At 43.4% G+C, this 144,179-nt stretch overlaps 5 protein-coding genes and 1 long non-coding RNA gene across 18 annotated transcripts; 4 read left to right on the top strand and 2 right to left on the bottom strand.

Moving 5' to 3' along the window:
* Nucleotides 1–10,466: 10,466 nt before the first annotated feature.
* LOC101173914 (probable N-acetyltransferase CML1) lies at nt 10,467–11,101 on the top strand (the record flags this gene model as incomplete). Its single annotated transcript, XM_011493829.2, is given in 2 exon segments — nt 10,467–10,629; nt 10,632–11,101. Coding segments are annotated over 2 exon segments (567 nt in total), but the record flags the coding sequence as incomplete, so codon positions are not given.
* Nucleotides 11,102–18,405: 7,304 nt separating this feature from the next.
* Nucleotides 18,406–34,125, bottom strand: LOC105357000. Its single transcript, XR_002872591.1, has 2 exons — nt 34,084–34,125; nt 18,406–18,479 (listed from the first exon to the last, which is right to left on the bottom strand). It is a non-coding gene; the product is annotated as an uncharacterized LOC105357000 (long non-coding RNA).
* Nucleotides 20,604–79,940, top strand: LOC101166919 (dynactin subunit 1). 10 transcript variants are annotated; one of them, XM_023951323.1, is made up of 30 exons: nt 20,604–20,855; nt 27,559–27,810; nt 46,080–46,158; nt 48,841–48,872; nt 49,883–49,903; nt 56,154–56,171; nt 60,681–60,701; nt 61,325–61,498; nt 62,611–62,808; nt 62,896–63,100; nt 63,209–63,287; nt 63,369–63,528; nt 63,596–63,700; nt 70,862–71,053; nt 71,134–71,250; nt 71,373–71,525; nt 74,776–74,936; nt 75,154–75,322; nt 75,400–75,468; nt 75,539–75,751; nt 75,829–75,990; nt 76,110–76,241; nt 76,326–76,454; nt 76,700–76,842; nt 76,927–77,090; nt 77,226–77,338; nt 77,422–77,605; nt 77,929–78,002; nt 78,096–78,185; nt 78,255–79,940. In XM_023951323.1, the coding sequence occupies exons 1-30, from the start codon at nt 20,823–20,825 to the stop codon at nt 78,390–78,392; spliced, it is 3,780 nt and encodes a 1,259-aa protein (XP_023807091.1). In that variant the 5' UTR covers nt 20,604–20,822; the 3' UTR covers nt 78,393–79,940. The 10 variants fall into 10 exon arrangements, with proteins under 10 accessions (XP_023807091.1, XP_023807092.1, XP_023807093.1 ...); XM_023951324.1 differs by having other exon boundaries at nt 61,328–61,498; XM_023951325.1 differs by lacking the exon at nt 56,154–56,171.
* Nucleotides 79,941–79,979: 39 nt separating this feature from the next.
* LOC105357013 lies at nt 79,980–97,417 on the bottom strand. 4 transcript variants are annotated; one of them, XM_023951319.1, is made up of 18 exons: nt 97,312–97,417; nt 94,581–94,716; nt 91,333–91,453; nt 89,442–90,354; nt 89,215–89,356; nt 86,832–87,731; nt 86,646–86,749; nt 85,836–86,523; nt 85,378–85,485; nt 84,565–84,714; nt 83,774–84,450; nt 83,625–83,691; nt 81,450–81,659; nt 81,156–81,379; nt 80,923–81,076; nt 80,796–80,850; nt 80,538–80,637; nt 79,980–80,158 (listed from the first exon to the last, which is right to left on the bottom strand). In XM_023951319.1, the coding sequence occupies exons 1-18, from the start codon at nt 97,324–97,326 to the stop codon at nt 80,114–80,116; spliced, it is 4,809 nt and encodes a 1,602-aa protein (XP_023807087.1). In that variant the 5' UTR covers nt 97,327–97,417; the 3' UTR covers nt 79,980–80,113. The 4 variants fall into 4 exon arrangements, with proteins under 4 accessions (XP_023807087.1, XP_023807086.1, XP_023807089.1 ...); XM_023951318.1 differs by having other exon boundaries at nt 85,378–85,488; XM_023951321.1 differs by lacking the exons at nt 94,581–94,716; nt 97,312–97,417 and adding an exon at nt 92,107–92,199 and having other exon boundaries at nt 85,378–85,488.
* Nucleotides 97,418–98,237: 820 nt separating this feature from the next.
* Nucleotides 98,238–101,193, top strand: LOC101160277 (dynein light chain roadblock-type 1). Its single transcript, XM_004082788.4, has 4 exons — nt 98,238–98,375; nt 98,591–98,666; nt 100,460–100,627; nt 100,853–101,193. The coding sequence occupies exons 1-4, from the start codon at nt 98,373–98,375 to the stop codon at nt 100,894–100,896; spliced, it is 291 nt and encodes a 96-aa protein (XP_004082836.3). The 5' UTR covers nt 98,238–98,372; the 3' UTR covers nt 100,897–101,193.
* An 8,958-nt stretch (nt 101,194–110,151) lies between these two features.
* LOC101167163 lies at nt 110,152–128,444 on the top strand. Its single transcript, XM_023951797.1, has 19 exons — nt 110,152–110,320; nt 110,468–110,520; nt 112,426–112,501; nt 112,582–112,706; nt 115,678–115,761; nt 115,839–115,895; nt 115,978–116,133; nt 118,694–118,819; nt 119,839–119,991; nt 120,303–120,357; nt 120,434–120,524; nt 120,616–120,757; nt 122,201–122,305; nt 123,695–123,803; nt 123,872–124,043; nt 124,121–124,195; nt 127,138–127,240; nt 127,336–127,409; nt 127,475–128,444. The coding sequence occupies exons 1-19, from the start codon at nt 110,287–110,289 to the stop codon at nt 127,623–127,625; spliced, it is 1,941 nt and encodes a 646-aa protein (XP_023807565.1). The 5' UTR covers nt 110,152–110,286; the 3' UTR covers nt 127,626–128,444.
* Nucleotides 128,445–144,179: the final 15,735 nt, after the last annotated feature.

Here is a 144,179-nt window from a genome sequence, read left to right on the forward strand (position 1 = left end):
TCAACTAATAACTGCCACCAACTGTCAATAACTGCCACAAACTGACAATAACTGCCACAAACTGACAAAAGACTAATACCAACTGACAATAACTGCCACCAACTGACATTAACTGTTCCCAACTGACAATGACTGTCACCAACTGACAATAACAGTTACCAACTGACAATAACTGCCACCAACTGACAATAATTATTACCAACTGACAATAACTGCCACCAACTGAAAATAACTGCTACCAACTGACAATAACTGCTATCAACTGACAATAACTGTTACCAAATGATAATAACTGTTACCAACTGTCACTAACTGCTACCAACTGAAAATAACTGCGACCAACTGACAATAACTGTTAACAACTGACAATAACTGCTACAAACTGACAATCACTGCCACCAACTGTCAATTATTGTCACCAACTGACAATAACTGCCACCAACTGACAAAAGACTATTGCCAACTGACAATAACTGCCACCAACTGACATTAATTGTTACCAACTGACAATAACTGCCACAAGCTGACAAAATCTGCCACAAACTGACAAAATCTATTACCAACTGACAATAACTGCTACCAACTGACAATCACTGCTACCAACTGACAATAACGGCTCCCAAATTGCAATAACTGTTTCCAACTGTCACTAACTGCTACCAACTGACAATAACTGCCACCAACTGAATATAATTATTAACAACTGACAATAACTGCCACCAACTGACAAAAACAATTATTACCAACTGACAATAACTGCCACCAACTGACATTAACTGTTACCAACTGATACTAACTGCCACCAACTGCCAAAAATTATTACCAACTGACAATAACTGCCACCAACTGACAATAACTGCCACCAACTTTCATTAACTGCTACAAACTGAAAATAATTTCTACCAACTGACAATAACTGCCACCAACTGAAAATAATTATTACCAACTGACACTAACTGCCACCAACTGACAAAAAAACTATTACCAACTGACAAAAACTGCCACCATATAAAAGCTGTCACCAACTGACAATAACTGTTACCAACTGATACTAAATGCCAAAAAATGACAAAAAACGATTACCAACTGACACTAACTGCTACCAACTGTCATTTACTGATACCAACGGACAATAACTGCTACCAACTGACAATAACTGCTACCAATTGACATTAACTGTTACCAACTGACAATAACTGCCACCAATTGAAAACAACTGCTACCAACTGACAATAACTGCTACCAACTGACAATAACTGCCACCAACTGAAATAATTAATAACAACTGACAATAACTGCCACCAACTGACAAAAAAAACTATTACCAACTGACAAAAACTGCCACAAACTAAAAGCTGTCACCAACTGACAATAACTGTTACCAACTGACACTAAATGCCACCAAATGACAAAAAACGATTACCAACTGACACTAACTGCTACCAACTGTCATTTACTGCTACCAACTGACAATAACTGCTACCAACTGACAATAACTGCTACCAACTGACAATAACTGTTACCAACTGACAATAACTGCCACCAATTGAAAAGAACTGTTACCAACTGACAATAACTGCTACCAACTGAAAAAAAACTATAACCAACTGACAATAACTGCCACCAACTGAAAATAACTGCTACCAACTGACAATAACTGCTATCATTTGACAATAACTGTTACCAAATGATAATAACTGTTACCAACTGTCACTAACTGCTACCAACTGAAAATAACCGCCACCAACTGACAATAACTGTTAACAACTGACAATAACTGCTACAAACTGACAATAACTGCCACCAACTGTCAATTACTGTCACCAACTGACAATAACTGCCACCAACTGACAAAAGACTATTGCCAACTGACAATAACTGCCACTAACTGACATTAACTGTTCCCAACTGACAATGACTGTCACCAACCGACAATTACTGTTACCAACTGACAATAACTGTCACAAACTGACAATAACTGCCACCAACTGACAAAAACTGCCACCAACTGTCAATAACTGCTTCCAACTGAAAATAACTGCTACCAACTGACAATAACTGCCACAAACTGTCAATAACTACTACCAACTGACAAAAACTGCTACCAATTGAAAATCACTTCTCCCAACTGACAATAACTGACACCAACTGACAATAACTGACACCAACTGAAAATAATTATTACCAAGTGACAATAACTGTCACCAACAGACAAAAAACTATTACCAACTGTCAATAATTGGTACCAACTGACAATAACTGCCACCAACTGAAAATAATTATTACCAAGTGACAATAACTGTCACCAACAGACAAAAAACTATTACCAACTGTCAATAATTAGTACCAACTGAAAATAACTGTTACAAACTGACAATAACTGCCACCAACTTTCATTAACTGCTACAAACTGAAAATAATTTCTACCAACTGACAATAACTGCCACCAACTGAAAATAATTATTACCAACTGACACTAACTGCCACCAACTGACAAAAAACTATTACCAACTGACAAAAACTGCCACCATATAAAAGCTGTCACCAACTGACAATAACTGTTACCAACTGATACTAAATGCCAAAAAATGACAAAAAACGATTACCAACTGACACTAACTGCTACCAACTGTCATTTACTGATACCAACTGACAATAACTGCTACCAACTGACAATAACTGCTACCAATTGACATTAACTGTTACCAACTGACAATAACTGCCACCAATTGAAAACAACTGCTACCAACTGACAATAACTGCTACCAACTGACAATAACTGCCACCAACTGAAATAATTAATAACAACTGACAATAACTGCCACCAACTGACAAAAAAAACTATTACCAACTGACAAAAACTGCCACAAACTAAAAGCTGTCACCAACTGACAATAACTGTTACCAACTGACACTAAATGCCACCAAATGACAAAAAACGATTACCAACTGACACTAACTGCTACCAACTGTCATTTACTGCTACCAACTGACAATAACTGCTACCAACTGACAATAACTGCTACCAACTGACAATAACTGTTACCAACTGACAATAACTGCCACCAATTGAAAAGAACTGTTACCAACTGACAATAACTGCTACCAACTGAAAAAAAAACTATAACCAACTGACAATAACTGCCACCAACTGAAAATAACTGCTACCAACTGACAATAACTGCCACAAACTGACAAAAGACTAATACCAACTGACATTAAGTGTTCCCAACTGACAATAACTGCCACCAATTAAAAACTGTCGTCAACTAATAACTGCCACCAACTGTCAATAACTTCCACAAACTGACAATAACTGCCACAAACTGACAAAAGACTGATACCAACTGACAATAACTGCCACCAACTGACATTAACTGTTCCCAACTGACAATAACTGCCACCAATTAAAAACTGTTGTCAACTAATAACTGCCACCAACTGTCAATAACTGCCACAAACTGACAATAACTGCCACAAACTGACAAAAGACTAATACCAACTGACAATAACTGCCACCAACTGACATTAACTGTTCCCAACTGACAATGACTGTCACCAACTGACAATAACTGTTACCAACTGACAATAACTGCCACCAACTGACAATAATTATTACCAACTGACAATAACTGCCACCAACTGAAAATAACTGCTACCAACTGACAATAACTGCTATCAACTGACAATAACTGTTACCAAATGATAATAACTGTTACCAACTGTCACTAACTGCTACTAACTGAAAATAACTGCGACCAACTGACAATAACTGTTAACAACTGACAATAACTGCCACCAACTGTCAATTATTGTCACCAACTGACAATAACTGCCACCAACTGACAAAAGACTATTGCCAACTGACAATAACTGCCACCAACTGACATTAATTGTTACCAACTGACAATAACTGCTAAAGCTGACAAAATCTGCCACAAACTGACAAAATCTATTACCAACTGACAATAACTGCTACCAACTGACAATCACTGCTACCAACTGACAATAACGGCTCCCAAATTGCAATAACTGTTTCCAACTGTCACTAACTGCTACCAACTGACAATAACTGCCACCAACTGAATATAATTATTAACAACTGACAATAACTGCCACCAACTGACAAAAACAATTATTACCAACTGACAATAACTGCCACCAACTGACATTAACTGTTACCAACTGATACTAACTGCCACCAACTGCAAAAAATTATTACCAACTGACAATAACTGCCACCAACTGACAATAACTGCCACCAACTTTCATTAACTGCTACAAACTGAAAATAATTTCTACCAACTGACAATAACTGCCACCAACTGAAAATAATTATTACCAACTGACACTAACTGCCACCAACTGACAAAAAACTATTACCAACTGACAAAAACTGCCACCATATAAAAGCTGTCACCAACTGACAATAACTGTTACCAACTGATACTAAATGCCAAAAAATGACAAAAAACGATTACCAACTGACACTAACTGCTACCAACTGTCATTTACTGATACCAACTGACAATAACTGCTACCAACTGACAATAACTGCTACCTATTGACATTAACTGTTACCAACTGACAATAACTGCCACCAATTGAAAACAACTGCTACCAACTGACAATAACTGCTACCAACTGACAATAACTGCCACCAACTGAAATAATTAATAACAACTGACAATAACTGCCACCAACTGACAAAAAAATTATTACCAACTGACAAAAACTGCCACAAACTAAAAGCTGTCACCAACTGACAATAACTGTTACCAACTGACACTAAATGCCACCAAATGACAAAAAACGATTACCAACTGACACTAACTGCTACCAACTGTCATTTACTGCTATTAACTGACAATAACTGCTACCAACTGACAATAACTGCTACCAACTGACAATAACTGTTACCAACTGACAATAACTGCCACCAATTGAAAAGAACTGTTACCAACTGACAATAACTGCTACCAACTGAAAAAAAACTATAACCAACTGACAATAACTGCCACCAACTGAAAATAACTGCTACCAACTGACAATAACTGCTATCAACTGACAATAACTGTTACCAACTGTCACTAACTGCTACCAACTGAAAATAACTGCCACCAACTGACAATAACTGTTAACAACTGACAATAACTGCTACAAACTGACAATAACTGCCACCAACTGTCAATTACTGTCACCAACTGACAATAACTGCCACCAACTGACAAAAGACTATTGCCAACTGACAATAACTGCCACTAACTGACATTAACTGTTCCCAACTGACAATGACTGTCACCAACCGACAATAACTGTTACCAACTGACAATAACTGTCACAAACTGACAATAACTGCCACCAACTGACAAAAACTGCCACCAACTGTCAATAACTGCTTCCAACTGAAAATAACTGCTACCAACTGACAATAACTGCCACAAACTGTCAATAACTGCTACCAACTGACAAAAACTGCTACCAATTGAAAATCACTGCTCCCAACTGACAATAACTGACACCAACTGACAATAACTGACACCAACTGAAAATAATTATTACCAAGTGACAATAACTGTCACCAACAGACAAAAAACTATTACCAACTGTCAATAATTGGTACCAACTGACAATAACTGCCACCAACTGAAAATAATTATTACCAAGTGACAATAACTGTCACCAACAGACAAAAAACTATTACCAACTGTCAATAATTGGTACCAACTGACAATAACTGCCACCAACTGAAAATAATTATTACCAAGTGACAATAACTGTCACCAACAGACAAAAAACTATTACCAACTGTCAATAATTAGTACCAACTGAAAATAACTGTTACCAACTGACAATAACTGCCACCAACTGAAAATAATTATTACCAAGTGACAATAACTGTCACCAACAGACAAAAAACTATTACCAACTGTCAATAATTAGTACCAACTGACAATAACTGCTACCAACTGACAATAACTGCCACCAACTGAGAATAACTGCCACCAACTGACAATAATTATTACCAACTGACAATAACTGCCACTAACTGAAATTTAATTATTAACAACTGACAATAACTGCCACCAATTAAAAACTGTCGTCAACTAATAACTGCCACCAACTGTCAATAACTGCCACAAACTGACAATAACTGCCACAAACTGACAAAAGACTAATACCAACTGACAATAACTGCCACCAACTGACATTAACTGTTCCCAACAGACAATAACTGCCACCAACTGATAATAACTGTTACCACCTGACACTCACTGCCACCACCTGATAAAAAACTATTACCAACTGACAAAAACTGCCACCAACTGTCAATAACTGTCACCAACTGACAATAACTGCCACCAACTGACAAAAGACTTTTACCAACTGACAATAACTGCCACAAATCGACATTATCTGTTACCAACTGACAATAACTGCCACCAACTGAAAATAACTGCCACCAACTGATAGTAACTGCTACCAAAGGACTATAACTGTTACCAACTGACATTAACTGTTCCAAACTGACAATAACTGCCACCAATTGACAAAAACTTCTACCAACTGACAAAAACTGCTACCAACTGACAATAACTGCTACCAACTGACAATAACTCCCACCAACTGAAATAATTAATAACAACTGACAATAACTGCCACCAACTGACGAAAAAAACTATTACCAACTGTCAATAATTGGTACCAACTGACAATAACTGCCACCAACTGACCAAGGACTTTTACCGACTGACAATAACTGCCACAAATGGACATTATCTGTTACCAACAGACAATAACTGCCTCCAACGGAAAATAACTGCTACCAACTGACAGTAACTGCCACCAACTAAAAACTGTCGACAACTAACAATAACTTCCACCAACTGACAATAACTGCCAACTGCTGTCAATAACTGCTACCAACTGACAAAAAACTATTACCAACTGACAATAACTGCTACCAACTGTCAATAACTGCCACCAACTGACTAAAAACTATTACCAACTGACAATAACTGCTACCAACTGTCAATAACTGCCACCAACTGACAATAACTGCCACCAACTAACAATAACTGCCACCAACTGACAATGCCTGTCACCAACTGAAAAAAACTATTACCGACTGTCAAAACCTGCCACCAACTGACAATAACTGCCACCAACTGTCAATAACTGCCACCAACTGACATTAACTGCCACCAACTAACAATAACTGACACCAACTGAAAATAATCCATTTCAGAATGTCTGTAGTTAATATTATGCAGCTCTGAGTTTACAAGTTTAAATGATGAATTTTGGATTGACTATAGTTTCGAAGATGCAGTTCGGAATATTCAACTTTTAATGATGCAGTTTTGAACTTCTGATTTTCAAATAATGCATTTCGGAATGTCTGTAGTTTCAATGATGCAGCTCGGAATTTCTGTTACCGACTGAAAATAATTTCCTACAACTGACAAAAAACTATTAAAAACTGACAATAACTGCCACTAACTGACAATAACTGCCACCAACTGACAATAACTGCCACCAACGGACAAAAAACTATTACCAACCTACGATAACTGCCACCAACTAACAATTACTGCCACCAACTGAAAATAATGCATTTCGGAATGTCTGTAGTTAAAATGATGCAGCTCTGAATTTAAAAGTTTAAATTATGCATTTTGGATTGACTGTAGTTTCAAAGATGCAGTTCAAAATATTCAACTTTTAATGATGCAGTTTGGAAATTCTGAGCTTCAAATAATGCATTTCGAAATGTGTGTAGTTTAAATGGTGCAGTTCGGAATTTCAGAACTTTAATTAATGCATTTCGGATTGACTGTAGTTTCAATGCTGCAGCTCGGAATTTTTTTTACCAACTGATAATAACTTCCTACAACTGACAAAAAGCTATTAACAACTGACAATAACTGCCACCAACGGTCAGTAACTGCCACCAAATGACAATAACTGTTACCAACTGACAAATACTGCCACCAACTGACAATAACTGCCACCAACTGTCAATAACTGCCACCAACTGACAATAACTGCCACCAACTGTCAATCACTGCCACCAACTGACAATAACTGCTACCAACTGGAAATAACTTTTACCAATTGTAACCAACCACCACCTGTTGACAATAACTGTTACCAACTGACAAACAATATTTAAAGTTTCTGGACTTTAAACAATGCATTTTAAAATGTTTGTAGTTTAGATGATGCAGCTTGGATTTTCTGATTTTCAAATAATCCTTTTCTGTCACAGTTTTAGGTTCTTTGCTTTTATGTTCTAGTTGTTCTATGTTCTGGCATGCTTTGGTCCAGAGTTTGTTATTATGCAGTTAGCTGTTTTGAGTGTTTCTAGTGTTTCGATTTTCCAGTTTTGGTTTGCCTGCTTAAGCAGTATTCTTGGTTTCTAGTTTTTGTTATTAAAGTCCTTGTCCACCTGGAACCTACTGCCACCTACTCTCCGCGCCTGGGTACCCCCAAACCTCCCCCTCGTAACATTATAGATCAGCCAATACAGTACCCAGCACTAGGGATGGGAATAGAAGCCCCATGAAGCCTCATTGTGGTTCATGTTATTGTGCCGGAAAAATGAACCACCCATTCAGGGCTTCGAAACCACACAGAACAGCGGCATCTGGTGGCGGACTGGATGTACATCGACATATGTTTCAACAAAGCTCCTTGTAACACTTCAATGTGGAAATAATAATGAAAAAACATAAAACAGAAAAATTTTGTTAATGATGATAAAAAAACTGTAAAACAACACAACATGTGACGCTATCTGTGAGAAGTGCTTGACACAGCAAAATACATATCACATTAAGAAAAAAATACACGCAAAAAGAACATGTATAGCGCCAGACTCAAACCTAGAACCTCTTGATGATTATGCCATTGACTATTCCACTGAGCTATCTCTAATCACAAGAAAATGGCGTGCCATCATAGATTCATTGGAGTGTTTTCTTTTTTTTAAACACAACGTTCATGATGTAGTGTTTTATTAGGAAAAACCGAGTTGAAATGATCCTGAGCCACAGAACGTTTTTAATAGGAGCCATGGTAAAGTGCAATGAATTGACGCTGATTCCAATACAGGGGACACAATGTAACTGGTCGGTAAAAACGTCCAGGATTCATTTCGCATTTCTAGAGAATAGCGCGCCCAACTGTTCAAAACACAAGTGACATCTGAACCGTGGTTCGACCAAACGAAGCATTTGGTGCGTCATACGTCATCCGCCACATGATCTGCACTAGTTGACACACATTGTGCCGAAATTCTCTGTTTCATGAAGGTGAACCGAGCGCTGAAGCGCCGTGTCAAACGGGCCATCCCTACCCAGCAGAGAGGACCTGTTTTCGGTGGACCCCTGACTGGTTCCAGATCCCCTATTCGGACTTCAAAGGGAGTCGCCTGGCCGTAAGAGGGGGCCGTCGTCAGCACCGCCGCCCTCCACCGTAAGCCTTCCCAGTAAGCCCTCCCCATAAGCCCTCCCCTGCCACAATTTTGGTTACCCTCTGTCCTGATTGTTTCCACCTGTGTCTCGTTGTCTTGCTTGTATTAAGTCTTGTCTTTCCCTTCCTCCTGTGCTGGTCCATAGTTTGTTATTATGCAGTTTGCTGATTTGAGTGTTTCTAGTGTTTAGAGTTTCGAGTTTTGGTTTCTAGTTTTTGTTATTAAAGTCCTTGTCCACCTGGAACCTACTTACTCCTCCTGTCCGCGCCTGGGTACTCCCACAACCCCAGTTGTAACAATTTCGGAATGACTGTAGCTTAAAAGATGCAGTTCGTAATGTTCAACTTTTAATAATGCTCTGATCCAAAGTTTAAATAAATAATCTGTAGTTTAAATTATGCAACTCTGAATTTCTGATGTTTAAATAATGCATTTCGGAATGTCTGTAGTTTAAATGATGCAGCTCGGAATTTCTGAAGTTAAAATCATTCTGGAGAGCGTGAAGGAGGTGTTTACATTGGGCATGAGCGGGCACATCCCCTCCTCCTTTGTGTTAGGATTTTGGTCTTCCCCCACACCTGCCAGGGAATCCCTATCACACCTGCCCCCCATCACTTCATCAGCCTGCAGCCTTCATATGGATTCCTCACCCTTCAGTCGACGTTAGTCCGTCTGCTTGATGCGATAGAGTTCAGTTCCATCTTACACCCTATGTCTACGTTTAGTTCTATGCCAAGTACCTCATGCTGCAAGCTCATCCTCTCTATGTCCCCCTCTCCAGGAATCACCACCAGCTACGCCTCCAGTCTTTTCACTTTTCTCTTTGTCACTCTTTTGGACTCCAAGCAAGGTTCAATTCTGACATCCTGTCAAAGCCACAAAACATCCAAGCCTGAACCCTCCACCACCCCTGGGCCTCAATAAATATCACTAAGTCAGCCACCTTCTGTTTCTGTCCTGTTTCTGTGTACAGCCACACACATCATAACACTTCGTGCACGTTCTCAAACAGCCTCTAACCCAGATGGTGCTGATGTCCACCTTATGCACCAGCTCTAAGTCCTTCCTGGTGCCCGTCCTGGCCGCCACCCTCCTGCTGGTGGGGGCCCGGCTGGGTATCGTCTACATGTTCAACAGGTACATCAAGGCCAGTCCAGGGACCTTCGGGACGTGACTACCAGCTACCTGAGGAGCCTGGACTCCTGCTTCTGGGTGGCTGAAAGCGAGGGCCAGGTGGTGGCCTGTCTGCCTGCAGAGAACGCGCCCGGCTACTTGGAGCTGAAAAGCATCTTGGTGCGGCGCAGTCATCAAGGATGGGGCATCGCTAAGGCTCTGTGTAGGACGGTGGAAGACTTCACCCGGGACAGGGGTTACGCCGCCGTGGTCCTCCACACCTCCATGGTGCAGACAGAAGCCCAGAAACTGTACGAGCACATGGGCTTCAAAAGGATCAGGGAGTTTGTTCTGCCTGAAGCTGCTGCCAAAATCCTGAACTTCATGCTGTACGAGTACAGACTGGATGTGTGTGAGGAGGGGGGGCAGAGATGGCCAAACTGATGAATGAAGAGAACAATTTTACGTCAGGACTGTCGAGGACCATACATGCTGCTTCGCTTTTCTCCTATAAATGTGGAAGACGGCATTCAACACACCTCTGGGACACTATGAATATCTGGTTATGCCCTTCGAGCTGACCAATGCCCCTGCTGTCTTCCAGAGACTGGTCAATGACGTTCTCAGAGACTTTTTGAACCGATTCGTCTTCATATGACATCCTCATCTACTCCAACAATCAAACCCAGCTTGAGCAACATGTACGTCAGGCAATCACTAGACTTCTTGAAAATGTCAATTCTGAGAAATGCGAATTTCATGTGAATACGGTGCAGTTTTTGGGATACATCATTGAGGCTGGGCGTATACGACCCGACCCCTCTAAAATCGAGGCTGGGACTAATTGGGAACCCCCGGATAACCGGAAAAAACTCCAACAATCCCTGGGTTTTGCCAATTTTGTACAGGCGGTTTATACCAAATTACAGCAGTATAGCTGCGCCTCTTACTCGCCTCACATCCACCAACCAAAGTTTTCTATGGACTCATGAAGCTCAACAGGCCTTCTACCGTCTCAAATAACTTTTCGTCACTGCACCCATATTGATTCAACCCGACCCTTCTCGTCAGTTCAATGTAGAGGTGGATGCCTCGGATTCTGGGGTCGGAGCCGTCTTATCCCAAAAAGAACAAGAATCAGGTCAAACTCAAACCATGTGCCTTCTTCTCCAAAAAGTTAACTCCAGCAGAGCAGAACTACGACGTTGGGAAACGGGAACTGCTGGCGATAAAACTGGCTCTAGAAGAGTGGTGGCACTGGCTGGAGGGGGCTGAACATCCTTTCATCGTTTGGACGGACCACAAGAATCTGGCTTACCTAAGGACAGCTAAGAGACTCAATTCTCGACAGGCTCGTTGGTGTTTATTCTTTGACAGATTTCAATTCACCATCACCTACAGACCCGGAAGTCCAAACGTCAAGCCCGACGCTCTCTCCCGCAAATACTGCTCCATGGATGACATCACTTCCACCATCCTCCCTTCAACCTGCATCGTGGGCGCCCTCTCCTGGGACATCAAAAATCGCATCCTCAAAGCCCAAGGTGAGGAACCCAATCATGCCCCCTGCCCTAACAGCACCCTGTTTGTCCCCACTTCTCTCAGGTCGGAAGTCATATCCTGGGGACACACCTTCCGGGTGTCCTGTCACGGCAGCAACCAGAGAACCCTCAATCTCATCCGTAGACGATCTTTCTAGCATTCTATGGAGAAGGATGTCCGAGAGTTTGTGGCTGCCTGTACCACCTGCGCCCACTCGAAGTCATCCAATCCGGCCCCCGCTGGATTACTCCAACCATTACCTACCCCCAGGCGTCCATGGTCACACATCGCCTTGGACTTTGTCGCTGGTTTGCCTCCTTCCCAGGGTAACTCCGTCATCCTCACCGTTATTGACCAATTTTCGAAAATGGCTCACTTCATCCCTCTAGCACAGTTGCCCTCAGCCACCGAAACCGCTGGTGGATCAGGTGTTACGGCATCACGGCATTCCCTTGGACATTGTTTCTGACCATGGCCCTCAGTTCATCTCCCAGGTGTGGAAGGCCTTCTGCTCCACCTTGGGGGCCACGGTCAGCCTCACTTCCGGATATCAACCCCAGTCCAACGGCCAAGCAGAGAGGGCCAACCAGGAACTGGAGGCAGCTCTGCGTTGCCTGGCGGCACAGAACAACGACTGGACCCAGTATTTAGTTTGGATCAAGTATGCCCACAATACTCATGCTTCATCCGCCACTGGAGTGTCACCGTTCGAAGCCGCCCTCGGGTACTCACCACCTCTGTTTCTGTCTCAGGAATTCGATTTGGCGGTGCCTTCTGTCCAGCAACATCTCCAGCGTTGCTAAAGCTTCTGGCGCCAACGCGTTTGATGCGCTCCTCTGCACCAATGAGAGCAATTGCTGCATCGCCAATCGACACAGGGTGGTGGGAACCACTTACCAGCCTGGTCAGAGGGTATGGCTCTCTGCTCGCAACATACCCCTTCAAGCCACCTCCTGGAAGCTGGCTCTGCGGTTCATCGGACCCTATACTATTGAGAGGATCATCAATCCCACTTGTGTCCGCCTCCGCCTTCCAAGAGCCCTCAAGGTACACCTCTCTTTTCATATCTCCCAAATTAAAACCGTTCAGGACAGACCTCTGTGCCCGCCGTCCGCTTCCCCGCCGCCCACCTGAATCATCGACGGCGCCCCTGCCTTCATGGTTAGCAGTGTTCTGGACATCCGGCGTCTGGGTCGTGGGCACCAGTTCCTGGTTGATTGGGTGGCTTATGGTCCCGAGGAGCGATCGTGGATCTCCCGCTCTCTCATCCTGGACTCATTGAGGATTTTTTCCGGGCCCATCCTGATCTCCGTCCTGGACCGCCGGGAGGCAGTCGTTGAGGGGGGGGGGTAATATCATGGTGCCTCTGTCAGCTCTCCTCCCCCTCCCCTCTCTGCTTGGCCACTGATTCTACCCAGCTGCGTCCACTCAACTCATCACACCACCAGACCTACTTAAGGCACTTCGTTGCCCCTGATGGTGCTTAGTCTGGTCGTCTCAAGCCTCTTGTCATGTACCTCATGCTCTCGCCTTAAGAACCTTTGCCTTATCTCCAGGACCTTCATACCCACAAGTGGACACCAGAATCTGTGACTACCCAAGCTGAACCACATCTGAAGCTACCTACCTCTCAACAGAGCTTCGCCGAACCCCCAGCCACGTCACAAGCCATCGCCGAACCTCCAGCCACGTCACGAGCCATCGCCGCACCTCCAGCCATGTCACGAGCCGTCGCCGAACCTCAAGTCTCGCTCCGGACCCCACACCGACTCTCCAGCCTCGCTGCCTCCTTGCTACATCATTACATCAACTACACCGGAGAAAATAAACTCACATGTACTCACCTCCTGTCTTCCTTCCGGGTTCCAGTATCTGGGTCTGCCTAGCTTAGCTAGCCATGACAAATTAAATATTCAGACTTAAAAAGTGATAACCTAAAAACAAGAACATCCCTGTCAGATAAAATTCGTTCCCCAACTTTATTAAGAAAGGGCCTGTACACCATGATTCAATTCAGTTTTTATTTATATAGCCCAATATTACAATAGTTGTCTCAATAGACTTCAAACCATTAGTTTGTGTAATAAACATACAATCATAAAGTCATAGAATTCAATAAGTAATGGCTAAACTAAACTAAAAAGATCATCCCTTGAAGTGTCTGTGGTACAAGGGTCCAGTCGGGTCAGGTCGTAGATGGGTTGAGATGTAGGCAGGATCTGGAGCAGCCCACTAACAACTAATTGTTAGTTGTTAGTGGGCTGCTACACAGGAGTGATGTGTTCTCGTCTGCTAGTTCCTGCTAACATTTTAGCTGCTGGATTCTGAACAAGCTGGAGACTTCTTAACCCTTGTGCAATCCTATGGGGTCTAGATGACCCGATCCTTGCATTGACGTGTTTTCCCTACCATGACAAAGGTGGGTAAAGGTGAAGAGGCTTTCATATAATCTATGGACACCAGTGAAGATCACAAATCGTTGAAGAAAAAAGGTTCAGCGCACTGTCTTGTGGGGTCTAGATGACCTTACTCCCAATGTTAAAGTGCCTAGAATAGCACAAGGGTTAAGGAACTCTTAGGAAACGCTAACAAAGGGTTACAGTAATCCAGTCTGGACGTAACAAATGCTTGGTTGAGTTCAGCATCACTTTAAGATAATATATTTCTGATCTTAGCTATATTGCGCAGGTGAAAAAATGTAGTTTTACATGCCTAAGATGTATGAGCCTTAAATGATAAATCCTGGTCAAATAAAACCCAAAGGTTTCTAACTGAGGAATTGGAGGCTATACTTACGCCATCCAGGGAGATTATTTGAGCAGACAGAGCATCTCTGAGGTTTTAAGATCAAGTTTTTCTATATCACTTACTTCATAAAATAAGAGGTCTATTTTAACATTATTAATGCAAATATTTTTTATGAATCTGATTAAACTTTCAAGATAATATAAAAAACAAATCCTTTTTATGATTGTATTTTGGTAAATATTTTGTGGCAGGATTAATATGATTGCCTTTTAACAATATTTATTCAGATTAATGTGTTTGAATTGTGGGAGGAAACTGAAGTTCCCGGAGAAAACCATTGACTGTATAAGAAATTTGGACTGAGTGACCCCTCCCTCCTCACGTTCCAAACAGGAATTACCCGTTGGTTCCAAGTAGTCAAAATCCCAGACTTCTATAGAGAAATAAACTATTGTTTCTTAGTCATTCTATTGGTCACAATAACCGTTCTTACTTTGAATTTTTTGAATATATTCTTGATTATCCTAAGTAAGGCTTTTTCTATAGGTGCTGTCACATTTGCTCAGTCCAGTTCTACTATACAGTCTATGGAGAAAACCCATGCATGCATAAAGAGAACATGCAAACTCCACAGAAAAAGAACCCAGCTAGGATTTGAAGCAGAGACTTCTCTTGGTGAGATAAGAGCACTAACCACTATTCCACCATACAGATGCAATAGTGTAATTGTCTATAATGGGTTCACATTAATGTTTCTGTTTTAGTGATTCCTTGTTGTAAACAGAAAGTCACCTGTTTACTAACATGTACATGTTAGTTATTGTAACAATGATAGAACCCCAGCAGCTTTTTGCCTCTTTTTGTTACTCTACCACCTCCCGTTTTGTTATCCGTCTACCAACTCCTCAACCCCTTTTCCCCCATCTCCAACATCCCACTCTCTTCTTTCTTCTCTTTTCCGTCTGGTCCAACAAGAAATGTATGCAAACATAGTTATAAAGTCTAGCTTCAAACACAAAAGGGGTTTATGTAAATGTACACCTCATGTGTCTGAATATTCATAACCCCCCATTGTAACAGTAAAACCGGTCCAACACAAGCGCCCGCCTTCAGTTCTCGTTTGTTTTCCTGTGAGAAACCATATTCCTGTCCATCTGTGTTTATTAGATTCTGATTTGCTGAACCTGAAGAGCCACAGGCTTTCCTTTCTGTATGATGCCAGGTTGCTTCTCCCTGTTATCTACTGTAGGTTTTGGGATCCTCTGCATTTCTGAAGCCTCCCTCCCCTCAATGTTTGCTGAACACAAAGTTTGCTGCTCTTTTTTTGTATCATGGAGCAAAAAGTATCCGTGTCGCCCAAGACTGAGTGACACCCCCCCCCCCCCCCCCCCCCCCGGCATGAAACAGGAACCTGTTTGTTCCAAGAAGCCAAAATCCCACAGACGTCCATAGAGAAATAAACAGCTATGGGGGCCTGCTTCACCACTTTGCTGTGGTGGGGGCGGTCCCCACCTGTGATGCTGCATTTGGCTGGTTATGCAGCTGTTCACAGAGAGGGTGTTCCAATTATTATTAGTGTTTCCAATAACAAACATTCTGTTTTCATGCTCAGCCTCTTTTCTCATTGTCTTTCCCCATCATTTAGAGGGTGGGAGGTGTGAAATGGGGGGCGGGATTGTGTGTAGGTATGGGGAAGGGGCTCTTTTAATTTTCGTGCTTGTTTTTATATCATTTTGTTTTGTTTTAATATAAAGCATTTTGTGTTATGTTTTCATAGGAAAAGGCCTTTATACATAAAGTTTGATTTAATTTGATTGTTTTAGTCAGAATAACCATTCTTTCTCTTATACCTTTTTAACATATTTTTGCTAACCCCAATTTTTTTCATGATGTGTTTTCTGTGTTAAGTTAAAATCTGGCCAATAAAGATGCCTCAATAAAACTATGTGGTCTCACGGTAAACATTTGTAATGTTTGACTGACAGATTTTGTGTAGCCCACTTTCAAGTGTTAGGGGTGTGGACTTCCAGCAAGCTCACTCTTGATTGGTGGGAGTGGTTGCCATAGAAACAATAGAAACCATGGCTCAGATCACTTGGAGCAATCACTGGCTGTGTCCGAATTACCGCCCTAACCCCTAACTACTAAAACCCTATATAGTGCGGCACTATATAGTTCTCTATATAGTTCTCTGAATTTTCAAAGCAATTCGGACACCCGTGCTCACTAGTTTTCTCTTTCGGGTGTTTTCAAATGGCGCTTGGCACGAAAACAAAGTGGCGCATTACCGCCACCACCTGGTCTGGAGGGGTACTACTTCTATTTGACGCAGAGAATGACACCCATTTGTCAAAGTAAAAATATAATAAATATGAACATTTTATGCAGACTATTTATGAATCTTCTGTGTTCTGATCATGGAAAACGTGGCAGATTTATAAATAATAAGATTACAAACACATTGGTGTAGATTTTATGTATTTGTTGATAAATAAACCCTCAAGTCATTAGTCCATGGCAATATTTATTTTTGTGCCGCTGAACGATTTACGGGCTCTTGCGAGGAGGCATTTTTTTTTCCGTAGTTTTATCTTATACCTTACTGAAAATAGCTTAATATATGAATCTGTCCGTGTTCCTGGCAATAATTCAACCGTTTTTCGTGAGATCAAACCAAAAACGAGCAGATATGCAGCATCACAGGACAGCAAGGAGGAGGAACAGACGTCTAAGAAGATTTCCTCTGCCAGACATGAACAACCTGTGAGTTAAACTTAAAGTTTTTTTATTAGTTCAACTTAAGCATTTGTTACTAATTGTGCTCAAGGTTACACAGTCTGCTGGGTAAGAGTTTAACATTCTTTTTCAACACTGGATTATGAACTGTATAGTCTAACTACATGAAACACTTGTGAGATCAAAGTTTAGTATTTTTTATTCAGAGTCACACCATATCACTTGTTTTAAACAAAAATACTTTAATTTTTAAATATTTATATAAAAATCCAAAAACCCAGCCAAAAAAAACCCTCGAGATTTTCCAGCATTTATAAATACGTCACAAACTAAAATTTAAGACATCAGAATAAAATGAAACATTAAAAAAAAATCAGATTTTATTTTCTCAATGAAATAATTATTTTTCTATTTTACAGGGTATTCCATGTCTCTACTGCTTTGCCAACATAAAGGTGTCTGTCGTGGCCCTTCACGCTGACGGTCAGTCCCACGCAAGACCAGACCGGCAGACCCGCAGATCGGTTGACCCGCAGGACCATTGAGCATCTCGTGGAGCAGCTTCGGGTTCCTCACACTCTGGGGGCACAGGAGACTGAGGTCCTGGTGTTTTTTTTCTGGCTGGCGTGTGGCACATCTTACAGTGTGGTAACCAGAGCCTTTGACATGCCACGGTCCACTGTGAGCGACGTTGTCCACAGGACGGCAGACCGCATCCTCCAGCTGATGAGCAGGGTCACCCAGCTTCCCAGTGGGAATGAACTGCCATTAGTCACCTCTGGTTTTTCAGCAGCTCGCTTGTTCTTGCACCTTCCAAAAGGCTGTGGGGAACACTGATGGCTGCCACATAAGAATAAAGGCCCTAAAAGAAAATGCAGCTTGTTATTTTAACAGGAAGCTTTTTTATTCCATTCAACTGCAGGCCGTATGTGACTCTAATGCCAAATTTATAGATATTTTTGTTGGGAATCAAGGATCAGTCCACAGTTCACAGGTTCTACGTAAAAGCCCAATTTATGCAAATAAAACATTACCCACCTGAAGGATCCTTTTGGGCGATGGTGGGTATCCCTGCATTCTTCATCCCATCACGCTGCAGACACCCTACAGGGAACCCATGAGGAATGCGGTTCAGGCCCGTTACAACCAGCACCACGCCAAGACATGCTCTGTGGTGGAGAGAGCATTTGGCATTATGAAGATGAGGAGGAGAGCAATATTTCTGGGGGCACTGGAAGTAAAACCAACCTTTGCAATGAAAATCATTGCCTGCAGTTCAGTTCTGCACAATCTGTGCATCAGCGAAGGGCCCTGCTTGGAGCCACAGATGTTGAGCCACACCAGGAACCAGTAGGACGGGTAAAGTGGCGTCCGTCTGCAAGGACAAATCTCTGCTTTCCTTTCAGCTCCAACTGTGACACACATGACTCTAGAAGACCAGGATCATTGTTAAGATGTATAAAAATAAACATTAACATATAAAACGAAAATGTAAATATGTACATTTGATATATGAAAATTCTTTTGAGATTGTTAAAAATGGCTCAGATTTAAATAATACATGTAAATAATTCATTTTTGTTACTGCATTTATTAAACAAATTGCAAAAACAACAACGACGTTACATTTTGTGAACAATATTTTAAACTCAGGTAAGCTTAACAGACTCTCCTGTCACTCTTTGTCCCTTCGTGCTCTTTCCTCCCTCCTCTTTCAACAACAACCTTTACCCCAACATGACAACGATTACAGTTTAATGATAAATAAATACAAATCTGATCAAGTGTCTCTTACTCCCATCCGGCACAAGCTTGCCTGATAACAAACAGGCTCTTTTTCCATCCATAGATGGATCAGATTTTCCTTATCCTCGTCAGTCCCTACATATATAAACACATTTAAAAAATGTGTTAATAACTTATTACTACGGTTAGAACTCACTCATTTTTTGATGTACTATCAACACCGTTTGTTTTTAGCATTCGGCGCTAATTCGCGCTAGCGTTAGCTTTAGCATTACCGAAATTGATGAGCTTCCAAACAATGTAGATAGTCGATTGAGGAATATAACATATTAAACACATCATCTAACGTATTTACAAATATATTTTACAACAGATACTTGATACTTTTAAATATACTTACATTTTTAAGTCCTCTTTCTCGCGCAACCGTCCGCCATCTTCGAATAATTCAAGCGCAGTGTATTGTGGGTCACACGCAATGCATTCTGGTATGAATGCAGTGCATTCTGGGCAATATTCGCCGATCGAGTGAGCATCGATCCACACTGGTTTTTCGTAGAGAATTCTGGGAAATTTCTAGTGCACATGATTTTTGAACTGTAGATTCGGAGAGCACTACAAAATGGCGACCGCACTATATAGTGCACTATATAGAGGTTAGAGCGGTAATTCGGACACAGCCACTGCTTACAGATGATTTCTGGTTCCAATATGGCGATGTTTCATGTGGTTTGAGCCGTAAGTAAAGCACTTTTTATGGGTAACGTCACACTCACTCCAGTTCTCATATACAGACAATAATTCATAGTGGATGGGAATGTTCTGCATTCCTTTCTTACATGTTTGGTTGAATGCCTGTTTTACAAATGACCCCTTACTCCCCAGCGCTGAAAAAAGATGACTGTGCAGAAAAGGGGATGGGGGGTTTAAAAGCTCTATCTATTCATTTTGTCAATAAAGGACTAAATCCCAGCTCTGTGCCCCCCAGCCCGGCCACTCAGAGGGGCAGAACCAGACTAAACGATTTTAAATGAGCCTCTTCTCCTGGTGGTGCTAGATGACTGTCTGTGTTAGCATTAGCACGTCAGCCAGGAAGGAAGCAAATTCAATATGTTCCTCACCCGGTTCTGAAGGGAAGAAGGATTGTGGTAAAACCTGTGTTTTGTGTTGCAGGTTTTAGGACCCAGCACCCCCCCCCCCTCCCCCAGCAAAAAGCAGGTGCAGACAGAAGTAGGAGGCAGTGCTGCTGCTAGGCTCATGCACTCACAGCACACCCAGACTGGCTTTTTTTCTCAGCTGCTGAGAGGAGGGACAGGGGCTCAGAAAAGGGATGGTGCGAGCCTGTAAGGAGACAGCACATAGGAACAGTCCTTCTCTTCTCGCCCCTCTGCTGTCTCAGTGACGTTCTCGTTAACATACTTGGGATCGGCAGCGTGGGGGGGCTCGGCCACCAGCAATCATGTCCCTGTCCCGGAGGAGCCCCCACAGTCGGGTAAGTTCGCAGACATCAGGCTGAAGGAGCAGAGTGTGGGGATGAGCTGATACTGTAGGGGATCTTTTATTTCAGCCGGTTTCACTGAGTCATCTGAGACTGTCCCTGCTTTGTTGTAAGGGAGGGGGGCTTTGTTTGCTCCAGATGCTTCTCTGAGCTACACCTTAGTGCTGAGATGTTTGTATTTTGGACCTGCAGATGAAGTGGTGTCAGGTGGTCAACTAGGTCTCCGTACTTAGTGTTATGGTCCAGCACACTGGATTGTGGGCCAGAGGAGTTTTAGTCTGTCTGATCTCTGAGACCTTCTACTTTCCTGATGAGCCTTTATTTAGAAACATTTAGGCTTCCAAGTTATTGCCTTTTTTCTCCACATCCTACATTCACTTTAAGGCCAATACAGATGTTTGGAGCTTTTTAAAGGACAAACTGGTGAAGGTTTGGTTACGAGCGACACAGCGTCTGCCACCTTTGGATTTTGTTTCAGTTATGAAGTCTGACGGTGCTTTGTAAGAGCAGGGCGGCTCTGAATAATTCAGCGACTCATCAGGTCTGGCAGCACGTGGCACACAGGGAATAACCAGGACATAGACCGTTCCCTGACCATCTCATGACTCCAATGATGACTCTGCTGGAGGGACGTTTATGTTTGCTCCCAGGCTGTGAAGAGTGTTTCCTCTTTTCCATGTTTCTTCTTTGTTTGAATTTTCAAATCAAACTAATTCAAATGTTTCACACAGAGTACACAAGTGAATAGTAAGTGCAGTTTTTACATAAAGGGTATTGTTAAAGAAAAAAAAATCATGAACCAGTGACAGGTTTCCAGAAACTTTGTCCTTTGAGGATTTTCCTAAACTCTTGAGGTTCATTCAGACATTTCCTCTTAGCTCAGCAAAGGTTTGGGTCTTGAAAATGCTGGACATTTCTGTCCAGTCTGTTTCTGATGGTGGACCATTGACTATACAGTAATCCCTCACTATAACACGGTTTACTTTTCACGGTTTCGCTACTTCACGGATTTGCATCGTGCATTGTGTTCTGCATTCTGATTGGCTAAAAAGTCACTCATCTTCTTCTCCACCTGTGCGTCAATAACGTTGCAGTTTAATATGTACACGTACGTAAAACAGCTCGCCAAATTTACATTACGTCCGTGCAAATTCTCTTGATGGTGGCAGGTCGGTGTATAAGGATCTTTTTTGCAAAGCAGAAAAAAGAGCGACAACAACTGCCTATCTCTATGTTCTTCTACCGAACAAACACAGCTGCACCGCGGGCTTCAACAGAAGAAAACACTGCAGAGCGGAGTCAGGATGCAGCGACTCAGTCTGAAGAGCAGTGAAATACACCTGAGTTACTATTTGTCCCACTGTACTTTGTACTTAATTCATAATCATTTTAAATTTTCTCCCGTTTAATCCAATTACGCGGGTCGCGGTGGGTGGGGCTAATCTCCGCAATTTGAAGCCTTCTGTTCACATTCATTAAAATTATTATTTAACAGTACAGTACAGAAGTTATTTGTTGAAAAAACGTTTCTAAAGTACTTTAATTTGTGAAACTAATGCTTGAGCCTGTAAAATGGTTTGTTCTGTCTTTTCAATGTATAATAGAGTATTTAATAGTATAATAATGGTTAAAAAATAAAGGTTTCTACTTCACGGATTTTGTCTATCACAGGCTCTTTTTGGAACGTAACCCCTGCGAAAAACAAGGGTTTACTGTATCTGAGAACTGGACTGAGTGGCCCCTCCTTTCTAGCGTTCCAAACAGGAAGTAGCCGCTGGTTCCATGATGCTAAAATCCCATGGGCTTTTATAGAAAAATAAACAGCTGTTACTTAGTCATTCTATTGGTCAGAATAACCATTCTTATCATATCAGCTTGGAAAAAATGTCAGCCCAAAGTTCAAGTAACTTTGAAAGAACTCAGTCTCTCTGGTCTCCCATAGCCAATTCCGTGATTTAGGGGGCGATGGCGGCTCTGTTGGTCGGGGGGTCGGGTCCGGTGCCTAGGTGGGGCGGGCTGGGTCTTCTGTGCTTGGGTGTGGGGGTGTGTGGTGGGGGGGGGGGTGGAGTGGTGGTCTGGCTTGGCTTGGGGGGGTGGACCCTTTGCCTGTGCTGGGGGGGGGTTGGCGGGGGGTCCTGCTCGGCGGGGGAGGCCCAGCGGCGCTGGATGGGCTGCCCATCTACTCCTGCCCATCTACTCCTAAATATCTAAGGAGCGGTTAAAATTGGCAGGTAGGGTGCCAGGAGGACATCTGCTGCTTGCTGGCAGTGAGGTCCAAGCACCCCCCCTACCAAGGCCCTACTTGTCTAAGGTGCAAATAAAACCAATAGGGGGGGCCTATTCCATACGGCAACCATGGGAGGGGGACCACTGCCAGGTAGCCCCCCCCCCAAAAAAAAAGTGCATCGCAGGCTGACACCACCATGCACCATGATCGGATCAACACCTCTGCGTAATGCACCTATCTCAATCAGGAAGAAATTTTGACCCGAATGGTTCTGATCGGTGCAGAGTATCCCGGACGTTGTGTTTACGTAACACATTTTATTCTGATCAGGCAGTTATTCCAATTACTTTTGACCATGTTACCGCAGCTACTGAGGATTATTACTTTTTAATCCACACCCTGCAGCCAATCAGAATCAGATATTCACCCGGACCATGGTATAATTGAAGGTAATGGACAGTTAATAGCCTTTTAGGCCGCATTTACACTGCAGGTCTTGATGCCCATATCCAATTTTCTGACTATGTCCAATTTTTTTGACGACCCGCTTACATCATCTTTTAAAAGTGACCCGTATCCGATTTTTGGATTTACACTATACAATGCTGAAACTATCAAACGTAGACATTCTGAGGACTACGTAGCAGCATTTCCGCCTTCCGCGGACCTCCTTCGGACTTGTGTCTGACTGCGGTTGTCATGGAGGCAATGCAGCGACGGAAGGAGGCCTTGCCTTGGGAGCTCCAGAATGAGGCAGGTGCAGTAGTGGATGCGCGGAAGAGTAAAAAGGAGGGCTGCTCGGCTCTCTCTGAATTTTGAATGAGGAAGTGTTTGCAGATGTGCTGTACTAACAGTTTGATCCAAGTGTTGAACCTTTCCTGCGCGATGACTTCTCTTTTTCCGACCGTGGTCAGAAACGCACGGGAGATTTTCTCCAGGGCCGAAGGCGGATTCTCCTTCGGGGTTCACTTTCCCGTTCTGAACCCTCAGCCTCCAGAGTGGGTTAAGAAAGACTCCAAAACTTTTGGGGGATACACCTTATTTTTACACCTTATTATCCGCGCTCACACCCCCTCTCACTCCTTGCACACACACACTTACACACACACACACACCCGCACACACACACACACACACACACACAGCACGCGCGGTCCCCATCATACACGCCCCCACTCTGCAACACAAGCAAATAAATAAACGGCTTCTAGCCTGTTCCAGAGCTACGGTGTCCCACTTGATTAGTTACCATTTGCGTCCCGACCGGGACCGGACCGGAAATAACAGCAGTTTCTGACTACGGTCTGAAGCCTGAGGCTGAAAGGTAACACTCTGACAGCAACATCAGCGCACAAAAGCACTTTAATAAGTCATGTGATCTCAGTTGGTGGTGTCCTGAGTTGACGTCACTGACGTACGACTCGCTTTTACTGGGGAATGTCCGATTTGTCTGCTTACATGGCACACGCAAATGCACGTATCCGATTTATTTCCACATATGAATGAGGCCTGAATCCGATCTGAGAAAATCGGAATCCATGCGCTTTTTTCCTGCTTACACGTTCACCGGTCATATCCGATCTGAGCCATATGAGAGCAAAAAATCGGATTTGGGTCACTTGAACCATGCAGTGGAAATGCGGCCTAATTGTAGTAGGGACTGGTTAGGGTCAGGTCTTCGTATTTTTTTTTTTTTTAGATTTTCTTTTTAGTTAAAACAAACACTGTACCTTTCATTAACTTTTCATCTATTGTTTTCCTTTTTCTATGGTGTGTCCAAACATTTAAACCCTGTTTTGTAACTTAATTCTGGTTAACTGTGGTTTATTGGTTCATGCATGCAGGGGTTTTAGTGAATGATATTCCATTAAAACCAAAATGGTCTGAGACTCCATGGCTTTTTGTGAAGCATTGTTGCCATGGAAACATTTTCAATGTCTCATGTTGCCTGCAGATCAGTGGATTCTGACAAAGCGTTGCTTATTTAGGTTTACTCATTTTTTTATTTTAAAAGAGTGCAAGCTATTCAAGTTATAAACTGGCCAATCAGATGCTTCAATAAAAGTATGTGGTCTAACATTGAATGGTTGAATGATTTCATGTACCCAGCTTTGAAGTGGTAGGGGTGTGTTCTTTCAAAAAGGTCACCCCTCATTTGTGAGAGTGATTACCATAGAAACGATGACTAAGACCGATTCTGACCAAACACTGCTTACTGACGACGTCTGACTTCAACATGGCAACGTCAACATAGAGAAAAAATAGTGACTCAATAGACTTCATTTGCACCATGGGGGGGCATTTACCATCTATTTGGTTGGAGCCGGAAGTAAGACAATTTTTATTAGTTATGTCTCACTCGATCCAGTTCTCATTTACAGTCAAGGATAAAAACCTAAAACCACGAAACTCAAGTCTTCTCAATGGCTTATTTGAACCCCGTTTAGTGTAGTTTAGCTCAACTTTAACCAAAAAGGGCAAGCAAGCAGAGCAGTGGTTGGAACGTGCAAACGGAGGCTGCTGTAGAGGTGAGGGTTCAATTACCGTGGTGCAATCTGCTCACAATTTCAGGGTTAAACCAGCTGTAAAGTAGTAATGAAGATGAAATCTACCCACACAGGCATTTATCCATCCATCCATTTTCTTAACCTGCTTTATCCCTTTTGGGGTCACAGTGCTGCTATAGCCTATCCCGGGATCTGTTGGGCAAAGGTGGGGTACACCCTGGACAGGTCACCTGTCTGTTGCAGGCCCAGAGATGTTTAACAGTTTTAAAATCACATTTTGCGTTGGTTTTGGTTTTAAAGTCTGCTTCTTTTACATTAGAGTAAATAGAAATTGATTTGATTCTTTTATGCGCCACCTGGTGAACTAGCATGATTCTGCTTCCTTTTATTTTTTGTGCACTTTAGCCCAGAAGATTGCTTGTAGAATCCAGTGACGATAAAGGCGAGTCTGCTGTTCTTAGGTGTCTCTTTTGCAGTAATGCCACAAGCTAAAGCTACATCTCTGCCTCAGCATTGTGATAAAATTATTTTATGTAACTCCTTCACTCCAAGGCTGCTGCAATTTCATTGTATCCACATGTACAATGACAATAAACGATTCTGATTCTGATTCTGAAATAAGAAGCTGATGATCACTGGCTGGACAGAGTCTGCTCACTGGCCTAATGGGTTTGATGTGGAAACATTTGCAGTCAGCTGAGAATCTTTATGGGACCATGAGGTGACTTTACAAAAGTTTGTACTTAAAAAGCAGGAATTATTGAACAATAATGGGGACTTTGACTAGAGACTTGACTCTCATGCGGAGACTAGACTTCAAACTTGAGGGTTGGGACTTGTCAATATTCTCTATTTTCAAGTATTTTATTTATTATCCAGAGAATTGGTGTTAGGTGTAAAATATATGTGCTTCAGCTCTGGAACTGAGAAAACAGAAACAGCTGTTTTTGTGTCCCCACAGTTACTTAAATTTGTTTTTTTTTATGGTGAGAAATGTTTATTTTTTCACTATATGTTTCAGACATGAGACTTGGATTTGTCACCATAGACTTCAGATTTTACTTGAACATAAATGTAAAGGCTTCTGATTTGATGGACTTGCAAAGATGGACTTATGTGCATCTCCGCTCTTGCATCACATTAGCTGTTCTTAGCAAAGATCTACCATGTTTGAGAAGTTTGTTCCTCAGACATGTTTACATTTGTAATGTTTTTATCTTTTCCTAAAAAGAATCATATTTTAATTGTCAATGTTGATGTTTTCTGCCTCTGTGCTGCTGCGGTCTTCAGAGGTTTATCTTTGAAAGCATCAAAGATAGCCCTTAGTGATGCCACTTTTCTCAGAGTATTTCTGCTGAGTCACTTCTAGGACACCATGCTCTAAATTAGGTTAAGCAGAATATTAGGCTACTAAATGCTGCATCAAGTTCAGAATGAATGAATATTTTAAACTGCAGTTTTACCTCAAGCATCACTCTGGCACCAGGAAGCCTCGCCAGGTTTCTGATGGCACACAGAAAGAAGGAGCAGCAATGTCTGAGCTCCCACAGTCTGAACCAGCTTCTGTGTGCATCACTTGGATCTAGTGTTCTTCTGAACAAACACTTCAGAAGGAATCATGTGTCATAAAAATAGCATTTCATGGCTCTCAGGTTGTGTTGTTCACAGAGGCAGAAGCCATAGAGAGTGGAAGACCCAGAGAAGCAGGACAGATACTGACATCAGAAATACGTCATTGTCTTATACTCCAACATAGCATAAGCATGACAGCACTTAAACAAGATCAAAACATAACATGCAGGGGTGGGTTTAAAATGACTTTCTACAAAAACAGCTTAGGTGACAACAAACTGAGAGCTAAGAAACCTCACAGTGTCTGCAGGGAAGATCAACGATTTCCACATATACAATGTATTGAGGTTGGTTGTTGTCATGGTTCAACAAAGTTTTCATATATTTTCAGACCACCAGCAGTGGCAGCAGCAGGATGAGCTCGGACGGGGGCGGGCGGCCCCTCAAGGTGGGCTCTCTGGTGGAGGTGATTGGAAAAAGCCAGCACGGGACGGTGGCCTACATCGGCACCACCCTATTCGCCTCTGGAAAATGGGTGGGGATCATCCTGGACGAGCCCAAAGGAAAGAACGACGGCACGGTGCAGGGCAAGCGCTATTTCACCTGCGAGGAGAATCATGGCATCTTTGTTCGACAGTCCCAGGTGACTACAGCTCGCCACGCCCTAAGAATCTATTTACTGTATGAGGGACAGACACTTACAACATGGATGCAGAGCAGCAAAGTATTTTTTTATTGCAGAACTTTTGATGTTTTGTCTGTTAGTATTTAAACCAAATCTGGTGTGAAAACTGAAAAGGCAATCAATCAATTTTAATTTTAAAGCGCATTAAAACAAATAAAATTGAACAAAGTGCTGTACATTAATAGCTAAACATAATAAAACTTGAGTTTAAGATTACAGAGCAAAATATCACATATGTCTAAAAGCTTGGCTAAAAAAATGAGTCATAAGTCAAGTTTTAAAAATGGACAGTGAAGATGCTTGTCTACTATTTAGCAGCAAAGTGTTCCAAAGCTTCGGAGCACTGATAGAAAAGGCTTGTTCCCCTCTACACTTCATTTTAGACCTTTGTATCTCAAAGAGAAGCTGATCCGCTGAACTGAGACACTGGGCTGGAGTGTATGGTGAGAGAAGCTCAGTGAGGTAAGGTAGGGCGAGACCAATCAATGATTTAAAAACCATTATACCATGGTCCGGTTGAATACTCGATTCTGATTGGCTGCTGGGTATGCGTTAAAACCTGATAACCGCACGGTGAAAAAAGAAGTTCCGGTCGGCTAGCTTAAATGATTTGTATCACTGCGCCGGCTTCTGTAAAACAACCTTTTGCTTCATCATCTGGGCAAAAACAAGCGGTAAGCGATTAACTTTCCCTCTGAATTGATGCTTTATTCAACCCATCGGGACGATCAGCATATATATATATCGCCGAATCTTGACTGCAGCGGTGGTGCTGCGCAACGCGGACTATATGTTATATATATGTACTATATGTTACGTGATGCGGCGCAATGCGCCGCATCACGTAACATATAGTACCTTGTTTATGAGAAAAGTGATCCAAATCGAAAAAAAAACAAGAATTAAGGACTAAAACCTGGTTAATATGTATTGCTTTTGTAAGTGACCATGGTATAAGCGGGTTAATGGCCTTCGAAGTGTGCGGTTACTACTTTTTAACGCACTTCGCGGAAGCAACCGTCCTCCGCTTCGCGTCGGACGGTTCAGGCTTCCACGGCGTGCGTTAAAAAGTAGTAACCGTACACTTCGTCGGCCATTAACCCTTACATAAGAGAACCTTAAAGTGAACTCTAAAAACAAAAGGTAGCTAGTGTAGGGAATCCAGAACTGGTGTGATGTGGTCTCTCTTTCGCGCTCCGACACGAGCAGCAGCGTTTTGAACAAGCTGCAGATGTGAGGGACAACTGGGTGACCCCCAATAAGGTGAATTAAATGTGGAGCCAAGGGACATAAATTCACCTTGGAGAGGTCACAGGAGCTGCTTCTGTTTTTTGGACATTAAAACTCAGAAAGCTTCGGGCCATCGTTCTTTATTGTCATGTGGACAGGAGTGGTGTTAAAGAGGAAACTTTCTTGTTAATGGGAACATATCTGACTATCATCAGCATAACAATGAAATACTCCATGTTTTCTCATGATGGAGCCCAGTGGAAGGAGGTGTAAGGAAAAGAGAAGAGGTCCTAAAATTGAGACCTGAGGAACCCCACAAGACAGAGGTGCTGGGACAGATGTATATCCAGATAAGATCACACTCACGGTTCTGTCTTCCAGATATGATCTGAACTAGTTAAGAGCAGTACCACAGAGCCCTACCACGTCACTAAGCCTGAACAGTAAAATTTTAGAGATCACATCTCCCCTATCCTCAAAGCTCTTCATTTGCTCCCGGTTGCTTACCGTTATCAATACAAAATCTTAGTTTTGACTTTTAGGGCCCTTCATTCTCAAGCTCCTCCATATGTTTCGGATTTGATCGCCCCCCCCTCAGACCATCTCGTGCACTGAGGTCTGCGGATCAGAACCTGTTGATGGTCCCTCGCACACGGTTCCGGACTAGAGGAGACAGATCCTTCCAGGCTGTTGCTCCCAAACTCTGGACTGAACTTCCATTGTCCCTACGTTCCCTGGACTCAGTGAATTCTTTTAAAAGTAAACTAAAAACCTTTTATTTTTGCAAAGCATTTTAACTGAAACTGCTTTTATTGGGCTGGGCTTGAGATGATTGTTTTACGTGGTTTATGCTTTATATCTTTTATGTTTTTATGTTTTTTACAAGTCTATATATACATATTTTAACCTGTGAAGCACCTTGTGACTTTTGTCTGTGAAAGGTGCTGTACAAATAAAATTTCCTTACTTACTTACTTACAGTAGGACAAGGACCACATGTTCTCCTACATCAGTTGTCCCGCATGCTGTCAGAGCAGTTTCTTTACTGTGAAGGCTTTTAAAGCCTGATTGGTAAACCTCCAGGACATTGTTTCTGACCAGAAAAGATTGGAACTGTGTGTAGACGACCCTCTCCAAAACATTTGATAAAAAATGAAGCTTAGAGATAGGCCTAAAATTAGCCAACACTGCATCGTCCTGGTTTCTTAACCCTTGTGCTATCCTAGGCACTTTAACGTTGGGAGTTGGGTCATCTAGACCCACTAGACAGTGCTCTGAACCTTTTTTCTTCAATGATTTGTGATCTTCACTGGTGTCCATGGATTACATGAAATCTTTCCACCTTTATCCACCTTTGTCATGGTAGGGAGAACACGTCAATGCAAGGGTGGGTCATCTAAGATCGCACAAGGGTTACGCAGGGCTTGAACAACGGAATGTTTAAAACTCAAAGGTACCACACCAGATGACAGACTTTGGTTATTGAAAGCCAGGACTGACCAATACTGGGAAAAATGTGTTTAAAGAAATGAAAGGGCACAATGTTTAGAGGAGAGCCTTAGGGCTTGGATTGGCTGACAATTTCTGCCAAAGAGGACAGACTCACAGACTCAAACCGCTCAAGTACAGCTGAGGGTGAAACAGACTCATTGGATTTGCAAGTGGGAGTTGAGATGTTTGCTTTTATGTTATTACCTTTATCAGTAAAAAATGTAAGAAATTGTTTAAAAATTCAGATGATGGTTCCTGACCAATAGACTGTGGGGTGCTGAGAACAGAGTCAATGGTTTTAAATAACAGACTTGGATGATGGCTATTTCTATCAATGACATTAGACAAATATTCAATTTTTGAGTCTTTAACAGGAATCTGGTAATGGTGCCAGCAGTCTTTGAGAATAAAAAAAAAAGTTGATTAATTGAAATAAAAAATTGAATAAACGTAGACAGTTTAGCTTTAAATACACTTTTGTGAAGCTTAATTGTATCTCACACATTAAATTTTTATGTCTTCTTTTTAAAATGTGCTAGTAATTAAACAGGCCAAAGAGGAAAGAAATCTCAAAAATCGTAACGTCTGTCAAGACAAAATAATTACAGTGGGGCAAAACAGTATTTAGCCAGCCAGATCTCCCTCTTAAAAAGATGAGAGACGCCTGCAATTTTCATCATAGGTATACCTACACTATAAGACAAAATGTGAAGAAATCCCAAAAATCACATTGTCTGATTTGTAAAGAATTTATTTGTAAATCATGGTGGAAAATAAGTATTTCAGTCAGAAAACTCATGCAGTAAAATTTATTTTCACATTCTTTTAGTTTTGGCATTCACATTCCCTTTGATGCGCAACATGGGTCAAAAGTGACCCGGCTGAGATTTTATTTTTGATTGTTACGCCCCCTTTGTGTCTAGGGGCACCGAGCACGCATAATATAAAAAAAGTAAAGTTTTGGCTAATAATTTAACTGTAAAAAAAGACACCAAACGAATGTCTCCATAACAATATGACAAATTTATTTACAAATAAACAACCAACAAGAACTAAAAGTGAAGCTAAAAGGCTTCAGGGTGAACCAAGGCCAAAATAACAAACAAAACCCCAACTAACTGAAACATGTAATCTTACCTGCAAAAGAAAGAAAGGGAAATCAAAGACAAAACACTAACCTCCCTAACCTAACAAAAACAGGAGAAAACATGTACTAAAGAAAATGGCGGTTCACCCCTACAGCTTCACTTAACATAACTATAAACCAAAAGACTAATCAGAGATGGCACAGACAATACAAATAAGAACTAATAATACAAAATACAAAATTGCAACACACAACTAAACAAGAGGTAAAATAAAAAACAAAATGGAGAAGAGGGCCAAGCTGCAGTGGAGGCTGTTGCAGCAAGGCTCCCTTCTCACCGGCTAGATGTCCAAATATGAGGTGCCGTGTAGGACATTATTCAGAATTAGCATTCACATACACATGTGAAATCTCTCACATACACATGTGAAATCTCTCACATACACATGTGAAATGCTCTCACACACACTACTGAAAATGCTCTCACTTACACATGTGAAATGCTCTCACACACACTACTGAAAATGCTCTCACATACACTAATGAAAATGCTCTCACACACACTACTGAAAATGCTCTCACATACACATGTGAAAATGCTCTCACACACACTATCCAAAATCCTCTCACATACACATGTGAAAATTTCAATAGAAACGGAAGGCATTTCAGTAGAAACGTTTTTTTTTTTACTTTATTGTTAGAAACGAAGTTGGTCGACTGAAGGCATTTCAGTGGAAATGAACCTGTGTCCGAATTCCTGCCCTGATCCCTAACTACTAAAACCCTATATAGTGCAGAACTATATAGTTCTATATAGTTCTCTGAATTAAAAAGCAATTCAGACACCCGTGCTCAGTACTTTTTTCTTTTGGGTGTTGTTCATAACGCGCTTGACACGGAAACAAAGTGGCGCATTACCGCCACCACCTGGTCTGGAGGCGAACTACTCCTATTTAACGCGGAGAATGACACTTATTTGTTAGAGTAAAAACATAATAAATATGAACATTTTACAAAGACTATTTATGAATTTGCTGTGTTCTGATCATGGAAAACGTGACTGATTTATAAATAATTAAATTACAAACACTTTGGTGTTGATTTAATGTATTTGTTCATAAATAAACCCCCAAGTTATTTTTTCATGCCAATATTTATTTTGTTTTTGTGCCGCTGAACGATTAACGGGCTCTTGCAAGGAGGCATTTTTTTCTGTATTTTTCTTACACCTTACTGAAAATGGCTTTGAAAATGAATCTGTCCGTGTTCCTGGCAATAATTCAACCGTTTTTCGTGAGATCAAACTGAAAACGAGCAGATATGCAGCATCACAGGACGGCAAGGACAAGCAGACATCTCAGAAGATTTCCTCTGGATGCCCTGACCAGACAGAATAACTTGTGAGTTAAACTTAAAGCTTTTTTTTTAGATAAACCTAAACTTTAACTTAAACTTTGTTACTAATCATGCTCAAGGTTACACAGTCTGCTGGGTAAGAGTTTAACATTCTTTTTCAAGTGAGTTGTGTAGTCCAATTACATGAAACACTTGTGAGTTCAAAGTTTAGAATTTTTTATTCAGAGTCAAACCATATCACTTGTTTTAAACAAAAACAAAACAAAAACTTTCATTTTTAAAAGTTTAAATGAAAATCCAAAAACCCAGCCAAATAAAAACCACGAGATTTTCCAGAATTAATAAATACTTCATAATCTAAAATGTAAGACATCAAAATAAATAGAAACATTAAAAAATGTGATTTAATTTCCTCAATGAAATAATTAATGTTGCATTTTCCAGGGTCTTCCACGTCTCTACTGCTTTACCAACACAAAGGTGTCTGTCCTGGCCCTTTACGCTGACGGTCAGTCCGACACAAGACTGGATTTTCGGTTGACCCGCAGGACCATCGAGCATCTGGGTCGATGGTCCTGAAGCATCAGCTTCGGGTTCCTCACACTCTGGGGGGTCACAGGAGACTGACGTCCTGGTGTTTCTTTTCTGGCTGGCGTGTGGAACATCTTACAGTGTGGTAGCCAGAGTCTTTGACATGCCACGGTCCACCGTGAGCGATGTTGTCCACAGGACGGCAGACCGCATCCTCCAGCTGATGAGCAGGGTCACCCAGCTTCCCAGTGGGAATGAACTACCATAAGTCGCCTCTGGATTTTAGCAGCTCGCTTGGTCTTTCTCCTTCCAAAGGGTCACAAGGAGCATTGATGGCTGCCACATAAGAATAAAGGCCCTAAAAGAAAATGCAGCTTGTTATTTTAACAGGAAGCTTTTTTATTCCATTAAAATGCATGCTGTATGTGACTCTAATGCCAAATTTATAGATATTTTTGTTGAGAATCCAGGATCAATCCATGATTCACGGGTTCTACGTAAAAGCCCAATTTATGTAAATCAAACAAACCCACCTGAAGGATCCTTTTGGGTGATGGTGGGTATCCCTGCATTGCACATCCCATCATGCTGCTGACACCCTACAGGGAACCCATGAGGAATGCCATTGAGGCAGTTACAACCAGAACCACTCCAGAACACGCTCTGTTGTGAAGAGAGCATTTGGCATGATAAAGATGAGGAGGAAAGCAATATTTCTGGGGGCACTGGAAGTAAAACCAACCTTTGCAATGAAAATCATTGCCTGCAGTTCAATTCTGCACATTCTGTGCATCAGCAAAGGCGACTGCTTAGCCACAGATGTTGAGCCACAGCAGGAAAACACCAGGAACATGCAGGACGAGCAGAGTCACGTCTGTCTGCAAGGACAAATCTTTGCTTTCCTTTCAGCTCCAACTGTGACACACATGACTCTAGAAGACCAGGATTATTGTTAACATGTATAAAAATAAATATTAACATATAAAACGAAATTCTAAATATGTACATCTGATATTTATATGAAAATCCTTTTAAGATTGTTAAAAATAGCTCAGATTTAAATAATACATGTAAATTATTCATTTTTGTTCATACATTTATTAAACAAATTGGAAAAACAATGGCTGCATTACATTTTAGAACAATAATTTCAACTCAAGTAAACTTAACAGACTGTCCTGTCGCTGTTCCTCCCTTCTAGCCCTTTCCTCCTCTCTCTTCTGGGTCTTTAACATAAACCTTTAACCCAGTACGACAACGATTAACCGTTTATTAAAATGAAGTCAAATCTGATCATGTGTCTCTACCCATCTGGCACGAGCTAGCTTGAAAACAAACAGGCTATCTTTCTCCATCCGCAAATGGATCGGATTTTCCTCATCCTCGTCTGTCCCTACATATATGAACACATTTAAAACATGTGTTAATAACTTGTGACTACGGTTAGAAGTCACTGCTTTTTGATGTAATATCTAGCGTTTGTTTTTAGCCTTCGGCGCTAATTCGCGTTAGCGTTAGCTTTAGCATTACTAAAATTGATGAGCTTCAAAACAATCTAGGTTGTTGATTGAGGAATATAACATATTAAACACATCATCTTAAGTATTTACAAATATATTTTACAACAGATACTGGATATTTTTTAATATACTTACACGTTTCGTTGGTTTTCCTTGCGCAACCGGCTGCCATTTTCGAATGATTCAGATGAATGATTATCTCGCGATAATCAGCCAACTTCCGTTTCTACTGAAATGCCTTCCGTTTCTGTCGAAAATTTCAGTAGTGTGTGTGAGAGGATTTCAGTAGTGTGTGTGAGAGGATTTCAGTAGTGTGTGTGAGAGGATTTCAGTAGTGTGTGTGAGAGGATTTCAGTAGTGTGTGTGAGAGGATTTCAGTAGTGTGTGTGAGAGGATTTCAGTAGTGTGTGTGAGAGGATTTCAGTAGTGTGTGTGAGAGGATTTCAGTAGTGTGTGTGAGAGCATTTCACATGTGTATGTGAGAGCATTTTCAGTAGTGTGTGTGAGAGCATTTCACATGTGTATGTGAGAGCATTTTCAGTAGTGTGTGTGAGAGCATTTCACATGTGTATGTGAGAGATTTCACATGTGTATGTGAGAGATTTCACATGTGTATGTGAATGAATACATTTTCAGTTGTATGTATACAAGCATTTCACTAGTGTGTGTAAGAGATTTCACATGTGTATGTGAATGCTAATTCTGAATAATGTCCTACACGGCACCTCATATCCAAATGGTGCTTTTAAGGCTGCCTCCACCAGCTCTGGACCAATTGGAGGCCACACCCTTCTCAGCACCACACCTGCAAATAATCATAGACATACAAACAAAGATCCACAAAACACAGAAGTCCCACTCTGATACAAAAATACACAAAACACAGAACAAACAAACAAAACAAAATCAAATACGGCCACAGCCGTAACACCCCCCTACCCAAGATAAAACTTCTTTCAAAAAGAAGTTGTTACCCTAAGTAAAGCGCACACACACACACACAGTGGTAGCTCTCACAGCACACCACACAAACTAATTGACCACATAAGACACATCACACAAACTCAGGTCGCGTACACCTCTGGGCACGCGACCGTCCACTCGGGACGCGTACCCCTCTAGGCATGCGACCGTCAAACTCGGGGTGGGTGCCCCTCTGAACACGCACCCGTCAACTCGGGGTGCGCGCCCCGCAGAACACGCACCCGTCAACTCGGGGTGCGCGCCCCGCAGAACACGCACCCGTCAACTCGGGGTGCGCGCCCCGCAGAACACGCACCCGTCAACTCGGGGTGCGCGCCCCGCAGAACACGCACCTGGCAAACTCGGGGTGCACGCCCCACAAGACACGCACCCGTCAACTCGGGGTGCGCGCCCCGCAGAACACGCACCCGGCAAACTCGGGGTGCACGCCCCACAAGACACGCACCCGTCAACTCGAGGTGCGCATCCCGCAAAACACGCACCCGTCAACTAGGGGTGCGCGCCCCGCAAGACACGCACCCGTCAAAACTAGTCTTTAACTAGTCACACAAAACAAACTAGTCAAAATTAACTACACAACTAATGTGGTGCACCAAACAAAATTCAACACAAGTTTGGTTAACAGTTTGTGTCCTACGAAATGTTGGCAATGTGCTTAAGCACTGACTTCAAAGGTTTTGGTCAGGACACACAGGCCTTAATGCACTCAAAAAGTGCCAATACAAATTCAAAGTGACTTAATCAAGAGCGCGGTGTTTACTCACACTGGATGGGCAGTAGAGCTCCTCCGTGGCAACCCCAGTCTGGAACACAAGAGTTGGGTCTGCTCCCCCCTTAACCAGCTATGGCAGCAGGAACCACAGTACCTGCCTCCGCCCGAGAGGGGTTAGTAGCATTGGCAACAGCTGCAGCAGCCTGCACTCCCACACCATCGCCTACACCACCTCCAACTGATGCCTCCAGCCAAAGTCTGCCTGAGGGTTGGAGCACTCCTGCTCAGACAACAACTGCCCTTTAAAAATGCTCTTGTTCCCAAAGCCAACAGAACACCAACTACAAAGGCCAATGTTATGGTCCACAAAGATAAACGGCCAACCAAGTCTAAAAAGTGAAGCAAAAACTGTTAACCAATGCCTCCAAATGGAATCAAAACTGAACAAAAACCCACATCCCGGAACCCGGGAAAATCTTTGCAATAAATTAATATTGTCATTCAGCAGTCAACGTATTCCTCAATTAACTTGTTTTAGACCATCACACATGATTATCTTATATTTTTCATTTATTAATTTTTTAATTAACCATTGTGCTATCCAAGGCACTTTACCATTGGGAGTTGGGTAATCTAGACCCACAGTGCTCTGACCCTTTATTCTTCAATGATCTGTGATCTTCACTGGTGTCCATGGATTACATGAAATCTTTCCACCTTTGTCATGGTAGGGAGAACACGTCAATGTGAGGGTGGGGTCACCTAAGATAGCACAAGGGTTAAAACTGTTTTTGTATCACTACCCCTCTAATGCGCAACATGGGTACAAAATGACCCACATTCATTTTCTATGTTATTTCTCATATGGGTCAGTATTTACACAACATAACTTTGAAATAAATTACATTTAATCATTTATTCCTCCATATATGTTCAAAATGTCTTGTTTTTTTGTGCCTCTTGAGCACCATGCATTATAACAAAGCGGTGGATGACAACAGTCAGAAGAAGAAACCAGAAGTGATCCAGTACTATAACAAATCAAAATGAGGTGTGGACACAATTGATCAAATGATCAGAAACTATTCATGCCAGTGGAGAACACAGAGGTGGCCCATGGTAGAGGGCTGTATTGGGATTGGGCCAACCCAAATCTCGCGGGATTGGGCGGTTTGAATTGTGCTGCGGGCAGGAGGCAAAAAAAAACCCTGCGGGATCAGTGCTGCCATGAATACCTCATGAATATATATTAGCGTACTACATTAGGCTGTGCGGCTGTTGGATTCTTATGTACTAAAGCTCCGTGAAGGCACCAGGTAGAGACGCCCAATGGCCTCTGTCATCTAACCTGTTGTTGGGGGTGTGCAACGCCCCGCCCCGCCTCTTACTAAGAGTGTGCTTCAGGCCGTCTGTCTGCGCGCGCACACACGCACAATTTTAACCGAAAAGGATTTGTGAAATATATTTAATAATTAAGTTGCAAATTACACAAAAGAGGAATGCATGAAAAGATGAGGCTTTAGTAAAATCAATACAAATACGTGTTGTTCCTGCGGGACGGGAGACGATACAAAATCAATGCATCTCTATTACTGTGCGGGACTAAATTCTATGAGTTTTGCGGGTGCGGGCGGGAGTGGACATACATATTGCGGGTGCGGGCGGGAGTGTAACGCATACGTTGCGGGAGCGGGCGGGATTGGTCAGAAATTCAGCGGATGCGGGTGGGAGCGGGATGAAGAAAATAGTCCCTCTTCAAATGCCACATTTGAAGAGGCACATTGAGGGCACACCCCAACTCCAAAAGCATGTTTGGGCAGCAGTGGCTCAGGTGGTTGAGCAAGTCAGCCAATGATCGGAGGATCGGTGGTTTAATCCCTGCTCTCCCCCAGTCAACTGTCGTGTCCTTGGGCAAGACACTTCACCCTCCTTGCCTCCATTGTAGCTCCACTGGTGTGTGAATGAGCATGAATGATCCCGGTGATGGTCAGAGGGACCATAGGTGCCAAATGGCCGCTACACCTATGTCAGTCTGCCCCAGGGCAGCTGTGGCTACAACAGTAGCTACATGAATGAAGAGTGAATCAATAATGGACATATTGTAAGAACTTTGAGCGCGTGTAAAAGTGCAGATTAATTCAATCCATTATTATTAGTATTTTCAAGCAATGGGAAAATGTGGGTTTAAAAAACAAACAGAGCCACCATCCAGCCTGAAGAGAGCATCAGACAGGAGGGTCAAAGGAAGAGGAAGATGTGTGCGATCTGCCAAGTTTCCTAAGACAGAAAAGTCAAAAAGCTGGTGTTCTCACTGCACCAGATCTTTGTGCAGAGAACAAATATCACATTATAATTTGTGAGCATGTAAAAACGAAGGTCGCAAATAGTTAAACAGATATTTGACAGCAGTTTAAAGTTGTTAAAATACTGATACCATTCAGATTATTAGACATGTTATGTTGTCAGAAGTATGCGTTACAAAATAAAAATAACCATGTTTCAATTAAAGAAATAAATGTTTGGCCCAACTCAGTGCAAAAATATTACCGTACTTCAAATCAAATGTTATTATAATAGTATTAAGTAATTTGATTAAAATCACACTTGAATGACTGGGTCGTTTTTGATCAGTGGATGTAAATTTGTTGTAAAAACCATTATTATCCATTAAGTATGAAAGGAACAATGTAAATAGTATTCTGGGTTAATAAAAAGCAAGATATGTAATGAATACTTGGAATATTCACCAGAAATAAATATGTATATTTTAAAAGATACTACAAAATAAAAACTCAGCCATCATAAACTTACATAGAAAATGAATGCGGGTCACTTTAGACCCATGTTGCGTATTAGAGGGGGTGTGGATGTGTTGCGCATCAAAGGGTTAAGTTGGCATTCACATTCTTTTCGTTTGGCATTCACATTCTTTTCGTCTGGCATAAGGCTCCGTACAATTCCATGAGACGAGATTTCCATAAAACTTTTGGGTAATAACTACCCCCAACACCAAAGATCATCAAGGATGAAGAAAATGTAAATGTATAATCAGTGTGTAATAAGATGAAGTATGCTTCGGCGGCATTCCATATTCAGACTTACAAGTATGACTGCTATGTGTGACCCGGCACCTTTGACCGTACGGCCGCTCCTGTTCGAGTATAGGGCCACGAAGGGAACACACTATCTAGTGGAACTGCTATGTGTGACCCGGCACCTTTGACGGTTGGGCCGCTCCCATTCGAGTACAGCGCTATGAAGGGAACATACTACCTAGATAAAAGAGAAAAGAGCCAAGAAAATTTAACATAGAGCCCATGTCCGCAAAACGCTGTAGGGAAGTAATATTTGAACCACCATGGACCAACCTGTAAGATAACACTAACTTAACATCCAATCCGATGCTTCCACTTGCATACAATGACATGCTTAAGTAACATCGATTAATTCAATGCTTCCATTGAACAAATGAGCTTACCGGCAATAAACCTTTTTCCATCGGGCATAATTATACGAGCTTAGTAACATCTATTAATTCGAAGTTTCTTTCTAAGAATTAAGAACGAGCTTAACAGCCATAATTTCGATGCTTCCATCTGGCATAGAATACAAGCTTAAGAAACCTCCAAATTTGAGCTCCCTTGCATACTATAATACAAACTTAAGAACATCCTAAATTTAAGGCTTCCACCTGGCAAATATAGTTTTCAAACATCTAAATCCAAGAATTTACATTCATTCTGCCGTGAACATATTGGTTGATTCAGATCAAAAGTCTCATTGGAACGCAGAGGGGGTCCACCTCCCCATCACTTTCAGTGCAAAAATAGGTACGTGGAGTGCAGTCGTCGTTGTGGCACCAGAACAAGGAGAGCAGGGGCAATGATATCATCCGCCGGAAACAGAAGTGCTGACCGGGGAGTTGGGGGTCGCAGGCTCAGGAAGCGATGCATAGATAAAGAAAAAGCAGTATTAGTCTTGGCAATGTATATATATATATATATATATATATATATATATATATATATATACATAACTTAGAAACTGATCAGTTTTTAGAATGCATGAGACAAAGGGAATAAGAGTGCTTTTAAAAAACAAATCGGAGAAAGTGAAATCAAGTAGTGAGTTTAAGGAGAAGGTCCTATTTTTGTATTCATCGCACTATAGAAAACCACCAGAACCATGGATTCTAACAGAGAATCGACAGTGAAATATGGCACCTGCAAGTAATCTTAACACCAAAAAAAACATTATATATGCACCAATGGTAAGAGAAGTAATCTTTGTCATTTCCGGAGGGACGCACCTTCAGAAAGCCATCAAGGAGCAGGGGAATGGAAGGGTATCCAAGGAGCAAGGAGATTCGTAGATGAGGAAGGTCGACATCTCACGTAGCAATGGACAGCAGCTCGGCTGGATTTGATGCTTTGTTCTTGATATCTGTGGTTCTCAAATAGATGGACAACAAGAGCACAGATAACTTAAATATTACTTAGCAAAGGGGTGTCTGGATACTGCGAAAGAAGAACAAATGAGATCGTTGAGGGATCGTAGGTTTTGATAATATTTTAGCTGGGCTGAACTTCATGCATTTCAGAGGCAGATGACAACAAGTCTCTAAATGGATAGGGTCATCTGCTTGAAAACAGGGCAGACTGAGGACTGGTTTGCGACACAAATTTTTACTCTTGGAACTGAAGCTAGAGAGTGTCAGTGATATAGTTTCTACAGCCAGGATAAAATTAGCTCGTAATGTAAAGTTATTTAACACTAGACCATGTCAAACGATGACGCATATAACTATTTATCATCGCACTTCTTAAAACACAATCTTTGAAATAATCCACGGCTAAATTCTCTCAGAACCACATGATCCATGAATGACCATCAGAGCTGTAGATTTGGGTTAACGACCTAAATTTCCGGCGGCCGGACATTCATAAACCAGTCTTCATAAAAAATGTCCCCAAAACCAATGGAGGCGCAGTCTCAGAAAACAAGTGGAGGGAGACCGAAGACCTGAAACAGTCATCGTCATAACAAAACCACTCCCAGCATCGAGAAGTAGAGAACAGAAAGCAAGACTGAAACATCCAGAACAGGAGGAACACGGAGGTCCAGGACTGAACTACCCAGAACAAAAAAACAAGATAACGGATGACCATGGGGAATAATGCACATAGCAAAATTCAGGTGGTCCAACGGCGACAAATTCTTATTTATACAACCAAAGATCAAATAAACGATGTGCTGCAAAAACGCGAGGGATGACATAGTGGCAGAGAGGCATGCATGCATCAATAAACCAGAGATCCACGGCAGAAATTAATCCAGATGGTCGGACGACCATACGTCTTACTTAAATAAAGCGGAAACCTAGATTCGAAAACAAGTCGCGACCACGGAGTCGCAAAAGACCGGTAACAAGGAGGAAAATAGAACACCGAGAAAACATCGAGAAGATGCAAAACAAAGGGGTGCCCATAGGATTACACCAAGTCCAGCGCAGGGCTTCCGAGAAATGAAGTAAAAAACATGACTGATACGACAGCCGAAAGGTAAACTGCTACATAACACTTTGAGCGCCACCTAAGCCAGAAGACGCCACTGGGAGGGATGGAGAGGCAGAACAGTAGGAACATCAACAAATCCGCCTCCCCAGCCATGCACTGCGTCCGGTGAAATAATCATGGAGATGGCAAGGTCAGCCGAAGTGCAAAAACAAAAACCGGAAGGATCACGAGGAATTAAGGCCCGTTCTCACTGGGACGAATTTCGCCGGCAATTTTCGCCGACGTTTAACGCCTCGCGACTAAACAAAGGGCACCAATGAGAGTGTGCACACCGACGCGAAAAAACGTTAGTTTTTTTTTTTTGACGCCTCGCGTCGAAATCTATTCGACCAATGAGAATGGCGCTTTTGCACACGTGTCTGGAGCTTCTGAAGTTACAGTTAAACACGACTTGGGGGCGCTCAAACACAAAACTGCCTTGCTGAGCACACATACCAGCGAAGAAGATAGACGCCAAGTAGCGTCTACACTGCCGCGAAGAAATAATGACGGACATTCTAAAATATCCCCGAACCAAGCACCAGTTGGAGCTACTGGTGCTTGAAATATTCATGTTTTCTTTGTATGATTCTGACAAGCGCGTAAATACTTGCTCTTTTCTTCTGATTGAAAAGCAACTTTAAGAAGCGTAAAGTTGCGCAGCGCCACCTTGTGTACAGGAGTATTTCTGTTTACATTAGGCGCCATCTAATGTCAGGGAATGAAATTGCATGTTCGCTCGGCTCATCGTCAGCGAAAATCGCCTGGGTGTGAACACAAAAAACGTGGCGAAAAACGCTGGCGAATAACGCCTGGCGAATATTCGTCCTGGTGTTTACGGGCCTTTAGGCTGCTGATGCCCAAAATGGATGAACCGAGGCGCCGACAGTTGTCACATAATCGCGTCAAACATTAAAACGTCCGAGTGGCCACCTTAGGGCTGACTCAAAAAACGGGAAAAAATGGGGCCCTGGAAAGAGTCCATCATAAAGCCCCCAACAAACCAGCCATAAATAAACCAACCAGAGAGAAAATAACAAAATATCTGTGAGGTTGAGAAGACAGGGCCACGTACAAAACTGACACATTCATAAGGGGGCTGAAGTTAGTTCCCTGAAGGCAAGGGCAGGACCCATGGGGAACACAGAACAGGGTGGCTGTCCACAACCAGCCGGCCCCAAGGGAGAAACGGTGGAGCAGAACCAGACATGTGAGCATGCAGTCGTGACGACACAAGGTTTCTGTCTCCGGACCGAATTAAAATGAGAAAAGCAGCCACAGATGCTGCATAAAGAGACCAACGATAAGTAAAATGTCCACAGATGGGACAGGTCCATAGATGACCAATCCAAAATGCAGGTTAACTATTAAATGTACACGGCTTTAACAGAAAAGAAACAAAAACATAGACCCACCACAACAAGGCCAGCACAGAATGAACCAGGTTTTTAAGAAAATGCACTAGGTACTTTTAACAAAAAGAACTGCAAATCCCAGGGTCCTTAGGGGCGTGACGTCACCGATGAGCGGGTCGAGCAGGAACCAGAAAGAGCCACAACTCGGAAAAACCTCAACACAGAAGCACGAAAGATGGCAGCACGCCGCTCACCAAGAGATTCCGGTGATCACGGCACTCAAGAAGGCCAATACATCTACCGATGGAACGCCACTGACAACCCGAATACTGCAGGATGCTCCCTCTGCAGATACTCGCTGGAGAACCGCGGCAGCGAAAGATGAGCCGGGGGCCGAGACACCACCTGTTGAACAGCTGAAAAAAGGAGGGACAGACGCGGGGAGACGGACGCTCCCACACCAGAAGAAGGGGGATCATCAATCCGAAAAGAACGGGGGGAAGACATCATGACGCTGAAAATGAGAAGGGAACAGCGAGCGTGGAGAACCGGCGACAAATGCAGCGCTTGCAGTAAAGGAAGAGAGTGAAAAACTGCCCACCTGGACTTAAATAGGATGCTAAACAGGTGAGTTGATTAACTGAACTGCCCTAGGGGAGTAAACGAGTAAAACACTTCTAGAGTAATCTGCCTGAAAGGTGACCAAGGTCGCTCATTTGGTCACCTACAAACAAGCAAGATTTCTGACTAACAGAACTGTGACTTCTTCTGTAAGAGAATCCTCTGTCCTCCACTCCTTACCTGCATTAATGGCACCTGTTTGAACTGTCCACTACCTCAAACAGTCACACTCCAAACTCCACTAAAATATAACTTTTTGGTAAGAACTCTATTCGTCGTGTTTGGAGGAGAAAGAATACTGAGTTGTATCCAAAGAACACCATACCTACTGTAAAGCATGGGGGTGGATTCATCATGCTTTGCGTCTGTTTTTCATCAAAGGGATCAGGACGACTGATCCATTTAAAGGAAAGAATGAATGGGGCCATGAATCCTCAGATTTTATGTGAAAACCTCCTTCCATCAGCCAGGGCACTGAAGGTGAAACGTGGCTAAGAAGCATTTCAATGTTCTGGAGTGGCCTAGTCAGTCTCTAGAACCCAACCCCACAGAAAATCTTTGTAGGGAGGCAAAAGTTTGTGTTGCCCAGCAACAGCCCCAAAACATCACTGCTCTAAAGGAGATCAGCATGGAGGAATGGGCCAAAATTCCAACAACAGTTTGTGAAAACCTTATGAAGACTAATACTGCATTCATACTGGACGTGACCCGCGTCGAGTGGTGTATATTTTTAATGTTGAGTCAATCTACAGAAGTGATCTGAGGTCCTGTGATGCGATTTGGGCATGGGTGGAGCACGGCGAAGTATAGGCGCGTCAACCAAACAAGGACTCAGCTTTAAGCATGTGACATTTTCAGTGACTTGATCAAAGGGTAGAAAAATAAATCCAATATGGCTGCTCAATGCGAGGATTTTTGTCCTGAACTTCCATCCATTTTCTGAACCCGCTGGGGCCACGGGGTTGCCCGAGATTGCCCCAGTTGGTTTGCTACAGTTTTTCATTTTGACTTTTCCCCTCTCGGATTAATGCTCAAACTGGGGCACAGACGGAAGTAACGTTTGAAACAGCCGTGACCCAGGAGCAGCTCCCACTGCAGGAGTGAAGTGCACTGGAAGAGACTGAAGGATCTGGTGAACCCAGACACGGCAACGTGCCTACTTGCACCTCAGTAGAGCTCTGGAAAACGTATAAACCCAAGCTCCTTCCTCAACATCATCCATGTTTTCCGTGATGTGGCAATGAATGAAGCCCAGAAAAAACACTATACCCAACTATTGTAAGCCACCAACTGGTGGCTGACTAAATACATTGTTGGACCGATGTATTTCCTGCAGCAGTCATGGACAGCAAGACCACATTGTTTTTACAGTTCGTCGTTCTTACTGAGCATTACGGCTAGCACTTTTAGCAATATTAGCATTGTTAGCTTAATTAACATCTTGAGCAATGTGTTTTTCTGAGATAGTTGATGGTGCACTTAGCACTTTAAGCAACATTAACATTCTTGGCATTAAAAAAAAGGATTAGCAAGAAAATGTTTTTAAAAAAAAGGTAACAGAGCAAGAATGGTAATCCTGCCAAGTACAATGACTAAGTGTTGGCTGTTTATTTCTCCATAGAAGTCTACAGGATTTTGGCTTCTTAGAACCAATGGGTACTTCCTGTTTGGAACTCAACGAGGGAGGAGTTTCTCAGTCCAGTTCCCTCATATAGTGAATAAGCTGAACCATCACTGAGTCTGTCTGCAAGTTTCAAGTGACTTTTTATCTGTACATATCAGATCCAGCTGGTGGATGACACTGCCGACACCACATCTCCAGATACTCCTGAACCAAGTTCCAGCAGGGTCCTCAAAAAAGGTGAGAGCCCTAATGTGATAATGTGACCCGTGATTCAAATGAGCAATCTGCCAAATTTTAAAGTTTACCAAACATATTTTACAGTCTTTAAGCCAATGTGCTGAAAACATTAGTCCAGACACGAGAGCTTAGAAAAAAGTAGCATATTCTTGAATCATTACACTAGAGCAGGGGTCGGCAACCCATGGCTCCGGAGCCTCATGTGGCTCTTTCATTCTTTTGTTGTGGCTCCCTGTGACTTTGGATAAAATAATGAGTATTTTATAATCATTAAATTTTATTTTAGTTTTTTCATCTGCTGGCTCCGTACGAAGCGCGTACCACGTCAAAACCAGCTTCCTAAATGAGCTCGTATTTATCGGGCGAGAACTGCAGAGCTGATAGCAGGAGGACACACGCGGTCCGGAGTGATCTTCTGCCGGGAACTTGACGAGCTGCGGGGCAGAGAGCAACAGATGACAGAGAGTTTGCGCCAGCGTTGCCAGATAGAGTCACAGTTTTCCAGCCCAAAAGTCATCTGAAAACCGCGAGACCCAGCCAAAAACCGCCCAACATAACTTTTGTTGATGGTTTTTTTCGCACTGGACTGATTTATCAAAATAAAAGATTTTTTCTAAATAAAAGATAGTTCAGACTAATAATAAAATGTGTACACTATTGAATATTTCTTCAGCAGGCCGCCTTCTTCCATTCATTGCTTAACCCGCTCTATCCCCGCTATAACCTGCATCCGGCTCTTTCATCCTTGTGCTGCTCTGGAGCGACTATCCCGACTACCGTATTTTGCGCTCTCTGTGTAGGACACACTGAGGAGCGCGGGGGGAAACAACTCTCAGCTGCAGAGGATGTGAACAGGTGAACAGGTAGAGAGGAAAAGCAGGTAAAGAGGCGGAGGAGGGGCTTTGGCTTCAAACTCTGTCAGAGAGATGCAAACACGGGCGTCAGATTGAAACGCAGCTTTCCCTGCAGGAGTTGAAGCAGAGACTTTCTCTGGGATGATTTTATGAACTCAAAAATGGAAACATGATTACCAAGTAGAACTCTTCAAAATAATAATCCTGATCTCTCCACATTCTCAGTGTCTACCATGCATTCACAAACACATCGCTCCATGTAGCGATCAGACCAGAACTTCAGCTGGTGGCTCCTCCCAACGCGGCCGCGGTATCATCCTTTTAAGAACAAAATGTGCATTTGCAGTGATGTATGTTTAAGAGGATGTCCGATTGGCCAATCTACATGTCAATCAAGTCCCGTACTTCTCAGTGAGGATTTTGATTGGCTGGTGGATTTTTAAGAAGTACTTTTTTTTATCTTTTCTGGCCCGCGATCTACACTCATGTCCTTGAAGATCAACATAATGAGCACCCTTGATATAATATTATAATATATACATGCATAATATATATAATGATGTCAAAACGGGTTGTGGCTCCGGGTGCTTTCTTTTCATTAGGGGCGGTCCCAAATGGCTCTTTGAGTAAAAAAGGTTGCCGACCCCTGCACTAGAGGATCAATGATCATTTAAACCACAGATCCTCTCACAGATGTATGGTCATTACAGTTGACCTTATAACAATGACCCAGATCAATTGTTTCAGTGTCATAGGTGTGGATTGTGTGCTCCCTGTCCCACATGGTAGGGAAAATTCAGGAAAAACACTTCAGACACACACACAAAAAAAAACAAAGAAAAAGATCTTAGCTGTAAACTGGTTTTAAATACAAAGATTTGAAAAACCCTTATCTTAAAAACCTTTTCTATCATAATAGGAGAACACTCGAACAGCTAAAACCTGAAATAAACTAAAACTTACTGCCACCAACAGAAAATAACTGTTACCAACTGACATGACTGCCACCAAATGACAATAACTGCTACCAACTGAGACAAACTGCCACCAACTGAAAATAACTTTTACCAACTGAAACTAACGGTACCCAACTAAAACAAACTGCCACAATCTAAAACTAATTGTTACCCACTGAAACCGATTGCCTCTAACTGAAAATAACTGTTACCAACTGAAGCCACCTGCCAAAACTTAAACTAACTGTTACAAACTTAAACTCAGCTACCACAAACTGAAAATAACTGTACCCAACTTAAACTAACTGTACCCAATTGAAAATAATTTATCAACTGAAACCAACCGCCACCAACTGAATCAACTGTTCACAATTGAAAATAACTGCCACTGAAAAAACTAAAACTGCCAGCAACTGAAACCAATTGCCACAAACTAAAAATAACTGCCACCAACTAAAACTAACAGTACCCAACTGCCACCAAATGGAACTTACGGTTATTAACTGAAATAACTGTTACTAACTGAAACCAACTACCACCAACTGAAAATAACTATTACTTACACAAAAAAAAAAAACTGCCACAAACGGAACTTAACCATAACCAACACAAACTAACTGTTACCAACTTAAAATTAACTGCCACCAACTGAAACAATTTGTAACGAACTGAAACAAACTTTTACCACCTGAAAATAACTGTTACCAATTGAAACTAACTGTGAATCCCTGAAACTAACTGTAACTACCAGAAAATAAGTGTTACCAACTGAAACTAACTCTTAAATAACTTCAAGAGCTAAACAACTTTTATTAACAGTAAACATAACTACAGACACTTGTTTTCTTTTTTTCTTCTTTTTGTATTTTCAGAGATCTTGGAGACAACCAAGTCTGCCAAACTGGTGAGTATATATCAGATGCATGACTGTCTCAGAACATTCACAGCGCCAACACACTAGTGTGCAGACAATGACATGTTTAGTGCTGTCAGATTAAAATATATAGGAGGAAATGCAAATGATTTCTTATTTAAATCAGATTTTGATTTTTAATTTAAATGTCCAAATTAAATGTTGTGCAGACATCCTTTGGACATTTTTACAGATTACATCAATTAGATCAATACTTGCATTCGTATAATTTAAAGGTCAAGCTCTTAAAGCTTCTTTATTTTATTTAGATCATGGTTTATTATTAATAGCAGTTTGTGCATTGTCCAGCAGAGGACAGTGTTTACCAACAATACCTGCTGCTGTGTGACCCTTAACCCTTGTGCTATCCTAGGCACTTTAACGTTGGGAGTTGGGTCGTGTAGACCCACTAGACAGTGCTCTGAACCTTTTTTCTTCAGTGATTTGTGATCTTCACCGGTGTCCATGGATTACATGAAATCTTTCCACCTTTATCCACCTTTGTCATGGTAGGGATAACACGTCGATGGAAGGGTGGGGTATTAGGATAGCACAAGGGTTAAAATTTTATAAGGAAAATTAAGGGAAAACATGAATGCAAATTTCAGAAAAATATTTGAAAGTAATTGCTTCTGCTTTTGTTTTTCAAAGCTGCTTATTTCTGGTCCTTGAGATCTAGCACACCATCCAGTTTTCTAGTGCTTCCTTTCACCTTTCTGATGAATCGCTGATTCAGTAATTCCATGTTCTGATTGACTAAGCACACCTGATCCTGGTAATCAGCAGCAAAAAGGGTAGACACCGTAAAAACAGGCAGGGTGGTACATCTCAAGAACTACAACTGAGCAGCCCAGATTTAGCTAAAACATTCAAACCCGTGGTACTCTGTAGTACATTCTCCATCGGATAACCCGCACCACACTCTATCACCTCCGGCATGTTATTCTCTGACACACTTTCCCCCTTCCTCTTACCCTCCTATCACCCTCTTGACCACGCAGCGAGGAGTGAAGCTCAGAAAGGTGCTGCATGTTTTATCTGACCTCAGTTCTGTTTTAATGTATGGTAATCGCATTAAACTTTCAAACGTCCACTGTATTGTCACGCTCTGCATGGCAACGGGCCTGCAACTGCATTTTCCAATGATTCCTTGGCGCTCAGGCCTTTTTGTCAAAGGTGACATTAGTGCACACTGTCATCAAAGATTTTAGCTTGCCTTGCTTTCAACTTGCTAAGTTCTGTGTTCCTATAAGCTTGTTTCTGTGGTAATGTATACGCTGACTCTGCGCATATATCTGCCTTTATGCCAACGCTCGTGTCAGCCAATATGTTAGTGCTTATGTTAGCATTGAAGTCTGTTCCTATGTCAGTGCCCATGTTCATCCCCATGTCCATGTCAGCACTCCTGTTGGAATACGTGTCGGCCCTTATGACAATACTCATGTTGGCACTTTCAGTGCGGCACAAAAGTATTTGATTCTGCATGTTGTTTCAGTTAAAATGATTAGTTTGATTTGTGTTGCTGGCGATGACAGAGACAATTTATTTACCTGTAAATCTTCACCAGGTTTTGTGCACAATTTGGCTATTATTTTGGTCCTTTCCTCCATGCACATCTTCTCAATAGCAATCTTTATGGGGCGGCCGTGGTGCAGCGGCAGGGCGGTCGACCCATGATCGTAAGATTACAGGTTCGATTCCCGCCTTGCACGCCCATGTGTCGAAGTGTCCTTGGGCAAGACACTGAACCCCACCTTGCCTCTGGTGGGAGGTTGGCGCCAGTGTTTGGCAGCGGAGCCGTTACCAGTGCGTGAATGTGTGTGTGTGCATGGGTGAATGGGACTGTGACTGTAAAGCGCTTTGGGCCTTCGAAAGAAGGTAGAAAGCGCTATATAAGTATAAGTAAGTATACGCCATTTATGGGTTGTCGCTGGAAAACGCAGACTTTCAACTCCCTCTACAGATTCTCTATTGGATTTAGGTTCAGAGACTGGCTAGAACTCTCCAGAACCTTGAAATGATTTTTTTATGTAGCTGTTCCTTTTTTGCCAGAGTGATGTCTTGGCGTTCATTGTCATGCTGGAAGAACTAGCTATGTTTTATCGTCAATGCTCTTACTGATGGAAGGAGGTTTTTGTCCATAATCTCACCAAACATGACCTTATTCATCCTTCCCTTTACACCGATCAGTCATCCTGTCCCTATTTGAAGAAAAGCAGTTCCAAAAGCATGATGTTACTGTGGTTCCAGTTCTCTTAAGATCATTGACCAGTTCCCCTGTGTAGTTGTGGGCTGTTTCTTCACCATTCTCTCTAGATCATTTGACCGCACTAGGTTAGATCTTGCATGGAGCTCCAAGTGGAGAGAGTTTGTCATCTTGTTTTTCTTGCATTTTCTACTATTTGCTCCAGCAGTTGGTCTCTTCTCCCCAAGCTGGTTGCATATTGTAGATTGATTCATTCCAGTATTGTTCAGGTGAAGGATGTTGTCCTTGGTGTCCTTTGATAGCTCTATTGTCGTGGTGGAAAGATTACAGTCTTACTGTTTAAGGGTATGGACAGGTGTTTTTCATACAGATAACCATTTTTAAACAGGAACCATTAATACAGGAAACGTGGAGGACAGAAGAAATTCTTAAAGAAGAAGAAACAGGTCTGTGAGGGATAGAATTCTTGTTTGTAGGAGATAAATAAGTATTTTCATCATACAAATAAATTCTTTAAAAATCGAACAACAGTCTCTTCACAGATAAAGTGTTTTATGATGAGCGTTACAGTCCTCCTCAGCTGTTTAATTTTGACAAGTGGCAAAATCAATGACTGACAAATACTTGTTTTGCCCCACTGTCTGTCAACACTCGTGTCTGTATTCATGTCCACCTTTATGTCAGCACTCATGTCCACACACTATTTTAGTGCTCATATTTGCCTATATAAAGTGAAATGTTCATCCTCACTTTTGTTGTAAAAGTCAATTCTCTTTTCTGTTGCAAACATGCCCCCACAGCGTCACATGGTGTTTTACATGGGTTGGATCAGGTTATGCTATGTGGGTTGGGAACACAACAGTGACGTGCAGTGAGGTTGATGGCTGGTGAGGCACTGACTCCTCTGGAGTCAGATTTACAATGAAAGAACTAAATATTTCACCATTCATCCAACAGCAGCTAACAGCTTATAAAATACACACAAGAAAATATTTGTCCTGCAGAGAATATTTCTTTTATAGACATGGATAGAACACTCTTCTTGTGTATAAATTATTCATATGTACTGTAAACAAATTAAAGTATACAGATGTGTTCAGCACACATTTGACCCTCAGTAACTATTTCTGGTATTTTTCCAACTTCAAATTCTGGTGCTTTCAGTGTTATCAAATGTTGTCTGTGAAAATGATCATAAAAAATGATTTTACTTACACTACTTCTCCACAAAAATCTCTATGATCTGTAGGAAAAGTCTTCCTTATTTTCCTTTAGTTTATATGAGTTTCTCCCTCTCAATGGAGAAAGATGTCCTTAATCTACGGCACCAGTGTAGCTTCAAAGCAGCTGCCAGCTCATGTCTGCCCCCTGCTGGTGAGGCCAGCCTCACCTAAAGCCTTTTCTGCGGGCCTACAGCAGTGTTTTCAGCGCACGTCTCTGTAACATTGAGCCCTGCAGTCAGACATGAGGCACAGCGCTTCAGAGCCTCACCCGGAGTTTCTGCTCCGTCTGTGATCGTGCAACACTCAAATTCGGCGATTTTAACCTCAGAAACTGTGGAAACTGTGTTGTGTTAACTGAAAATGTATATTTAACACAGATCAGTGTAAAATAATATTTACTTAATTTACCCTTTTCTATTTTATCACGATTATGACAGGTGAGGCTGTGCCTCACTTGTCTCACCTGACCGCGCGTCACTGGAACACAAATGCTGAAACACTGAAAGTTTGTAACCGAGCATTGAAAATAAAGACATATGGAACCATCGGAACTAAAAGCAAGAAGATCTTTGAAGAAAGCCTGATATGTTAGGAAATATGAATCTAATAATAAAAGGGATCAGGAAAAATACGTAGAATTATTTGCGACAGAATTCTTGCTTGAATAATTTTGTAGAAACGTTTATTTAGTTATTTTCTTAGAGACCTGGATCTGCCAACTCTCAGCTGCAACATGTTGCATTTTACAGATAAACACGCGTTCGTGCAGGCATTTCTATCTGTTTGGTAAATGTCAGACTGAGCTGAAGTACGGCTGTACACTATCGATTTCCTGTCAGATGCTATTTGACTCCTGTCTTCTATCATGAGGGGCTTTGAACATGAAGGCGGAGGCTGCTACAACTGCATGGACGCTTTCAGAGGTCATCCAAGGAGCTTTTCAGAGGCTCAAAAGGTTTCTGCCGCATTGGCACCAAACATTATAGTATCACAATGAAATCAAGATCCAGCTGTTGAGTGCAGGTGGTGTCAAGAAGCATCCATCCATCTGGACACATACACAGCATAGGTCCGAAAATTGAAACCTGAGCTACTCCCACTGACTGTGTATGAGAACTGTGTGATCACCCATAGAAAATGATTTACTTCCATTGCCAACCAAATTAAGTTAATTCAGTCACCATTTTTTCAGGTTCTGAACACTGCCGTATTGGAGCCAGAAATTGTCAGTAAGCAGTAATTGGTTCGAGTGGTCTGAGTCAACATTTCTATAGTAACCACTCCCTCCAATCAGGATGGAACCTGTTGGAAGGCCACACCCCTACCAATTGAAAATAAGCTACACAAAATCTGTCAATCAAGCGTTTCAAATGTTCAACGTGAGTAAGTAAAGACTGAACCGGATGATCCAATGATTTCATGTTCCACTGTTTTAAAACTGTACTACTGTGGTGGATTTTATTATGTAGCATTAAAGTGGTTTAAGAAATAAATGTGATGTTTAAGACAGAGACCTTATAAATGTCTAGTAAAGACTAATCCTGAAGGAGATTGGACACTGGATTTGCTAAACTTTCAGTATGTTTTAGAATTTTTTCTTCTAAATTGCTTGAATAAATTCTCTATTTCATTTTTCATTTCTATCTAATTTTAAACGGTATAGCCGTAGATTTTAATTCTCTGAACAGGGAAGACTCCTGTTTTGATTGCAAATATTCTCCATAGATGATCACACGATGGCTGTTCTCCATTTTTAACTCTGTTTGTAGAAAGTAGAACTGCTGCTGAGAACTCTGAGTCTCTTAGTGTCGTCTAGTCTTATTTACCTCTTTTTCTACATCTCACCGCTGATCAAGAGAAAGCTCCAACATTTTCACTCTAGTTTTCTGCTCTTCCTTTTTTGTTACTCAACAGTGTTCCTGCATGAGGCTTTCCTTTGTCATACATAAATGTATGCCATCATGTTCAAAAGTTAACACGATCTAATGGGTCAGGCGGGATTGACCTCTGATTGGAAGATCACAGGTTCAGTTTCCACTCTGCACACTCATGTATTGAAGTGTCCTGTAGCAAGACAATGCTCAGCCATCAGTGTGTAAATGTCTGTGTGAATGGGAATGTGACTGTACCGCACTTTGGGCCTTCTAAGGAAGTAAAGCTCCATATTAGTGTACGCCGTTTACCATTTAATGTGAGACCCAGTAACGCGTGGCTAAGAACTGATACGGAACAAGCATGTAGCTACGTTTATGCAGTGAGAAGGCAGACAAGCTCCTTTGCTGGATTTTCAAAGCCGTGAACGCACAGACCCCTTATGCCTTAGCCACATGCGCCTGTATAAGGGGATCTGCAGGTCTTTGGGTTGTCCGGACCCATAAAGAGTCGTAGAGTGGAGCGGCTGCATCTTAGTAGGAGCGCAGGTGTGTCTCGCAGTTCCCTTGAGGGTTGTTCATCCACCTCATAAAACCAGAAACGTATCCGTTATTCATGTGCTCCCTACGACTTGTCGCCCACAGCTGCCCCTAGAAAAAGATGCCCATGAACATTTTTGCCTCACAGGCTCACCTGGTGGTTTAGGATCTTAAATTTTGTGTGAACCATCTGCATTCATTTGCCCATTTGTAATGGTTGCCACTACAGATGTGTAACAATTCACATTTTTCACCCGTAGACAGTAGGCCTGTATCCAGTTGTAAGAGCTGTTGTGACTAAGCCATCACTCAGAAGTTCCAATGCTTCCTGACCTGAAATGTTGTCATTTTTGTGCTGCTGGAGCTGCAGAAACACTGACTGCTGAGAAACCAGAAACCACATCCATCTCCACCCAGCCCTTCAATATTCACTCTTCTCTTCTCTTATCCTCACTTTCTTTTTCCTCTCTTTCTTCATTTTCCCTTTCTTCTTTCGCTCCTTCCTCTTCCTCTCTGGCTCCACCGTTCCCAGAGCATCATTTAGTCTGTGAGGTGGGGGTGGGTGGAGATATCACTCAAAAATGTGTTTAATAATTGATCAGGACAGATTTCCCAGCATTGCTCTGTAATAGATCCTCCCTCCTCTGTGACTCACAAGTTTGACTTCTTCAATCGCTTGCATTAATCTGGGGGACTGCTTTGATTTCCTCGTGTAGATTTCCCGGGGATGTAGCTACGGGGAAGGGAGGGGGGCACTGGGCTGTCATCAACTGTAAATGAAGATTTCTTTGAAGCAGATGTGTACACAGTTGACATTTTCAGGATTTCACATCTGACTGCCCCCCCCGCACACACACACTCACACACATTTAAAGGAGCCCCCACATGTCTGTCACAGACTTCCCCGACAGCTTTAATCGCATTATTCTGTGTCTGTGTAACTGCGTCACAGACATGCATGCTCTTTTTTGAGGAATCTGGCAGGGTTGCTGGGAGACCAGACCTCGCATCAGTGCTGCCGGTCACCCCCCCATCCCCACCCTGGTTCGCAGAACCAACATGCCGCCTCCCCCTCCCTATTGGTGGATGAGCCACATAGAGGCGGGGAGGGCACGTAGTGATGTAATGCAGGAGCAGGGCTTTGGCTGGGCTGACGCTCCACAATCATGAGTGGGGGGGCAGGTCAGGCAGCTGAGGCGTCTCCTGCAGCAGACCTGATGCTGGATGAACCAGACCAAGACAGAGAGACGGATTCTAAGAGGAAAAGGATGTGAAGGAAGACGATAGTGCAACGAAGAGACTGAGAGGGAGGGCTGGGCGCCCCCCCAGCTGAGGGTCTTCCTGCTCGACTCTGTGTGTGTGTCTGTCTGTGCGGACCGTTTCACCTGTTTCCTCTGTGTGTGCATTTCCTCCTACAAACATGATGAGGCAGACTCCAGCCCCCCGGAAGGTACAGAACTCCCTGTGATCCTCTTTTGCTGCTGCTTCTTCTTCTACTCCTGTCATGGCTTGCTGTTGTGTTGCAGCTGCTGTTATGCTGATGCTTAGCAGGTCTTTCTTTTTTTTGCCGGAATGGCCGTTTTTCCTCTCCTCAGTGACATTCGAGCGCTTCATTTTCTAGACGTTTTATTTCACTTCCTGATTTCTCTTTTGTCATGGCTTGCTGTAAATTGAGCTGTATTATTTTTTTGCCCTCACACCTGAACCCATCTTCAGATGTGGCAGAAAACTATCTGCTTAGGTACCACAGTATTGGCTTTATTTGGGTCTCTGCTCTTATTGGATCCATCTGCTTACTCGGATCTGGCTCTGATCCAATCAGGAACAACATCTTCTTAAAGGGACAGTAGGGGAAACATAGGAGGAAATGTTGCAAAACAATTGGTTTCGAAAAGTCTGCTTAAACACAGAACTTTATGATACCTATGTTGGGGAATATCATGATTGGTGTGATCCTCTGTAGGTGGGACAGAGGAGTTGGAGGTGGAGGTGGGACTGCATCAAAGATCAGCTTCTTGTTTCTATTGTGATGGACAGACTGACAGATGAGGTTAGACAGGAATCTCTGTGAATCAGGATGTTTGCAGATGACATTGTGATCTGTAGTGAGAGCGGGGAGCAGGAGGAGGAACAAAGAGAGGTTTGGGTCTGCTCTGGAAAACAGAAGAATGAAAGTCAGCTGCAGCAACTTTGTTAAGATGAGAAGAACTCAAGTGGAACGCTGAGGTTACAGGGAGCCGAGGTGGAAAAGGTGGAAGACTTCAAGAACAACAGTTTGGAGAAAGAGGTGGAGAGACGTGTGCAAGCAGATTGGAACAGGTGAGGTAGGGTTTCAGGTGTGGTGTGTCACAAAAGAGTGACATCAAGAATGAAAGGTGTAGAGGACTGTAGTGAGAGCAGCCATGTTGTTATTTTAGAGACTGTAAACCAGGGGCCTGGATTTGGGCACCCCCTGGTTTAGAGACTCTGATGCAGAGACAAGAGGCAGAGCTGGAAGTAATGGAGATGAAAATGTGGAAGTTTTCTTTGGGAGCGACCAGGATGGAGAGGACCAGGAATTAATCTATAAGAGGAACAGATCATGGTAGATGTTCTGAAGATAAATGCAGGGAAGCAGATTTGGACATGTTTAGAGGAGGAACAGTGGTGATGTTGGTATGAGGATACTGAGGTTGGAGCTACCAGGATAGATGTCTGGAAGAAGATCAAGGAGGAGCTTCATGGATGCAAAGAAAGAGAACATGAGGGTGGATGGAGTGAGTGTGATGCAGAGGGGATGGCTAGATGAAGGTGAATGATTAGTTTTGGTGACAACTAAATGGGAAGCAAAAAGACTAAGAAGAAGAATGTAGGCCAGAGGTGGGAAGTTTTATGCCTGTGTAGGTGTTTCTACATACTTTTCAGAAAGCTTTGCTCTTTTCAATGCTATTTAACTGAATCAGAAAATGCAAGAGTAAAGTTTGTTATAAAGGGAGCAGAATTTTGGCTTTCTGTGCAGAATCTCATTAATCTTTCTTCTATGAACATTGCTGAAATTTCCACTAACATGTTTCAACTGTGTGCATCAAAATTCACACATTACAACTAAAAAATTCCTGAATGCATCATGGGATGCTCATTACATCGAAGGACGTGTGGGTAGATCGCTGGTCATCAAAGACAAATAACCAAAAAAATAAAAACATATAAAAAAAATCTGTCAACAAACCAGCGTCCTTGCCGAGAAGTATGGGACTTGGTTGATGTGCAGAACGGCCAATCAAACATCCTCTGAGATATCCGATTCTGGGAAATCCGTTCCATGCTACACTATCCGCAAATTCTTTCTGCGATCGGAAAGCCGCTATCAGGCCTGCTGCCCGCCAAGTACCCGGCAGAGGAGCACTGCGGTCTGAAGGAGTGTTTATTGGGGGCCGGGTCGCCCTGCTTGCCTCCTTGATTGGGAAGCGAGACTGAGCCGTCCTGCCATGGCGCCAGCTGCCAGTGCTCGCCCGGGGGATCTGAGCCCACTCAGGCAGCAGTGTTTCTCTGAAGGACGTGCTGCTCGAGCACTGTCTACGAAGAAGGGGCGGATTTTCACTCAGTCGTAGTTAAGCCAGCTGCGTTTTAGAAATGTCAGGCCCCCTACCCTCCCATTCCCTCACAAAGATTTGTGTACTCTTAAGGCCCGTACACACTGGGACGAATTTCGCCCGCGATATTCGCCGACGTTTAACGCCTCCTGACTAAACAAAGGGGCACCAATGTGAGTGTGCACACCGACGCGAAAAAACGCCACGCGTCAAAGCGTAATTTTTTAAAAAACGCCTCGTGTTCGTTTTTTTGGTTTGACGCGCCGCGTCGAAAACTATACGACCAATGAGAATGCCGCTTTTGCACACGTGTCTGGAGCTTCTGAAGTTACAGTAAAACACAACTTGGGGGCGCTCAAACACAAAACTGCCTTTCTGAGCGCATATACCAGCGAAGAAGATAGACCCCAAGTAGCGTCTACACTGCCGTGAAGAAATAATGACGGATATTCTAAAATATCCCCGAACCAAGCACCAGTTGGAGCTACTGGTGCTTGAAATATTCATGTTTTCTTTGTATGATTCTGACAAGCGCGTAAATACTTGCTCTCTTCTTCTGAGTGAAAAGCGACTTTAAGAAGCGTAAAGTTGCGCAGCGCCACCTTGTGTACAGGAGTATTTCTGTTTTACATTAAGCGCCATCTAATGTCAGGGAATGAAATTGCATGTTCGCTCGGCTCATCGTCAGCGAAAATCGCCTGGGTGTGAACACAAAAAACGTGGCGAAAAACGCTGGCGAATAACGCCTGGCGAATATTCGTCCCGGTGTGTACGGGCCTTTACTGTGTAGTTTTTTAATTACAATCACATAAACCTAATATTTTAGACTCAACATACAGCTTATATATACATACAGTATCTGTATGTAGGATGTCCTCGAATTAGACTAAGGTAGCTTCTATTGCAGTTTAATGTGTTAAGTTGTTTACATTTTCAGTAAAGTAATGGCACACACCTTTTAAAATGAACATTTGTTGGTCTGATCAACACATATACAGCAATAGGGGTGTGACAATTCATCTTAGGGATTCGATTCATTCCTAATTTGTGGTTAAAGAGACCATTCATTGTCAATATTGGTTCATTTTGAACGATCCAATTGACTGACCTAAAAGCGTCCCGGGACATCTTTAGCCAAAACTTCAACCAGTGTGACTCAGAGATAAATACCTGGGTCATGAACAGTGCAGGGGAAGTTTGAGAGACAGCAAGCACTACAAACACCTCCAACCTACTTCCGGTGACTTACCCGACTTGGGTCGCGGCTCACAGCCGTGACCCTTGACCCCCAAGCCGGCTCACCAAAGCTTCATTGTCAATTTATGCCATAAATTGACACAGTGGATTTGTTTTGTCCCATAATATTATCCCGTAGCTCTCACTAGTGTGAGTTTTGTTGATAAAATGAGTGGATATGTGGCAGTAGTGGCTCTGAGCACTGACTTCTGCCTTGAGTCGGGCGTGGCTCACAGCTGATGGACTGTGGAAAAACAGCCCAAGTTCCTCCATCACAACACCTGGTAATTAGACCTGAAGCATAAATAACATCTGTGACAAAAAAGTTGGCGAGTGAGAAATGGTAGACCGGAACTCTGGATCAGAAACGATCTAAACTTTGTATTGTTTCTTTAATTAAACTCCAACCTCTTTTTTTAAATCACATTCCTAAATATAATCAAATGACGTTTAAACTTCCCGGGCTGGCCTCGCTCTTGGAAAGAAACACGCGTAGAGTGATCAGCTGTGACCCAAAGTCTGTGAGATCTGAGTTTGAAATTTCCTCAGACTTATTAATAAAAAGATATATTTAATTGACACAAGTATTTTAAAAATGTCAAGTGTTTGATGAAGCTCAAGAGCATACATTCCATAACGGAAATATTTCAACAGGAACTGCGCTTTGAGCCTCAGATTCAGTTTGAATCAGAGGATTCTGGGAAATCCAGCCTTGAACTGGACCAGTCAGGAAGCTTTAAATAAATCGGTGGGTCCTGCACATGCCCCCGTGTCTCTGCTTCTACCCCAGAGTCAGTGAGTGTCTGTCAGCTGGAATCTCCATCCTGAGTGTAGCAGAGCTGGACTGGATCCACACACAGAGAGGGGATTGAGGTCCTGGTGGTGCCAGTCGTGGTCACAGCACCAGAGGCGGTTCTGTGCTGCTGTTGTTCCACTCAGAGACTTTGGTTTTCTTGTTCTAGAAACATTTTCAGGGAGGCTCTTTCATGCTGCTTCATTCATGGTTGTTTTCTTTTCTAAGTCATCTCCCATCAACCTTTACCTTGAACCTCTAACTCCTCCTCATTTTTCTCTCTTTTCCACCTCTTCTGTGCGGGCCTTCGACTCCTCCTGCTTCCTGTGCTCCTTCATTTATCTTCCTCGCTCTTCAGACCACAGCCAGGAGGCCCAAGGTGAGCCCAGGTTTTCAGTCCACCTGGATCCTAGTGTGACCATCCGGGTGTTGGTGCAATTCTAACTCTCATGAAAATGTTTTTACAATTTCTTTGAATTTTTATTTTGCACATCTCTGTTTTCTTTGACTTCATGAGGTAGTTAAGTCATTATAAGAGTCCATTCCAGAGTCTAAACCTAGGCAATGTTAGATCATAGTCCCCACGCCATTGAATCTTTCATGAGAACTTTGGACTCAGTTGCCCCTTCCCCCTTGCGTTTTCTAACAGGAAGTCCCCACTGGCTCCAAGAAGCCAAAATCCCACAGACCTCTATTGATAAATAAAGTCCCACTACATTCATCTTTTGATTGTAAAACTGTTTCCAGTGGTCTTTTAATTATGATTCTGCCCCTTTTAGTCTAAATCAATAAACCTGAATTGTTTTCTAGGACATAGTTTCTGCAGAGGTCACTCCTGGGGTGTCTGGCTCCAAAATGGCGACTGAATTGACTTTGTTTTGTTGGAGCTGGAAGTCATTTTCTATGTGTGACCCCACACTCTGTCCAGTTCTCATGTTCAGTGAATTCGACCAGCCTGATCTCTTATGTGTCCCTTTGCTCCGACGGTTCTGGTTCTACCAGCAGCCCAGCCGGCCCACAGGAGGCACAGGGAGGGGGGCTGCATCCGGCTCAGCTTCAGCCTCCACTGGGGAGATGAGCAGCAGCGAGGCCAGCACACCCGCCCAGACCCCCCTAGTGGCTCCGCTTATCCCCACCCTGCACTCTCCAGGAAATGCAGCAGCCCCGCCCAGCAAGGTCAGCTGACCTGACAACAGCAAAACATTACAGCACTATGCAACACAGCAGACCAACATGACACCACAATACTACAACAATACAACATAAAAAGGACAATACTACAAAGCACAACAATTCTACATATTTTAGGAAATGACTAAACCAAGCAACTAAACCACACAGCACAACAATTTAACACAAAATGTCTGTCAACATTCCTGCTCATTAAAGTAAGTGGATGGGAGTGGGGGGGCCCTTACCGATGAGTGTCAACTGTATGATTTCTGATGAGCAGAGATGTCCTAATTTGGGGTGTCTAATTAGTTTGTTAATCCCGATTGATTAACTACAGACAAATTAGCACGTTATTTTTTTTATCATGTGAATCTTTTTTTTAACTTATAGCTATTGTCGTGTTCTCAAATATAAAGCAAGGGTCCAACTGTTTACTAGCGTAAATGTTTAATCAGCTAAGAACGAGTGTTTCATCGTTCTTAGTGTCAATGGTGTCCATGTACATGTGCTCGTCGTGACATCTTCAATGTGTGACCTTGCAGTTCTTAACAAAATCAATCCAAAACAATGCCTATTATCTATCTATGTAAGTGATAAAGTCAGACGAGGTGTTTACTTTCATACACTAATGGAGTACACAGAGGGCTGATCGCATCAGACGGTAAACTGTGGAATAAAGTAAATTAACATATGTATTAAGGTTAATAAGAGGTTTGAGGTAAATATTTTTTAGATTGCTGAGAAGTGACTATATTTGTTTATGGGCTAAATTAGGGAACTCTAGGCCTGATGGTTCTTTTTTTTTATATAAAGTTCGAGATTGAGTATGTAATCCCCCTTGGTGCTTTAAAAGTAAATGCTGGAAATTTTTTATAATAGGAAAATGTAATAAATCCCCTTTTTAAATTCTATTTTGATCTTTCACTGTGCCACAATGTCACAAATTTAAATGAAAGTATTTCAAAATGTGGCTTTTCACAGCAATTATTGGGTTAGATTAAAAATAGATCAATTTCATTAATCAATTGCACACAAAAATGAACTACATGACGTCACTATTCCTAACCTTTCTCATGTTCCCATCACCAAGTTTTTTTTTCTTTCTTCCTGTCCAGGAGGAAGAGACACTGCGAGCTCAGGTGAAGGACCTGGAAGAGAAGCTGGAGACGCTGAAGATGAAGCGGACTGAGGACAAGGCCAAGCTGAAGGAACTGGAGAAGCATAAGATTCAGCTGGAGCAGCTGCAGGAGTGGAAGACCAAGATGCAGGAACAGCAGGCCGAACTACAGAGGCAGCTGAAGGAGGCCAAGAGGGTAAGTAGGTGAAGGCTCTGGGGGGCTGGAAGAGGAGCGTGGATAAAGTTCAGGATAACAAGATGAAGATGAGCTCCTGTAATGCAGGAGGCTAAAGAAGCTCTCGAGGCCAAAGAACGCTACACGGAAGAGATGTCCGATACGGCGGACGCCATCGAGATGGCCACACTTGACAAGGAGATGGCAGAAGAGAGGGCGGAGTCTCTCCAGCTTGAAGTGGACTCCTTAAAGGAGCGGGTGGAAGAGCTCACAATGGACCTGGAGATCCTGAAACATGAAATTGAGGAGAAAGGTAGGAAATCTGGGGGGTTGAGAAGTGGGGGTGGGGGGTTTAGAGTGCTTCACAGATGTTTCAAACCAGCGTTCACCCTCCACCGCAGCTCACTTGTGTTTGTGTCAGGCTCGGATGGAGCAGCCTCCAGTTTCCACGTCAAGCAGCTGGAGGAGCAAAACGGCCGGCTGAAGGAAGCTCTGGTCAGGTGGGTCTCTGCTGCACTGTGGACTTCTGGAAAACTCTGGCTTTGGTGCTCAGCATGCTCTGGTTCTCTGCTGTGCGTCAGGATGCGGGACCTGTCCGCCTCAGAGAAGCAGGAACATGTCAAGCTGCAGAAACAAATGGAGAAGAAGAACATGGAGCTTGACTCTTTGAGGGGGCAGAAGGAAAAGCTGCAGGAGGAGATGAGTGCAGCTGAGAGGACCATCGATGAGCTGAAGGAGCAGGTTAGAGCTGGCGTCCATGATCCAGAACAAATGAAAGCAAAAGACTTACAGAGCTCCGGTGTTTCAGGTGGATGCAGCTTTGGGTGCCGAGGAGATGGTGGAGACTCTGACTGAGAGGAACCTGGACCTGGAGGAGAAGGTCAGGGAGCTGAGGGAGACAGTGACCGACCTGGTGAGAATTAACACACGCATGCACACTGCCATGTAGTCTGTTGGTCTCTTCTATAAACGGTCACAATACAGTTAAAGACTCCAATCCTCTGTTGATCGATTGTAAAAGCATTCTCAGGGGTCTTTTGATTATGATGATGCTGTTTTTTGGCCAAAACCAACAAACTTGTGTCCTTTTCTAGGACATAGTTTCTGCAGAAAGTGGCAGAGCAGCAGGAGTTCATTAGAAATTCACCTCTGAGTTGTAGGTGGGACCATTGGGAGATAGTGAGCCTTCTTTAATTTCCCATCATCCCTTTTTTATATTCTTTCCAGCTTACTTACAGCCCCTCACAACTTTAAAGTAGCATTACAGGTGCAACAAAAATGGCAGCTATATCAGATCTATCCAGCCGTATAGTTCTGATCCAGATTCCAGCTCTGACGAAGAAAACTAAGACGTACACGGATCTATTTGTCTGCAGGTGGATGATCAGAATGGAGCAGAGCAGGGAGCTCGTTGCCAGTGGCGCCTCCAGAAATTTTTCATGGGGGTGGCCGGTAGGGGGCCACATTAAATCTTGTGGTGGCACACAAAAACCATGAGCTAAATTTTTTTAATTCATTCTACTAAACGTAGTAAAACTCCTTCTTTCTCTTTCGGCTTTTCCCATCAGGGGTCGCCACAGCGAATCATCCTTTTCCACCTCACTCTATCATGGACATCTTCTACCCTAACATTAGCCAACTTCATGTCCTCTGTTAAGACATCCATGTATCTCCTCTTTGGCCGTCCTCTTGCCCTCCTGCCAGGCAGCTCCATCTCCAACATCCTTCTACCAATATATCCACTATCCCTCCTCTGAACATGTCCAAACCATCTCAGTCTGGCTTCTCTGACTTTGTCGCTAACACAGGCAACATGAGCCGTCCCTCTGATGTACTCGTTCCTTATCCTGTCTAACCTGGTCACTCCTAAGGAGAACCTCAACATCTTCATCTCTGCTACCTCCATCTCAGCCTCTTGTCTCTGTCTCACTGCTACCGTCTCTAACCCATAGAGCAGAGCTGGTCTCACCACTGTCTTGTACACCTTTCCTTTGAGTCTTGCTGGCACTCTTCTGTCACACAACACTCCTGACACTTTCCTCCAACCGCTCCAACCTGCCTGCACTCGCCTCTTCACCTCTTTTCCACAATACCCATCACACTGAACTGTTGACCCCAAGTACTTAAACTCCTGCACCTTCTTCACCTCAGCCCCCTGTAACCTAACGCTTCTACCTTGATCCCTCTCGTTCAGACACATGTATTCTGTCTTACTACGACTGACCTTCATGCCTCTTCTTTCCAGAGCAAACCTCCACCTCTCTAGCTGTTCCTCCACCTGCTCTCTACTCTCACTGCAAATTACAATGTCATCCGCAAACATCATTGTCCAGGGAGATTCCTGTCTTACCTCGTCTGTCAGCCTGTCCATCAGCATAGCAAACAAAAAAGGACTCAAAGCTGATCCTTGGTGTAGTCCCACCTCCACCTTGAACTCCTCTGTCTGACCTACAGCACATCTCACCACCGTCATACTTCTCTCATACATGTCCTGAACTACTCTGACATACTTCTCTGCCACTCCAGACGACCTCATACAGTACCACAGCTCCTCCCTCGGCACCCTGTCATACGCCTTCTCTAAATCTACGAACACACAATGCAGCTCCTTCTGACCTTCTCTGTACTTTTCCATCAACATTCTCAAAGCAAAAATGGCATCAGTGGTGCTCTTACGGGGCATGAAACCATACTGCTGCTCACAGATCTCCACCTTCTTCCTAAGCCTGGCTTCCACTACTCTTTCCCACAGCTTCATTGTGTGGCTCATCAACTTTATTCCTCTATAGTTGCTGCAGTTCTGCGTGTCACCCTTGTTCTTAAAGATCGGAACCAGAACGCTTCTCCTCCATTCCTCAGGCATCTTCTCACTCTCTAGAATCCTATTGAACAACCTTGTTAGAAATTCCACTGCTGTCTCTCCTAAGCACTTCCATACCTCCACAGGAACGTCATCAGGACCAACGGCCTTTCCGCTCTTCATCCTTTTCAGAGCCTTCCTAACCTCATCCTTTCCAATCTCTGCTACTTCCTGCTCCACAACAACCACATCTTCCTCCCTTCTTTCCCTGTCATTTTCCACATTCATCAGCTCCTCAAAATACTCCTTCCATCTTTTCTGTACACTCTCCTGGGTTGTTAGCACCTTTCCATCTCTGTCCTTAATCACCCTTATCTGTTGCACGTCCTTCCCATCTCTGTCTCTCTGTCTGGCTAGCCTGTACAAGTCCTTCTCTCCTTCCTTTGTGTCTAACCTGTCATAAAGCTCATCGTAAGCTTTCTGTTTGGCCTTTGCCACCTCTCTCTTCACTCTACGCTGCGCTTCCTTGTACTCCTGTCTACCTTCCTCAGTCCTTTCTACATCCCACTTCCTTTTAGCCAACCTCTTCCTCTGGACGCATTCCTGTACTTCCTCATTCCACCACCAAGTCTCTTTACCGTCTTTCCTCTTTCCAGATGACACACCTAGCACCTTCCTACCTGTTTCCCTGATAATCTCTGCTGTAGTTTCCCAGTCCTCTGGAAGCTCATCCTGACCACCCAGGACCTGCCTCAACTTCTGCCTAAATTCCTCACAAGTTTCTTCATTCTGTAGCTTCCACCACTTGGTCTTCTTTCCTGTTTTCCCTCTCTTCTTCTTCCTGACCTCCAGAGTCATCTTACACACCACCATGCGGTGCTGTCTGGCTACACTCTCTCCTACCACCACTTTGCAGTCATTAACCTCTCTCAAATGACCTCGTCTACATAGGATGTAGTCCACCTGAGTACTCCTACCTCCACTTCTGTATGTCACTCTATGTTCCTCTCTCTTCTGGAAGTAAGTGTTGACTACAGCCATTTCCATCCTCTTCGCAAAGTCCACCACCATCTGTCCCTCCAGATTCCTTTCCTTCACACCAAACCTGCCCATCACCTCCTCATCACCTCTGTTGCCCTCACCAACATGCCCATTAAAGTCTGCTCCAATAACAACTCTCTCTCCTCTGGGAAAACTCTCTATGACCTCATCCAACTCACTCCAGAATCTCTCCTTCACTTCTAACTCACAGCCAACCTGTGGCGCATACCCACTGACTACATTCACCATCACCCCTTCAATTTCTAACTTTAGGCTCATCATCCTGTCTGAGACTCTTTTCACCTCTAGAACACTGTTTACAAACTCCCCCTTCAGAATCACTCCTACCCCGTTTCTCTTCCTATCAACACCATGATAGAAAAGTTTGTATCCTCCTCCAACACTACGTGCCTTGCTGCCCTTCCACCTTGTCTCCTGCACACACAGTACATCTACCTTCCTTCTCTCCATCATGTCTGCCAGCTCTCTGCCTTTCCCTGTCATTGTGCCAACGTTAAGAGTCCCTATTCTCAAACCTATGTTCCTGCCTTTTCCCTTCTCTCTCTGGCAACGGACCCTTCTGCCTCCCCTCTTTCTTCCACCAACAGTAGTCAAATTTCCACCGACACCCTGTAGGTTAACAGCATCGGTGGCGGTCGTTGTTAACCCGGGCCTCGACCGATCCGGTATGTCTAAAGTGTTGTGGATGATTCGCATGGTTATTTTGGCAATTTTACGCCGGATGCCCTTCCTGACGCAACCCTCTCTATTTATCCGGGCTTGGGACCGGCACAGAAGTTACTGGCTTGCAACCCCTGTGGCTAGATTAAAGTTTAAAATCTTCTTCCACTTTCGGTTTCTCCCATCAGGGGTTGCCACAGCGAACGAGTCGCATGGTAGATTTGGCAATGTTTTACGCCGGATGCCCTTCCTGACGCAACCTTCTCAAACCGGGCTTGGAACCGGCAGAGGTAGAGAAGGGAACAGGGAGCAGCCCGGAGTCGAACCCTGGTTTCACGAACGGAAGGCGCCGCAAACCAGCACGAGCTAAACCGGCTCCCCACAGTACTACGTACTAAACGTAGTAAACCAACCTTTAGAAAACCAACAGAAAGTTAAATGCCTACTGATTTTTTTCTAGAACATTAACTTATAGTTGATACTACTATAGATTATGGTAGATATCATTAGGCTGGTGTTTTTCAACAATTTTTGAGACACGGCACACTTTAACCTTGACAAAAATCCCGCGGCAAACCAGCAAAAAAAATGTAAAAAATTTTTTAGAAAGAAAGGCGAAACTAAGTCTGTATTGATCTACAGTCCCTCTGCAATCTCACATGCATTTTTGTGATAATTGTGGCAGAAAAAGCTGATGTAATGAAAGTTAAGTGAAAAGATTCAAAAACTGTTTGATGTGTGTTCGTTGTTGTTACAAGACGTTAAGAGGAGAGACTCATTGTGTGTTGAGACGCTGTCACTTTAACCCAATGCATCATGGGAGATGTAAACAGCCGCCAAACGCAAAAAGACTCTCGTCTCTGAGCTTCATTGTTTTGTTCACTTGTTCCGCGGTCTGATACCGGATTCTGTGGAAAGCTACACCACTAAAGACGAGCTTTAGCTGGTATTTATGTTGGAACTGAGCGGCTTTATGAGCAGAATCAGAACAAGGAAGTGAAGACTTTAACCACTTCTGATTGGTCAGACTGATGACATGTGATTAAGCTTCCTAGAATGATTGGTGGGGACAGTAAAAGGGGCGGGACATTTCAGAAAACAGTTAAAACTGCAGCTAAATCGGGGTAACGCCATTCTTATCAAAATGTTTTTAATAGAATCAAATAAACACAAAGAGAAAAGTATTTACGATCTTTCATATTCTTAATTTCAAAGTGTTTTATCAGGGGCTGTTTGGATGAACACAGAGCTGATATCCTGGAGATGGAAAATGTTTTAGATCAGTTAATGACGGTAATTTCCCACGGCACAGTGGTGCGCTGCGGCACACTGGTTGAAAAACACTGCATTAATTCTAACTGAACCAGTTGGTCCAGGAACAGGTGGAGGACTTTTTGCTGAGTTCTGCCTTGTTTCTCTGAGCAATGATGCTGACTGTCCCTCATCAGATGCCGTCTCATCTTTGTCTTCCTCATTCTCTTCTGTCATTCATGCTGCTCTGTCTCATCTTCCTCCTCCTCTTCCTCCTCCTCTGTTGCTGCCCTACCATCTCTTTCGCTCCTTCTGCTGTACTTTTCTTCTTAAAATAAGAATATATGTTGAATTTCTCTTCATTCTCTGAAAATTGACTTTACACAAGCATCAACTATGACTATAGGTATCTATGTGGAAACAGGACAAAAACCCATCAAAATGTTGTGGTAACACAACAACCAGTGCTTAAATAGTGCCATAAAAATGAGAGGCGCGTGTGACAGGGCCATACTTTTTTACATATTAATAAAAAGTAATGGCACATCCACCACCACTGATGATGTGGCGTATTTGCACCAAGTATTTGCACAAAATACAGATCAGGTGACCTAAAGTACAGTAAAGAGATTGTTAAAAGACACCACTGAAAATATTTAACAGGCATGAAAAGAAATATAGTGTTTTGGGATGTGTGATTGTGTGCGCGTGTGAGTGCGTGCGCGCGCATGTGTGTGTGCGTGCGTGCAGAAACTGGTGCTCGCGTGATGCAGGAAGAGAGGGGGAGAGCGCGTGTGAGTGTGTGGAGCACATACACACGCGGTCAGTCGCCGTTTTGGACTTAAGGAAACAGTACTAAAGAAAGTTCACCTTTAGTAACTGATACTGGTTCTTTTGTCAAACCGGCCCGGAGGCTCTGGGGGTTCGAACGCGGAAGTGAACCCCACGTCTTATACATGTTCTGCGTCCAGCGGCTCGTCTTTAGATGTCTGCACACTCAAAGGCAGCAGGGAGGGGAGGAGGTGTAGGCCTGTTTAGGTGATCAGAGCGACTTGCCCGCTTGCTGGCTGTGCATTTGGGATGAAACGCACAACTGATGATACCACAGTGTATAGTGGCTAGTGGGGTGGGGTGGTCACTGGGGTGGCCAGGTGTCGGAGAGGGGTGGCCGTGGCCACCCCTCTCCGACACCTGGCCACCCCCTGGTGGCGCCACTGCTCGTTGCCCACCCAGAGTATTTTCTATGTCCTTTTTTAAACTGTTTTTTTCGTCTCCTACAGTCAATAGTAACAAAAGATTGTCACCAACCTTTATGTTGCAACAGTGGCATAACCGTAAACAGGAAGCAGTGTATTTTTGGGGAAAATAATACAGTGACACCATGTTTAGGGATGTGCAGGTAAAGCTAAAATAAAACAGCTTTTACCATATGTTTGCAAAAGATTTCAGGAAAAAAACTCAATGCCACAGTCGGGTGCCAGGTACATTAACTTGAATTTGGCTTACTTGTTTTGTGTTTTTGTTTCATTATTTTCCTACTACTGACCTTTTTTTGACGGACATTGGCAAGCCTGCTGTTCTTTTTTGGACTGCTGTATTTTTTGCCACTTTCTGGGTCTGAAGCCGTCTGTGGATGCATTGTTAAGCAACCAGAGATTGCTGTTATGTTACATCTTGTTGTTGATTTTTTTATTTTTTATTTTAAACAGTACTTGCGATTAAAAAAAGTGTGATTTTAAAAGTGTATTCTATTCTATTCTAGTTTGCTTAATCATTGCTGAATCTATATTTCCAGCTCGATTCCCTGTGACCCTGTGACAGTTATGACAGTAATGACAGTAAAAGGAAGTTTTGTATAATAAACAAAGAAAAGTTGTATTAAAAAAAAGACCAATTGTACTCAGAACAGAAATGTTTTGCTTAAAACACTAGTATTCATGTAAGTGTTAATTTGTGGGTAACTTTGTCTATATGTATAGGTTTTATTTTATACAGTCGTCTTCACTACCCGTTTGCAGAATAATTCTGCTGTTTTCCGAGTGTGCACACACTGCCCTCTAGTGACTAGATGACAAACTGCCTAACCATCACAAAAAGTTTTTTTTTCAACACAAAAATGTTGAAGCAGTGTAACGGTTTGTTAATGGCAGAAAAAGTGGAGGTTTTCTGAAGGAACATGATTTCTCGTTTGTAAAGTCAGATCAGAAGGGAGGAGCTGGAAAACTGTTGTTCCACCAACAATAATGTCCTTCCAGAAAAACGAAAACTGCATTTTCAGTCAATCTTGTTGTCATGTGACAGGAAGCTATAAATGAGATGAACGATGAGCTTCAGGAGAACGCCAGAGAGACGGAGCTGGAGCTCAGAGAGATGCTGGATCTTGGGGCGGCTCGGGTCCGGGAGGCGGAGAAACGGGTGGAGGCCGCGCAGGAGACCGTGGCTGATTACCAGCAGACCATCAACAAGTACCGCGAGCTCACGGCTCACCTCCAGGTGCCTGCTGGAGCCCCGCTGCACTCCTCGCCCTGCTCCAGTGCAGGGGTTGGTTCTTATGGGAAACGCTGTCTGTGCAGGAGCTGAACCGGGAGCTGACGAGCCAGCAGGAGGCCTCGGCGGAGCTGCAGCAGCAGCCGCCTGCTGACATGTTTGACTTCAAAATCAAGTTTGCAGAGACCAAGGCCTACGCTAAGGTGAGCCAGCAGCACCTGTGAGAGGTTTCTGTGATTTAAAAATGTAAGGACTGACTAAGATCCACCCAAGGTTTCATAGGCTCTGTGTGTGCACGTGTGTGTGCATGTGTGTGTGTTTTCAGGCCATTGAGATGGAGCTGAGAAAGATGGAGGTGGCTCAGGCGAGCAGGCAGGTCTCTCTTCTGACTTCCTTCATGCCCGAGTCTTTTCTGCGTCACGGAGGAGATCACGACTGCATCCTGGTTCTGCTGCTCATCCCAAGACTCATCTGCAAGGTAAGCAGAGGCAGCCCGCACCCACCAGACCAGAAGACCCTTGCCTGAGTCACAACTGCCCCTATGGGTGGATACAGGCTGAGAAATGGTCAAATCTGTACAGAGCACGCAGAATATCAAGGTCACAGCCGGCTCAATAAAACCCGTACAGCAAAACTTTTCATGCATATTTTATGGTGACGGGTCATAGTGAGCACAATACATACATAAGAGATGCAGGCACATCATTTAGTATTGTTTCATTTATCTATTGATCAAGCACCTTCCACCACCAACCAAAGTGCTGTACACAGGAAGAACAAGCACAGAACATTATACAGTCATAAAACATCAAAGACTAAACAGATCCAAACCAACATAACAACAGGCTGAGGCTAAAGCGCTGAAATGGAGGAACAATTCAAGAGCGTGACCTCTCTCATTGCCGGTGGGAACTGATTCTATAGTTAAGCAGACAACACCGCAAACACAGTCACACCGAAACCCATGTTTGGTTCTGGGAACCATTAACACAAACTGGTCAGTGGAACGTAAGGACCTTAGGGGGGAATATATTAAAGGCAGACTGGAGCGGTAAGAAGGCATGGGCAGGTGTGGACAATTCCCTTGTTGTGTCATCATGAGTGAAGCAGATAAAAGGCCTGGAGTTGATTAGAGGACTCGTGCTGCATTTGGAAGATTTTGCTGTGAACAGACAACATGCGGTCAAAGGAGCTCTCCATGCAGGTGAAAGGAGCCATCATTAAGCTGAGAAAACAGAAAAAAACATGCCAGAAATTTCTCCAGTATTAGGAGTGGCTAAATCAACAGTGTGGTCCATCCTGAGAAAGAAAGAAAGCACTGGTGAACTCATCAACGCAAAAAGACCTGGACGTCCACGGAAGACAACAGTGGTGGATGATGGCAGAATCATTTCCATGGTGAAGAGGAAGCCGCTCACAACAGCCAACCAAGTGAACAACACTCTCCAGGAGGTAGGCGGATCAATATCCAAGTCTACCATCAAAAGAAGACTGCATGAAAGTAGATCCAGAGGGAACACTGCAAGATGCAAGCCACTCAGAAGCCTCAAGAATAGGAAGGCTAGATTGGACTTTGCTAAAAAGCATCTAAAAAAGCAAGCACAGTTCTGGAAAAAACATTCTTTGGACAGATGAAACCAAAATCAACCTCTACCAGAATGATGGCAAGAGAAAAGTATGGAGAAGGCGTGGAGAAGCTCCTGATCCAAAGCACACTACATCATCAGTAAAACACGGTGGAGGCAGTGTGATGGTCTGGGGCTGGGCAGCATTTCACTTGTTGAAGACTAAACTTCAGACAGAAAGGCCCACAAACAAACAGCAACTGAAAGCGCTGCAGTAAAGGCCTGGCAGAGCATTCAGAAGGAGAAAACCCAGCATCTAGTGATGTCCATGAGTTCAAGACTTCAGGCTGTCATTGTCAACAAAGGCTTTTCAACCAAATATTAGGAATGACCATTTTGTTTACAGTTATTTCATTTGTCCAATTACTTAGGAGCCCATGAAATGAAGGGATTGTGTTTAAAAAATGCTTCAGTTTTTCCCATTTTTATGTAATCTTTTTGTTCAACCCATGGAATAAAAGCTGAAAGTCTGCACTTCAATGGCATCTGAGTTGTTTTATTTACAATTCACTGTGGGAATTTTTGGGTTAAAACAATCTGCAACATCATAACAATTGAAAAAGGAAAGAAAGACAAACAGACCACGGTACCTTTTTCGAGGAGAGCACACAGAGATTATACTCAGTAAACAATCTCTGTCCCCTCTGGCGCATATTCTGCTGCTCTCCTCTTTTATTAAGTTTTTTTGGGGTTTCCCTAAGTTACACAAGCGATGTGCTCTAAGGTGGGGAAACCAGAAAAGCACAGCTGCAGCACGATTAGAAAACATTAATTACAACATGTCTATCTGTTACTGTCTTCCCACATCATCTCTGGACCTGCAAAGCCTTTTCTCACGGATAAACTAACACAGAGCGTTATTCAATTCATTCTAGACACAACTAACACACAAGTTTGCAGGAAGAGGCTGGAAAGACTCAAAGATAATCGTTTTCTCCCAAGGGTGTCACCTCCACCTTCCTGTGAAACAGAGTTGGACACAAACACTTCTGCAAACATGATTAGATCACCTATTTACTGTATATCTAGGTGGTGCATAAAAAAGCAAATATGAGATAACTTATTTACATTTTTCCAACAGTAATGTACAGAAACTAAATTAGAAAAAATGTGTATCTGTCCAAATATGTATGTTCCTGACTCTATATGACATAAATTTGTTGTTGGCATAGAGTTGGAAGTTTAGCTTGTGCTTCCGAAACAGCATTCCCAGTGGCAGCACGTAAACAGAAAATGGCAATGGGTTCAGAGCCGCCTCCTGAGGGACCCCCCACTTCAGGGGGTAACTCTTGGATGAGTGAGGGTCCATCTTAACACAGAAACGCCCGTCTGTAAGGTAAGGCCAGATCCACTGCAAAGCTTCCCGGGAAGTCCTACAGTGCACTGGGTTTCCAAACCCAGCACAATGCACAAGGAACCCTTTAGTGCTGTTTGTGTGATAAGTGTGTGCTCCTTGCACAATCAGAGCGGAGTTTATGTAAGCATCCTATAGGCGTCCTACGTGCACTTACGTATCACATGCAAACCCTTTGCACTCAACATTTGCAAATGCTCAGTACTTGCACCGACTAGAATGTGGCATAAGGGCACGATGCAAAAGCATCACCCGTATGTCTTACAGTGTGTGTACCTTACGTTATCCATACAGATGCGTCACAATATACTGACCACACACAGGATCAATGGTATGTTCCATTTTTATGACGTCAGCATGAGTCTCATGAGTCAAGGAGCTGCAAGACACAGCTGTGCTTCCCTCTATAACCCCCTGTGGGCCCAGACGACCCAAAAGCCCACAGCACCCATATGTGACCAAGGTTTAAATTGTATTTTCTACTTGTTTTATTATCTTTTAAAACAGCTGTTTTTATGCTGTAACTCTGCCTATGACTGTGATGCTGTGAATAACTAAACAATGAAGTCCTTCAGGATTAAAATCGTGTAACAATCCATTAAAACCAGCTGACTGCGGCCAAGGCTCAGTATTTAAGAGGGCAAACCGGAAACCAACCAGGGCAATCCGCCATCGGGGTCTACGTGACTAAGGCCTTAGTGAAACACCTGTGCTTAAGCATGTCTGTGTGTGTTTTTGTTTGTGTGTAGGCAGAGCTGATCAGCAAACAGGCTGAGGAGAAGTTCGAGCTCAGTGAAGGATGTGTGGAACGGGTCGGCCTGAGAGGTTCTGTTGGGGAGCAGCTGAGTTTCGCTGCAGGTCTGGTCTATTCTCTGAGTCTGCTGCAGGCCACGCTGCACAAATACGAGCAGTAAGATCCAACACACACACACACGGACGCACACTCATAAACAGACACACCTCTTCATGAAATGAAACTCCTTCCTTGCTGCAACCTTTCCTCTAAATGTGACATGAATGTTGAGTTTGATATCAGTGTTTTGATGCCTCACTGCTCAGTTATATTGTTCCACAGCTGATCCATTTAAATTGAAACTGTAAACGGTGTGTGTGCCCGTGCACGTCAGGGCTCTGTCTCAGTGCAGCGTGAACGTCTACAAAAAGGTGGGCTCTCTGTACCCTGAGATGAGCGTGCACGAGCGCTCCCTGGACTTCCTGATCGACCTGCTGCATAGAGACCAGCTGGATGAAACGGTCCGCGTGGAGCCGCTCACCAAGGCCATCAAGTACTACCAGGTTCACAGACCGCCCCCTGCACAAAGCCAAACTTTTTGTTGACAAGAGTGTTGTTGCTGACATTTGTCCCTCTGCAGCACCTGTACAGCATCCACCTGGCGGATCAGACAGAGGACTGCACCATGCAGCTGGCTGACCACATCAGGGTAGGAGCTGCACTGCATTCTGGGAAAAGACTTGTGTGCTCTGAGGCTAACGTCTGCTGCTGCTCTGCAGTTTACCCAGAGCGCCCTGAACTGTATGGCGGTGGAGGTGGGGCGTCTGCGGGCATTCTTGCACGCCGGTCAGGAGAAGGCGGAGCTAGCTGTGCTGTTGAAGGACCTGGAGACGTCCTGCAGCGACATAAGGCAGTTCTGCAAGAAGATTCGCCGCAGGATGCCAGGAACCGACGCTCCAGGCATTCCGGCGGCGCTCAGCTTTGGGCCGCAGGTGACCATGGCGATGAGTCCCTTTCTGCCAGCAGGAAACCATGCTAAAAATGCTGATAGAGCCCCCACCTTCCACAGGTGTCGGACGCGCTCTCAGACTCCAGGAAACACCTGACCTGGGTGGTGGCCGTGCTGCAGGAAGTGGCAGCGGCAGGAGCGCAGATGATGTCACCGCTGGGGGAGCAGGAGGGGCTGTCAGCCGTCAAACTGGAGGACGTGGCCTTCCAAGCCACAGAGCAGGTACACACGTGCACGACTTTGCACATTCAAAACTCTGCAAGTGCACGACTGATGACAGCACATGCACATTTGATCATCCAGGACGAAGCAAAAAAAAAAGATCCTTCCTTCACTTTCAGGTGTACGGATCTCAGGGCGCCAACACCTATGAGTGTCTGCGGCAGTCCTGTAACATCGTCATAGCGACTATGAACAAGATGGCCACAGCCATGCAAGAGGGCGAGTATGACTCGGAGAAGCCTCAGATGAAGGTAAGGTGCAGTGCAGATCTCCCGCCCGCTCGCTTACAGTTTGGACCTTTCACGTTTAAACTGATGTGGGACGATGCTCGCCAGAACCCTCCCCCTGTGGAGCTGCAGGCCGCCGCCCTGCGAGCAGAAATCACAGATGCAGAGGGACTGGGCCTGAAGCTGGAGGACAGAGAGACGGTCATCAAGGAGCTGAAGAAATCTCTGAAGATCAAAGTGAGCACGTGCAGAAGCTTCCATTACAACAAAGGGACACACTTCACACCTACAGAGACTCTGTCTTTAGGAGCCGAGAACTTCAGCAAAGCTCTCAAAAAATTATTATAATCATTCAGGTTAATGTTTGTCATTTGTATTTATTTTAGATGTTTTAGACTCATGTGAATTGTGATCAACATCTGGGATTCTGTTTGTTTGAAAGCATTTGAAGCCTCAGTTTTGAAATTTGCGCGGCTGTTCAGGGGGAGGAGCTGAGCGAGGCGAGTGTCCGTCTCAGCCTCCTGGAAAAGAAGCTGGACAGTTCATCCAAAGATGCAGATGAGCGCGTAGAGAAAATCCAGACTCGCCTGGACGAAACCCAGGCTCTGCTGAAGAAGAAAGAAAAGTAAGACCCCCCCAACACACAGACACACGCAGACAGACCCCCCCCCCCAGCATTGCAGCTGCGTGATGCCGTCCTTATCTGCAGGGACTTCGAGGAGACCATGGATACCTTGCAGGCTGACATTGACCAGCTGGAGTCAGAGAAGGCGGAGCTAAAGCAGCGCCTCAACAGCCAGTCCAAGATGAGCACTGACTTGGGGGGAGGCGGCCCAACGGGTGCGGTTTCCATGGTAATGGGGACTGCAGGAGGTGAGATGTTCCTCATTGTTAGAGATGTACAGACCAAGTCCTCCAGTGATGTAGCCTCGTTTTTGGCATTCCACCCCCGCTGCCCTCACCTGTCCTCTGAGGGGCGGGGCCATAAACCTCTTCTGTCCTCCACAGGCAGCCCGGTATCAGCCGGCCTTCAGGTGATTGACTCACCTCTGCTGACTCAGCAGATTGAAGCTCAACGGCTCTGCATCAAACAGCTGAAGAACGACAACAACAGGCTGAAGGTGAAGACGCCGCCGCCACCCGGGACCCCACACCCCCAGGGTCACTGAGGACTGACACGCTGCTGTCATGTTTGCCTCTGCAGGCGGAAAAGATTCGCGCTCAGCTCGCCTCCCTGCCCCCCCTCCATGTCCCCAAACTGCCCTCCACAAACGGCCCTCCCCGTGTGCTCTCCGGCGCCCTCTACCGCAAGACCGAGCAGCTGCTGGAGACTCTGCTGCAGATGAGCGCCAACGTGAAGGTGGTGGACGTGACGGGAAAGTGCCCAGGTGTGCAACATCCCATAATGTTCAGTAGGAAAATGCTCTGCTGACCCTGAAGATGGGGGAGGGGGGCAGACAGCAAAGCTCCTATTTAGTGAAGGGAGGGGGATGACATTTATTATTTTATCTTTAACTACGGAAAATCAAGATGACATGAATTTGAAAATGTCAGCAAATGCAAATTATATACAGAGCCACCGCTAACACACACACACACACACACATACTAACACACACACACACACACACATACAAAACATACACAAGGATTTCACAAATGTCCAGTCTGCCCCCCCCCCCCCCCCAAAACAGCTCTGTTTGTTCCACAGTGAGCCCTGCTGCGCAGCTGCTGGAGCAGACGGCTCGACTGCGGTCCCTCAGAGAGACGTTGGAACGGCTGAAGGTGTGAACGCCTCCCCCACCCTCCACCACGGAGGTAAACATCCTTCAAGCTTGTCCCTTCATGTAACATGCCCCCCCTCCTGCCTTATGTCAGGACGAGGTGGCGGAGCACGTGGTCAGCCAGCAGCCAGGAGCTCGAGTCCCGTCCGACTTCGCCACCTTCCCCTCGCCCCCCTTTGTGAAGGTGGGTTCACGCTGACTTTGGGTTTGAACTTCTGCTCCAGAATGTGAAACATCTAAACTCTGCCTGCAGGCCAAAGAGGAAAGGGGCGGAGACACAGTGCTGGTGGGGCGACTCATGGTGCCATGCCCCCGTGGTCAGGAGCAGGTCCACCGCCTCGTCCTGTCCCAGCGGCAGCTGCAGAGGGTTCACAGTTTGCTGCAGGCCTGAACGCACCGGACCGGGAAGGACACCAGTGCCTCGTTTCCACTGAGCGGTCCGGTCCGATCCAGACCAGTCCGGTATTTTGGGTGTAATGGACCCATTAGGCCAGATCGAACCGCACCATTTTTGGGCCCTGATGGTTGTAGGTCCACAGAAAAATGGCATGGACCGGTTAGGGTGGAGGTACTGTCGTCATACGATGAAGCCTGTTGATTGGCGGCAGGTCGTTACAACAATATTAAGCACTAAACTAACGCCAATGTCTTCGGCCGTATTCCTTCGCTGCACGCAATCTCCTCTCAAACAATATTAAATGCTTTGTATCTACAAAGAAACAAAGAGCTGCTTGATGACCTTCATTGTTGTCGTCGATAGCTTAGCTTTTGCTGTAGCACAACTATGATACAAAGCTACACAATCGGTCTACACTTGGAGTGCCCAAATCCAGGCCTTGAGGGCCGGTGGTCCTACATTTTTTCCTAACCATTCTGCAATTGAAGCTCCTCATTGGCTAAACAAACCTGATCCAGGTGTTCAGCAGCAGATGAGACAGGATTTCTGATTTGGGGCCCCTGGTCTACACCCAGCACGTGCAGTGACGGTCCACCTTTGAGTGGGAACCCTCACCTGAATTGTCTGGACCATTCTCAACCCGACCACTCAGTGGAAACGAGGCTCAGGAGTCTCCAAGCAGAAGACGCAGATTTCCTGGGGGAAAAGTTGAAGCTCCTCAAAATTCCTGAAGCAGATCGTGACGTTTAGTGTTCCTCTAAATCCAACATTACTGATGTAACGCTGCTGTGTGTGCCTGCATGCAGCACCTACGTCTGCACCCAGACTCCGGTGACTGCAGCTGGTCTGTCCACATTGATGCAGCGCCTGCATCTGCTGCGTCTGCATGGATGCATCTGCTTTGCAGAGATGTGTTGTGTTGACTCTGCTGTTTACCCTCATGTGGCTTCAATATTCAGGTGGTAACAAAGGTACACGCTCAGAAAAAACTCATCAAAACAACCATTTTAATGAGATTTTAACCCTTTAAATGCCACTTCCCTCGTGTAGTCAGACCGCTGCATCATCACAAAAGTAGAAACTGACCTGCCATCATTATTATTAGTAGGAGCTGCACTGTGGCGTCAGGGTTAGCACTCTTGCCTTACAGCAAGAAGGCCCTGGTTCGAATTCTGACCTCAGCCAACAGTAGCTGGGATAGGCTCCAGCAACTCTGCAATCCCAAGAGGGATACGGTAGGCTTATGAAATAATAAATGTGCCGTGTAAAAGATCAAAATCCCTGAAATGGATTGTTTCAGTAAAAGTTTGAACGATTTATCATTTTAGGAGGGGGGAATTAAAGGTTAAGAATGGATGAACAGTGAAGCCATTTTTCATGTTGTGTACGTTTACATGTCATTAACTTATAGTTTTTTCTATTTACACTCTAGGAAGCTCAGTGCACGAGTGTCCAAATAATTTGCAGGATGTTTATAATCTGAGTGTAATCTGCCACCTTGTCAGCTGTCACACTACCTGATCAATAAACTAATCAAACATGTTTGGTTTGCCGAAGTTTCTCCAATAACTCTTCTTTAAGTTCTTTAAGAAAACAGTAAAAACGTTTATTTAAAATTTAAAACATCTCAAGTAAAAAGCTCTAAAACATAACCAGTGAAACACTCAGGCCTCAGTCAGATTAAAACATAGCTGGTGTTGCTTTGGAGTTGGTGGTCATCTCCATGCAGATCTACGTCCCAGGACGCGCTCCGTGATCCTCTGAGAGACAGACATCATCAGGTAATCAGTGGGATTATGTGTCTCTAATATGATCATGTGACAAAGAAAGAGAAGTGACAAGACAGTCTGATGGTTTAATCTGCTAAATCTACAGTCATTTCTGCTTCTCTACATCAGAAACAGTGAGAGGAAAACCTCAGGAGTTCATCCATGACTGACATGAGTGCATTCACAGGTGAGCAACAGAGGGGGAGGGGCTAAACTGAGTTTAGAGTTTCCACAGGTAAACCTTTTCGCCAACTGGTTACCATAGCAACAAGCTCAGACTAACAGTTATGCAGCGCCAGGATTTACGACACTCAGTTAGCTTCTTTAAACTATGTCGATGATAAGGTAACAACAATCTGGTGGCGTATACCTTGTTGTAGAGCTGTGCATTCAGTCTGTAGGAGCGATATTCTGCCTTCCTCCTCTCCTCCTCCCTCCTCCTCTGCACCTCCGGTAGATTCTCATAAATCCTGAAACATCACAGTAGATAAATGAGCAGCAGATTGTAACGACAGATCAGGGATTCATCTCACAAACTTAAGGTCAGATGTTAGAAAGTCGCTAAAGATGAACCCGGAACATGAATGTCTTTTAATCCCCCTCTGGGTCAGGACCCCCGGGGACCCACCGTTTGGACCTCTGGATCATCTCCTTCCTCGGAACGGCCCTCCTTAAAAACGAACCTTCATACAGAAAATCAGAGTGTGAGACAGCAGCTCAGAAAGCAACAACAGATTCTGCCAGAAGGCATCTACCTCCAGGCATCCTCAGCCTCAGTGGAGCCCCTGTCTGGCAGCAGAATGCACCCTCCACGTTAAGGAGCCTCCTCTCCTGAGCCTGTACAGCCAGACGCCTCATCCTCTGCCTTGAATGTAAAATGAAGTCAGGGCGATGCATCTGCAGCGCCTCCTGCAGGACGGAAGGAAACTGAATGAAAACCAAGAAACATAGTATTCCTTATCAAAAAACAGAAAGAACCAAAAACGACCTGCAGAGAAATGTGCCCCCCTGTGGAGGTGACAAACTTGGTCCGGGGCTCTGGTTCAGAGTCCGTCTGATGCTCTCTCCGGTCCTGCTGGACTTGTCTTAGTCGGAGCGGCTCTCTCCACGGTTCAACCCGGGACCAATGCTGGAACCAGGCGGCAGACTCGGGCCGGTTCTCCTTCCGCTCCTCTGACCTCAAAGTGTCCGCGGAGATGAACCAGGACACCCCTGAAGGAGGAGAAGACCTGCTGGTTCTGAGGTCCACAGAAAAGCTGCTGTGAGTCAAACATCGTCTCACCTCCAGGATGCGACTGTGAGGGACCCCTTCTGCTTTTCCCCCGTTTTGGGTTAGTCTGAAACTTGGGAGGGGTCCCTCCTCCTCCAATCACTGTGGTGGACAGAGAGGATGGGGTCTGTCCAAAGCCTCTGGCGTCTCCTGGGGAAGGAAAGGTGGTTCCAACGTCTCTGGTGAGTGGCTGGCTCCTGCTGTGAACCATGTCCAGATTTCCTGTGGGAAGAAATGAAGCAACTTAAATCAGATAATCAGATTGAAAGCAGAAAGCAGCAGTACTCTAAAGCTGGGACAGAATTCCTTCACTACTCAATAGATAGTGCACTGTATAGGGCGTTCACCATTTTGTAGTGCTGTCTGAATCTACAATTCCAAAATCAAGTGCCCTAAAAATTTCCCAGAAGTCTCTGCAAAGAACTAGTGTGCATGGAAGTTCACTATGGACCACAATGCATTGTGTTTTAACAATATTTGCAAGGAAAATGCAACTAAATGTATTTTTAATAAAATATCAATGTTTTCATCTTCAGAACTCGTTGCATTAATCCAAGGTTTTTCAACCTTTTTTGAGCCACGGCACACTTTAACCTTGTAAAAAAAAAGGAGAAACTAATAGTATGAATTGATCATTGTGGTTTCAAGACGTTTAACAAGGACGACTCATTGTGCGCTGAGACGCTGTCCCTTTAAGCCAATGCATCATGGGAGATATAGTATAAAAACTGCCACAAAAGGGCAGACAGACTCTCTTCTTTGAGCTTCATTGTTTTGTTCACTTGTTCCACGATCTGATACCGGATTCTGTGGAAAGCTACACCGCTAAAGACGAGCTTTAGCTGGTATTTATGTTGGAACTGAGAGTCTTTATCAGCAGAATCAGAACAAGGAAGTGAAGACTTTAACCACTTCTGATTGGTCAGACTGATGACATGTGATTAAGACTCCAAGAATGATTGGTGGAGACAGTTAAAGGGGCGGGACTTTTCAGAAAACAGCTGAATCTGTGGCTAAATTGTGGTACCGTCATTCTTATCAAAATGTCTTTAATAGAATCAAATAAACACAAAGAAAAAAGTATTTTATGATCTTTTATATTCCTCACTACTCAGTGTTTTATCAGGGCCTGTTTGGATGCTGATGTCCTGGAGATGGGAAATGTTTTTAGATCAGTTAATGAGGACTATTTCTCATGGCACACTGGACCATCTCCCACAGCACACTAGTGTGCCGCGGCACACTGGTTGAAAAACACTGCATTAATGAATGACCGTCGCAAAACACTCGCACCAATTAGATTTTAATTTAGTGAAATTGGTGACGTCATATTCGCCGTTTAAAAGAAAAAAAAGGAAAAAAATGTATTGAGCATGGTGTCCGAATTTGCTTTTAATATCCAGGGCACTACACAGTCCCAGACTTTTAGTGCTTTTAGTTAATCTTTTAGTGAACCACCTTTAGTAGTAAACTGTAAGTAAGGGATAAGTGTGGGAATTGGGACACAGCCTGACAGACCTACAACCAAAAACACAATGCAGAAAGTTCTGAAAAAGGGCTTGTAGGTCAGTGGTCTTGATCAGAGTTTGCTCCGCCCACTTCAACAACCTTCCATAAAAGGGCGGATGGGTGGGGCAGTAAAGTTAGAGGTTTTTCGATGAAAATGGTGTTTTGGGTACTTTATTTAAATCGTGGACTGGGAGCAGATAAAACCCGCGTTGTGAAAAAGCTCAACAGCCATGGGCGGGCCAAAGTCTCCCCGCTCCTCCTCAACCCTTCGTGTGCGCTGTTGTATTCCTCGTCTGAGCTGGAATCTGGCCCGACACTGTAAAGCTGGAGGGCTCCAATATTGCTCACCATTTTTTTGCGTCACTAATGTTAGCTTGGGGTTATAAGCTAATCCGGGAGCAACCAAACAGAACTCTCAGCAACAGGGAGGTGACGGGGTTGGGGTTGCTCTGCGCCAACATTCAAAACTCAAAGGGGAATTTCTAATGATGTTCAAAAAATATGTCCTAAGAAACGGCAGATTTGTTGATTTGGGCTAAAAACTGCATAATCATAACTGAAAGACCACTGGGAATGTTTTGAAAATAGAAACAAATATAGTTGGAGTGGGCATTTAAAAGCCGCTGTAACAGACGTGAAAAATGAAAAATATGGATGTGTGTTTGAGGCTCCACTGACCCCCCAGGAGGCTTCTGCTCCTCCCCTCTGAAGCGGAGCATGCTGGGTGTGGCACGTGTGACGAGACCTGAGGACATGTAGTCAGTTAAGCTTCCATGACTCAGCACTTTTGAACAGAACCATCTGAGACCAGGTGGGGAAACTCGTACCCTGTCCTCTGTGGATCCTGGTGGAGGGGGGGCAGAGGGAGAGTCTGTGCGATGTGCCCCCCCCCCCTTAGGCCTGTGGATGGCTGTGTGCAGTTTCCCGAGCCCAGAGCAGTTTTTCAGCTTCTGGACTCGGTAGGCTCCGTAGACTTGGATCAGGCGCTGCGTGTCGATGCTGGAGTCAGACCTGGGGGAGGGGGTCTCTGACCGCTCTGTGTGAACTACTGAAGAGCTCCAGGAGGACACGGATTGGATGCTATCCTCCCCCTGTAGAGCCTCCTCAGCTTGAAGGTGGATTGGAGCTCCGTCCTCTCTGCTGCCCCCAGCTTTCCTCATTGGTTCTGCACCATGACCCCCCCTCTCTCCTCTGCTCCTCTGTGTCCCTGTGACCTTCTGAAGCCCCCCCTCCTCGTGCCCCTCCATGCTGTGAATGAGTTGGGACAGGCGCTGCAGACGCTCCACTAGGGAAGTCTCTCTGTTACAGACTGGACCTGACCCCCCCCAGGTCTCACAGAACCTCTGCCACAGCAGGTCCAGGCTGTGGACTGCATGGTCAGGCTGGAACCTGGACTGAGTCTGCTCAAGGTGGGGGGAGTGGTGCAGGCTGGTCCTCTGGTCTCTCCTGAGAACCTGCTTGTTTGTGGAGGGGGGCAGCTGAGATTTTGGAGGGCTGGAGTGAGCTGCAGAGGAGTTTATAGAGAAGAATGTTTGAAAAGAAGTCTCTAACCCCCGCCACCCCCCCCCCTTCCACTAAGACACAGGTTCATGAGGACTTGCTTGAAGGGGGGGCTCACCTGTGAGTCCTGTGGTCTGAATGTTGAAGGAGTTCACCCTCTTGCTGTAGATGCCCTCAGAATGCCTGAATGTCACCCCAGCCTCCAGCCCGGGGTCCTGTTGCCCGAGGACGTCACTGCTGAAGGGAGGGGGGACGGCGTCGTCTGAGCCTGGTTACAGTTAGACCGCCTCTAGTTAGTCAACCAGTTAAACCAAAACATCTATAGGTGACATCCAGAATTGCATCACCTATTGTTAGTAATGTGTTGCAGTTTGGACCAATAACGCTACATTGCAAATTAATAACGTGTTGCATCTTCCAACCTTACATTAGAATCAAACCTTGAGTGCTCAGAAAGACGCCTTATAAATAAAATATATTATTATTATCTTGCAGTTCAGTTTCCGCCGTTATGCAACATGTTACGTTACTAACATAATGTATTTTTCGCCTTTTTTGCATCACTTTACATTAGTAATGTGTTACAGTTTGCACTGTTATGCTACATTATACGTTAGCATCTTGCAACGTTATATTAGCAATGTGTTGGATATTAGTTTGCGCCATTATGCAACATTTTGTGTTAGTAACGAGTTGCAATTTGTGTCATCACGCAGCCCTTTACATTCCTAATGTGTTGCATTGTGTGTTGCTGATATGAAAAATTTGCTTTTCTCTGCGTCAGAAACAGATGATCGCCTAAACCGTTGCAGAATCCTGAAGGTTCAAAGAGCGTGTATTTTGTGGGTGTTGACAGTAGGGTGGTTAGAGGTTTGCATTAAAAGGCGGTCCTCTAGTGGTTACAGGATGAAGTGCATTGGCTCCAGTTTACCTGGGTGGGTGCTCTCCATGGTGCTGGCAGGCGAGCAGCTGGCTTCTCTATCGGGGATGTAGAAGAGCTCATCGCTGCCAGGAGGTTTGTAGGGACGCAGCACAGGAACTGCTGTGGGGGAGGGGCACAGACATTTACAGAGTGGCGTCCTGATGACATTTGTTCCTCTAATTATAGTCCGTCTTAGTGGAAGAGTTTGACAAATCCTTCCATTCTACCAAATTAGAGAGTCAGGCTACATTTTTACTGGTTTATTCCCCATAACACACATACATGTGTGCACGTGTACATGTGAACGTGCACAGACCCCCCCCCAACATTCATTCAAACATTATCCGTGAAACGTGAGATGTTAGAACTTTTCTGACTGTTCAGATCCTTTCACATCTCTGCCCCTCCCCCTTTGAGATGTTTGACCAGTGCGAGTCTGCTGGAAGAAGAAAAAGCCCCAAACTCACCTGGAGTCTGTTCATATAAGGGAGGAGGCGATGTTGCACCTCTGCAGTGTGTCGTGGAGGTGAACTGGGCTGTCTCCCCCCTTTCAAACCTGCAGCTGTCAGGTATCTGCTGCTCTCTGAGGGCCCACCCCCCCGCAGGACTGGAGAATCCCGCCCCTTGATCAGGACTGCTGACAGATAATCGCCTGAAGGCGCTGCCGGCTGTAGGGAGGTTGTGAGCACGGGTTTTGGGGGAGGGGACGGGCTCTGTTCCAGCAGCAGAAGACTGCCCCCCCTCATGACTGACATCTGAGGCAGAGCTGATTACGCAGGTACCCCCATCAGTCAGCGACAAGGGGGCTTCTTTTTCCTGCCCCACCACAGTTTCACTCCTCTTCTGACTCAGACGGGTCAAATTTTGGCTCCAGGGGGGGACAAAACCAGATTTATTGGTTAACTTTGCTGATGCAGCCCCTCCCTCTGCGTGTCCTGCTGATTCATGTTGCTTCACCGAGGGCCTAAGTGTTGCCTCGGAGACTTCTGCAGAGGGGGGAGAAGCAGGTGATGTGGAGTGAAAGCACTTTGGAACTGGTTTGAAGAGGTTATCTGGGGGGGGCACACTAAAGCCAAAATAGCTGTCTGCAGGATTGAAGGCCATGGCCCCCCCAGTGTCGGAGCTGCTGCCCCCGGTGTCGGAGCTGCCTTCACCCTGCAAAGACCAGAGACACATACAGTTATGGGGAGGCACAGAGGCTCCTGCACTATGGTCACCTCCTTCATTGCAGGGGGGGGGGGTCCCCACTATATAACAGTCTTCACTGGCAGACAGACCTTCAGCAGCAGCAGCCTCTTCACCTCCTCAACCCCCCTCCTATCCTCTTCATTTAGCTGCAGAGGCTGGCGGCACCAAGCCCACACCTTCTGCTGGTTCCTCTCTGAAACAAATAAACGTGTATAATCTGACCCCCCCACGATCAGAAATTCTGCTGGACACATGAAGATGTGGGACTGCATTACCTCTGCTATCCTGCTCCGCGTTGCTGGGGGGGCTGGACAGTGTGGTGGAGGAGGGGTCGTCCTGCAGTAGCTTGGCCACCCTGACAGTCAGGGAGCTGTCACTGCTCCTGTCACTCAGCATATCCACGTCTGTGGTAACGACGGAGGGGGGCTCAACTTGTCCAGGCTCTTCGTCATCCCTCGGGACCCCCCCCTGGTGTAAGAGCTGCTGTGTGTTTGCTGGTGGAGGCCCAGAGACCTGCGATGTTGAGACTTTTTTGGGTGGGGCGGCACTGCAGCCCTCCGGCTCTGTCCGCCGGGCTGCATCACAGAGGACGGGGGACCCCCCAGCAGCTTTGCCTGCGGCCTTGTGGTGTGACAGACAGGTGGGGGCAGTTGTAGATGGCGGACTGGGGTGCGGAGATGGAATAGGGGTCTTTTGTCCAGCATGACTCTGCCTCAGCACCTTTAAGCTGAGCATGGGCTCTGAGTGGGACCTGGTCCCCATCCTCCAGGGGTCTGCAGCAGTGGAGGAGGGGGGCACAGAAGAGCCTTGCAGCTTTCTGGCTTCCATCTGCACTAATGCAGATGTGTCTTCCCAGAGGAGGGGGGCTGAAGAGGCTGCAGGCAAACCTGTTGATTTTCCATTCATCCTATGGGAGAGGAGCTCCCGCAGCACCAACCCTGCTGTAGAACTGACAGCAGAATCCTCTCCACCCCCCCTGGGGGTCTGCCGGGGAACCAAGGACACACCCTGATCCACTTTCACCACGGCCTCAGTAGCCCGCTGCTCCTCTGTTTGTGGAGGGAGGGTCCTCTCTCTGAGTGTCCCCGCCTCTGACAGGGCTGGACAATGATGGCCTGCAGAAACAGGGGGGGGCCCAGCTGATCCAGAAAAGTTCCCTTTGACGGGAATTTCCCCTGAAATGAAAAAACATTCAGGCGATATGAAACAGTCCATTTCTTATGCCTAAATGTTCAAATCTAGATATTTATTACTCATTTAGTTTTTAAAACTACAAATGAAAACAACTATTACCAGACCCCGCCCCCTTTTTTTTACTGTCACTTTTTATTTTAATCAACCCAAACAAACTGTCTTTGACATAACAGTTTCAAACATTAAAACTTGGCATTGGGGGACATTTTCTAAGTGCTGTAACATAAAGCATTATCATAAGTTGGTGCACACGTCCCTCACTGTGGGTCACATTTAGCCAATCGTTTGGTTGAAGCAGCCTGGCCTGATTGGACTTTTTTGTTCGCATCACTTGACGATTTTCATAAAAAGGTCAAGACAGTGGAGACAAAACAGGAAGATAAACTGACATAGTTTGCCAGAAACTGATTATATTACCAACAAAATCTTGTTCATGTCATGTCTCATCAAGCTTCCTGTTGTCTTGTGTGGGGTTTCCTGTTTTGTTTTGAAAGTCTAACCTACCTCTCGTTCCAGACCTTCCCCTTCCTGCTGTGTCTGCTCCCCACACCTGAGTCTGCCTCATCATCCCTGATCATTCCCACCTGTGCTTCCCCTCCTCATATATTTATAGCCTGTGTTTCCCTTTGTCCTGTGCCTGTTTGTCATGTGCTTTCACCTGCCAAAGCAAGCTGTTCTCTTGTGTCCAAGAAATTAAAACCTTAAGCTCTGCATCTGAGTCCAGTCCTGTGTTCTGCCTTGTTAGTTCATGATTGGTTTTCCACTGGTACTGTCAGTACCAGATCAATTTTTCTACTCATATCTGTATCTTTTACATCCCTAATACGCAGACTTTAAACAAATGTCTATAAACAAACCAGCTTGGAGCTGCAAGCATTTGTTGATTCGACAAAGTGCCCCTATGACACAAGTGATGCAGGTGTGAAAGGGACACTCCATTTTATACAGAGAGATTTTTTAGAAGAAACTAAGGATCACTGGCCACAGTTCAGCACACAGGTGTAGGAAGGATCACCCCCCCATTCAACCCCCCTCCTCTTTGTGCGCATGCGCATCATTTAACCCTTGTGCTATCCTATGACCCCCCCCCCCCCCCCTTACATTGATGCGTTATTCCTACCATGAGAAAGGTGGATAAAGGTGGAAAGATTTCATGTAATCCATGGACACCAGTGAAGATCACAAATCATTGAAGAAAAAAGGTTCAGAGCTCTGTCTAGTGGGTCTAGATGACCCAACTCCCAATGTTAAAGTGCCTAGGATAGCACAAGGATTAAGTCATTTGTCCGTTCACACCAAACGCAGTTTGTGTGTCTAATATGCGTACTCCGTCTTTGTTTTATCAAGCGTCAAAGTTGCTGCTTGTACTAAAGTGTGTTAACCGTTCAGAGACTCGCCCAGTGAGGAGCAGATATGTATTTATTTGATGGAATATTTTCTGTGAAGCAGATTCACTGAGTTTACCTGCAGGTGGCTGAGAGCTTTCCAAGGGGGTGCCAGTGGATCCTTTAACTGTGGGGGCACATTCAGGGCCTCTGTTTGGTCCTCTGGGTACAAATGGAGTCGGGAAAGTTGAGGGGGGGTGGTCTATGCTCAGGTTACATATCTACAAGAAAAACAGGTAAGATGGGATCTGCACCTTTTGCACCTTCATTCTCAAATGTTTCTTTACATTTTAAGTTTTGACTCACAGAACTCTTTTCATCAGGGTGGAGCTGCAGCGGCTTTGGAAAGGGTGGGGGCAATGATCCTTTTGATGTCAAATAGGAGGTGCAGTTCTCCACTTCTAGGCTGGGGACCGAAGACGCATCGACAGAAGGCCCCACTTGAAGCCCAGAGACGTTGTGAGAGTCAGCAGCAAGATGGGGGTGTTGCTGTGAACCACTAGACCTGGGGGGGGCGTTACAGGTCAGGGGATTGGGTTCTGACATTGTCTCCAAGAGCCCCCCTAACCCTAACCCTATACTCTGACCTGCCCTCCAAGCATCCACTTTCTGCACATAGCTGAGACTTGGCAGAGCTGGGACCTGTGGGGGGGGATGCACACCTACTTGGACTCTGGACCCAGGTGGGATCATGATTCCTCCTGGAGTGGACTGGGACTGTGGAACGAAACCCAGGAAAGAGATTTTTTGGTTCCCAGAGGGCCAGAGGTCAGTTGCAGAGGGCCCCCCCTCACCGGCTCTGACCTCCCCCGATTCAGCCTCTCCTCCTGAAGACGAGTTGGGGGCATGAGCCGAGCATGCTGGAGGCTGATGAAGGCTGCTGAGCACATCTGTGTTGAACCTCCCCCATGGGTCCTCAGAAACAGTGCTGTTGACATTAAAGAGAGCTCTGGATTTCTCAGCCCCGGATGCTCCAGGTCCTTTTATCTGGTCCAGGGGGAGAGCTGCTCCTCCTGCAGCAGTCTTGTCTGGGGGGGGGCTTTTCTTCACTTTGTACAGGTTGGTGGGGGAGAAACTGTGGTCTGAAAGAGTGCAGTAGCTGCTCCGACCATCTGTAGAGAGGACCGTTGTTTGGATCGCGTAGCTGGGGTACGAGGCGATCCCCCCAGCCTGATGTGTGCTGGCGTCCTGTGATGTCATTGAAAAGTCTGGACACGCCCTTTAGAGGAGACAAAGCATCAAAGGCAGACTCAGTTGTATTTCACTTAATCCCTAATCATCTTTGAGGAAATCAGGGTGGTGGGGTTTCCGGCTTTACTGCAAGCCTGCCCACATTCTTTAGTGTGATCATGGACTGTATATGAGAACTGGACTGAGGCTGAATGCCCTTTCCCTCTTCGTGTTCAAAACAGGAAGTATCCCCTGGTTCCAAGAAGCCAAAATCCCATAGACTTCTATAGAAAACTAAGCAGCAGTTACTCAGTCATTCTATTGGTCAGAATGACTATTCTTATGCTGATGCATTTTTAACATGTTTTTTATTATTAAAATTTGTTATCATTTTTCTCTTGATTTTTCTTTTTCTTTATTCCAAGTTATTCTTGTTATAAACTGACCAATCAGATGCCTCAAAAAAGGATGTGGTGTCCGCTGGCCCACATGTCCAACCATTGACTGTGTCAGAGAACTGAGTGAGGCTCCAATCAAATGAAGTCAATTCAGTCGCTGGACGGCCGACGCCATGTTGGAACCAGACGATGTCAGTAAGCAGCAAGTGGCCCGAGTCGGTCAGAGTCAACGTTTCTATGGCAACCAACCACTCTCACCAATAAGTAGTGAGGCTGCTGGAAGGCCACACCCCTACCTCTTGAAAGCTAGCTCGGAAACATCTTGCTGTCCAAATCCCTTCACTAGTCATTGTATAGTGTACTATATAGTTCCTTCGCCATTTTGTAGTGCTGTCCGAACAATTCCAAAATCGAGTGCCCTAGACATTTCCTAGAAGTCATGCTGGGTGATCTCTGACCCCCATTCCTCCATGACTGATGGGAGAGCCCAATCCTTGTTTGGTGTCAAAATAAAAAAAAAGCCTTTAAATGTTTTCTCTGAGCAGGCTTTATTCCACTTTTTGCTCTGCTGACAATGCCTCTGAGAAATCACAATGTGTTCATGCTTTTGTGAAAATCTTTGTCCTCACCTCAAAGGAGCAAACTCTGCATATGTCTGCTGGAGCAGAGAGAGATCTGTGAGGCTGGGCTCCATCCCAGAGGCTGCCGGCTGAAGGTGGAGCGCCGGTGAGAGGCTACTGTCCTGAAGATCTAAGCACAACACACATTTAAGAACACTGCTTTACCTCCCTGAGATACAACTACCTGATTTTTTATTCTTGTTAGAGATGAGTTTCTCACATTTAAAGCATTGTAGTCAAAGCAATAAAGAATTTACACAGATTTATCAAACTCATTACAGAAATGATACAATGCATACCGATACATTAAAAAAAAACTGAAAATAAAACAAAAAAAGTCACTTAAATCACATTTGCTTAATTAAATACAGTGACCATTAACTAAAGTCATGCAGAGCTTGATATTTTGTTTGAAAAGGAGTGGGAAGAAGTGACCTTATATAATCCCACCCCTATTAAGTTCATTCATTTGATAGTTTAACAGTTTTTAAATCCAGTTCTGATCAGATAGATTCTCTTCAAGTTACAAAATCCAGTGCCTAGAAATGATTGATGATCTTCTTCAAATGCGAAATAGCAGTGATTAGAAGCAGCATGAAAACTTCTTAACTAGTGTTACCTACTACACTGCAGTTCTCTCTTCAAAAATCTGAAACAGACTGTAGATTTAGGTTTGATATGGTCAATTTTCAGTAATTGAAAAGTGTATAAATAAGTGCCAAATGTCACCAGAATGCACCAAATTAAAATTTTCCGGGGGGGGGGGGGGGGGGGGGGGCATACCCTAAAGTTGCGGCGTCCATCGCTTGGGTGTCGCCTGTGGCGGCGGGTCGCGGTGTCGGGCCAGTAACTTTCAAAAACTACTGGCCCTGTGGGCCACTGCAAAGTTCTGGGCTATGTCAACCCCTGACACCTGTTGATTCTTAACTCCTCCTATCTTCATATCCTGAAATTAGAGTTTCTTTATCCATTTTCTTGAATATTTGGATATTTAAACATTGTTTGAGCTCATTACTGAACCCGTTCCAAAGTTTAGTGCCACACAGCGACACACAGAAACTTTTCTTTGTGGTTCTTATCAGTTTGATCTTGAAGTTCCTACATCCCCTCAGTTTGTTCCTCCTTCATTTTCTAAGAACTGTTTTTGGATCTTGAATGGTAACGATTTCCCACAGATTCTGTATAAAAGTTGTTGGTGTAAAAATCCACAATGTTATACGGTTTATAAGTCTGGATTGATAAAATAAATTGTATGATCAAAATAGCCGGCTTTATGTACAATTCTGACAGCTCGTTTTTTTAGTAAGACGAGAGAGTGCAGTGAACTCTCATAATTATTCATTTTAAAGGTTTTCTCTAATATATGTTCCCAAATCACCCGTGGCTTATTTCAGGGGGGAAGGCTTCTTTTAACTCAAAACGAGGCATACATTTTCAGACTTTTAGCAGTGAAAGCAAGACTGTGATATACGGTCAGGACCATAAATATTTGGACAGAGACACATTCTTTCTAATTTAGTTTCTGTACATCACCACATTGAATTTTAAATAAAACAACTCATATGCCATAGAAGTGCAGACTTTCAGCTTTTATTCCATGGGTTGAACAAAAAGATTGCATAAAAATGTGAAAAACTGAAGCATTTTTTAAACACAATCCCTTCATTTCATGGGCTTGTAAGTAATTGGACAAATGAAATAACTGTAAACCAAATGGTCATTCCTAATATTTGGTTGAAAAGCCTTTGTTGGCAATGACAGCCTGAAGTCTTGAACTCATGGACATCACCAGATGCTGGTTTTCTCCTTCTGAATGCTCTGCCAGGCCTTTACTGCAGCGCTTTCAGTTGCTGTTTGTTTGTGGGCCTTTCTGTCTGAAGTTTAGTCTTCAACAAGTGAAATGCTGCTCAATTGGGTTAAGATCAGGTGACTGACTTGGTCATTCAAGAATATTCCACTTCTTTGCTTTAATAAACTCCTGAGTAGCTTTGGCTGTATGTTTTGGGTCGTTGTCCATCTGTATTATGAAACGCCGTTCAATCAGTTTGGCTGCATTCACCTGGATCTGCGCAGACAGGGCTGCATTCACCTGGATCTGCGCAGACAGGGCTGCATTCACCTGGATCTGTGCATACAGTCTGTCTCTGAACACCTCAGAATTCATTGGGCTGCTTCTGTCCTGTGTCACGTCATCAATAAACAGTAGTTTAGTGTCCCAGTGCCACTAGCAGCCATGCACGCCCAGACCATCACACTGCCTCCACCGTGTTTTACTGATGATGTAGTGTGCTTTGGATCAGTAGCTTCTCCACGCTTTCTCCATACTTTTCTCTTGCCATCATTCTGGTAGAGGATGATTTTGGTTTCATCTGTCTAAAGAATGTTTTTCCAAAACTGTGCTGGCTTTTTAGCTGCTTTTTAGTCTAATCTAGCTTTCCTATTCTTGAGGCTTATGAGTGGCTTGCATCTTGCAGTGTACCCTCTGGATCTACTTTCATGCAGTCTTCTTTTGATGGTAGACTTGGATATTGATCCTCCTACCTCCTGGAGAGTGTTGTTCACTTGGTTGGCTGTTGTAAACGGGTTCCTCTTCACCATGGAAATGATTCTGTCATCATCCACCACTGTTGTCTTCCGTGGACGTCCAGGTCTTTTTGCGTTGCTGAGTTCACCAGTGCTTTCTTTCTTTCTCAGGATGGACCACACTGTTGATTTAGCCTCTCCTAATATGGTAGCAATTGCTGGCATGTTTTTTTTGGTTTTCTCATCTTATTGATGGCTCCTTTCACCTGCATGGAGAGCTCCTTTGACCGCATGTTGTCTGTTCACAGCAAAATCTTCAAAATGCAAGCATGAGTCCTCTAGTCAACTCCAGGCCTTTTATCCGCTTCACTCATAATGACATAACAAGGGAATTGCCCCCACCTGCCCATGCAATAGCATGGAAGTCAATTGTCCAATTACTTATGAGCCCATGAAATGAAGGGACTGTGTTTAAAAAATGCTTTAGTTTTTCTCATTTTTATGCAATCTTTTTGTTCAACCAATGGAATAAAAACTGAAAGTCTGCACTTCAATGGCATATGAGTTGTTTTATTTACAATTCACTGTGGTAATGTACAGAAACTAAATTAGAAAGAATGTTTCTCTGTCCAAATATTTATGGTCCTGACTGTAAAGTAAGTTTTTATATTGCAGACAAGGAAAACTCCTTTTTCTGTTCTGTTAAAAAACAAGCAGCTTTTTCATGAACATACCTAACAGTGGATCAAGCCGTCCTGGGCGCTGAGAGTCTTCTATTCCCGGAGGAGGCTGGTTCTGATCCTGGTTGCTGCTGCTGTGACTGGGACTTCCTGGGCGGCTTAACACCTGACGTCCGTCTCCTGCTGCTGCCTTAGGAACCAGAGCCACATTGTCAATTCCCCCGTGCATGCTTTAAGTCAACTGTGGTCCAGAAATTCTGTCCCAAACCCATAAGAACCCAGAGCCATTTTTACTGAAAAATGGAATAATGAATACACCACAAACCAAGTGGACAACAACTAAGGTTCTTATGAGTTAAAAACCATAAACATGCATTAAGCCGATGGACAACCTGGTTACATTTAAGAAAGCAACAAACTGATTTCAATAAGTAGGCAAATTTCTTACACCCCAAACAACACAGCTGTATAATTGGAATCAAGGAAAGGCTCTGAAAGAAATTTTTAAAATATATTGAAAGGTGAGGTTTTTGCACCTATCTCTCCCCATCTCTGTGACTTAATCCACATACAAAACACTAAAAAAATCATTTCATGATTTATTTGGCACAATCAGAAACCAAGGGTCCGTTTTACAATACTGAAGACCAACAAAGACAAAGGAAAGGGTCAAGCCATGTGATTTAAAACTTTATTACTGGGCATCACATTTACGTATCATCTCAGATTTGGGTCACTAAGGATCAGAAAACTCAATGGTTATCAGTTGAACAGAATTCCCTTTCTGGAGTACTGCTGAATACTCCTTCATGAGCCAGCATGCCATGAAAAAGATCCAGAACCCATGAATCCTACAAACACTTTAGACATGGAACTCAATCCAGAAATGTCTTGGAGGTACTGGGGGGGCTATCTCATGTTGGTGACATTGAATTTCTACTATTTCCAATGGGCTGATAGCAGCTTGATTGTTATACATAATCTGGTTTGTGGACAGACACTTGTATAATTTCCAAAACTGCAAGAACATTTATTACAAAAGACATGTTTAGATATCTACAGGTTACAAACTAGGTAAAAAAAACCTCCAGGGTGGAAGATGATCTGGAGGGAACCTATTAACATTGAATTTTCCTTTTTAAACTAGAAAATCAAGCACAGCAAAGAAATTATCTGTAATGTATAAAACTAAAACTGTCTGCACATTTAGTAGTTGAAATTGATCCCAAATTGATCCCTGAATATTTAATGTTATATTGCTGCAAGTTATATTTCTCTCTTTCTTACTTATTAGGATGTGCCCAATCTAAACTTGTGTTTTATATTTGTCATTGTTATGTTATTGCCTGTAATATTGCATCCTAAGGCAATAAAATTCTATAAAAAACATGAACAGAAATTTTGACAAACGACATCCATGCCAAAGTCTAACATGCACTGCAAACCAGTTCCACTTAGAACTTGTAGTAAGTCTAAACCATTAACAGTATATAACTGGACAAGGCGAGTGTGACATCACCCTTAGAAAGTTACTTTCTTCTGGTTACAACCTAATGAAGTCAACAATACAAATGTTGCCATGTTGGGACCAGAAATTGCCAGTAAGCAGTGATTATTCCTAGTCGGCCTGATTCAATGTTTCTATGGCAACCACTCTCAGGAATCAGGAATAAGCTTGTCCACACTCCTATTACTAGAAAGGCATGAGAGAATCTGTCTGACGTGATACCAGACTTTTTTACTGAGGCATCTGATTGGCCAGTTTACATCTTGAATAATTTCCATTACAGAACAATATCCCTAGAAAGGTAGCAGAGCAAGAATGATTATTCTGACAAACAAAATGATTTCTCTATAGAAGTCAATGGGAATTTGGCTTCTTGTAACCAGCAGGTACTTCCTGTTTTTGAACGCCAGGGAGGAGGAGTCATTCAGTCCAGTTCTCATTTACAGTAAATGGTCTAAAAAGATGTGATTTCAAATTTGGTAAGAAATGAGCTGCAATATAATGGAGGTACATAGTATAATTAGAACTACATCACACGAATAATGATCATGTTTAAAATAAATACATTCAAATTCTGTTTGATAAAAGTAATCAGTTTCTTTTCCTTTCATTCAGCACCATGGACAGCAGTATGACCTGCCAGCAGAGATGGAAAATATTCATCTCCTGTTTTTTACTCTCTCTCTGTAAGACTTGTTTCCAACAGAATTCAGCTGCAGAAATAAAGATTTTTACAAGCAACTTTGTTTATCTATTATGTAATGTCTAGTATGCAGCAATAACATTTTAAATCTAGACTAAACTGATTCATTTTTTTCATCCATTGATCTGTGTGCAATTTTTCTCCTTTTTTTAGCAAGTGTCTGTGTACGCTTGGAAATGTTTTTGTTGCTACACTGGGAGCAGAAAAAAAGTTTTTATAATGACTTGTGTGTTTATGAAGTGAACAAACTTTGAAAAACCAGAAGCCACAGTACTGAGCGCTTTTCAAGGCTTTATAGAAATATAATTGTTAAATAAAATAGAGTGTGAGGTCTACCGCCAGTCATTCGTGCGCTCGGAATCGCAAAGGTGCTTTGTTTAGCACGCTGTCACTTGCCAGACTCCACAGAGAGAGAGAGGCGCTAAGCTAACGGTTAGCTGACAGGCTAGCTTAGCGGTTTGCTAATTAGTTGGACACGCGCCAGAAAGTCGTAACAACTGACTACAAAAATTATTATCGATCAATTCTCTGTCGTTAACGAAAACTTTATTTTTTTAAAAAGTTTCATAAAATACCTCTTGGAGGTCCATTTTGTTTTGAGTCGGCGCGCGCCTCCTCCCCCCGTTTCCAGGGACTGTTTCCAGGAAGTGCGAGTAAACAAACCGGAAACAGAAAAGAGAAGAAAATTTTAAATGCAGCAGGCAGCGAAGCTGATTGGCCGATTGATATTAACAACTGTTTAAAGAAGAAAAAAAGTTAAATTTCATCATTACACTATTTCTTATCATGTTTGTTATTCTGTTTGGTAGAATCTGTACTAAAGTGAGACTTTTCAATTACTGCTCCAACATGTTTTTTTCATCTTTTTCACGATGGTGGACATAATTAACCCTTGTGCTATCTTAGATGACCCCACCCTTACATTGACGTGTTCTGCCTACCATGACAAAGGTGGATAAAGGTGGGGAGGATTTCATGTAATCCATGGACACCAGTGAAGATCACAAATCATTGAAGAAAAAGGGTTCAGTGTCTTGTGGGGTCTAGATGACAACTCCCAATGTTAAAGTGCCTAGGATAGCACAAGGGTTAGAGAAAAGTAAGCTTAAAATTATGTTTCTGAATGTTTCTATATTGAAATTTTGGTGAATCGAGAGCAGACAAAAAATACTGTTTCTGAAAAGCAAGTACCAATTACGTACAAACTACAACTGGCAGGTCACAAGCTCACTTAACTTTATTTAAAAAAAAAACATAGTTTTAAATGACTTTATTTTCAAAAAATTGTGACTTATTCCTCATAATGTTAGGACTTTATTTTCACACATTTGTTTAATTGTTTTCTGTCAAGGTGTCTCTAACACTCATAGATCGTACCATCACTTGTTTTACCTAAATTAATAGTAAAAAGTCATGTGAAAATCTGGTTTTAGTCAGAAAACGTCGTTTTCTGCAGCTTTTCTACTGTCTAAAGTTGTTGCTGAATCCCCCCACTAGGTGGCGGTAAACAAACTTCATTCCAACCGGAACACAACCTCGAAGAAGAACTTTTGTGTTAGCAATTATTATTAGCATTGTGTCTGTGTCGCTTGGCAACGCCTTAAAATTACAATTTAGACACCAATTTAAGGACAAAATGGTAAGAATTTGCTGTTTCTTTTGATACCTTTACGACTATTTTCATCTTGAATTTAGTTTCCATCTGTGATCTTAGGATGGGTTCAGTTGAACTGCGGCTAGCTTAGCTAGCTGTGTTGTTTATCATCGGGCGTTGTCACTAAAGGAAGACCCAAACTGGTGTGAGACTTCGAAGCCGCTGTTTGCTGGATGTTGTAATCTCCTTCTGTTTGTCAGGCTGATGTGGAGGAAACTCTGAAGAGGATTCAGAGCCAGAAAGGCGTTCAGGGAGTCATCATTGTGAACTCTGAAGGTAAAACCACTGCTGCTGTTTTTTGACACGATTAGGCTATATTAGGTATTCAGGACTTTAACTAACCACCAATCAACCCAAACCACCGGTTTCTCTTTAAAAATGCTATAGCTAGTTATGCATACAACCCTATGGTCACTAAATAAGGTCTTCATTAACCTAAATCCAGAAATCCTTCTGGATTTAATGGATGTTGTTGGGTGTTTCCTCCAACGATAGCAAAAAATACGTATTTAGTCTACAGTACAACTAAGGGAGGCAGTATGCTTGAAGTTTCCTTTTACATATTACCTATATACTGTAAAATGTTATAATTTAGTCTGAAGAAGTATCTTTTTTACTTCCCACACATGCATGATCTTTCAAGTATACTTGATCAAATAAACTTGAGGTGTACTACTTTTTGCTGAGGGCAGCCAGCAGGTCACATGAACTCCTAAAGAGGCCTCGCCTCTGTGCATGAAACTGCAGGGCGTCTTAGTTGTGTAGAAAGCCGAGTGCTACTGGGTTTAGTGAGGCTGATGGCGGTACAGTCACAAGGAGCAGCATCACATGCTTCACGTTTCTTCTCAACACATCCAGCAGTGGAACCGGAGGTCCGGTATAAAGGAGTCATATCAAATCAATAATGACGGGGTGGGATTATATAAGTTCGCTTCCTTCCACTCCCTTTCAAGCAATATTTATTAATATGTCTAATTATCCTAAGTTTGATTAGTTACTGTATGAATGTATAACTGATGATTAAATTGCTTTTGTGTATTATTTCTACTTAATTGCTTGAAATAAACCATTTCAAAATCAAAAATAATAAATGGACACATTTAGGATTTGCTATAAGTCAAGCCACGTTTTGTCCCTCAGGCTGTTTTATGATCTGTCATTATATGCGGGGCGACAGTGGCTCAGGTGGTAGAGCGGGTCGTCCAATGACCGAAGGGTTGGCGGTTCGATCCCCGCTCCCACCAGCCAAAAATGTCGTTGTGTCCTTGGGCAAGACACTTCATCCTCCTTGCCTCCAGTGTGGCTCCACTGGTGTGTGAAAGTGCATGAATGGTGATGGTCAGAGAGGCCGAAGGCGTGAAATGGCAGCCACACCTCTGTCAGTCTGCCCCAGGGCAGCTGTGGCTACAACCATAGCTTACCATCACCAAGTATGAATAAGGAGTGAATGAATAATGGACACACTGTAAGCACTTTGAGTGTCTTGAAAAGCGCAGATAAATCCAATCTATTATTATTATATGCGGTTCGTCTAAGCCCCTGCTGTCTCACGCCTCCTTCCCCTAACCACCTCCTCTATCTCTCACCGGGAGGAATATCAGGTCCTCTCCAGCTTGTGTCAGGTCTGCTAAGCTGTTTCTCCTTGATGTAAAGGAATCCTGCCCTCCTCAGGCGCTCCTCCCTCTGATGGCCTCTATTCAGCACCTTGTATCCGGGATGGAAGAGGAGTCCTACTTGATTTTGTTAACAATAATCTACAAAGCAAGCTAGCCATGCATTATTTATGGGAAAAGGTCAGGAGGGGAAAATATTCAAAACTTAAAAATCATGTTAAGAAGAATCTAATAAAAGAAAAAACCCTTAAAGACCAACTCAAATGAAAATTGTGTTTTTCTTGGCTTATTTCTGATGGTGGAGAACACAGAAAAATTGAGCTTTCTGAGTCTTTCTTCATTCAGTTGCTGTGAATTGAGGAGAAAGCTTTATTGTATTTTATTTTTTAGAATTGTTGCCTCCTGAAGGATTTTTTTCTCCTCAGCCTGTAAACAAAGCAGCGTTTTCTTCTGCAGGAATCCCAATTAAGACGACTCTGGACAACACGAGCACAGTTCAGTATGCCGGCCTCATCCAGCAGCTGGTGCTGATGGCCAGGAGCACGGTGCGAGAGCTCGACCCCCAGAACGACCTGACCTTCCTTCGGGTCCGCTCCAAAAAGAACGAGATCATGATTGCTCCAGGTGAGGGACGACCGGGGACAAAAGTCAGGGCAAGCCCACAGAAATGTTGAAGTTTCCAAAGTTGAACTAAAGCTCTATTTTAAGGCTTTGTCGTGTCTTTTTCATTTCATTTTCTTTCTATTCAGTCATTTTGCTGAGCGGCAATCTCATTTACATAAAGCTGTTTGTTTGTGGTTCTCCTCTCTGGTTCCATGACCCAACCCTCTTGTCTTTTTACCTCCACAGATAAGGACTACTTCCTGATCGTCATCCAGAACCCGTCGGCCTGAAACCCCGTCAGCTCTTTCCTCCCCCCATGTGTCCCAGTCAGACTTCTAAGTTAACTCTTTTTCATTTTGCACAAGAACTGAAGGACGATTCAACGACAGAAAGTAAAACTGATAAGAGCAGCAGATTTCTACAGATTTTTTTTTGTTTTTTTGCATTAGCATCTGCCTTCTCTTTGTGTCTCAGACCTGCAGTGTTTACTTTAGGCTTCACGTCGTCTTTTATTCTCACAAAAATGTTCTAAATATTGTCTGTAAAAAGACAAAAACGTGAATAAAATGTTTCAACGTTCAAAATATCAGAAAATGGTATTGAAGAGGTTCGTGGAACAGTAGCTCATCCAGCAGGCTTCACTTTTTGCTAAATGTGGTATTTCTCTGTTTCTAGCTAGCCTGGCAACAAGCCTGTCCAAAGAGGAATGTTTTAATTTGACTGTAGAAACTGTGTCGGCCTCTTACATTTGGTGGGAGCTTAGGTCAATGAGAACAGCAGAGTTGAAGGTCATTACAAATGAAAAGATAAAAAAAATGTGTATTTATAACTATTTAATTATTCTGATAGTTTTTATTTCATTTAAAAATATAGCTTTTATTATTTTTGCAATGCTTGAAAAGCTCAAAATGGTGATTTCTTAATTTGTCATTAATCAAACTAATATTGACTCAAAAATTGAGGGGTGCAAGTAGGGGGCAAAGCTTTTTGCTGGGTGGGCACCTGCCCCCCATAGCTCCGTCCCTGTGTGAGGGACAGGTGGACCTGGATGCTCTTCCTTCTGCTTCATCTCAAAGTGGGGTTGATGTCATCACCTGCAGTAACCTGCTGTTCCAGGTGAAGACTGCTGACAGGTGAGGCAGCAGCGAGGAACAACAGAAGTCAGACATTTGGGAGCTGCAGCCTCAAAGAACTCTGGGAAATCGTCAACAACAACAGCCCCTGCCAGACGCACTCGGCAGGTCCTATTCTGGTTTTGAAAACCGGGACCCTGACAAAACTGTAGAGCTCGACAACATCCTAGACTAGAGCACAGCAGCTGGCCCAGGACGGACCTGGGATCTCAAGGCCTCTGAAAGGTCAAATGAGGAAAGAATGTTTTGCCAAAGGGAACATATAGAATCTGTGTCCTTAAGAGGGCAACAGAAACTAAAGTCAGCCAAATAACCAATCTTTAAGCCGCTGAACGGGGCAAAGAAACAAAACAGACCAGTAAACTGAAAACACTGAGGAACCTATGCAGACCCTTTCCAAAAGAGGATTCATTTGAACTAATTCCATTCATAAATGCAAAGTTTTATAAAACACAGATTTAGGGCCACAGTTTAAATTATTTTAAAGTATTTTTTTTTACATAAATTGGGGTTATAGCTCATAAAACCCACAACAACAGGATTTCAGAAAATTAGACATTTCTGGAGAAATCACCATTACAGTTTTTTGCAAAAAAAGATGAAGACAGATGATGATCACATCAAATGAATAAAAATGAAGTATTTTCAAAATGATCTGTCCATCTTCAACACTTCAACAGAGTGGTGACAGATGATATCTGCATCGCAGCAGAAGGAATCATGAAGTCCTCTAAAACGGGTCAACAACCGTTATGTTCAAATTCCCTCCTTAACAACTGTGCCATCACCAACCATAATGCAAACTCTAATACAAAGACATTTCTAATATATCTGAAATTTAGTTTAACTCACAATCAGCAGGAAAATAGCTTTTTTAAATATTAACTCAAAAAATTGCTTTCATGACAATATTGCACAAGGAAAACAGGCCAAAGTTGAAATAGTATTGTAACTCTGAAAACAAAACGTACTGCATTTATCTATCCACGCTCCCATTTGCCTGAATCCAGCTTTTCAACCAGGTCTGTCAGGGATAAAAAAAGGGCCTCTCATCCATTAAGGATCTCTACATCAACAATCATTTTACATCAACAATCATTTTACATCCATTACCCAACTGCAGAAAAAGTTTTCTCTCCCACCGGATCATTTTTTCAGGTGTTTGCAAATCACACATTTTGGTAAACAGTCTATAACTCAGTTTCAACAACAGCCAACACAACCGGAATTTGACAAAGTTTTGATTAAAGCGTCGACATCTAAAAATTTGATTTCAAATTTTGTCAGATGTTTTTATAGGCCACCAACAACTGCTCACATTAAGGTTACATGGGCAGCTGACATTGGAATAGAAATCCCTGCTAGTTTGTGGATAAGCGCTTTGAAAGGGATCAAGTCTTGTTCTATAAGTGCACATCTTCAACTCATACAGTAATCCACCATTTGCATTAGTCCGAAACAAGATTGCATAAAATGTTTCCTTCTGTTCCACCAACCTGTAACCGTGGTCAAACTGGGATAGGTTCTTTATCTCATTTATTTTACTCATGCCCCATGCTAACACATTTTTGGTCTGATATTTTTAAGTTGTTTAGTTCAGTTTACAACAATTAACTCCCAATGTTCTGATAGCAACATTTGGTTGATCAGAGCAAACTCAGAAGCTGTCACACTCAACTCAACAAGCAGTCATGTTTGGAATGTTTATAGCTAAGTGGATTATTCTGAAGGTTTCTACTTCTCCTAGTTTCTGTAAATGGCTGAACGACATGGCGAGCTGTTTATACCTTGAGGAAATCTGATGCAAACTGACTGGTTGGCAGGACAAATTCACAAAGACTTGGGGACCTTTTATGGATCAGCCTCTCACCAGATGACTATTGTTTCCTTGCATTCTTGGGACGAATACCTCTGTGTTGTTGTTGCTGTGTGTGTATTTTTGCTGTGTTCTCAATTGTACACTGGCAGTGTTTGTGTTGTGTGTGTTTAAAAAGCAATAAAATAAAAAGTACTGCATTTGTGGTATGTCATACCTACGGCAAAAGGATTGGATACGTCAGAAATATTTCAAAGAACTTCAGAACTTTGAAAAATATGCTTTTGGCTTATTTATCTTTTGATACATTATGTTCCTCTATTGTTCCACATACATGTAAACAAAATACAACAAAAGTAACTGATTTCACCTGGTGGTCGGAGGAGAGCAAACACCATATGTACCATTACTAAAGTAACTATTATAACTACTGCCTTTGTAGTTCTTTTCACCTAGTCAACACTCTGAAACACTATTGACAGCAGCGCTGCTTCTAATATTATATTACAAAAAAACATAAAGCTTTTACAAACGTTTGCCAATTCATCTTAAAACTATGGAAAAGTGTAAATTGCAACTCAACAGTAATGAACTATATTAGCTAATATTAAAAAACTGCAGACTTTTACTAAAAGTAACATTTTGGTGGTCTGATCAGTCTTCCAAATGCATGAAGCTTATTGCGGTCCCTGCACAAAGTCTGGTTTCCGGGACTATTGGGTCTGGTCTGTAGTATTTGTTATTGAAGAACATAAAACTCACAGAACTGTTTTAGAATCACTGTTTGTAGTAATGCATGCCATAAAACCCCCACTTAAAGCTCCTAGGAGCAAATGTCAGGATGTGGAGCAGGGTGTCAGGCACCCATGGTGGGGGTGTGGATCCTTTGTAGTTTGTGTTCTTCTCTTATCTATACAGATGGCTGCGGGACAGCCAACATTCCTTGAAGCCGGGAGACCACTGACCAGGCTGATTCTACACCCTCCTCTTTGCATTTATGTATTCATCCAGAGATTGTATAAAACCCAGGCAGGGAGAGAAGACAGTGTTTTTTCTTTGTGTTCCTGCTGTGAGCCCTGTTTTAGTAAAAGGCATTCAGGGAAATTGATTGAGCCCGGATATCTGTATTAGAAATATTGTTAGGGTAATATATCTTTGGCTTGAATTGGAACCCCCCCCCCCCCCCCCCCCGTCTGTGCGCTTTCATTCCAACAGAATCTCCACGCTTCATTATATAAGTTTTTGAATTCTCATGAAGGCAAAGTGGTCTGATCAGCCACTTTACCCACTCTTTCAAAGAAATAGAATATCAAGGAAAAGTGTATTTATTTTCGGAACCGTACAAAGGTTAAACTTTAAGAGAATATACATTCAGGGATCATTGTTCAATTGATTTCAAGTATTTATTTGTTTGATTTTTGAAAATTAGAGCTCATTAAACTCTTATAAACAATGTTCTTTTAAATCAAATACTGTGGAGAAACCTGCCCAAATTAATCGATTTTACAAAGTTAAAATCTAATTGATATGAGCGTTTTGTGATGATTATTTATGAGTCCACCATCTTCTGAAGATAAAAACGTTGAAGGTTTATCGAAAAAAATTCATTTACATTTTTTTGAAAAAGAATTATCAGACGCAACACATTGTGATCTATATTTGACGATCTAGTGAGCATCGATGCACATTTCGCAGAGACTGATGGGAAATTTCTAGGGCACTCGATATTGGAATTGTAGATTTGGACAGCACTACAGAATGGGGAACGCACTATATAGTGCACTATACAGGGGTTAGGGTGGGAATTTGGACACAACCTGTGATTGATTGAGTGAATAAAAGTCAAGTGTGCGGCATCCAGGAAGTGCACGCTGGGGTTGCTGAGATATGAAGTGCATCAGTACTCTGGAGATGGTTCCCGCTCGTGACCAGAGGGGGAGACAGAGCTCTTACTTCTGACACAACAATACCGTCAGAAATGGTCTTTTTGAATTCTTTTTCCAACATTATTTTTGCAACAAGACCTCACTTCCTGCCATTTTATGCAGAGGACTTAACATGGCAACATCCAGAAAAGAAGAGGATTGAGGTTGCAGAAAATTAACTGCTTTCATGAGGTTGAGATTGCTTTTGGAAATTCTCTACAATGGCTATGTCCAAAATGTTGAGAAGAACTCTCTCCAGAGCCTTCTCAAAGAAGTTAAGGAGTCTTCTGCACAGCCCACAGTTGACGTAACAGCACTACTTGTCAGCACTGAGCTCATTGCTCTCTTTCTTTTAGCAGCTGGTGCAGGCATGCTGGCTAATGTCTCACTCTCCTCATCCCTCATCTCCTTCAGAGCCTGCAGAGATGCACTGACTACGTCTGAAGCACAGCACAGGTCAACAGAATGAGGGATCCTGACAGATCAAAAAGGGTTTTTACGCATCAAATCAAACTTTATTTTCTGTTTATAGCACTTTTCCTATGAAGGCATAACACAAAGTGCTTTACATTACAACAAACCAACATAAATAATGTAAAAACACCCCTATAACACCTACCCACCCCCTAACTGATGGGGAAAGACAATGAAAAATAAGAAATAAGCTGAGCATGTAAGCAAAATGTTTGTTATTGGAAACACTAATAATAATTGGAACCTCCCTCTCTGCCAATAGCTGCATAAGCAGCCAAATGCAGCGTCACAGGCTGGATGATTAGTTGATGAAATTCAGTTTAAAACATTCACGTCTTGCAAATTTGGGCAGATTTCTCCAAAGTTTTTGATTTAAAAGAACTTTGTTTACATGGTTTTTATCAGCTCTAATCTTCAATTTATATAAAAATCAAACAAATAAATACTTGAAATCAATTAAACATTGAGCCCTGAATCTATATTCAATTAAAGTTTAATTTCATGAATGTAATTCTGAAAACTTTCCTTGATATTCTAATTTCTTTGAAAGAGTGGGTATAGTAGCTGAGAATTCATTATGAGAATTCAAAAATTTATATAACAAGGACTACAGATCAGACCCATTAGTCCCGTAAACCAGAGTTTGTGCAGGGGGGAAATAAGCTTCATGCAGTGTGAGTCCTTGGGCAAGACCCTCCATGCTACTACCTACCTATGTATTGACAAGGGGGTTGGGTCATAAAACATGGACTGGATAAACCAACCCCTCTCCCCTCATGTTCTAAACAGGAAGTACCAGCTGGTCCCAACAAGCCCAAATCCCATAGACTTCTATAGAGAAACAAACAGCTATTAGTCATTCTCCTCTTCAGAATAACCATTCTTGATCTGACACCTTTTACCAGCATTTTCTCGCTAATTCAAATTTTTTCACAAGGTTTTTGCTAAAGCACAAGTTATTCAAGCTACAAACTGACCAATCAGATGCCTCAATAAAAGTCGATGGCCTCACGTCGAATGTTCAAAGCATTTGATTGACAGATTCTCCCTGACCTGCTTTCATTGGTAGGGCTGTGGCCTTCTAACATGCTTACTCCTGATTGGAGAGAGTGGTTGCCAGAGAAATTTAGACGGGCCAATCACAGCTTACTGAGGACGTCTGGTTCCAACATGGCGAAGGACATATTGCTGAAAAATGGCGACTGAATTGACTTCAATTGGTTGGAGCTGGAAGCAAGGAATTTTCTATGGGTGACGTCATACGCGATTCATCCAGTTATATATTATTCAGTCAAGTACCAGTCCCCAGGGTTGTGTCGGGAAGGGCATCCAGTGTAAAACTCTGTGCCAAACCGGCTGTGGGAATCAGTGAAAGCTGATTTGCTGTGGCAACCCCTGAGGGGATATGTCTAAAGGTGAACAACAGATGAGACCCAGCTAGGCCTGCACAATTAATCGCAAATGTTTCGTTATCGCGATTTCAAGTGGTGCAATAATCCATATCGCAAAAGTCGGCGAAAATCGCAATACATGGTAAACCTTAAATGCGCTAAAACAATCTTATGGCAACTTGAACTATTTAATGAATTGAATAAATCCCTTAATGCATTTGACCAATCAGATGGAGCCCTTCACATTGTTGACCAATCGGATGGAGCTTTATGTTTGATGTTGCCCTCCTAATTAGACGAGGGTCATTTGGAGAATAATTTAAGGTATTTTTACTCTTATTTAAATTAAACTTTTGCAGTGAAATGGAAATATTTTTGTTATTATTGCTATTTGTTCATTTATCATAAGTTATATTGTCATTGCAATATTGATCACTAATATCACAGGGTGGCCATGTTTAAGCGGTAGGGAGCGGTCGACCCATGACCGTAATATTGCAGGTTCGATTCCCGCCTTGCATGCCCATGAGTCGAAGTGTCCTTGGGCAAGACACTGAACCCCACCTTGCCTCTGGTGGTAGGCGGGCACCTCTGTTTGGCAGCGGAGCCGCCACCTGTGTGTGAATGTGTGTGTGTGACTGTGAAGTGCTTTGTCCTTGTAGGTAGAAAAGCGCTATACAAGTATACGCCATTTACCATTTGCATGTTTTCCTCATATAGTGCAGCCCTAGACCCAACACAAGATTTTGTCTGTAAGTGAATAAAAAAGTAAAAATAAAAATGAACACAAACACTTCACAGCACAACAGAACCATAACAAAAACACATTTGAACAAAAAGTCAGTTGTTCTTCCTCCAGAAATGTTGGCTAAAGACCATTTATCAGGGATTGTTTGTATTTGCCAGACCACACAGTGCAGCTCCAGGAGCAGATCCTCAACCAAACCTGCAGCCACCTCCTCAGCAAGCTCCTCAGCCCCGGTAACCCAAGACAAACTAATAACAAATGTTGGGAGGAAATTCCCCCTAGCCTACATCGTCTCTCCCGGGTTAGTTATTATGAGGAAGAAAGCAAGAGAGTCAATGATCAGATGAAGTGGTTCATTAACATGGATAATGTCAAAACCAGAGCTCTGACAGACATACCGCCAATAACGGAATTAGGTCTATCTGTGCTTATGTAAACACAAGCTTATAAGCACCAGGGGCCCGTTGCACAAAAGTAGGATAAAGGATTAAGCCAGGATATCTTGGTGATCCTGGCTCAATTGATCCCCAATCAGGAGGACAGTTGTTAAAATGACAGATGTGGGGCATTTCGTGAAATTGTACTTCAGTATGGTTTCATAAACGAAGACATGCTGATGTGCCAGAATACGAAGTATCACATTTTCATAACTATCAAAAATGTAAAAAGAATATTTTGCTTTTCTGCAGAAAGAACCAGCCTCATAAATTTATGACTTTATCCTTTTTTCCTTAGTGGGCCCTAGTACTCTGTCATATAAAATAATACACATTCCATATGAATATCAAAACACAATATGTAACATTATGTTCCTTTATTGAATAAGGACAAAACAAAACAGGTAAACTATTATCACTGTGGTGGTGTTGCCTTTCTTCTTAATTATATCTTTTACCTCCTCGTATGCTTCCATGAGGATTTGTGCTTCCGAAGGGGAAAAGTATGCGGCTCTAGTTGCCATGGTAAATCAGTTAATCTGTGATCTGTGGCGGGGTCTATTTGAGTGAGCCGTGAGCGCGCACCTATCCAGGATTGGTTTCACCTGGCTTGATGAATCCGTGTCTGCTCATCCTGGCTTGGTCTTTGTGCCACCAGTTAAGCCTGGACGCACATGTTTTGGATTCATTGAGCTCAGCTCAGTCATTTATCCCGGATGTCTTAATTCTACTTTTGTGCAACAGGCCCCAGGTCTGTTCCCTGAATACTCAAACTCCATTGGTTAACACAAAAAAATACAACTTTCCCATGGCTTTGGTTAGTGAAAAATATTTTTTTCAGCAAAATTCCCACTTTCTGTTCTAACTGCTGTTGCTAAACAACCTCTCCCTTGCATAGTTCCCACAGTCTCGTTTCAAACACTATGAAATGACAATATCTTTTTCCTTGTTTGAGCTGGTATCTTACTCAAAACTGTACAGCTGGATAGCTTAAATATTGCTCACTATTCTTGCTGCACTTCCCTCTAGCTTAGCTAACATTAACGGTGCAAAAAATTTGGCGAGCAATTCTGGTGCTATGCAGCCGTCCAGTTTTGTGGCCGATGTCAGCTCGGACGAGGAAAACAAAGACGACCATGGATCCATTTGTCTGCAAGTGGATGCATCAGAATGGAGCAGAGCAGGGAGCTTGTGGCCTTGCCGATTGGAATGAGTCACAGCTTCAAGCTTTCTCCAATGTCAATTTTTCCTCTGCTCCTGATTCACAACAATTTGTACAAAGAAATGCTCAGAAATGCAATTTAAAGCTTAATTTTCTTTATACCTGCCTATCATAATCATAAATATGCTGAAAGAACATGTTAAAAACACAGTTTTCATTGGAGTGACTTTTGAAAGGAAAGTTTAACATTCAATGGAAAAAATATTTTTTAATGCTGTTACAAGCTAACATTGATTATGTTTATAATATTACATTCCTCAAAATCTTATTTATTTTCTTGGATTATATTAAAGTTGTTAGAGTTACTATCGTTAGAATATCAGAATAGCATATTTTTATAGTTGTTGTCTAATTTCAGTTGAGTTTTTTTGGGGATCCAGCAGGGGGCAGTGTTGCAACAACAAGACAACAAACCGCTGCTGAGAGTCAGCGAAGAAGAGCAGCGACACAGGAGGAAGCTTTCCAGCTGTCTCCCCTCGACTTTTCCTCAAGAAAACAGTAAAGTTTAGTTTTTATAAAGGCGTGAAGACACCGATGAGCGCCATGTCCCAGAAGAGAGACCTTAGAGGTGGGATTCACGCGCTGTTTTCAGCCTTTTCGCGTCAGTTTCGTTTCCCCAGAAGTGAAGCTGGAGCTGAAGTGTCTAGTTATTCTGTCGTGGCCTTCTTCACCGCAGTCGCTCGTGTGTTAACTTCTTCTTCCTCTGTCCCCACAGTCTCCCCTTCGGTTCCCAGAATCCGTGACGACTCCAGACTGATGCGCATGCACGTAAGAGACTTCCTACGCCGCGTGACACGTCTTTCCAGTTCTCGCCTGTAGCTAACCTGTCCAGCTGTGCTTAACTTCACCCTGGTCACTGCAGACTCTGTGGTTGTCAGAATGCATTATGGGTAATAGGGTTTGTGCTGTCCAGTTGTTGCAGCATAAGTTAGTGGGGTCACTTGTGCGGATGACTCTGCAGTTGGTTCATGTTTTGTTAGCGTATAAATCATTGATGATCGTCTACGTGCACTTCTACTGTGAGTTATGGATATTGTGAAATATGTCGTCACTTCTCGGATTGTCAGGATAAGGTGGCCGCAGTATTGGACTGACACATCATTATGTGCCTCAGTGTTCAATTTCTTAGGTAATGGGGCTCAAACAAATAAATAAAAGAAAAGAAAAGCTATCAATTTTAACAATTTTTGAGGATAAAATCTATTTTTTACCAGTCAGTCAATCCAAGTTCAGCATTCAAACAGTTCTGAACACATGGCGTCGCAGCGCCCCCTGACCATAGCGCCTTGGGGTTGGTAGTAGGCAGTCAGATGATGCAGGTGAACTTGGTGAGTCTCAAAGTGTCATCAGCAGACTTTCATCACAAAACTACCAGCAGAGTTTGTGACAGACCCAGGAGTGGACCCCCACCAGTGACAGACCATGACCAGTACCTAAGGACCTCTGACCTCAGACATGGTTTAGCAAACGCCACACAGCTGCAGGCCCGTTTACCAGATGTGAGGGGTACCAGGGTTTCCAGACAAACCATCCACAACCGACTCCACCGCTTTGACCTGAACGCCTGATGACAGGTGGCTCCACTGACACCAAGACACCTCAGTCAATGACTGAAGTGGACACAAGACCATGTGACCTGGACAATGCAACAATAGTCTACTGTCATGTTCACTGATGGGCGTTTGGTCATCTTGCACTGAAATGATGGTCATATGCTGAGGTCACCAAGGTCCCCAGGGTTGGCTTTGGTGGGGTAGGGGCAACAGTCTGGACAGGCATCACCAGTCAGCAAAACGGATTTGGTTATTGTAAATGATCCTGTCACTGCACATAGTTACCCCAAAGACATCATCACCCCCCAATTCCACCAGAACACCCCCAACTTTCTGTTCATGGAAGATAATGCTCCACCACATCACACCAGAATGATCACAGCCGGACTCCAGTAAGTGGGTGTGTCTTAGATGCTCCGGTCAGCAATGACCTCTGACCTCAACCCCATAGAGCATGTCTGGGACCAGCTGAAGTAGAGACTTGATGATTAGACCCCAAGTTACCTGGGAGAACTACATGTAGCACCTGTGGAAGGCATTGCCTCAGAACATCATGAGGTCAGTGAGGAGCAGGAGACGCTGCTGTCAGGCAAATGGTGAAAATACTCGCTATTAACACGGTCAGTGTTTTGTTATGGGGGGCTATCTTTAGTATTGTCTTAATATTTGGGGTAACAAATACTCAACTAATAAAAATAGTCTTTCTTCTCACTCATTGTTAGTAACATCAAAGGGAACTTTTATGTGTTTAATTAAAATTCAGACCAAGTAGGAGAAGCACCCATTTAAACAACAACAACCCTGACTTACCGTATCCTGAGTAGTGCAGTTTCTCTAAAGCCATTGGACTCTAGAAAGATCTTTATTAGCGATGGGATTTGCAGCTCTTTTTAGGGAGCAGAATCTTTTGGATCAGTTCATTTCAAAGACTGGCTCATTTTGCTCTTTTTATACGTTTTCCTTTTTAAGAAGCCAGTCTGGAGATAATCACAGGGAGGATTAATGAGCTTAAAATCCTAAATGAACCGAGGATTATGACCTGATGCAGGACCATCGATCCAGTATTCGTCCTGGATGAGCTCAGCTTGTTTTGCAGCTGTTGGTTTCTCCTGTCTTCTAGGAGTCCATGGTGGATTACCTGACCGGCCGCTCCACCTGCGGTACCTTCATGCACATGCTCGCTCCCTCTTTTTTCGGTAAGACACTGTCAACTCAAACTATTCTGCAGACTTCTTCCATCTTCTTCTTCCTCACTTTGTGTTTTAAAATCTCACAGGTTTAAATGTTTTTGAGACGTTTGGGGACGACCTGGTCTATTCAGAGGAGGAGGACGAGGGTCTGCACTCCCATCTCTTTAACTCTTTAGAGCCACACCCACAAATCCGGCAGCTGAATGACGAGGTAAGATGCTCGGTTCCTATCGTGGGAAAGAGGGACCGGAATGTCTCTCCAGGCAGAGCTGGGTGGTTCCATTCGCTTCATCTTTCCTTAAACACCTCCTCGTTTTCTAAGAATGTAACCCTGCATGCTGTTGTAGGAGCAGAAGACTTGCACTTTCAGACTGAAATGAGAATTATACATGACATTTGAAGGACAAGATTATTTATAAGGCACAGCAGTCCGAACAGTTTTTACAAATCTACTTTTTTTTCACATGTTCAAAAACTCACTAAGATGTAAATGCCCCGAGTACTCAGTGAAAATTGATTTTTGACAAAGGGAACAACCCCTCCAAAAAAAAAGGTGACCTCACAGCAGACGCACCTGTCAAAAACTTGAATTGGACTAAAATCTCTTACGAGCCTCAAAAAGAATGTTTCAAAATCCACTAACGAAAACAAAATGGACTAGTCGACGCTATCTTACGGAACCCGTGTCCTGACATTAAGATATAAAAATATATCTTGTTCCCACAGATTAATATCTTGTTCCCACAGGTTATTATGTCGTTCGCACGAAATACTATTCCGTTCCCACAAGATAATGATTAACTCGTGCGAACGCAATAATTATGTCGTTCGAACGCAATAATTAATCCGTTCGAACACAATAATTATTCACGTCATAAGTCATTCAGGCAGATATGCTCTCTGTACGCCGGCAAAACTAAGCCGCTTTCAGCGGTAACTTCCGTGTCTCTGTGACCCATATTCGTTCATAAAAGGAACATGAAAAACAAAAATGATCACTTTATTACTGTCTCAATGAATATAAGAAAAATATCAAAAGATTTATGATAACTAGGCTGCTTTGTCATTGATAGCTCCTGCTAGGCTACTACTAGCTCCGCCGCAGAGCTCTCTGATGTATGCCGGCATTTGGGCAACTGGCTGGTCTATTGACAGACAGCTGATATTGTAGTTTAGGGTCGAACAGGAATAATAATATTCAGGACTTGTCTTTTATTAACTTTAGCAGTCAGTTGCTTTACATTCGAAGGCTATAAGGATACATGCTAACTGACTAGCCGATCATTTATCCTGTTATTAATTTACGTCATAGATTTACAGCAGATACCTTCACATTTCTGTCTGTGTGTGTCTCATTACATTGCATTGAAGACACGGAGGATGTTTAGAGAACAGATTTATTTATTTCAAAAAGCACAATTTTTCCACAATTTGGGAAACCAAAACTTTTGTTGAAGTGATCTTGGGAAATTTGGCCACACACTCCACAAGGTTAAGTCTACAATCACTGAAATACTGTTGACCTTTGGCCTCGGAATGAGCCTGTCATCTTGAATAAAAATAAAAAACTCATTAAATACCATCTACACATTTAGGGTCCTTGTCTGGATAGTTTACTTATTCAAACTTCATATTTCGTGGACACTTTTTACTTTGGTCCGGTGGAGGCATCCTGCAAGGCAGTGACTGAGAAGACGGCTAAGAAGGCACGCTAAGTGTTTATGACGTATAGATTGGCGGGGAAATAAACTCTGGCTCACAAATGTGTTCAGTCTGAATACACCCTTAAACTCCTCAGAGGGATTTCGATGGTTTGCCTCCTCATTTATGCCTCCTAACTTGGGGAAACAATGTTACGTTTTAAAGTTTGTAGATTTTTAAAGACATTAGCGTGGTTAGCTCACAAGGGTGGCGTTTCCTTGTGTTTCGCACCAATTGTACCAGAATACTGTGAAAATGAATCATGAATCCCTGGCTCAAGCTGTACAAAAAAATATAACGTACAATGTGAACACATTAGGGATGTGGGTGTGGTTAACAAAACCTTTCCATGCTAAGGAAATCCAAAAATTTACTTTTGCCGATTTAAAAAATCAAATCGACCTGTTCGTTACGTCCAGGCCAGTGACGTGCGGTGAGGTTAATGGCTGGTGAGGCACTGACGTCATCAGTCAGATTTACAAACATATGAACCATGAGTATAAATAACTGAGTAGCTTATTCACCATTTGATTGACAACAGTTAAAGTTTTGTTTAAAATATAATTTCAACATGTTTTTTTTCATATACAAACTGCAGCATAGAAAAAAGCACAAACGTTATTATCGTCTTACCTTTAGTTGTAAATAAAGTCCATACGCCGCTCCTTCTGAAGAAAATGAGTTGCCGCTTCCTATCACTTCTTCTAGTATTTTTTAGCGTCATAATCTCAGGGCTCACCGGCGCCCCCTAACATGAGGCACGAGAACTGCAACATGAGGCACGAGAACTGCTGGCCTCACCCAGCGGCTTTTTCGCCGTCGTTTAGCGCTCAGCACAAGAAACACGTCCCTCACATACAGTTATTTATAAAAACAAGCACTGTGCATCATATACATCTGCTAAATTATTTAAACTCAGCTCATATAGTACAAGTGATTGAACCGACATACAGAGAGACAGCAGTACCGTCTGACTGCATAGGTATTGCGCAATCCAAGGTGAGGCTCAGCGGGCTGGTGCCTCATCGCACGTCACTTAGTATCTGAACGGCAAATGCGGAAATTCAGCGATTTTGAAAAGAAAAAACACCCAAAAATGGTACATTTAAATGGAAAATGACCGCAAAGCACAACTTACTGATTAAATATAATAATTGAATTTATTTGTTCTCTTTTCTTCCCATAATGACAGGTGAGGCTGTGCCTCACCTGCCTCTCCTGACTGCACGTCACTGGTCCAGGCGACAAAAACATACATTAGTTGCTATAGGTATAAAAACAACAGAAGAGAGCATTTTGATGATTATTTTTTAATTTGTCACATACATCCATCACCAGGGTGGCATGGGCAGACGAGGAGGGTGAGGGGCGTGTAGCAGCGCTCAGACCGAGGGCGATGGAGGGTAGCGGGCCACACAACGCCACTCGCTGCTTGGTGTTCATCATTTCACGTTGTTTTTGCTCCAAACTCTTCTGTGCAGGAGGAGGCTGCATTTACCAAAGAGGAGAGGGAGGAGGACGCTCGCCGCAGGGACCGAGCTGAGAAGAATAAGCGGAAAAAAATGGTGGGCATCTCCACGGCAGCTTTGAAAATGGCTGCATCGACGGATGCCCGTGACATGAGTGTTTTCATTTGTTGCAGCGGAAAAAAGCAAAGAAACGTCTGGAAAAAGAAAACGCACTCAGAGACACTTCACTTGTGAGTTGATGTGAATTATTTGAGCTAGTTTCAAAAGCATTTCAGCCGTCGTGACGCTCACTATCCATTTTTGCCCTTTCAGGTGGAAAATCATGACAATGACGAAGACTCAGAAAGTCCAGAGTCACCTTTTAACCTTGATGAAAACTCTCAGAGGACTGCTGAGGCAGCAGGAAGTGATGAAGCTGGCAAAGAAGATGATGTGAGAGCGAAGAAGAACGGAAACCATCTGTTGAAGGTCTGTCCGTTCTGCAGTGTGCAAAATGTTTATTTCATTTCAACTTGAAGAAACTCTTAGTTTGATCGTTCTGATGACGCTCCGCTAGAGATGATGTCTGCGACGCCTAAATAACAGACGCTCTTTGACCTACGGTGTCGCTTGGATCGCTTTTCTCTGCATTAAATCCGCTGATTAATGTTGATTGCATAATCACTGTTGTGCAGCGTTGCATATCGGTGCAAAGCTGCTTTTCTCTGTCTCAGAATCTGCTTGAATTACGTTAAATGTGGAAACGGTTAAAGAGTTATGGTAGTCAAGAGAACTACTCCGATGGTAAAGGTTCAGGGACCTGCCTTGGTAACGGGGTGCTGCGGATTTTTGGTTGTCTGGGTCTGTAGAGGAGTGGCTGCATCTTAAGAGGAGAGCAGGTGTATCTTTCAGGGTCCTTACGGCTCCTGCGTCCACCTCATGAAAGTGGAATATACCATTGTGGTGCATGTATCGTCAAACACTCGTGAGGATAATGGAGGCTGCACACTTGTGATGCTGTGGCACGGTGCCCTTTACGGCAGCACTCCAGTCATTAGGAAGGTGTGTGCACTGGCTCCCACTGAGCATGTGCAAGGATGCACGCACGGGATGAACATCAGTCCACTGCCATCTTTCTGTCTAAAAACAGCTGTGGTCTGCTGAAAAGCTGAAGGGCCTACAGGAAAATGTTCATAAACCTACTGAGATTAAGGAAGTTCTTCAAGTCTTCAGGCTGCATCAGTTTTTGATTATTTCAGGAGTTCCTCCCTCCATGTCCATGCCTGTGGCCCTTTCAGCAAACCTTTCTCACGCTGTGACCAGCTTCCTGCAGCCTCCCGGTGCTGCTCTAACCCTTGTGCTGTCCTAGACACTCTAACATTAGGAGTTGGGTCATCTAGATCAGTGTTTTTCAACCAGTGTGCTGCGGCACACTAGTGTGCCGTGGGAGATGGTCCAGTGTGCCGTGAGAAATAGTCCTCACTAACTGATCTAAAAACATTTCCCATCTCCAGGATATCAGCTCTGTGTTCATCCAAACAGGCCCTGATAAAACAATGAGTAGTTTGGAATATGAAAGATCAGAAAATACTTTTTTCTTTGTGTTTATTTGATTCTATTAAAGACATTTTGATAAGAATGACGGTACCCCGATTTAGCTGTAGCGTCGGCTGTATAAGGAAAAGTCCCGCCACTTTAACTGTCTCCACCAATCATTCTTGAAGGCTTAATCACATGTCATCAGTCTGACCAATCAGAAGTGGTTAACGTCTTCACTTCCTTGTTCTGATTCTGCTGATAAAGTCTCTCAGTTCCAACAAAAATACCAGCTAAAGCTCGTCTTTAGCGGTGTAGCTTTCCACAGAATCCGGTGTCAGACCGTGGAACAAGTGAACAAAACAATGAAGCTCAGAGAAACGAGTCTTTCTGCGTTCTGCGGCTGTTTGCACTACATCTCCCATGATGCATTGGATTAAAGTGACAGCGTCTCAGCGCACAATGAGTTTTTCCTCTTAACGTCTTGAAACCACAACGAACACACATCAAACAGTTTTTAAATCTTCTAACTAACTTTTATTACATCTTTTAGAAAAAACAGCTGCAACTTCCAGCTTTTTCTGCCACAATTATCACAAAAATGCATGTGAGATCATGGAGGGACTGTAGATCAATACAGACTGAGTTTCTGCTTTTTTTTTTTTTTTTTTGGGATGCTGGTGTGCCGCGGGATTTTTGTCAAGGTTAAAGTGTGCCATGGCTCAAAAAAGGTTGAAAAACACTGATCTAGACCCACTAGACAGAGCTCTGAACCTTTTTTCTTCAATGATTTGTGATCTTCACTGGTGTCCATGGATTACGTGAAATCTTTCCACCTTTATCCACCTTTGTCATGGTAGGGAGAACACGTCAATGGAAGGGTGGGGTCATCTGGACCCCATAGGATAGCACAAGGGTTACCTGGTTGCTCAGTCATGCTACGTACACACTGGGCATGTGAAGAAGGTTTAAGAACGCGCTAAACGAGCATTCTTGAACGCGCTTTTCGCAGATGGTGTTCACACTGTTGCTGTTGCTATCCGATACCAGCGCATGTACCTCCAGTTGGAAGAGGCTTACTCAAAAGGTTGCAGTGATGTTAATCTCGCTCCGGGTTTTTTATTTCACTGCTCTATTCCGATAGATGAAAGACTCGGTGTCGTAGAATTCCGGCCGACCGCAAACAACAATTATTAATGTCTCCTTCATGATCACTTTTCAAACGGTTGACACTTCTGTGAATTGAAAAGGACGCTGCCTATACGCTACTACCAAATCAGAGTCCCTGATTGGTCAAAGTTCAGCTGGTGTAACTTTTATTATTATTTATTTATGTAGAGCCAAACTTAAAAACTTGCATGACATGTGAACGCACGTGGAAACCCGGATCGTGCATTTACATAGACTTTTTCATAAAAGTGGTTGCTTGAATGCACGTTTCCGAGCCCGGCGATGACACATTATCAAGGTGACCAACCTGCACTGATCAGTCTGACATGCTTATTTCTCTCAGGACTTGCAGGATCTGGGCTTTCAGAGTTCAGCCGCTCCATCAGCCCCTGGGGGAAAGGGGACCCCTCCCAGAAACAAAGGCAGAGCGGGGGAGGAACGGCCAAAGGCTATGCACAACCATGAACAGGTGTGTTCTTCAGGGGAACATGCATGTTTTCTGCTGCAGCATGTTCTCACGCATGCGTCAGAATAAAGCTGTTCAGGTTCCGGATCAGGCTTATGGGACAGCAGGATCGCATGTTTGGTTCTCGCCCTTCGCCTTTCGAGCCTCGGTCTCGGGGAGCTGGTTTTAAAGGATTGTTACAGTTTTTTAATTCTAGAGAAAAGTCGTAAGGGCCGTTTAAATGGCCCGGATGCACTTTCCGCGTCCGCCCTCAACACCCAGCATCACTGGCTAATACCGGCTTTCCGCTTCTACTGCAGCCGTCAAATTGCCTTCTTTTTCCCTTTTCTGATGGTTTTAGCTCCATAGCAACCAATTTATGTTTTGGTTGCCCGGAGGTTAAGAACAGATCAATGTCATTATTAAAAAAATAAAACAAAAGTAAACCTTTGGATTTTCTTGAACTGAAGTTTATTGTTAGCCACGCCCACTCTGCTAATATATTTGTCATATCGTTTTGTTTTGTTCAGCTGGCTGTAAATAAACATAAAAATGAAACAAAAGACAGAAAAAACATCAAAAATAGCCCACAGAAAAAAAAAACAAATAAGCAAACAAAGAAAACCCACAAACTAAATGATGTGGAGGGTCGTGTTAGGAAACAAATTCAACATAAAACTTTATAGACATCAAACAGATCAAAGGAAAAGGTGATCGCATGAACCACGAAAGCATGGTTTTCTGAGCATTTTAAGGGGACATGACACCCCAAACTCTCAGCACACCTGGACCCCCCCTGATATTATACCTGCATCCCATAGTGGGGCTGGCTAAATGCTGGCCTGATGAAAGGCTCTGGAAAACGCTGTAATCAACACTGTAATGGCCATCACAGTGTTGCTGTAAAGATGTGATTATGTCACAGCGTTTCATTCCGTTCAGACATACACGTCAAACACAGCGTCTGGTGTGTTCACTATGTGTAACAGAATGATGTCACAGCATGTTAACCACCATCCTTTCATCAACCCCCCACCCCCCAGTACCTAGATGTGGAGGACTTGTGGACCCTTTTTGCTGAATCTTCTTTTGACGAGACGCGTGATGAAAAAGCAACCGAAGAAGAAGAAAAGGCTCGTCATGCCCCACAGAACAAAGACACAGGAGGAAAGAAGGAGCAGGACTCCACTGCACAGGTAAGGAGGGGGGGGGGGAACTGTATGGATTCCCGAATCCATACAGTTCTATCCGATAATTAATGAAAAGTAAACTAAAACCCTTAAAAGAAATTGTATTTCATAAATCTAAAATATAGAAAAAATCGGAGGCCAATTTGGATCCCATGAGTTCTCCAGGTTAAAGAGAGGACAAATGAAGGCAGGAAGGAGAGGCTGTCTGCACTTGAATAAATGAATGTGGGCAGAGATGGTTCTTCGGTTCCGTGTGTTCTACTCTTCTGAAGGCTTTTATTTTGAAGCAGTCATCTGTCATGGTTCAATCCCCACAGACCGCTGTAGATCGTCCAGCAGAGGAGTTTGCAAAAAGGAGCGTAGATCTTGCCAGTGAGTCACGTTCACACACACAGATTGTGTCTCACGGTCATTGCTGGAGAACTGACCCCCCCCCCCCCCCCTGCAGATGCGGGGAACCGCTTGGCGGCTTCAGGACAGTTTGAGCTGGCTGTCAAATGTTTCACTGATGCCATTCGATACAACCCCATGGAGTTCAAGTGAGAGTGGGTGCACTCTTCTTGTGGGGGGAGCCGCTGCAGACAGCAGTCATTAACATTCGGGTGTGTGTGTGTGGGGGGGTCGTTTCAGGTTGTTTGGAAATCGCTCCCTGTGCTTCGAGCGGCTGCAGCAATATGGAAACGCCCTTCGGGATGCTGAGCTGGCGCTCTCTCTGGAACCAAACTGGATCAAGGGTCTGTTCCGGAAAGGAAAAGCTCTCTGCGGCCTGAAGGTGCTCAACAACCCCCCCCCCCCCCCCCCCCCCCCCCCCACACACACACACACTCACCCCACACCCCATGAATTTCAATTTGCATTTTGTCCCAGTGTGCTGAAGTTTTAAGCAGTACTTTCAACCGGTGGCCTGCCGCGTGTGCCGCGGGAAATAGTCCTCATTAACTGATGTAAAAACATTTCCCATCTCCAGTATATCAGCTCTGTGTTCATCCAAACAAACCCTGATAAAACACTGAGCAGTTAGGAATATGAAAGATCATAAATACTTTTTTCTTTGAGTTTACAGTAAACCCTTGTTTTTAGCGGGGGTTACGTTCCAAAAAGAACCTGTGATAGGCAAAATCCGTGAAGTAGAAACCTTTATTTTTTAACCATTATTATACAGTTGAATACTATATTATACATAGAAAAGAAAGAACAAACCATTTTACAGGCTCAAGCATTTGTTTCACAAATAAAAGTACTTTAGAAAAGTTTTTTTCAACAAATAACTTCTGTACTGTCAAATAATAATTTTAATCATTCATGTGAACAGAAGGCTTTAAATTGCGGAGATTAGCCCCGCCCACCGCGACCCGAGTAATTGGATTAAACGGGAGAAAATTTAAAATGATTATGAATTAAATACATAGTACAGTTGGACAAATAGTGACTCAGGTGTATTTCACTGCTCTTCAGACTGAGCTGCTGCATCCTGACTCCGCTCTGCAGTGTTTTCTTCTGTTGAAGCCCGCGGTGCAGCTGTGTTTGTTCGGGAGAAGAACATAGAGATAGGCAGTTGTTGTCGCTCTTTTTCTATGGGTTTTAGAGAAACTCCAAATTGCAAGATGATTTGCACGTACGTGTTGTAAATTTGGGTGTTTTACGTACGTGTACATATTAAACTGCAGCGTTATTGACGCACAGGTGGAGAAGAATCGGAGGGACTTTTTAGCCAATCAGAATGCAGAAGACAATGCACCATGCAAATCCGTGAAGTAGCAAAACCGTGAAAAGTAAACCGCGTTATAGCGAGGGATCACTGTATATGATTCTATTAAAGACACTTTGATAAGTATGACGGTACCACGATTTAGCTGTAGCTTCAGCTCTGTTTTTGGAAACCAATCCACCAATCATTCTTGGAGGCTTAATCATAAGTAATCAGTCTTACTTAACTTTTATTACATCTTTTAGAAAAAACAGCTGCAACTTCCAGCGTTTTCTGCCACAATTATCACAAAAATGCATGTGAGATCATGGAGGGACTGTAGATCAATACAGACTATGAGTTTCTCCTTTTTACATTTTTGGACGCTGGTGTGCCGCGGGGTTTTTGTTAAGGAGAAAGTGTGCCTTGGCTCAAAAAAGGTTGAAAAACACTGGCCTAAAGCATCCCGGTCTCATTTTGATGAAATATTTACCCATATTCTGTTTTTTTGCATGGTCTCTTTATCAGAGGTACTACGAAGCCTCGCTGGTCTACAAGGAGGTTCTGAAGCTGGACAGTACGAGTGCTGATGCTGTGCAGGAGCTGAAGAAGGCGCAGACCCTGCACCTCATGGTAGGAGCGGGTCCCTACCCCCCCCCACAGCCTCAATGTCTCTCCACTGCGATCATCTTTGATCTATTGTGAAAGCGTTCCCACTGGTCTTTTAATCATAATGCTGCTGTTTTAGCCTAAATTAAAAAAAACGTCATCGTTTTCTAGAACAGAGTTTCTGCAGAGCAGCAGGAGTTCATCAGAAATTCCCCTCTGAGTTGTGGCATGGAGTAAACCTGTGCTCATTCCCCATCATCCCTTTGTTTAGACTCCTGCTAGCTTACAGCCCCTCACACCCCCATCCTAACGTTAGCCGTGCAACAAAAATTGTTAGCAGTATCGGAGCGATCCAGCCGTACAGTTTTAACTCAGACGCCAGCTCAGACGAGGAAAACAAAGAAGCACGTGGATCTGTCTTTTTCAAACAACATCTTCCAATTCACAACGATTTGAGTAAAGAAATACTCAGAAGTTCAATTTTAAACATAATTTTCTTTATACAAGTCTTCCATCCTGAGAAAATTCCATCAGAAACCCCATTATCAATGGAGTGGGCCTTTAATCCTCTGGAACCTGGGGCCTAAATCTCTGTTTTTGAATTGACCTCAGATTTGCTTATGTGTTGTTATTTCAATCAGCACCATCTCTCCTATGTGGCACAAACTTTATTTTGTCATTTTACATGTTCTATTCACACACTAGACATACAATCATACAAAATGGAGAAGTCTGGCGGGAATAAAAGTGTTTGATTTTGCTGTGAAAAGCGGCAATAGAATAGAAGTTTTAAGTCTGTCTTCAAAAAAACAAGAACAAATGTTTTTAACAAACTAATTTACATGTTTTTAAATGAAAATACAAGAAATTAATTCACTGATTTCTTTGTGCCACATCAATAATTTCCGTTCAGTTGAACACATTCGCTCCTTTTCTGTAGTCCAGGGTTAAAAGCTCGCCTCCCACAACGGTGGCGAGCTGGGAGTTTGGCGTGTCCCGCCGTGTCTGAAGCTTTTAGACGCCGCTGGTGCTCGTTGAGCTTGAAAAATCCTGATGGTCATCATCCTATAGAAAGCGAGGATCAACCTCTTCATCACTGGTGCCCGTGCTGGTCTTTGTGTTACATGACCCCCCCCCCCCCCCCTCCTCTTCACCATCCGGCCCCCACTTCTCCTTCTCCTCCTCCTCCTCCATCTGAAAAGTCAGCTGGAGTTACATTTATGTTCCGCCTCATTTCTTTGATTTAAAAAGAAGTTTTTTGTCCAGAAACTACAAACCTTCACTCAATGAAATCTCAATCCTTGAGTATTAAAACCAGTTTCAGTTCATTTTCAGCGTAGTTGTATTACACTGACCTCATAGCTGTGCGTCAGTTCTAGAGGGTTAATGCCAAACGTCTTTACTGCATCTCAGGAGATGGGGTTCTCCTGGGTAAAGAGCTCTGAGGCCCTGAGGGCTCACCCCTCGCTGGAGGAGGCCGTGGAGGCTCTGTTCGCTGCGGAGGGCGGTCCGGGTCATGCAGGTAAACACGGCGAAGCGCCGATGGCCTTTGTGGCGTCTGCTTTGGTTCACCTTTTCTTCCCTCTTCAGTGCTTTCGGCCGGGTGCGAGGCACAGCAGGAGGAAGATGACGATGAGGGCGAGTGGGTCGTCCTGCAGGGACGCTCTCCACGGTCTTCACAGAGCCAAGTGTCTGAGGCTTCGGACCAAACCAGACCCAAATCAAAGTCCCCGCCCCCCTCCAGCAGGAGTCTTACCAAAGAGTGCGTCATTCTTCAGTCTTTAAAAAAAAAGACTGTCAGCAGTTTCTCTTTACTTGCGTTTCATCTTCTTTTCAAAGGAGCCTTTTCTCCGTGTGGGTGGGAACGTTGGCCCCCTCCATGACCTACGTGAAACTCCACGAACTCTTCAGCAGGTAAAGAAGCCCCACCTGCTTTGAAAAGAAAGGACTTGAAGAAACATGTGATCCTGAAATACATCAATAACCTGTGAAGGGGAATTTAGTCTTTAAAGCTCCCAAACACATCGTCTGAAACTTTGTGTGTGAAGTATTTGGTAACGATAAACAACGTGGAAAAGGACTTATGATGTTTAATTAAGAGTCTGAGGATCATAGAACAAACACAACATCATATACACTACTCTGCAGATTTGACCTGAATGATATAAGTAGGGATGTCTGGGTCAGATTTTATTGGCCCAGAGTCATTGGATTTTAAGAATCTGCTGAGTCCAAATTCCATCCTTCATTTAATGCATTGAATAAACAGATCCAGATGTTCCCCTAGTTTTGTTTCATTACCTTATATTATCCTTTCTCCTTTAGCTGCATTTCCATAAACTATAGAACGTTGGATAATAAAGAAAAATAAGTTTTTGCCCTTGGAGGAGGTAGTTTCTGGGGGTATCGGACATTATTAGAAAAACTGCAATGGAAACCCTTTTTTCGAATTGAATGCGCTTCTTGGTTGCCTTGGGCACTGCACAGCGGGCGCCACTAGACGTCCCACGGCTCATATAAAGCTGCATGTCCCGTGGAATTGTCAGATCCACTGCTGCCGTGTAAAATCACCAACCATGATTTCACCAAAATGACTTCACTGCTCCCACATCCCCGCTCCAATGCCTGAATAAAAACGCAGACGTCTCCTTTGACAGATGATGATGAGCGCCGGTGCCGTGGCAGAAATTAGAATGGATCTTGTGTTATCAAACAGGAAAAAGTGACCACCGGCTTACTGGTTAGGTTTATTTTAAAAACGGCTGAACAGTCTTCTTCTCACATGCATCTGTGACATTGACATGTTCACATGTGGACACAATTACTGGTATTCCTCTGTAAATGAAAGAAAAGCTCACAATATTCACAGAAATAACTTGAATCTTACAAAATTAATAAAAGATAAAAAGATTTATGAAATTGGAACAATGAAGGTCAGACTTTGTTTTTAACAAAAAATTAAAATCATGAAACAGGCCTGGACAAAAATAATGGTAAACTTAACCATATATTTTGTTGCACAACCTTTTGAGGCAATTCCTGCAGTCAAATGGTTTGTGTATTTGTCAATGAGCCTTCTGCACCTGTCCACAGGTATTGTGGCCCACTCCTCATGAGCAAACTGCTCCAGCTGTCTCAGGTTTGAAGGATGCCTTTTCCAGACGCCATGGTTCAACTCCTCCCAAAGAGGCTCAGTAGCATTTAGGTCATAGAAAGCCACTTTAGAAAAGTCCAGTGTTTCCCTCTGAGCCACTTATGGGGGTTTTAGCTGTGTGTTTTGGGTCATTGTTCTGCTGTAACACCCATGACCTGCGACTGACCTCATTTCTGTCTAGAGCCCCGTAGAACATAACAGAGCAGTAGGGACAGTGTTCTTTTCTTGATAAGATTCATTTTTCCGCCTGTGTTTTTCCAAGAACTCCCATTTTGTCTCATCTGTCCATATGACGTTCTACCAGAAGCTTTATGGCTTGTCAACATGTAGTTTGGCTAATTCCAGTCTGGCTCTTTTATAATTTATTTTCAACAATGCTGTCTCCCATTAAGTCCACTTTGTCTCAAACAAGGACGGATGGTGCCATCTGACACTGATGTTCCTTGAGCTTGAAGTTCCCCTTTAATCTCTGTAGAGGGGTTTCTGGGCTCCTTTGTTACCATTTGTATTACCCCTCTCTTTGATTTAACATCAATTCTCCTCTTGCGGCCTCGACCAGGGAGGTTGGCTACAGTCCCATGGATCTTAGATTTTCTGAAGAATGTGTGCAACTGTAGTGACAGGAACATCATACAGCTTGGAGACGATCTTATAGCCTTTTCCTTTAACACGCTTGTCTAGATTTTCCTTTGCTTCCTCTGGTGCATGTTGAGTGTGGTACACACCAAAAGGCACAGTGGTTACCTGTAGCCTTTTATAAGCCCACTGACTGATAACAAGACTACAGACGTCTGTCATTCTAATTAGTGGACACAGCTTGGATGGACAACCCTTTTGTCTTTAGTCTTTTCTAGGGGTATCATCATTTTGGTCCAGGCCTGTTTCCTAATTTATTTTTAGTAAATAATTTTATTAAAGCATGGTTGAAAATCCATGTCTGACCTTCATTGGTTACATTTCATTGAATTTTTATGTATTATTACTTTTCTCAGATTCAACTTATTTCTGTGACCATGGTGAGTTTTTCTTTGGTTAACCAGAGGATACCAATACTTTCTGTCAGTGGTCTTTCCAAAAATCATTGTTGTATCATGAATATAAAAAGTATTCATGACTAGCTGATATCGATAGTTGTATTTTAGACATTATGGATTTTTTTCTATCACTTTTCCTGCAGTTTCCCTTTGTAGACGTTCTCTTGTCAGCCGCCTCTCTGTTTTAATTCTCGTTAAAAAATAATTTTTAAAATATCCTTCTTTTAAATGCCTTTGGTCTAGGTCTAACCCTAACCAATAGAGGCACTTGCTGTTACTTAAAGAGTTATTGAGCCCAGACGTCCAGACCTATGAAGGTCTTTCTAGTTAGTGTGTCTCCTGCTGAAACTTGTGCTGCATTCTGCTGAGCTTTACGGCAATCAAGTGTCGTTGTCCGTTCATGATGTGCAGACTTCTACTAGATTATTTATATGGAATCATATTATTGAAATGTATAGCACTGATGAAAGTAGGAATAAATAAATACAACATCTTTTTCTGATTGCGTCTGAAACTACATAAACAGATCAGGATATGCCTAGAAATGAGGACATATTTTTTACTTTTTACCTTTAAAACAACTCCATTTAAGTTCATATTAGCAAACCAAAATGATGCTGATGATGATGATGATGATGATGGTGGTGGTGGTGGTTTGTTTCCCTCAGAGCTGGAACCGTCTACAGCATCAAGATGCTGCTGGAGCAGCAGTGTGCCATTATTTATTACACCAGGAGAGAGGACTGTGAACAAGCCATCCACTGCCTTCATGTACGTACCTGCTGACCTTCCACTGTGGGGGGGTGCGGGGGGGGGGGGGGGTGTCCTCATCATGGATTGTATCAAACATGACTCTTTTTGTTCAGGGGATGGTGGTGGAGGGGGCTCCTCTGACCGTACGGCATCCCTATAACACTAACGGTGGCAAACCCGGTTCAAGGTAAGCTAACCCCCCCTACCCCCCCTAAAATCAAGACAAATTGACATTTGTCTTTTTTTCTGCAGTCTGCAAAAGAAGGAGTGCTTCTTCTGGAGGACAACGGGCTGCACAAGGCCAGACTGCACCTTCAAGCACGTCCCTGAGCACAAGAACATTGACAAAGACAAATTTACTAGCCGACTGGGACAGGGAGGCCACACAGGGGGCCATCAGTGAAGACTGGCATGCTGGGTATTCTGCTTTGTAGACGGGCATTCAGCCGTCACAGCTGCATGAACGTAGCCTCAAACGAGCTGCACTTATGTTATTACAGTCTTATAATCGTGCCTTAATGCTCAAGATGTGCCTCTGGGTTTTGTTGGTTTAAGAGTTTAAACCTTAACGTTTAATGTTATTTCTTCAAGAGATGGATGAAAAAAAACCGTCTTGAGTTTGCTGTCACCACCAGGTGGCGTTGTTGAGTTTTCTCTGGTGGGAGTGTTGTTCATTTTTAATGCTGGGGATCTCAGGAGTGTTTCAGTTGGCCTTGAATCATATTTATGCGGTTTTATGCAAAATGATTTTATGTTAAAATAAAATAAAAATGAAAAGATGAAGTTGCTGCCAAAATAACTCCATTGAGGAGTCTGTTGTGGCATTTTTCTGAAGTTGACGTTCGCAAATGGCCTTTGGAGGAGATTGGCTGGAGTATCTGCTGCCTGTTCATGCTCACTTTGTTGAAAAAATGTTGTTTTTAAAAGCCTTAGGGGGCTTAAGTCAAACTCCACATAAAAAACAGTGTGTTTGTTGTTCCTGCTCAGAAATGGTCGCTACAGGACAACAGAAAGCAAAAAAACTGTTGACCATCTCCAGGGCTCGCTTAACGAAATCCTCCTCTTTTGAGTGTTAAACTTCAAAGAATTATTAATTAATCAATATTCAATAAACAGAGTATAAATTTGATTAATTATTGTTCAAATGAAGCTGTAATTCGCTCTAAATAAGTGTCCTCTGCTGTTGAGTACAATGATGTGAATAAACCATTCTTCAGATGTCTGTTTTATCTGTCATCCAGCAGATCGGGATCATGGTTCTAGATGGGGTCTAACTGCTTTCTTAGAATAAAGACAAAGTTATGTTCACTATTAATTTAGCTAAAATAAAACAACACTTCACATAAAATGACAGGATTGTCATTTATCCCGCTGTTCTTTAAACCAACCGGATTAGAAAGACCCACTCTGAAAAATGTGTGTAACATGTTCTTGTGACGTTTACTGATGGACGGCTTATAAAAAGAGAATTAAGCTCAAAATTACATTTCTGGGTATTACTTTATCCAAATCATTGTGATTCAGGAGAAAATGTAGAAAATAGGCTGTTCAGGCCAGAGGCTCCCTGCTCCGCTCCATTCTGATGCTTCCACTGTCACACAAATAGATGTGTGAACGTCTTTGTTTTTTTGGTTCAAGCTGGAATCTGGATCTAAAGCAAACGGCCGGATGGCTCCAAAATTGTTTGCCATTTCTGTTGTATGGCTAATGTACAGTTGTGCGTGTAACGGGCTGTGAAAACAGACAGCTCTCCCTTATGGGTGACGGGGGGGGGGGGGGGGGTCTGTGCCAACAGTCCCACCTGTAACTTGGAGGTGAATTTCTTTAAGTGAACTACTGTCACTCTGCAGACACTATGTCCTTGAAAACGTCAGGTCTTTGGATTTTTGCTAGAAACAATATAATCACAATTAGAGGAACACTGGGAAAACTACAACACACTTTGACAAAGAATATGACTGATACAACTTTTATCAAAAGTATGGCTAACTAGAAGCAAAATGAGGTTTACAGAGGACAAAAGTGTATTGAAATCACTTCTGTGAAAGAAGAATTTCTTATCCTGGTTTATCATCTGCTTTCCTGGTTTTCCTCTGTAGTCGGGTTGCCAAAGCTACCAAAGCCTAGGCACTAGTTTGGCAGTCTTCACGGCATCGAGTACAGGGACAGTTGGTGGTATCGTAGTGATCGCCTCAGCTCGGTTAGGTGTGAGGAGAGATGTTTTCAACATGCTTCCTAATATTAGTCCAAACCCATTGTCTGTATTGGGGAAACTTCCATTGATTTGGATTTTTTGTGACCTCATCTTGTGCAGAACTCATGTTGTGCTTGTGAAACAGACAAATGTTCCCCCATCAGCTATACAGCCTTGTTGCCTTTATAGGATTATAGCGGGATAAACTGTGTACTTCCTGCACCTTTACCAATGAAGACGATCCCACCCCAACGCATTTACCTATACCCTCTACCACCACAGTGGCGCCTCCAGAAATTTTTCATGGGGGTGGCCACTTTAAATGTTGGGGTGGCTCACAAAAATCATGAGCTGTATTTATAAAATTCATTCTACTAAACATAGTAAAACAGCCTTTAGAAAACGAACTGAAAGTTGAATGCCTGCTGATATATTTTGATTTATTGTGTTTATATTTCATGCTTAGGTGTATCTGCTTGGGGTTTTCAGTTCTTGACTGGGAGAAATCTACAATGAACAAAAAGTCCCTTGTTCTGAAATAAAAATACCCTTCCATGGTAATTATTAATTATTTCTGTGGACATTTCTATTCAGGCTAATAAACATGAAACAGTTTTATTATTAGCGCAACATAATTCTAACTTCACCTGTTGGTCCAGGAACAGGTCGAGCCGCTTGCTTCTCTGACCAATGATGCTGACTGTCCCTCGTCTGATGCCGTCTCATCTTTGTCTTCCTCATTCTCTTCTGTCATTCGTGCTGGCTGTGGATCATGCTGCTCTGTCTATTCCCCCCCCCCCCCCCCCACTACTCCTCCATTACATATTCATAAAGAAGACTCAACAAGTTGCTTCTGCAGGTATTTCTGGGGTTTATGTCTGTTTCTGCTGCTCATCCAGGTGGCTACCTTTCCTTCCATGCTGCTTTGATCTTCCAGTGTCCTTTTCCATGTGGGATGATGCGTCTTTCTGCTCATCACGCTGCATCATTTTTCTACCAAGTCTCCCTAGAATCACATCTGCTTTGGTTTACATCAGTATATTGGTCTCTGTGATGTCCTAACAGGAATAACATTTCACTTTTTATACCTAAGATAACAAATATTTTTACATATATTTTTACAGCTAAAAAGTTGGGGTGTGTATGGTAACCCAGTGAATCAGATTATCCCATACCTGCCCCTACTGGTTGAGGACAGGTCTTTCCAGGGTTTTGACTGACAGGAGGACAGAGCTGCATTCACACTGGATGCGATTCGGGTTTCAATACTAAGTCAATGTACAGACGAGATCTGAGGTCCTGCGGCACGATTTGGGCATCTGGTGAGGTCGACGTGGCGCATCACCCAGTCAAATACACAGCTTTCGGCACGTGACGTTTTCTGTGACTGGATCAGCAGGTATTTCTAGTGAACTTCCATCCATTTCCTTAACCCACTGAGGCCACAAGGTTGCCGGAGGCTGTCCAGGCCACTGTTGGGTGAAGGCGGGGTCCACCCTGGACAGGTCGTCAGCCTGTCACAGACCCAATGGAGCTGGAACAATCGCACCTGCAATCGATGGAGGTAAACAGCGGCCACAGCGGCTGAGCTAACTTTGCCGGAGCCCGGCGGCAGAGCTCACTACCCTGGGGGACTGGTTGGCCAGCAGACACAGGAGCCAATGTGGGATAGGGAGCCCGTCTGCTCGGGCCTCCTGAACCTTATATTTTTCTCATGTTCATCGAGACAGTAATAAAGGGATCCTCCAGTTTGATTCTTGTTTTTATTTTTGACCTCTCAAACTAATGTAGAACAGAAAATCATCAAACTGATTTTGGATGAAAGTAGTGGCAGACAGCTGCCGTCATTCAGACCCAGCTCCAGCCGATGGAGTGAAGCTCACCATTTTGGGAGAGACTGAATGATGCCGTGAACCCCGACATGGAAACAAGATTACCGATGGTTTTGCAGAGCTTTTTAAAATAAACAAATCCGTCTTCCAAATGTCTTCCATAGATATACACGGAGCAAGTAGCAAAAATATTTGGTGGTAGCTCCTCCCACAGGCGTCTGGGGCATCGAGGACACAAGCACATTTTTGGACAAACGTTGATCAGCAAATTTGACATGCGTGAAAAGAGAGGCAATTTAGCTTTTTGGGATTGCATTATACAACTGAGATAGTTCAACTGTCATGTAGTAAACAACATTGACCTAGAAGAGTGTGTTGATTTTGCTTGTGGAGGAGAAGGTTGGACAGGCTCGTTGGGCCCAACAGAATGGCCCACCTATTTCTGTTGCGTCACAAAAGAGAGAATTTTTAAATGTGCTCCTTATTCACCATGATTTAATGAAAAGAAACACTAAAAAATGCAGTTTTAAGCCAAAATTAATTTACATATGTCCTCCATCATAAGAAAAATGCTAATAGAACATGTTAAAAAGTCTAAAATGACAATTGTCATTGGAGTGGGTCTTCAAGGGAGACCATGGAAAGGGACAATTGTTGAACCTCAAAGAAATTCTTTTTCTAGTGCCAGTCCCAGGATGGTGGTCACTCTTTTCAACAAGGGGGACCACAAGATGTGCTCCTGCTGAAGAAAGACCACAGTCCTCAGCCTGGTAAAGACCACTAGACTACAGGGAGGAGAATAGTGCCAACAGTTGATCCTCTGTTCAGAACGGTTTTCATCCCAATTATAAAACAACATAATGGCTTAAAACATAAGGTCTTCAATGCTGCCGTAGTAAACAAGCAGACCTTGTGATCACAGCCCTGGGCCCCGCCCACTTTAGGCGTTACCCATGTGGTAGGTGAAGCTCCGCCCACACTGCTTTTAATTTGCACAGAAGCATGTTCCAGTCCTCCCTGAGTGATCCAGGCCTCTTTCATTCATGTGACCCTGGAAAGACCTGTCTCCACCCCCCACCCCCCCTCAAGAGTAAGGTGGCCGTTAATTTACTGGTTAGATCTGAGACTGTGATTTACAACAGGAGACACAAGTAATAAAATTGAGCCTGCAGGTTTTAACAAACTGAAGAGCTGCTTCCTTTAATGCAGATATATGGGGTCAGCTCCATAAGGAGTTATATTAATAGGACCATAATTCAGCGCTGAGTTTTATTGTTATTTTTGTTCATTCTTCCTCTAAAACACCTATTTTCTATGTTTGAATGCTCCGTATTGAAGAAGTGTTGAAGACCCCCCCACACAGAAGCAGGCTCCTTATCTCTGTTCTGGACATGAAACAGGAACCACGATGTCTGTGAGGATTTAAGACTTCTTCCTGCTCGCCTCACAATGCCGCTATGACCCCCCCCCCCCCTCCCTCGGGGGCCCTGCTCTCCCGGAGAAGGCTTTGTGACAGAGCAGTTCATTACCTGGGAAATTGGAGCTTTCTTCCCTTTTCAGTCTCGTTAATCTTGGCTGCCTCTTGACATGATTACAGTTAATCATCTTTCAAACGACCCCTACCAACGTCAGTGCTGGAATCCCCCCCCCCCCACACTGTTTTTGTAGCACCCCTTATCGACTCTGTCCCCACTTACTGACACGTCTAATGGTTTTCAGAGCTGCTGTTTTTACCTGTTCAGGTCAAAAAACAAAACAGAAAGTGAGGGACGAGCTCATCAGCCATCAGAGAGGCGCTTATCCAGCAAAAAGATGAAGAAATGCTGAGAAAACAGAAAACCCTGCAAATATGTTTACACAAACACTGAATGCCACGGATGGAGAGATTTGATGGGAACATAGAAGATCATGGAGAAACTCCACCAATGACTACAAAGGCTCTGAAATGTCTAGCAGCTCCATCAGAGAGCAGGGCAGTACCTGCTCTTCAAATGCTAAAACCTTTAGCCTTAAATTACAACCAAGATAAATGTGGACCACTTCTGGCCAAATTGCAGCGGAGCTGGGATGGACCGGGTCAGATAAAGTAGAGGTCAACCTCAAGTGCCCCAAACTCATTATGAAATACGTGGGCCAGTTACCTGAAAGATGATCTGGGCCAGTTTTAGCAAATCTGGGGCAAAGCTTCTTGAAAAACATAGAAAGCAAACAGGAGTGGCCAACTAGGTTAAAAAAAAGTCTAGGTCACAATCATTATTCAAATGTAGGCTACTTTTGGCAAAAATGCGGTCTTTATATTCTGTGATATGGAAATGACCCATCCAAAAACATGCTTCATAGGTCAATTGGCAACTCTAAATTGTCCCTAGGTGTGACAGTGAATGGATGTGTGATTGTGGCCCTGCGACAGGCTGGCGAACAGCCCAGGGTGTACCCTGCCTTCGCCCACAGGTGGCCAGGACAGGCTCTGGCAGTCCCAAGACCCCAAATGGGAAAAAACGATAGAAAATGAATGAATGAATGGAAATGACCCTAAGGCAAAGATGTCAGAATCCCGGCCTCGAGGGCCAGTGTCCTTATTGGCTAAACACTTCTGATCCAGGTATCAGCAACAGATAAGACATGATTTCTAGGAAATCAGCAGGAGGCCGGCCCTCAAGGTCTGGAATTGAAAACCCCTGCCTTAAGGTAGTTCACTAGGTAAAAAAAACAGGAATAGGCCACAGTCATCAATCAAATTTGCTCACTAACGGGTGAGTAACCTATAAGTGGCCCACTTGTTAAAATAAAAGTATGGGCCACAGTACTGTTTCAAATGTGGGCAAACATCCCACTTTTCAAACTTCCCAGCATGCCTTCATCTCCAACATCAGAAGATCAGACCTTTATGTTCTTCCTGCTCAGACTCTTGTCCTCTCTGTGATTCCTGCTGTTAATTTCTAACCGGTTCTAAACTGATGTTCAGTGACTTAGTAACTTCATCACTAAGATCCTTAACTGTTGCAAAGACTAACATCTGTCCTTTGTCCCACAATGGATGTTCAAATTTTTTTGTGTTTGTTCGTTTGGTTCCTCTTTTCTCATCACGACAGTTACTGAACTTCTTGTTTGTCTCATTACAGATGTTCCAGTCTTTTTTTATCTGTGTCTTTTTTGTCCCGTCAAATTCCAGCCAGATGCCCCCTCCTTACCAATTCAGGTTCTACTTGAGGTTTTCTCACTTCTTCCATTTAAATGGAATCTTCTTCTCCACTGTCGCCTTTTGCTGACTCAGCAGCACACTGAAAATCCTACATTCAATCCCTTGTTCACTTATTTGATCGTCATCACATAAATATGATAATCTGTCCTTTTTGGATATATCTAGACTGAATTGGATTATACGATGTTTGTTAATAGCTAAAGATCGATGTTGGTGGATTCTTTGTGTAGCGCTTTGGGACCAAAACATAATTGACCACCAGCTGCAGAATAAAGTATTTGTAGATGAGCCATTGTGTCTACACAGATGATTTCCTATGAACTCTCAAGGTCCTTGGTTAGAGAGCTGGTCTACGACCAGACTGAAAATCTTTTCTCCTGGATCTGACATCTGTCTATCAGCTGGATAGGAACAGGAACCATTACCACCGACTGTTTGGTCATAAATACGTATCAGCCATGACAAACCCCGCAGTGGCGTGGTGAAGTCTGACCTCATTGTTCCAACTCCCCAAACATACTTTACCACTGAGTTGCTTGTAGAGAAAATCTTCAGCTTGGGTAAAGAAACGGTCCACCTGTGAATCCTCAGATTGTTTTTCCTCAACAGTAGGTGTGGCAGTACAATTTAGGATGTTCTTGTTTCTTCTTCCTATCAACAACATCCTCAGTCCCAGTCAACAGTTCTTCCTTTTGGCAAAGCTTTCGTAAAGACACCAGAGGTCTTGGCAGTATTTCTTCACAGCTGATTGATGGACTTCTTGTGGAGAAACGGTCTCTGGACTCCAAGAGGCCTCAGTCGGCTCAACATAGAAAGCCTGAATCTGTTTTAAATGTGTCTAAACTTTCCTAATCTAGTTTGAAACAGGCTCAACCCGTCTTGATGTTTAAACTGCTCTAAACCTGTTACTTGTACAAACCTGTCTAAACTTCTTCAAAATCATTTAAGTCTCTCCAATCCAGTTTCTCCTGTTCGAATCTTGTTTTATACCTGTTTTACAATAGTTCAAATCAGCTTAGTCCTGCTCCAGATGGTCAGGACCTGTTAGAGCTTTTTTTAAATCTACCCAAACCTGTCTAAATATATTTAAAATTATTTTAACTTCCTGATCTGTTGTAAGCATGTTCAAACTTCTTTAAGCTTGTTTCATCCCTGTGGAAACCTGTCCATATTAGTCCTGGCCTGTTCAAGATGATCAAGATCTGGCTATGCTTTAGGGTGTCTTCAAACTGGAACGTTTGATGGTCATTCAACTCAGAGCGAACAGAAGCTCAGTCCGATTGGAAACCAAACAAGACCACCTGGAAAGATGGGTCAGAGAGCGGTTCCTGGTCCCGGACCGCTTGGATGTATTCAGAATGAAGATTTGTTCCGAATCATCAGGGAAAACGAACTCTGGTTCACTAAGAGTTCAACCATTAGACTTTCCAAACCAGTTTGTCCTCCTGTTTGGTTTGTTTCTAAGGAACAGCATTGATGTTTGTTTCTATTTAACTTACAAATAGAGTAACTGAGCATTTCCCATCTAATTTAAATCTGTCCAAACCCATCGTCAACCTATTTAGTCAGATCAGATTCTGATGCAGACAGAATTACGCTAATTGTGCAAACAGTTTGAGAGTTATGGAAACTTTAGCACATTATGGTAGGTAGAAATAATTTAAACACTGGAGTTAAAACTCTGACATTAAAGGGTTAACCTGAGTCCACACAAACCTGAAACCTTCAAAGCTTTTAAACTTGGCTAAATTTTAATGTGGAAATAAACAAGATCAACTTAGGTGACTGAAGCGAGGGGCAGGGGGGTGGGGAAGGGGCAGTGGAAGAACTCTAAGCTCCACCCCCCACAGAGAGAGGCCTCATTGTAGACCATTTTTCTCCAAAGACCATACCACCCAGATCCACCCCTTTGAACCCCCCCGATACTTCCCCTCTCAAGTCCAGCCAGATATTCTCTGAGAGCTAGAATGTGCCTGCTGTTGTTCTGAATGAACGGGGGGGGGTGGGGGGGGCGGTTGCTGAGAAAGCAGCGCCTTCAGTAGGAAATACAGGATTCTGTGGGGCGGCTGATGGGTTCTGTAAAAAAGGGAGGGGGCAGCAGATTAAACATTTTTCTTTTAGCTCTGCTCCTGAAGCAGCTTTATGTTTAGTGGACCCGTTGGTGGCAAAAGGACTTCTGGCTCTAGAAGGACCACTCCAGAACTGTAGTTTAAAATGGACACACAGAAGCTAGCCCCCACCAGGAAAAATAAAGGGGTGAGGGGGTTCATCTGATTTTGATGTGGGTGAAGCCTGCCAGCCATCCCTGCTGGCCCTCTTGTTCTTCATCACACTGCCTCACTTTCATCTGTCTATCAACTCGGAGAGCAATAAATGTTAAGCGCCCCCCGAGCTGGGTGATGCAAGGGAGGGGGTGGGTGTTATCAACTGCTTTAGCATGGGCCAATCGGGAAGGACTTTTATTGGAGGGATCCTGAGCCTGACCTACCCTGTAGTAAAGATAACCTGGTGACCTTTCCCCACTCGGGTACAGTCCCTTTACTCTGGAGACCCCCCCCACCCCCAGCCCCCACACCCTTTTACTACTCTGATTCGGCCCCAGGTCTTGGCTGTTATGGGGTGTGTGGGGGGAGTTCCATTTACGTAATTTCATACATTATTCAGAGCTTTCTGATTCATTTGCTGCCCCCCCCCCCCCCCCCCTCACAGGGGGCTCAGGGGATAACTGTCCCAACTGAACCCCCTCCTCCAAAACTGTTTCAAGGTGTTCAGGATATTGAGCGAAGAAACAAGATGATAAAGATGTTTTTCTGCTCTGGGCAGTTTTTCAAAAAGGAGGTTAACTAGTCCCCACCCCCACCCCCACCCCCCCGAAAAAGAGGGGACTGTAGAAGCACACAGAGACGGGACTTGTTCCTGCCAACAGTATCCGTGAATGTGCTGTAGACAGTTGGGGGGGTTTCATTAAGCATTCCATTTCCATGGGTAATGAGGGATATTTAGATGAGAATGTCGTCATGGTAACCTGGATCACAGCAAACGAAAGAGTTGGAGGCGTAAACGTCCGCTAAAGGTGGAACGAAAAGGAAAAGGGGCGGAGCTGGCAGTGCAGACCTTTCCTGAAAGGGGCGGTTCTCACTTATCTGCGTCACATTGTGAGAAGCCGCTTGTTTTTGTGGGTTGGGAGGGGCTGGTGCTCAGAGTGCAGGTTTTAGAGGAATACTGAGAAATGGATCAAAATACGGCTTTAGGGTTGTTTTTGTGAGTGATTAACATTCTAATGCACTTAAAAGCTCCAAAAGTGGATTTTTCATGACATAAGCCCTTTTAAATATTCATCTAAAACAACAGTAGAGATAGGGGTGGTATCAGGGGTGATACCAGTTCTTGCAGAGATTCGTGTATTGCTAGAGCAGAGCGTGCATGTTTGACTGACCTGGACAATTTGCTGTCACAGATACCAATCATGGTCTGGAAATCTGGGAAAGGGTTGTCTTGTTGCACACCAGAGAAATGTGTTTTTCATGCAGCAGTTGTTGCAGCTAAACTGGCTTCTTCTGGACTCCAGTTCAGAAGTCACAGGGTTGCTGGAGCCAACCCAGCTACTGTTGGGTGAACGCAGGGTCCTCTCTGAATAGGTCACCAGTCTGTTGGAGGACCACTCACGTTCCGTTCACACCTGGGGGTAATTAATTTAGACATTAATTAACCGATGAAGGTTAATTAACCTATAAAGCTTTAATGAACCCATAAAACCTATAAAGGACACGCACCAGGAGAAAAAAAGGACCCAGATGGGATTTGAACCAGGATCTTCTTGTGAGGTAAGAGTTTTACCACCACACCTCCGTGCAGCCGGAGGACTTTTGCTGAGTACCAGTAAATATCTTTGCTCGGATCAAAGATCGGATTTAAATTAAACTGTGTACATGGGCCCAGAAAAACCTTGTCTGATTATAACAAAGGTTTCCATACGCCACACTTTCAGCATATGAAATCATTTGGACATGCGCAGAACTTTGAAAATACCGCAAACGACCCTTGAAGAACAATTTTTTTTCTGTTGTACACAAACAAACCTGCAGCATAGAGCGAGAGGATCTTCTAAACGTGATTTTATTATTGTTAGGATTATTAGGAAGTGCTTGTTCGCTCATATTTTTTTCAAATCAGTGCTTTTTTCCTTGGTGGAACAGAGCCAGAAGAAGGATTGAGGTTAGGCTAATACGTGGCAACAGCAACATTAAGTCGTGGATGCAGTAAAATCCATGTGGGCAATGCCGCAATGTGCATCTTGCCTGAACGTAAATATGTGGGAATAACATCAGCCTTTATTTTGTCTGGACACAAATGGAAACATTCATTCACGTGATTGTTTACACGGGTTCTCAGGACTGCATAGCATTCCCCCAACAGTCGCCTCCGCCAGCTCACACGCCGTCTTAAAGCCGCTCCACTGCTCGGAGACACGGTTCTTCTGAGTTTGGCAGCTCACTCACGCAGAGCTGCGGGACGGACTGCGGTCCGAAGCATCCTTTGGAGCACACACCATAACAAAGCACCCTCCCCTGCCCGCAAACACACTCTGCTCAGACACATGCTTCGCATGGGTGGAGCAGGCGACCCGCAGTGTTTGCGCTCCAAAGCCACACAGACTATGCATGACGCAAGACCAGAGCAGTAGTGACCCACGATCGGAATGAACCGTTTACATGCAACACGATCGGATCAACAATCGGTATAACCCACCTATCTCGATCGGAAAGAAATTTTGATCCGAATGATTCTGATCGGGGTAGAGTATTCCGAACGCTGTGTTAACACATTTGTATTCTGATCAGTCGTTCATTCCGATTACTTTTGTCCATGTGAACGCAGCTAATGACCTGAACCACCAGTTCATCCGTTCACTCTCAGGTTTGGCAGCAAACACGAGCTTTGGAAATATATGTTTTTGCTCTCCCAGGACCAGATTTGGGCCGTTTAAATCTGTTCTTCACAAGAGCCCCCACCACACGGTGCAGTTTTTTTTTTTTTTTTTTTTTGCATATCCTGCAAATAAACGCTTTCTCCAACATTGTAATAGGCAAGCAGCAATTTTGAGAGTTGTATGCATGAAGTTTTAGCTTTTAAGAGTGTGTTTTTAGAGGGGAGCTCAAGCAGCATCACTGTCCTTTGGGGTTGTGGGGGCTGCACTAATGCACCAACATCCCCAACCCCACCTCGCTTAAATACAATCTGCTGAGATGTTATTAGTTGAATTTGTTTATCCATATTATCAAAAAACACTAGCTATTTCAATGTGTAGTTTGATTCATATTATTTTAGTTTATATTGAATAGAAATGCTAAACTGTGTGTGGTCCGTTTTTTTAAGCTCTTTTTCTGCACTCAAGCTGCACACAGTTTCTCACAGAATGGATCTGAACGCAGCTCCACACCCACACAAGGAGTTGAAACTACAGATAACGCTCAAGGACATGACTGTACACAAACCTGAAGAAAAAGAATGAGTCTTGTGTAACTATTGTAGTATTTGAACGTGTGGGTGTGCCGCCAAATCTGTATTTATATTTGCAGGATTGCAGCTGCAGCTCAGCGTGCAGATGCAAATGTAGCATCTCTCCCCGCTTGCAAATAAACTCTTTGAGTCTCACTGAAATCTATTTTGGGTCTGAAACTGGGAATGAACTAACAGCAATTCTCTTGGTTCTCTTTTCAGGAAAAGGTTCCTGACACGATCACAATTTGTTACATCTTCGATCCAAAAGGGCAAATTACAACAACTCAGCAGTTCAGGCAGTGCTTTGCTGGAGCCCAGGATGCCCTTACACACTGTTTTTTAAACAGATGGGGGTGGTGGGACGTGTGACAGACAGTTTGAACCTCTCCATGGACATCGTGCTTTCTGTCAGGTTTAGTGCTTTGCCAGGAACAACCCCTGATTAACTAGTGAGGTCAGAGCTGATATCAAAAAGAGCAAGTGAGAATGTAGATGGCTGCTGTGATGACAGACGTGCAGAGAGAACTCTGCCCCCCAAGAAGGAATACAGCAGGAATTTGGAGAGGAAACTTGGGGTTTGAGGGGGTCTGGAACGGTCTGGGAACCCCAACTGGCTGCACCACAAGTGTCAGTGGTGTGGCTGATGGGGATCAAGTTGAATACTTTACAAACATCCTCTGCCTATCTTCTTGTTTTTTCATCAGTCTCTCCCCCGCTCCTGGACTTTCTGCATTTATCTCACTCCCATCCTTTTCATCACACGTGACATAAACGCCACAGCTGGTCAGAATCTGGCATCTGCTGAGCTTCAGAGGGCTAGTACAGCCAAACTGGGTGACCCTCTGCTGCACAGAGATGAGCTCGTCACCTGGTTACAGACCCACTCCAGTGAAAACAATGTTTTTGGTGTTTTAACTTGTTCTTGTCGCATTTTTCTGATTATAGAGGACATATATTAAGAAAACGAAACTTAAAATGTAATTTCTGAGTATTTCTTCATTCAATGTTTCTGTATTTGTGCTGAATGGAGGAGGGGGAGGGGGGGTCAAGCTGAAAAAGCAGCGCCTTATACAGGATTCTGTGGGACGGCTGATGGGGAGGGGGCAACAAATTAAACCTGATTCTTTCATCCCTTCCATATAACCAAATGGAAGAGACGAAAGAATAATCTCCAAATCACTGGGAATCAGGAGCAGATGAAAAAAATGCTGTTTTTAAAATGATTGTATTTGTGATACAGATACTACGCTGGGCGGCTCACAAGCTCCCGCTCTGCTCCATTCTGATGCATCCACTTGCAGACAATTAGATCTATGTTGGTCTTTGTTTTCCTCGTCTTAGCTGGCATCAAACTGTACGGCTGGATAGCTCTGATATTGCTCGAGCATGTACACAGAAGGATGTTGAGAAGCAGAGGCGGGCTCACTCAGTGCCAACGGTCCCATCCAGATGTGAGTTTTTTAATGAAATCCTGCTGCTCTGCTGAAACTCTTTAGAAAACCATAAAGCTCTTCTTGATTTAGGCTAAAAACAGCCTAATCATAATACAGTTTTTCTCAGTGGCTTTAGTACAAATTCTCAGATCAGAATTGAAGTTTGCAAATATGTGTGTGCATTTCTCAAAACAATTTGTACAAACAGCAAAACACTATGGATTTCTTGCAAAAGCCTGTAACTTACTCAAAATCTTTAGTTCATCTCTCAAAACTAAGTCTTTATATCATTGAACATGTCAGTGCCATCAGAATGTCAAGTCCTTGTGTCATTGTCTACGAACAAGACAGTCAAATTACTTAGTCATGTTGTCAATTTAACTGTGTACTTTAGAGAGGTTCTGATGTAAACTATGGCTAAAGTTTGGATGACAATTATTGTAAAATGTTAGTTACACCTTTTCTGTTTGATTGCAAGAGACTGGACAAGATTCACATTTACACTTTTATTGTTCATATTGTAATTTGTTGACAGACCATGTCATACCAACATTGAAAAAACACACTGCAAACAGTAACACAAAGGGAAAAAAAACATAGGACAATATTCTGTCCAACAGTACAGGCAGTGCAGTAGGAATTGGTGTGGTCTTCCTACACCTCTAGTCGTTCCTGTATGTTAGGCCACAAATTCTCATCCACATCACAGCGAATATCCTCTCTTGCAATGCAGCGAAATATGTTTGTCACATTATGACAACTTGTTCAACCATTTTGCAGTTAGTGACTTATACGATGAACTAATGACTAGGTGTTTTGAGGAGTAAGACTATTGCACAGTGAACTATATGATACATTTTGATCAACATGACATAAACAATTGATAATGTAGCAAAGAGCAGAGAATTGTACATAATCATTTGCATGGATGTACCAAAGCAATTGCAACTTGTTCAAAGAAGTGAGAAACTGCTTATATGATGTGCACAAGTGACATCATGATGTGAAGATTGAACAAATAGTTTTGGGAATTTCATTCTGATCTGAGAATTGTACTTAAGCGACTGAGAAAAACTGTAAATGGATCTCTGGGAACGCTTCTACAATCGGATAATGGGAGTGAGACTTTAAGGTCCTTTTACTGTAGAAAACATCCTGATTGTTGCTTTATGGGGTCATCCCAGTCGGCTTAATGAGTTAAGGCTTCCTATTTTTACTATTCATTTAATGAAAACCTCATTAAAAAACTAGCCTTTTTTCTAGTCTAGATGTACCTCATGTAAAACGTGGAGAAATGCTGCGTTCATGTTGTGTTTGAATGATCGGAAAAATGAAAAACAACAAATCTTCCAACACCACATGGATGCTAGAGCAGGGGCCCCAAACTTTTCTTGAGGGCCACAATAACACTTTTTCTTTAAAACTTTCAATGTCTTCTTTCTTTCTTTTATTGTGAAGCCTTTTGGTACCTTAAAGGAGTTGTAAAGTGCTGTATGAATAAAGTTATATTCATTCACGATTCTTTTAAAAAAAAAAGAAAACTATTTATCAAATAAGAGGATGACCGGAAAACACTACCCATGATTTTCAAAGACAAAAAATCAGGAAAAACATACTGATATATTAAAAAAATAACAATAAATAGTCGATCCTCGAGACTTTGAGGGCTGCAGCTCCTCACACGTCTCACAGTTTGAGCTCAAACTGAGCAGCTGTGTTTCACGTCTGTTTCTCATCCAGTAAAAAGCAAGTTTCCATGTCTTCTGCTTCAGCTACGCATATACTGCGTTACCCTTTCACGAGTACAGCCTTCCTCGTTTATTGAGTTACGTTCTAAAAATAACCGTGATCGGTGAAATCCATGGAGTCTGATTGCAGACGTTCATGGCAGTAAAACTCCTCACTGTTCACTTCCTACACTTTTCTCACACAGACATTAATATTTTCACACTTTTCTCTCTTGTTTAAATTCTCGAACCTTCATAGAAATTAGGTCCAGGATCTTTGAATGAAAACAAAGATCTGATCATCGATCACAGATTTCTGTAGATCTGAAGAGCTCTGCGTTTCTCTACAGGAGACACACCTGTAGTTTGCCCATGGGTTAGGGTTTCTCTGCATCCCCCTCTGTACTTGAAGACCCACTCTGATCATCTTTTGATCTGTTGTAAAGCGTTCCCAGTGGTCTTTTACTTATGATCACACTGTTTTTAGCCCAAATCAAAGAACCTGTGTCGTTCTCTAGAACAGAGTTTCTGCAGAGCGGCAGGAGTTCATTAGAAATTCCCCAGAACTGCTGGCATGGAGTAAACTTGTGCTCATTTCCCATCATCCCTTTGTTTAGACTCCCTCACACCCCCAACCTACAGTAGCAGCTGTACAGCTGCTACTGTAAGTAAGCTTTCCTGTGAAATGTCTTAGCTCAGGCTCAAATGACTGATTTAAACAAATGGAGCCCTCCATGTTGTTGTTTCTCTTTCGGCTTTTCCCATCAGGGGTCGCCACAGCAAACGAGCCGCATGGTAAACTTGGCAATGTTTTGTGCCGGATGCCCTTCCTGACGCAACCCTCTCAAAGCAAACAGGCTTGGGACCGGCACAGAAGTAGAGAAGGGAACAGGGAGCAGCCCGGAGTCGAACCCTGGTTTCACGGACGGAAGGCGCCGCGAACCAGCACGAGCTAAACCGGCTCCCAAAGAGAGCCCTCCATGTTTGTAATAATTAGAGAATCAAGCGATACATGCCAAAAATGCGACACTCTGTTCTCTCACTGTATCGCGGTTCATCTTTTGTGC

The sequence above is a fragment of the Oryzias latipes genome, chromosome 22 (genome assembly GCF_002234675.1).
Source record: "Oryzias latipes chromosome 22, ASM223467v1".
NCBI classification, from domain to species: Eukaryota; Metazoa; Chordata; class Actinopteri; order Beloniformes; family Adrianichthyidae; genus Oryzias; species Oryzias latipes.

Coding starts and splice junctions, on each gene's coding strand:
- LOC101160277 (XM_004082788.4), top strand. Junction 98,667..100,459: donor CATCATTGTGAACTCTGAAG/GTAAAACCACTG, acceptor TTTCTTCTGCAG/GAATCCCAATTAAGACGACT. Junction 100,628..100,852: donor CGAGATCATGATTGCTCCAG/GTGAGGGACGAC, acceptor TTACCTCCACAG/ATAAGGACTACTTCCTGATC.
- LOC101166919 (XM_023951323.1), top strand. CDS start 20,823: ATGTCCCTGTCCCGGAGGAGCCCCCACAGTCGG. Junction 62,809..62,895: donor AGCTGAAGGAGGCCAAGAGG/GTAAGTAGGTGA, acceptor CCTGTAATGCAG/GAGGCTAAAGAAGCTCTCGA. Junction 71,054..71,133: donor AGCTCACGGCTCACCTCCAG/GTGCCTGCTGGA, acceptor CTGTCTGTGCAG/GAGCTGAACCGGGAGCTGAC.
- LOC101167163 (XM_023951797.1), top strand. CDS start 110,287: ATGAGCGCCATGTCCCAGAAGAGAGACCTTAGAG. Junction 110,321..110,467: donor CCAGAAGAGAGACCTTAGAG/GTGGGATTCACG, acceptor CTGTCCCCACAG/TCTCCCCTTCGGTTCCCAGA. Junction 124,196..127,137: donor CTCCACGAACTCTTCAGCAG/GTAAAGAAGCCC, acceptor TGTTTCCCTCAG/AGCTGGAACCGTCTACAGCA.
- LOC105357013 (XM_023951318.1), bottom strand. Junction 91,454..94,580: donor ACGGCTTGATCCACTGTTAG/GTATGTTCATGA, acceptor TGTTGTGCTTAG/ATCTTCAGGACAGTAGCCTC. Junction 86,524..86,645: donor AGAGGCTGCTGCTGCTGAAG/GTCTGTCTGCCA, acceptor TGGTCTTTGCAG/GGTGAAGGCAGCTCCGACAC.